The sequence below is a fragment of the Ranitomeya variabilis genome, chromosome 1 (genome assembly GCF_051348905.1).
Source record: "Ranitomeya variabilis isolate aRanVar5 chromosome 1, aRanVar5.hap1, whole genome shotgun sequence".
NCBI classification, from domain to species: domain Eukaryota; kingdom Metazoa; phylum Chordata; class Amphibia; order Anura; family Dendrobatidae; genus Ranitomeya; species Ranitomeya variabilis.
Window position 1 is genome coordinate 681,147,427 of NC_135232.1, and position 144,179 is coordinate 681,291,605.

At 44.0% G+C, this 144,179-nt stretch overlaps 1 protein-coding gene across 2 annotated transcripts; it reads left to right on the top strand.

Moving 5' to 3' along the window:
• Positions 1-51,877: 51,877 nt before the first annotated feature.
• Positions 51,878-115,688, top strand: PPM1A (protein phosphatase, Mg2+/Mn2+ dependent 1A). Of its 2 annotated transcripts, none has more exons than XM_077265419.1 (6): positions 51,878-52,256; positions 87,633-88,488; positions 90,773-90,890; positions 98,170-98,281; positions 112,728-112,785; positions 113,529-115,688. In XM_077265419.1, the coding sequence occupies exons 2-6, from the start codon at positions 87,655-87,657 to the stop codon at positions 113,556-113,558; spliced, it is 1,152 nt and encodes a 383-aa protein (XP_077121534.1). In that variant the 5' UTR covers positions 51,878-52,256; positions 87,633-87,654; the 3' UTR covers positions 113,559-115,688. The 2 variants fall into 2 exon arrangements, with proteins under 2 accessions (XP_077121534.1, XP_077121543.1); XM_077265428.1 differs by lacking the exon at positions 51,878-52,256 and adding an exon at positions 56,145-56,177.
• Positions 115,689-144,179: the final 28,491 nt, after the last annotated feature.

Genomic DNA, 144,179 nt, shown 5'->3' on the forward strand with positions numbered 1-144,179 from the left:
GATTCATGAAGGTTAAACCCCGCATTAGTTCATAGATTTGAAATCTTTAAGTTTGCATTCCTGCTGTGTTGCTAGAGGCACATCACCTGCATCTACAACTAGGAAGACAATTTTTTTGTTCATTCACTATAACTCTCCATTTTACTTGTCTTGCTTGATTATTTGTTTGTTATTCGTCAACCTTGCACATTTTACAAACTATAGTTGCTCCTCATGCTTACACCAGGGTGTAGGGGAGTGATCAGCATCTGACTGGGGTTCCTTATTATCCTGGTTCTTACCATTGTACTTCCTGGACATATTGTCCATAAGGTCTAGTAGGTAAGCTGTGAGTCCTCTCACTGTGTCATCATCCCTGGTGGGTCCCTTTTGTATTAGGGGACCATCATTGTGTCAGAACCTAGAAGTTTTTCCTTCTCCTCCCATCTGGTCTGGTAGGATTTCTGGGGGCTGCATCATAGCTCATCTGGTAATAAAGGACTATTTATTACAATTACTGTATGGGCCTATGAGGGGAGACATTATTACTGGAAGGGGCCTGGATGGGGATATTATACCAGGATGGAGGAGATTATACCAGGAAAAGCCCAGCATGGGAGACATTATTACTGAAAGAGGACTGCATGGGGACATTATACCAAGATGGGGGACATTATACCAGGAAGGGCCCAAGTAAGGGATATTATTACTGGAAGGGGCCAAAGATGGGGACATATACTACTGAAGGGGGCCGGGATGGGGACATTACACCAGGATGGGAGACATTATTACTGCAAGGGGATCAGGAAGAGGCCAAGAAGGATGGGAGACATTATTAATGGTAGGGGCCCAGGATGGTGGACATTATAACAAGAGGGGAAACATTATTACTGGAAAGAGACTGTATGAGGACATTATACCAGGACAGTGGACATTATACCAGGAAGAACCCAGGCAGAGGGACATTATTACTGGAAGGGGATTGGATAGAGACATCATACCAGAATTTGGAACATTATACCAGGAAGGGGCCCAGGATGGAGAACATTATACCAGTTAAGGGCCCAGGTTGCAAGACATTATTACTGGAAGGAGCTCAGGGTGGGGGACATTATTACTGGAAGGGGCTCAGGATGGGAGATATTCTTACTGGAAAGGGCACAAAATGTTGGAAATTATTACTGCACAGAGCCTAGGATGGGGAGCATTATCACTGGAAGGGACTCAGGGTGGGTGGCATTATAACCAGAAGGGGCTCCGGGTGGACATTATACCAGGAAGGGGCCCAGGATGGGTGACAATATTACATTATGGGGGAGGGTGGGCAACACATATATCTTTATAGGATTTACAGTGCTACAAGGACCCATACATCTTACCAACATGCAAGTGGAGGTTCAGGTCCAAATTTTTCAGACTCTAGTTACACCACTGGATACATGTATAATCACTGGGCGTCCTGCCACTGATACCCCCAACTACTGAGAATGGAGAGTCTAAACTCCTCAATATAAATGTAATCAGTGGGATACTGTAACAATGGCTGTGACAGTGACTGTCATGATTCCCCAATGGCATGGGAACATCAGAAACACAAAAATAACAGACTAGCTCTCGGGTGATGGAAACTCAAGCTGACCATGACCTAAATCTACCACACAACTAACAGTAGCCAGGGAGCATTCCTACGGCTGCCTAAATGCCACGCGCCAGCCGGAGAACTAACTACGCCTGGAAGAGGAAGGAACAGACCTGGCTTACCTCTAGAGAAATTCCCCAAAGATGATAGTAGCCCCCACATATATTAACGGTGAGTTCAGAGGAAAAGACATACACAGTATGAAGGTAGATTTAGCAAAGCGAGGTCCACTTACTAGATAGAGGAAGGATACAAAAGAGGACTTCACGGTCAGCTGAAAAACCCTTTCAAAAACCCATCCTGAAATTACTTTAAGACTCCTGTGTCAACTCATGACACAGGAGTGGCAATTTCAGTCCACAAGAGCTTCCAGTAACAGGAAATGACAAAACTGTAAACTGGACAAGAAATACAAAACAATAAGGACAAGAGTCCACTTAGCTGATCAGCAGACTAGTAGCAGGAACATGCAACTGAATGACTCAGGTTACAATGATGACCGGCAAGGAAGTGACTGGAGAGCAAGGCTAAATAGGGAACTCCCAAAACTGATGGAAGCAGGTGAGCTGAGGCAGAAAAGCACACACAAGTCTCCAGTACCACCAGCCACCACCAGGGGAGCCCAAAAAGCGGATCACAACAGTACCTCCCCCTTAAGGAGGGGGCACCGAACCCTCACAAGAACCGCCAGGGCGACATGGATGAGCCCTATGAAAGGCACAAACCAAATCCGAGGCATGAACATCAGAGGCAGTTACCCAAGAATTATCTTCCTGACCATAGCCCTTCCATTTAACCAGATACTGGAGTCTCCGCCTGGAAATACGGGAGTCCAAGATCTTCTCTATAACGTACTCCAATTCACCCTCAACCAGCACAGGAGCAGGAGGCTCAGCAGAAGGAACCACCGGCACCTCGTATCTCCGCAACAACGACCGATGGAACACATTATGGATAGCGAAAGATGCCGGAAGGTCCAAACGAAAGGAAACAGGGTTAATAATCTCCAAAATCCTATAGGGACCGATGAACCGAGGCTTAAATTTAGGAGAAGAAACCCTCATTGGGACAAAACGGGAAGACAACCACACCAAGTCCCCAACACGAAGGCGAGGACCAACCCGACGCTGGCGGTTAGCAAACCGCTGAGTCCTCTCCTGGGACAAATTCAAATTGTCCACCACTTGTTCCCAAATCCGATACAACCGATCCACCACAGCATCTACTCCAGGACAATCCGAAGACTCCACCTGACCAGAAGAAAAACGGGGATGAAACCCCGAATTGCAAAAGAAAGGGGAAACCAAAGTGGCCGAACTAGCCCGATTATTAAGAGCAAACTCCGCCAACGGCAAAAAGGCAACCCAATCATCCTGATCCGCAGACACAAAACACCTCAAATACGTCTCCAAAGTTTGATTAGTTCGCTCCGTCTGGCCATTAGTCTGAGGATGGAAGGCAGACGAAAAAGACAAATCAATGCCCAACCTGGCACAGAATGCCCGCCAAAATCTAGAAACGAACTGGGTACCCCTATCAGAAACGATATTTTCAGGAATACCATGCAAGCGAACCACATTTTGAAAAAACAAAGGAACCAACTCAGACGAGGAAGGCAACTTAGGCAATGGCACCAAATGAACCATCTTAGAAAAACGGTCACACACCACCCAGATAACAGACATCCTCTGAGAGACAGGAAGATCAGAAATAAAGTCCATCGAGATGTGCGTCCAAGGCCTCTTCGGAATAGTCAAGGGCAACAACAACCCGCTAGCCCTAGAACAACAAGGCTTGGCCCGAGCACACACATCACAAGACTGCACAAAAACACGCACATCTCGAGACAGAGATGGCCACCAGAAGGATCTAGCCACCAAATCCCTGGTACCAAAAATTCCAGGATGACCCGCCAGCGTAGAAGAATGAACCTCCGAGATGACTCTACTGGTCCAATCATCAGGAACAAACAGTCTACCAGGTGGACAGCGATCAGGTCTATCCGCCTGAAACTCTTGCAAAGCACGTCGCAGATCTGGGGAAATAGCGGATAATATCACCCCATCCTTAAGGATACCTGTAGGTTCCGAATCACCAGGGGAATCAGGCTCAAAACTCCTAGAAAGGGCATCCGCCTTCACATTCTTAGAACCTGGTAGATATGAGACCACAAAATTAAACCGAGAGAAAAACAACGACCAGCGCGCCTGTCTAGGATTCAGGCGCCTGGCAGACTCAAGATAAATCAGATTCTTGTGATCAGTCAAAACCACCACCTGATGTCTAGCACCCTCAAGCCAATGACGCCACTCCTCAAATGCCCACTTCATGGCCAAAAGCTCCCGATTACCGACATCATAATTTCTTTCGGCGGCAGAAAATTTTCGAGAAAAGAACGCACAAGGTCTCATCACTGAGCAATCGGAACTTTTCTGCGACAAAACCGCCCCCGCTCCGATCTCGGAAGCATCGACCTCAACCTGAAAGGGGAGAGAGACATCGGGCTGGCGCAACACAGGGGCAGACGAAAAGCGGCGCTTAAGTTCCCGAAAGGCCTCCACAGCGGCAGAGGACCAATTGGCAACATCAGCACCCTTCTTAGTCAAATCCGTAAGAGGCTTAGCAACACCAGAAAAACCAGTTATAAATCGACGATAAAAATTAGCAAAGCCCAAGAACTTCTGAAGACCCTTTAGAGAAGTAGGCTGCGTCCAGTCACAAATAGCCCGAACCTTGACAGGGTCCATCTCAACAGAAGAAGGGGAAAAAATGTACCCCAAAAAGGAAATTTTCTGAACCCCAAAAACACACTTAGAACCCTTTACACACAGAGAATTCTCCCGCAAGACCTGAAAAACCCTCCTAACCTGCTGAACATGAGACTCCCAGTCCTCAGAAAAAATCAAAATATCGTCCAAATACACAATCATAAATTTATCCAGATATTCACGGAAAATATCATGCATAAAGGACTGAAAAACTGAAGGTGCATTAGAAAGGCCGAAAGGCATTACTAAATACTCAAAGTGGCCCTCAGGCGTATTAAATGCGGTTTTCCACTCATCCCCTTGCTTAATTCGCACCAAATTATACGCCCCACGGAGATCAATCTTGGAGAACCACTTAGCCCCCCTTATGCGAGCAAACAAATCAGTAAGCAGTGGCAACGGATACTGATATTTGACAGTAATTTTATTCAGGAGTCGATAATCAATACAAGGCCTCAGCGAGCCATCCTTTTTAGAGACAAAGAAAAACCCAGCTCCTAAAGGTGATGAAGAAGGACGAATATGTCCCTTTTCCAGGGACTCCTTAACATACTCTCGCATGGCAGCATGCTCAGGTACAGATAGGTTAAACAAACGACCCTTTGGAAATTTACTGCCTGGAATCAGATCTATGGCGCAATCACACTCTCTGTGGGGAGGGAGAGAACCAATTTTAGGCTCTTCAAAAATATCCCCAAAATCCGACAAAAATGCCGGAATCTCAGAGGGAATAGATGACGAGATAGGAACCAAAGGTATGTCCCCATGAGCCCCCTGATATCCCCAGCTTAACACAGACATAGTTTTCCAGTCCAGTACTGGGTTATGAGATTGTAACCATGGTAATCCAAGCACTAAAACATCATGTAAATTATGCAGCACGAGGAAGCGAATCATCTCCTGATGGTCTGGAGTCATACGCATAGTCACTTGCGTCCAGAACTGTGGTCTATTACAAGCCAGAGGTGTAGAATCAATACCCTTCAGAGGTATAGGAACTTCCAGAGGCTCCAAATCAAACCCACAACGCCTGGCGAAGGACCAATCCATGAGACTCAGAGCGGCGCCAGAGTCCACATAGGCATCCACGGTAATAACTGATAATGAACAAATCAGAGTTATAGACAGAAGAAATTTAGACTGTAAAGTGCCAATAGAAACAGACTTGTCAACCCTCCTAGTATGTTTAGAGCATGCTGATATAACATGCGCGGAATCACCACAGTAGAAGCACAAGCCATTTTTGCGCCTATAATTCTGCTGCTCGCTTCTTGACAGAATTCTGTCACATTGCATTTTCTCTGGCGTCCCTTCAGAAGATACCGCCAAATGGTGCACGGGTTTGCGCTCCCGCAAACGCCGATCAATCTGAATTGCCATTGTCATGGACTCATTCAGACCTGTGGGCGTAGGAAACCCCACCATGACATCCTTAATGGCATCAGAAAGGCCCTCTCTGAAATTTGCCGCTAGGGCACACTCATTCCACTGAGTAAGCACAGACCATTTACGAAATTTTTGGCAGTATATCTCAGCTTCATCTTGCCCTTGAGACAGGGCTATTAAAGCTTTTTCAGCTTGAATCTCCAAATTAGGTTCCTCATACAGCAACCCTAAAGCCAGAAAAAACGCATCCACATTGAGCAACGCAGGATCCCCTGGTGTCAATGAAAATGCCCAATTTTGAGGGTCACCTCGCAGCAAAGAAATCACAATCTTAACCTGCTGAACAGGATCTCCAGAGGAGTGAGGTCTGAGTGAAAGGAATAATTTACAATTACATTTGAAATTCAGAAACCGAGATCTATCTCCGGAAAATACCTCTGGTGTAGGAATCTTAGGTTCAGAAATAGGAGTACGTATAACATAATCTTGTAAATTCTGAACCTTCGTAGCAAGATTATTTAAACCTGCAGCCAAACTCTGAGGGTCCATCCTTAAACCGGAGAGATCAGAGCCATTCAAGGATTAGAAGGAGAGAAAAGCAAGGCTGTAAATAGAGCAGAAATACAACTGAGCCAACTAAGTGGCAAACATGAAAGGGAAAAAAAAAAAAAAAAAATCTACAGACTTCTTTTACTCTCCTTTCTACTGCCAATTACTTTAACAGTGGCCGGTCATACTGTCATGATTCCCCAATGGCATGGGAACATCAGAAACACAAAAATAACAGACTAGCTCTCGGGTGATGGAAACTCAAGCTGACCGTGACCTAAATCTACCACACAACTAACAGTAGCCAGGGAGCATTCCTACGGCTGCCTAAATGCCACGCGCCAGCCGGAGAACTAACTACGCCTGGAAGAGGAAGGAACAGACCTGGCTTACCTCTAGAGAAATTCCCCAAAGATGATAGTAGCCCCCACATATATTAACGGTGAGTTCAGAGGAAAAGACATACACAGTATGAAGGTAGATTTAGCAAAGCGAGGTCCACTTACTAGATAGAGGAAGGATACAAAAGAGGACTTCACGGTCAGCTGAAAAACCCTTTCAAAAACCCATCCTGAAATTACTTTAAGACTCCTGTGTCAACTCATGACACAGGAGTGGCAATTTCAGTCCACAAGAGCTTCCAGTAACAGGAAATGACAAAACTGTAAACTGGACAAGAAATACAAAACAATAAGGACAAGAGTCCACTTAGCTGATCAGCAGACAAGTAGCAGGAACATGCAACTGAATGACTCAGGTTACAATGATGACCGGCAAGGAAGTGACTGGAGAGCAAGGCTAAATAGGGAACTCCCAAAACTGATGGAAGCAGGTGAGCTGAGGCAGAAAAGCACACACAAGTCTCCAGTACCACCAGCCACCACCAGGGGAGCCCAAAAAGCGGATCACAACAAGTGACACTGTCAGCACAGCTATCTCTATCAATACAAGCAAATATATAATTTTTGGGGGTCCGATTGCACATTATTACCCATCATATGGTTGCTAAAATTAATTTAATCTATGAATATTTACCTTTAGAAACTATTTTTTTTTAAGTTTACATATCATACAGTGAAGGAAATACCATATATACTCGAGTATAAGCCGACCCGAGTATAAGCTGGCCCTCCTAATTTTGCCACAAAAAACTGGGAAAACTTATTGACTCGAGTATAAGCCTAGGGTGGGAAATGCAGCAGCTACCGGTTAATGTCAAAAATAAAAATAGATACCAATAAAAGTAAAATTAATTGAGACATCAGTAGGTTAAGTGTTTTTGAATATCCATATTGAATCAGGAGCCCCATATAATGCTCCATACAGTTCATGATGGGCCCCATAAGATGCTCAATATTAAAATATACCCCATGTAATGCTGCACAAAGGTTAATAATGGCCCCATAAGATGCTCCATAGAAACATTTGCCCCATACAATGCTGCATAAAGGTTGATGGCCCCATAAGATGCTCCACACATTATGGCCCCATAAGATGCTCCACACATTATGGCCCCATGAGATGCTCCACACATTATGGCCCCATGAGATGCTCCATACATTATGGCCCCATGAGATGCTCCATACATTATGGCCCCATAAGATGCTCCACACATTATGGCCCCATGAGATGCTCCACACATTATGGCCCCATACATTGTGGCCCCATGAGATGCTTCACACACTAGGGGCCCCATGAGATGCTCCACACATTATGCCCCATAAGATGCTCCTCATATATGCCCCATAAGATGCTCCTCATATATGCCCCATAAGATGCTCCTCATATATGCCCCATAAGATGCTCCATACATTTGCCCCATTTGCTGTTGCTGCGATTAAAATAAAAAAAAATCACATACTCACCTCTCTTCGCTCAGGCCCCCGATACTTGCGATAGTCACCTTCCACGTTCCATCGCTGCGCGCTGCTCTGTCTTCCATCCTCGGCACTGACTGTTCAGGCAGAGGGCGGTGCGCACACTAATCGCGTCATCGCGCCCTCTGACCTGTACAGTCACAGCCAGAGGACGGAAGACAGAGCAGCGCGCAGCGATGGAATGAGGAAGGTGACTATCGCGCAATGCTTCCCCTCCCCTGATATACTCACCTGCTTCTGGCGCGGTCCCCTGGCAGCGTCTCACTGTCAGATGGTCTCCGGGAGCCGGCGGCATCTTCCTGTGTTCAGCGGTCACGTACCGCTCATTAGAGTAATGAATATGCGTGCATATTCATTACTTTAATGAGCGGTACCACGTGACTGCTGAACACAGGAAGCGCTGCCCGGAGACCATGGGACATGCAGGGACAGCGCCAGGAGCAGGTAAGTATATCACAGCCGCCGCTCCCCCTCACCCGCCGACCCCACACCGACACTGACTCGAGTATAAGCCGAGAGGGTCACTTTCAGCTCAAAAAAGTGGGCTGAAAATCTCGGCTTATACTCGAGTATATACGGTAAGTATCCAAGTACCCTTGCTGATTTTGCAAGTTTGCCCACTGACAGACATGAACAGTCTATAATTTTAAGGGTAGGTTAATTTTAACATTGAGAGATAGAATATCAAAAATAAAATCCAGAAAATCACATTGTATAAATTATATAAATGTATTTGCAGTTTGCAGTGAGAAATAAGTATTTGATCCCCTACCAACCACTAAGAGTTCTGGCTCCTACAGACCAGTTAGATGCTCCTAATCAACTCGTTACCTGCATTACAGACAGCTGTCTTACATAGTCACCTTTATAAAAGACTCCTGTCCACAGACTCAATTAATCAGTCAGACGCTAACCTCTACAACATGGGCAAGACCAAAGAGCTTTATAAGGATGTCAGGGACAAGATCATAGACCTGCACAAAACTGGAATTGGCTACAAAACCATAAGTAAGACGCTCGGTGAGAAGGAGACAACTGTTGATGCAATAGTAAGAAAATGGAGAAATACAAAATGACTATCAATCAACATCGATCTGGGGCACCATGCGAACTCTCACCTCTTGGGGTATCCTTGATCATGAGGAAGGTGAGAGATCAGCCTAAAACTACACAGGGGGAGCTTGTTAATGATCTCAAGGTAGCTGGGACCAGTCATCAAGAAAATTATTTTTAACACATTACGCCGTAAAGGTTTAAAATCCTGCAGTGCCCACAAGGTCCCCCTGCTCAAGAAGGCACATGTGCAGGCCCGTCTGAAGTTTGCCAATGAACACCTGGATGTAGAGGCATAGCTAGGGTTTTGGTTCAGGGATGGCGAAGCTTCTGAGTGGCCCCTAACCAGGTAACCTTGATTACAACTGGATGACGCGCCCTAGAGGAGAAATAATCTCTATACAAAGAGCAACATTGATATTACCGCCATATTGTCAGTGGTAAATACCAGCCCTGCAGAACATATAACGATTACAGCACAGTTACAGATAATGACTTACCGCTGACTTTCTTTCTGATGGAGTTGTTTACTTTTCCCGTCTTTTCCATCTGGCCCAGACCGACATGACAACTTTTTCCAGCCAGGACTCGTCTGCAGAGAATACAACAAATAAACATTTCACGCCTCATATTTTCAGCACGTCACCATCTATTCCCAACCTGCACAAACTCCTCATCCTGCTGATACCCCAATACTGAGCTGCAGCTACCGTATGTGCCCCTATTACTGCACCTGCTGAGTGGTACTATGTGCCCTCTAAATTCTAAGGGTATGTGCACACGTAGAATGATCCTCTGCAGATTTTTTTGCAGCGGATTTGATAAATCCGCAGGGCAAAAACTGTGCGTTTTTCCTGCGGATTTACCGCGTTTTTTGTGTGGATTCCACTGCGGTTTTACACCTGCGGTTTTCTATTATGGAGCAGGTGTAAAACTGCTGCGGATTCCGCACAAAGAATTGACATGCTGCGGAATGTAAACCGCTGCGTTTCCGTGCGTTTTTTTCCGCAGCATGTGCACTGCGGATTGCATTTCCCATAGGTTTACATTGTACTGTAAACGCATGGGAAACTGCTACGGATCCGCAGTGTGTGAACATAGTCTTAAGCAACCCTCTATAATATAGTAATGCCGGGTGCAAGTGCCCTAGAACACAGTGCCCACGTTTTGCTCTCTAGAAAGTAATAATGCCCTGTGTGCCCCTTTGATAGTCACAGTAACCTAAGTTCCCTTATAACAAAAAGTGCCCATTTAACATTGAATAATGTCCCGAGTCTCCCCCCTGTACAGCTCCTCGATACACAATATGATGCTCTCTTATACATAACGTGATGCCTCCTCACTGTAATGTACCCCCACACAGTATACTGACCACTTAGGCCTCTTTCACACTTCCGTTTTTCTTTTTCCATCACAATTAGTGTTGAGCATTCCGATACTGCAATATCGGGTATCGGCCGATATTCGCGGTATCGGAGTTCCGATACTTTTAGTATATCGAATACCGGAATCGGAAGTTCCCATAATGCAATGACCCAGTTTGATTTGATTCAGCCAATGAGGAATCCTAAGAAGTGTGGGCACATCCTGTTATGCATGTTAGGCATGTAACTAATGGCATGGCTGTGATTGGCTGCTGAAATGATGTCATGATGCACTATAAAAGCCGCCGCCTCCATTTTGGGTTCACTCTGCTGTGAATTCAGTTAGGGACAGGACGCTGCTGTTCTGACTGAGGGACAGTTTGAGATAGCGATCTGCTTCATTGTGCTTTACCCAGGCTACTTTAGCAACCGCTGTGTGAGAAGGTTTTTTTTGCCTTGCAGCGCTGTTCACGGCTGTCTGCAAGGTCTCTGTGTGTGAGTGCAGTTCACGCTGTAGTCTGTTCTGCAGCCACTGCTGGTTGTAGTCCGCTCAGCGTGTGTCACTGCCTCATACTGTTACATTGTCCTTTTTTTTATTTAGTGCTGCTGCACATTTTTCCAGATTTCTCCTATTAGCGTGGTTCTATCCATATCCAGCTAGATTGCGTGCAAACACTATATAGGAGTAGATAGAGGAGCTTTTCTGCAGCCTTGTGCCCTGCAGCCCCAGACAGATTAGTATTAGCCGATTTTTTGGAGCCTCATCTATTGCATTGTAGGTTGCGTTCCTGCATTGTAATAGCTACAAAAAGTTTGTGATACTATCGGTTTGACATCTTTGGGCACATCCAGTGTCTTTTTGTTAAAAAAAAAACTAAATAAAGTTCACCAAACACTCCACTTTACAGTTGTGTAGGCCACATTAGCTCATATTAAAGTCTAGTCCACACTTTATAAAATTAGTGTTTCTTATACCTGTTAGCAGCTGTTCAGGAATAAGCACACTAAGCCCTTAGTACTTTTCTGCCTATCTTTATCAGTCTACCAAGATGAAGAAGGCAGGGAGTAAGGCACGTGGTCGTGGGCATGGAGTTTCTGCAAGGAGAGGACATGAGGATTCTGTGCCTGCTGCGGGCACCAGTGACTTAGCATCCCCCAGTTTTACCAGGGAACAGTCCTTTATGCTCAGCTTTGTAGAAGCTCGCCGTACCCCACTGGGACGAACAAATTGAAGCCGTTGTCGGATAGATGGCAGCTAACGCATCGGCTTCAATTAATGCCACATCCTCTCAGGTCCAGAGCACTGAAGAGCACCCATCTTTCTCTTCACCACCTGCCAAATTGCCCAGGCAGTCAGAGAGCCCTGGACAGGAGTCATCTCTACTTCTGTTCTCTGAATCTCTTGGCTTGGAAAGAGGGGGCCAGCCAAGCAGCATTCGAGTAATTGAAGAAGAGGCAGTATGCAGTGATGTGCAACTGCTTTGACTCTGAATCTGAAGAGGCGGGTGGGCCAGTGCCTACGGTCAGCACACCTCAATACGCATCTGATGATGAGACTCAGGTGCCACTTTCTGGTGCATACTGTGCTGCCGAGACTACCCAGGGGAAGCAGTCGTTTGAAGAGGGTAGTGTAGATGATGAGGTCCTTGACCCATCATGGCGTGAGGTACAGGAAGGTGGTGGGAGCAGCTCTGAGGAAGAGATTCCCCGAACGGCCCAAAAAGGAGGGGGCAGACTGGGTTGCCTGTAGCCTCCACTTCGGCACCCATTAGGAGCATGCCTCTTCCAAAACCCAAAACGGGCGCTCCTAAGACTTGCAGTGCCTGGTCCTTTTTTGACACAGATGCAGATGACATTTGCTTTGTCAAATGCAAGCTGTGTAATCAGAAAGTCAAAAGAGGGAAAAGTGTCAGCAACCTCAATACCACAAATATGTGGAAACATGTGCGGACCAAGCACGTGGTGGAGTTACAAAGACACACTGAAGACCTAGGCCAACCTACACCGCCACCTACCACCTCTTCAGCACGTGTTGTAGCCTCTTACTCCAGCTCAGACACAGCTGGTTCGGCTTCCTCACAGGATCACCATGGAAGAACCTCTGGCACTGTTGGACAGAGACACAATGTAATTCCACCCACAGCACCACGTTCCCTGTCATCCTCACACTCCCAGGCCAGTCTACAGCCATCGGTATCACAGGCATGGGAGAAAAGATGCCCATACTCGGCAAACCACCCCCGAGCACAGGCTCTGAATCCTGGCATTCCAAAACTACTGTCCCTTGAAATGCGCTCATTCAGGCTGGTGGAGACTGACACCTTCCGTAACTTCATGGCATTGGCAGTCCCACAATACAACATGCCCAGCCACTTTTATTTCAGCAGGCAAGCTGCCCTGCCCTGCAAAAGCATGTGGAGGGAAAAATTAAACATGCGCTACTAAACGCCGTCAGTAGCAAGGTCCACCTGACCACCGATGCGTGGACCAGTAACCATGGACAGGGACGATACCTTTTGCTCACTGCCCATTGGGTAAATGTTGTGGAGCCGGGTACAGATCTTCTGCCAACTCCAAGGACTGCAGGAATCCAGTCTGTACACATTGACTCCTCCTCATACTCCAGTTCCTCTGAATCAGCGCTGCAGGAGCCGTCACAGTCTACCTCCACATGGACCCGTGAACGCTTACCTGTTACGACCAATATGAGCACAGCCGTGGCCAAATGTAAACAGGCCGTATTGAAATTAATTTCTTTGGTGAATCGAAGCCACACAGCGCAGGAGCTCTGGAAAGCCATCAAGCAGCACAGCGACATGTGGTTTGTGCCAGCGAATCTCCAGCCAGGCATGGTAGTGTGTGAAAATGGCCGAAATCTGGTGGCAGCTCTGGGCCTAGGCAACCTCACTCACATCCCATGTCTGGCACATGTGCTCAACATGGTCGTGCAGAGTTTTTTGAGGGACTATCCGGATCTTAATGCACTGCTGCACAAGGTCCGCCTAGAGTGCGCTCACTTGCGGCGTTCCAGCATGGCAAGATCGCGCATTGCAGCTCTGCAGCGCCGATTCCGCCTTCCGGAACATCGCATCATATGTGACCTACCCACCAGGTGGAATTCAACCTTACATATGTTGGAGTGGTAGCGTGAGCAGCAGGCAGCAGTAATGGAGTACCAGCTGCATCAGGCGCAAACAAGTCGCACTGCGCGCCGTTCACACTTCACCACCACTGAGTGGGCGTCTATGAAGGACATCTGCCACGTTTTGCGTGCCTTCGATGATTCCACGTGGATGGCGAATGCAGATGATGCATGACTATCCCCCTTATCTGCCTGCTTGAAAAAGCACTGCAAGCGCTAAGGGAGGAGGTTGTGGAAGAGGTGGAGGGTGAGGAGTCACAAATGCCATCTGCTTATGGACAGTCTGTGCAACGTGGTTCCTCACAAAGGCCTAGGCAGGGGACACTTTGTGAGGAGGATGAGGAGGAGTCAATGGAGGAGGAAGACATCTGTCCAGAGGAGAGAGTTACACAATGCTCCAGTAGTCAGTATATAGAGCAAGGGTGGGGTGATGCAGAGCAGGCAGAGATGACGCCTCAAGCAGGGGACAGCGTTTCTTGGCCAGTTGGCAGTCTGCAGCACATGGTTGATTTCATGCTGCAGTGCCTGAGAAACGACCGCCGCATCGCCCACATTCTCAACACGGCTGATTATTGGGTGTACACCCTCCTAGATCCTCGCTACCAGGACAACTTACAAAGCCTCATAACACCGTTGAACCGGGAGCATAAAGTGCGGGAGTACCAAGACACACTGGTGCATTCCATCATGTTCTCCATTCCACCCGAGAGCAGTTTTGCTAGTGCTTTACAAAGCAGCTCAGTGCGTCGAGGCAGTGGAGGAAGCTCTGCACAAAGAGGGAGCAGAAGCAGTGCCTCAGCACAAGGCAAGACCAGTATGGCCCAAATGTGGCAAAGGTTTGTGTCCCCACCACAAATGTCTACACCATCACAGACGGCTCCAGTCAGCAGGAGGCAACGTTTCCGTCAGATGGTGACAGACTACATGTCTTGCCCTCTCAGTGTACTCCCAGACGGCTCTTCCCCCTTCAAGTTTTGGGTCTCTAAGCTGGATACATGGCCAGAGCTTAGCCAGTATGCATTGGAGGTGCTGGCTTGCCCTGCTGCTAGTGTATTATCGGAACGCGTCTTTAGTGCCGTAGGTGGTGTACTAACGGACCGTCGCATGCGACTATCCTCCGATAACGTTGACCGGCTTACTTTTCTGAAAATGAACAAAGCCTGGATCTCCCAGGTATTTGCCAGTCCTCTTCCAGATTAAATAATTGGTTGGCAACAGTATCCAGGTCTCCTGTTGTGTTCATGTTTCTACTACCTGAACTGTAATCCCTGGGCTCCAACACTGCCAGTTGCTGCTCAGAAGTGCCATCTGCACAGTCAACACTTGCTCCAGTGTTATTGGGGTTCAGTAACGTCAGCTGATCCCCTGCTGTGTGTCCGGCAATTTCTCCTGCTCCATCCACTCTCACACTACTACAGATATTACACTTGCTCCAATTAGGACTCTGCCTACACTCTGTTTCTCCTGTAATCCCTGGGCTCAAACACAGCCAGTTGTTGCTCAGAAGTGCCGTCTGCACAGTCAACACTTGCTGCCGTGTTATTGGGGTTCAGTAACGTCAGCTGATCCCCTGCTGTGTATCCGGCAATTTCTCCTGCTCCGTCCACACTCACACTACTACAGATATTAAACTTGCTCCAATTAGGCCTCTGCCTACACTCTGTTTCTCCTGTAATCCCTGGGCTCCAACACCGCCAGTTTCTGCTCAGAATTGCCGTCTGCACCGTCAACACCTGCTCCAGTGTTATTGGGGTTCAGTAACGTCAGCTGATCCCCTGCTGTGTGTCCGGCAATTTCTCCTGCTCTGTCCACATTCACACTACTACTGATTTTAAACTTGCTCCAATTAGGCCTCTGACTCCACTCTGTTTCTCCTGTAATCCCTGGGATCCAACACCGCCAGTTTCTGCTCAGAAGTGCCGTCTGCACAGTCAACACCTGCTCCAGTGTTATTGGGGTTCAGTAACGTCAGCTGATCCTCTGCTGTGTATCCGGCAATTTCTCCTGCTCCATCCACTCTCACACTACTACAGATATTAAACTTGCTCCAATTAGGCCTCTGCCTAAACTGTTTCTCCTGTAATCCCTGGGCTCCAACACCGCCAGTTGCTCAGAAGTGCCGTCTGCACAATCAACACTTGCTGCCGTGTTATTGGGGTTCAGTAACGTCAGCTGATCCCCTGCTGTGTATCCGGCAATTTCGCCTGCTCGGTCCACATTCACACTACTACTGATTTTAAACTTGCTCCAATTAGGCCTCTGCCTCCACTCTGTTTCTAGTATTTACCCTGGGTTCCAACACCGCCAGTTGCTGCTCAGAAGTGCCATCTACACAGTCAACACCTGCTCCAGTGTTATTGGGGTTCAGTAACATCAGCTGATCCCCTGCTGTGTGTCCGGCAATTTCTCCTGCTCTGTCCACATTCACACTACTACTGATTTTAAACTTGCTCCAATTAGGCCTCTGGCTCCACTCCGTTTTTAGTATTTACCCTGGGTTCCAGCACCGCCAGCTGTTTCCCAGCAGTGTCTTTGGCACGGGTACTCACTCCTGCCCAGCCTGGTTCCAGCATGCCAGCTGTTTCCGGGTAGTGTCAACGTCACTTTGCCTCCAATACGTTGTCCTGTCGGGTTGCGTTCGGGTTAGCCGACTCTATGGTGCCTGCAGTTTAGGTGCTTCCTATGTGGGCTGCGGGATCTGGCAATCAAGGCTGGTTCCGTAGTGCCAATAAGACAAGCTCCCCCTGTAGGACTGTGGGTTTCGGTAACTGTGGCTGGCTCACGGCGTTGCTACTTTTTTTTTCATGTGGACCTTCTGCTGCCTATCTGAGTTCCAGCACCATTAGCTGGTTCTTTGGAAGTCAATCTTGAATAGGTCCCCCTGGGTTCCAGTACCGTCAGCTGGTTCCAGGCAGAGCCTTTGGCTTAAGTGCCTCCTTCTCGGTATCCGAGTTCCACCAACGTCTGGTGGTCCTTGGTAGTGCTTTTTGGCACGGGTACCTCCTGCTTAGTAACCGGGTTCCAGTACCGTCAGCTGGTCCTCGGTAGTTCCATTGGCTCTTGTACCTTCGGCTACCCATCCGGGTTCCAATACCATCAGCTGGTTCTCGGCAGTGTCTTTGGCTCTTGTACCTTCTGCTACCCATCCTGGTTCCAGTACCGTCAGCTGGTTCCAGGCAGAGCCTTTCGCTTAGGTGCCTCCTTCTCAGTATCCAAGTTCCACCAATGTCTGGTGGTCCTTGGTAGTGCTTTCTGACACAGGTACCTCCTGCTTAGTAACCGGGTTCCAGTACCGTCAGCTGGTCCCCGGTAGTTCCATTGGCTCTTGTACCTTCTGCTACCGATCCGGGTTCCAGCACCGCCAGCTGGTTCTCGACAGTGTCTTTGGCTCTTGTACCTTCTGCTACCCATCCTGGTTCCAGTACTATCAGCTGGTTCCAGGCAGAGCCTTTGGCTTAGGTGCCTCCTTCTAGGTATCTGAGTTCCACCAACGTCTGGTGGTCCTTGGTAGTGCTTTCTGGCACGGGTACCTCCTGCTTAGTAACCGGGTTCCAGTACCATCAGCTGGTCCTCGGTAGTTCCATTGGCTCTTGTACCTTCTGCTACCCATCCGGGTTCCAGTACCGTCAGCTGGTTCTCGGCAGTGTCTTTGGATCTTGTACCTTCTGCTACCCATCCTGGTTCCAGTACCGTCAGCTGGTTCCAGGCAGAGCCTTTGGCTTAGGTGCCTCCTTGTCAGTATCCGAGTTCCACCAACGTCTGGTGGTCCTTGGTAGTGCTTTCTGGCACGGGTACCTCCTGCTTAGTAACCGGGGTCCAGTACCGTCAGCTGGTCCTCGGTAGTTCCATTGACTCTTGTACCTTCGGCCACCCATCCAGGTTCCAGTACCGTCAGCTGGTTCTCGGCAGTATCTTTGGCTCTTGTACTTTCTGCTACCCATCCTGGTTCCAGTACCGTCAGCTGGTTCCAGGCAGAGCCTTTGGCTTAGGTGCCTCCTTCTCGATATCCGAGTTCCACCAACGTCTGGTGGTCCTTGGTAGTGCTTTCTGGCATGGGTACCTCCTGCTTAGTAACCAGGTTCCAGTACCATCAGCTGGTCCTCGGTAGTTCCATTGGCTCTTGTACCTTCGGCTACCCATCCGGGTTCCAGTACCGTCAGCTGGTTCTCGGCAGTTCCTCAGCCTTCTTGTACCTTATGCTACATTTCCAAGTTCAAGCTTTTTTTAAATGGTTTTTGGTAATCACTCTGGATCTCCCTGACGACGACCCTAAAGACGACGACCCTGAAGACCACCCCGAAGAAGATGACGACCCCGGAGACAATAACCCCAGAGATGACGACCCTGGAGACAACGACCCTGAAGACCACCCCAAAGAAGACCAAGAAGATGACCCTGAAGAAGATGACCAAAATGACAAAGAACAAGAAGACAACCACCAAGATACAGAAGATCAAGAGACAGAAGACCAAGAAGCAGAAGAACAAGAAGCTGCAAAACAAAAAGCAGAAGAACATTAAGCATAAGACTAAAAATCAGAGCAAAAGATATTATCTAAATTATAAGCAGAAGAAGACTAAGCAGTGTATGGGGGTGAGTCCGTTCCTCCTCGTGGTGCCCCTGGAAAAAACCTGCTGCTGCAGGCAAAACTGAACGCGGACAAATCCTGTTGTAAATCTTTTGTGACATGCAGAACGGAGGATGTAATCTTCAAACTTTTATAGATAACAATTACAGGAATGCCTGTCACAAATAAGAATATGATGAAGAAGAATATGAAGAAGATTTAGAAGTAGAATATGAAAAAGAATAATAGTTGAATAAGAAGAATATGAAGAATGTAAAAAAAAGAATAATAGGAAGAAGGTGAAGAAGAAGAAGATGAATAAGGTGAAGAAGAAGTTGATGAAAACGATGCTGCTGCTGAGGATGATGAAGGAGAAAGTGTGGGAGATGTAAAAAAGAAGGTGAAGAGCATGGAAGTAGTGAAACATAAATATCTGACAAAATATAAAAAAGCTTAACATAGTCAATATCTTTTCAACTCCGAACGTCTTAAAAAAAAAATTAATTCCTGATATTCCATTTGATTGGGCTAAACCTCTATGCCTTTAATGTCTCCTCCACCTCCTCCAATACATTCTACATTATTCTTAGTTGTTTTCCTTCATGTAGAATTAACCTACAAGGAAAGAAAGGGTTTATTTTCATTCCGATATTTGTGTCCCATTGACTTGCATTGGTTTCCGGTATCGGAATCAGCGATACCCGATATTTTTTGGGTATCGGTCCAATCCAATCCGATCCGTTATTTCCCAATATCAGAAGGTATCGCTCAACACTAATCACAATGCTTCGTTTTGTGAAAAAAAACGGATCCAGCAAATGTTTCTGCTGGATCCGTTTTTTTCTCATTGACTTGTATTAGTGACGGATTGTGACGGATGGCCTTCCGTTTCATCCGTCGTGCACTGGATCCATCGTAAAATCGCTGTCTGTCGGGCAGAGACAACGCACAGAGGAACGTTTTTTGTGCATGTCGGAAAATCGCGCAATGACGGATCCTGCACCGTCTGTCATTGGCCATAATGGAAGCCTATGGACGCAAGAAACGTCGCTGTGTTTCAAAAGCAGGAATCCAGCGACGTGTTCCGTTTTTTTAAACTGAGCAGGCATGGAAGAATTTCCAGTCAGGAAAATTCTCTCTCTCTCTTTTTACTGTTGATGCTGCCTATGCAGCATCAATAGTAAAAAAGATATACTGTTAAAAATATTAAAAATCTTGATATTCTCACCTTCCGGCGTCCATCCCAGCCTTCCCGATGCTCGTGATGCTCGCAATGCTCCCGTTTCCAGTAATGCATCGCGGCAATGACCCCAGATGACGTAGCCGTCTCGTGAGACCGCTATGTCATCGGGTCATTTCGCAAGGCATTACTGGGAATGGAAGCATTGCAAGCGTCACGAGCATGGGGAAGGCTGCGAAGGACGCCGGAAGGTGAGAATATCAAGATTTTTTATTTTTTTTAATTATTTTTAACATTATATCTTTTTACTATTGATGCTGCATAGGCAGCATCAATAGTAAAAAGTTGGTCACATTTGTGTGACCAACCTGTCAATCAGTTTCCAAGCGATGATACAGATTGCTTGGAAAACGCTACGGATCCGTAAAAAAAAAAACAGATCCAGTGCATCCTTTTTTTTTTTTTTTAATCTGCACAGGATCCGTCTTTTCAACATTTTGATGGATTGTGAGTGATTGTAAAAAACGGAAGTGTGAAAGAGGCCTTAGTAGCCCTCAAACTGCTTGATGGCCCCAACACTGTGTGATGGCCTTTTCACTGTAATTCCCACACTGTATGATGGCCCCCTAGATAGCCTCTGGCCCCCTAGATAGCCTCCATGTAGTATAATGTGCTAAATAGTCCTCAATATAGTATAATACATTCCCCATAGGCCTGTATAGTATAATGTACCCCCATAGGCCTGTATAGTATAATGCACTCCCCATAGGCCTGTACAGTATAATGCACTCCCCATAGGCAGCCAGTACAGTATGATGCACCTCCATAGGCATGTATACTATAATACATTCCCCATAGGCCTGTATAGTATAATGCACTCCCCATAGGCCTGTACAATATAATGCACTCACCATAGGCAGCCAGTACAATATAATGCACCCCATAGGCAGCCAGTACAGTATAATGCTCCCCCATTAGGCAGCCAGTACTGTATAATGCACCCCCATTAGGCTGTTTGTATAGTATAATGTACCCTCATTAGGCAGCCAGTAGTGTATAGTGCACCCCCATTAGGCAGTCTGTATAGTATAATGCACCCCCATTAGGCAGCCAGTACAATATAATGCACCCCCATTAGGCAGCCTGTGATAGTATAATGCACCCCCATTAGGCAGCCTGTATACTATAAAGCACCCCATTAGGCAGCCAGTACAATATAATGCACCCCCATTAGGCAGCCAGTATAGTATAATGCACCCCCATTAGGCAGCCAGTACAATATAATGCACCCCCATTAGGCAGCCTGTATAGTATAATGCACCCTTATTAGGCAGCCAGTACAGTATAATGCACCCGATTAAAATAAACAAAAAAACAATACTCACCTTTTTTCCTCCTTGTTCCCGTGGTGCTCCCAGTGCCCGCTCATCTCCTGACAGCGGGCATAATGCTCCCTCTCTCATCAAGCTGACCCTGCGATGACAAGCGGGGGGCCCACCGCTGACACAGGGCCCCCCACCACCTCTTCAGGGGCCGCACAGCAGCCGGGGGGCAGAGCAGGGAGATCGTGTCTCCCTGCTCTGCTGCAGAATGTAACTGTATTGGCGCTCTGTGCACGCCGATAGTTACAGTAATGTAGCTCCGGGTGGGCCCCCTCAGAGCACAGGGCCCCAGGCCACCGCCCCCTCTGCTCCCCCGGTAGCTACGCTACTGCCTGGATCATTCTGTGAGTGATTAGGAGAAGGTGCTGTGGTCAGATGACACAAAAGTTGAGGTCTTGGGCATTAACTCAACTCGCTGTTTTTGGAGGAATAGAAATGCTGCCTATGACCCCAAAACACCATCCCCCCTGTCAAGCATGAAGGTGGAAACATTATGTTTTGGGGGTGTTTCTCTGCTATGGGCACAGGACTACTTCACTGCATCAATGGGAGAATGGATGGAGCCATGTACCATAAAATCCTGAGTGACAACATCCTTCCCTCTGCCAGGACATTAAAAATGGATCGTGACTGGGTCTTCCAGCAAGACAATTACCTAAAACATACAGCCAAGGCAACAAAGGAGTGGCTCAAAAAGAAGCACATGGTCATGGAGTGTCCAGACCTTAGTCCCATAGAAAACTTATGGAGGGAGTTGAAGCTCCAAGTTGCCAAGCGACAGCCTCAAAATCTTAATGATTTAGAGATGATCTGCAAAGAGGAGTGGACCAAAATTCCTTCTGACGTGCGCAAACCCCATCATCAACTGCAAAAAACGTCTGATTGTTGTACTTGCCAACAAGGGTTTTGCTACCAAGTATAAAGTCTTGTTTGCCAGAGGGATCAAATACTTATTTCTCACTGCAAAATGCAACTACATTTATATAATTTATACAATGTGATTTTCTGTATGTTATTTTTGATATTCTATCTCTCAATGTTAATATTAACCTACCCTTAAAATTATAGACTGTTCATAATTATTTCCTTCACTGTATATCCTGAGCTTAAGAATGTATTTTATGTTTCAATAAGTGAAATTTTCTTATTAAACCTTTTATAACATTGATGCATACATACATTCAGAAATGTTTCTGCCTTTTCCAACCTCTCTGCTATTAAGCACTCACAGATTTCATCATGTCTCTGTCTATTTATAAATGAGTGAGTCACCATATCAACATGTTCAAACAGACACATACATGCATGCTGGCATTGTCTGAAGTTTCAACACGTCCATCTACCTCTCTTACCAAGCTAGCTAATCTAGAATAGAGCATGCTTTATTACAGTGCAGGAATAAATACTGTATATTGCAATTACACAAAAAGACATGACATAGTGTAACTCTCAGTTTGTATCTCAGTTAACTCCATAAGAACACAGAGAATTTAAATTTTTGCTATAGCGATTTTTGTTCCAAGAGCACTGTTTTATTTTCTGTCCACATAGCCGTATGAGAGCTTGATTTTTGTAGGATGAGTTGTAATTTTTAGCCACACCATCCATTTTACCATATACAACTGAAAAACAGGAAAAAAAATCCAAGTGAGGTGAACTGGTGAAAAAAAAAACAATTTTGCCATGGTTTTTTTTTTTAGTTTTGTTTTTACAACGATGATTGTGCAATGTCTTGTCATCATGAGTCTCTAGGACAGCACGATTACAAAGATACCAACGTTATTGAGTTTTCTTATTATTTTAGTGGCTGGATTGCCAGCTATCATCTGATTCATGCTGCTTAAGCCGCAGGCAACATGAATCCGATCCAGCCAGGTACACTGTATTTTATCCTGAAATATACTGTTATTTAAGAGAAAATGTAGTTAGAAGATCCAGGGACATAGCCAGAGATGAGACTATTTATTGTGAGGTCATCCCTGGCAGCGTCTTCACAGCACTGCTGCAGATGATTGGCAGGCCTCGCTATGACAGAGACCTGTCAATCAACTCTGGGAGCGCAGTCAGGAGCAGGCAGGGGGCGGAGACTAGTCTCGTCTCCGGCTATAGTCCCTGGCCGGATTCTTAAAGTATACACTCTATGAAACGCCAGAGCCCTTCAGGGCAAAATAAACCTGGCTGTACCCAAGATCTGATTCATGCTACCTGTGGTTTGAGTAGCATGAATCAGATGACAAGTTCACTTTAAGTAGTTAAAGAGCAGCAATTTGAGCTAGCTCCAGTCACTGCTGTTAGAGGCTGGTACTGGCGGTATACCATAGCTGACATCATTATAACAAAATCCACTAGGTACGACCAATGCATGTTAGCATGGTCAGAAAAAGGGGCAATCTTATGTCCTATCTGACCATCAAAGCAACTCCATATAACATTTTATATACAGGAGAAAAGAATAGGAGTTCATAATGATTGAAAATATAAAAAATATTTTATTATAAATACATATCATTAAAAAATCAGACAAACAATCTAAAAAAAGATAATTGCAGACAGCAGGGCTGACGCCTATGTTCAATGCAAACACATGGATTTAAAGGACTCACAGTATAATAATTTGTACTATTGTAAATACCAAACATGGGTCCGTATAACCCAATATCTGACATGAGCACGTACATAATTCAAACACATATAAGTGAATCATAAAATACACCTGATAACAAGTACATACATACGTATAAATAACATCAAACAGATCATACCAAAGTATAAAGCACCACAAAGGGAGTCTGCACAGCATATAGGACTCCCTGAGTCCCCTACGTGCGTTTCGCTTGATTTCAATTGTTGTTACCTTTTTTTATATTGTTTGTGATTTTCTAATGATATGTATTTATAATAAAAGGACTGTTATGTTTTGAAGCATTATAAACTCCTATTCTTTTCTAATGTACCGTATTTTCTGGTGTATAAGACGACTGGGCGTATAAGACGACCCCCAGCTTTTCCATATAAAATATGGAATTTGGGATATGCCCGCCATATAAGATGGGGGTCATCTTATACGCCCAGTCATCTTATACGGCGTGTGGTTCCCAGGGTCTGGAGGAGAGGAAACTCTCTTTCAGGCCCTGGGATCCATATTCATGTAAAAAATAAAGAATAAAAATAAAAAATATGGATATACTCACCCCTCCGACGAACCCTGGCTGTCACCGCTGCAAGCGTCTGCCTCCGTTCCTAAGAATGGAGTGAGTGTAGGACCTGCGATGACGTCGCAGGATCGCTCCCTGCACACGCCGTACCCGGCGTATAAGACGACCCCCGGGGGGTTAAAAAGTTGTCTTATACGCCAGAAAATATGGTATATAAAATAGCTGACACCATGTCCATGACCTTCATAAACACTGCTCTATTGAAACTCCTTCAGAACAGGGAGCTTGTGTCCCAGTAGTGTGCACAGGCGATAATATAGTTATCATGTTTCTTTCTAAACAGATAGACGTTTTTCAGGGAATTACCTCTTTAAAAGTGAAGATACTGTAAAGGGTTCTTTCAAGACATTGTTGGCAAAATATAATGTCCACTGACCCCTTGGCTCTGCTTGACATGTTGACAGAAAATGCATGATTGGCCATGTACCGTAGTTACAGATTCTTGCTAGACTGTAATGCTTCATTTCCCTTATGGTGGCACTATTAAACTTTTGTCATAGGAGAAATCTTAAAAAAAAATATGCAAAGTGACTACCCTTTTAATTAAAGAGAATCTAATCTCCTGACATACCTCCTCTGTAGTAAATAACTTGCACATTAAATTCCAATTCCGGAACATCTTTTCTTAGAACTCTGAGAGGGCAATTCCACTGTTATTCCTCCTGAAAATGTGTGAATACGGTTAGGGCTAAACGGCGACATGTGTTGTGTTGTACGACACTGAAATCACCTTGACACATTGCTACATTGCATGTAAATAATTTATTGTCAACTTGATGGTACTATTCACCTTGTCAATAAAGCATATCGCTACAATTTCTGACACTGCCAGAACTGATTGGACAGTGTCAGACTGTGTATAGCCCGGCTATATTGAAAACAGAAATGGCAATGTCTTGTTATCACTTTATTCATCAATTTTCAGGAAGAGTAACAGAGGATCAGCATAATGCAGAGTGATAAAGAAACAATGGACCAGTAATTACTAAAACAGACATGTAGGGTTCGCCTGTCTTCTTTAAATGCACTTTCAGATTTAGCTATTATCTTTCATGATACTTTGGCTCTAAGAAAAAGGCATCTCATGATCTAGGACCAACACAAATGACTATAACAAGATCCTTGCTATGCTTTACCAAGTGCTGTGATCCTTTAGCCCACAGCTCAGAGTAATCTCATTGTCGCTGCACCTGCACTTTCATTCCGCTCCATACTTTACGCATCTTTTGGAAATATATACAGGTCCTTCTCAAAAAATTAGCATATAGTGTTAAATTTCATTATTTACCATAATGTAATGATTACAATTAAACTTTCATATATTATAGATTCATTATCCACCAACTGAAATTTGTCAGGTCTTTTATTGTTTTAATACTGAAGATTTTGGCATACAACTCCTGAAAACCCAAAAAAACTGTCTCAATAAATTAGCATATCAAGAAAAGGTTCTCTAAACGACCTATTACCCTAATCTTCTGAATCAACTAATTAACTCTAAACACATGCAAAAGATACCTGAGGCTTTTAAAAACTCCCTGCCTGGTTCATTACTCAAAACCCCCATCATGGGTAAGACTAGCGACCTGACAGATGTCAAGAAGGCCATCATTGACACCCTCAAGCAAGAGGGTAAGACCCAGAAAGAAATTTCTCAACAAATAGGCTGTTCCCAGAGTGCTGTATCAAGGCACCTCAATGGTAAGTCTGTTGGAAGGAAACAATGTGGCAGAAAACGCTGTACAACGAGAAGAGGTGACCGGACCCTGAGGAAGATTGTGGACTGAGTCTGGTGTGGAAACATCCAGAGCCACCGTGCACAGGCGTGTGCAGGAAATGGGCTACAGGTGCCGCATTCCCCAGGTAAAGCCACTTTTGAACCATAAACAGCGGCAGAAGCGCCTGACCTGGGCTACAGAGAAGCAGCACTGGACTGTTGCTAAGTGGTCCCAAGTACTTTTTTCTGATGAAAGCAAATTTTGCATGTCATTCGGAAATCAAGGTGCCAGAGTCTGGAGGAAGACTGGGGAGAAGGAAATGCCAAAATGCCTGAAGTCCAGTGTCAAGTACCCACAGTCAGTGATGGTGTGGGGTGCCATGTCAGCTGCTGGTGTTGGTCCACTGTGTTTCATCAAGGGCAGGGTCAATGCAGCTAGCTATCAGGAGATTTTGGAGCACTTCATGCTTCCATCGGCTGAAATGCTTTATGGAGATGAAGATTTCATTTTTCAGCACGACCTGGCACCTGCTCACAGTGCCAAAACCACTGGTAAATGGTTTACTGACCATGGTATTACTGTGCTCAATTGGCCTGCCAACTCTCCTGACCTGAACCCCATAGAGAATCTGTGGGATATTGTGAAGAGAAAGTTGAGAGACGCAAGACCCAACACTCTGGATGAGCTTAAAGGGAACCTGTCACCACGTTTTTGGAAGATGGGATAAAAATAGCGTTAAATAGGGGCAGAGGTGGGCATTACATTAGTGTGTTTGTTATGCGTTTATTACCCACCTAAGTTGCCGAAATACCTTTGCAAAGTCTCCGTTTTCGCCTGTCAATCAGGCTGGTCTGGTCAAAAGGGCGTCTTGTCTTCCCCCAGATTTTGCGTAGTTTTCCGTTGGTGGCGTAGTGGTGTGCGCATGCCCAAGGTCCCGAATCCTCTGCCAGGGGATTTAAAAAAGCGCGCTGTTCGTGATTTCATTGGTGATCGGTGGGCGCGGCCATCTTCCTTTGGCCGCGCGTGCGCAGAAGCGGCGCTCTGCTGGCCGCGGCTTCAGGAAAATGGCTGCGGGATGCCGCGCGTGCGCAGATGGATATCGCGGCGGCCATTTTCCTGAAGCCGCGGCCAGCAGAGCGCCGCTTCTGCGCACGCGCGGCCAAAGGAAGATGGCCGCACCCACCGATCACCAAGGAAATAACGAACAGCGCGCTCTTTTAAATCCCCTGGCAGTGGATTCGGGACCTTGGGCATGCGCACACCACTACGCCACCAACGGAAAACTACGCAAAATCTGGGGGAAGACAACGCCCTTTTGACCAGACCAGCCTGATTGACAGGCGAAAACGGAGACTTTGCAAAGGTATTTCGGCAACTTAGGTGGGTAATAAACGCATAACAAACACACTAATGTAATGCCCACCTCTGCCCCTATTTAACGCTATTTTTATCCCATCTTCCAAAAACGTGGTGACAGGTTCCCTTTAAGGCCGCTATTGAAGCATCCTGGGCCTCCATAACATCTCAGCAGTGTCACAGGCTGATTGCCTCCATGCCACGCCGCATTGAAGCAGTCATTTCTGCCAAAGGATTCCCGACCAAGTATTGAGTGCATAACTGAACATTATTATTTGATGGTTTTTTTGTTTGTTATTAAAAAACACTTTTATTTGATTGGACGGGTGAAATATGCTAATTTATTGAGACAGGTTTTTTGGGTTATCAGGAGTTGTATGCCAAAATCATCAGTATTAAAACAATAAAAGACCTGACAAATTTCAGTTGGTGGATAATGAATCTATAATATATGAAAGTTTAATTGTAATCATTACATTATGGTAAATAATGAAATTTAACACTATATGCTAATTTTTTGAGAAGGACCTGTATACCTCCTGTATAAGAAAACACTTTCTGTGTCTCATACTTATTACATCACAGGATACGTGAGTTTATCCTTTGCAAACATTTATGTATTTCTTCACTGGAGATTAAACATTTTTCTGCTTTATTGGATATAATCTGGCAGCAGATGAATATAATCTTTTAATCCAATTTATATAATCAGAGCTACAGCAGACTGTGATCCTGCTATGTTCAAAGGTACTTTCAGGACTGAGTCACACTTTTCTCCTGGTGTTCCTAAGGGAAGGTATCACCTATATTTACATTTTTTTTTTGCTAACTAAATATTTTGGGGCAGTTAAATTATCTTTTTTTTTTTTTTAATTCTATTTTCTGTAGAAAAATGGGCCTCAGACGTCATCTTGCGTGAGCTGCCAACATTATTTGGAGATACAGTTATATGAAAAAGTTTGGGCACCCCTATTAATCTTAAGCTTAATGTTTTATAAAAATTGTTTTTTTTGCAACAGCTATTTCAGTTTCATAAATGTAATAACTGTTGGACACAGTAATGTTTCTGCCTTGAAATTAGGTTTATTGTACTAACAGAAAATGCGCAATCTGCATTCAAACAAAATTTGACAGGTGCATAAGTATGGGCACCCTTATCATTTTCTTGTTTTAAATACTCCTACCTACTTTTTACTGACTTACTAAAGCACTTTTTTTGGTTTTGTAACCTCATTGAGCTTTGAACTTCATAGCCAGGTGTATGCAATCATGAGAAAAGCTACTTAAAGTGGCCACTTGCAAGTTGTTCTCCTGTTTGAATCTCCTCTGAAGAATGGCATCATGGGCTCCTCAAAACAACTGTCAAATGATCTGAAAACAAAGATTATTCAACATAGTTGTTCAGGGGAAGGATACAAAAAACTGTCTCAGAGATTTAACCTGTCAATTTCCACTGTGAGGAACATAGTAAGGAAATGGAAGAACACAGGTACAGTTCTTGTTAAGGCCAGAAGTGGCAGGCCAAGAAAAAGATCAGTAAGGCAGAGAAGAAGAATGGTGAGATCAGTCAAGGACAATCCTCAGACCACCTCCAGAGAGCTGCAGCATCAACTTGCTGCAGATGGTGTCATTGTGCATCGGTCAACTATACAATGCACTTTGCACAAGGAGAAGCTGTATGGGAGAGTGATGCGAAAGAAGCCGTTTCTGCAAGCACGCCACAAACCGAGTCGGCTGAGGTATGCAAAAGCACATTTGGAGAAGCCTATTTCTTTTTGGAAGAAGGTCCTGTGGACTGATGAAACCAAGATTGAGTTGTTTGGTCATACAAAAAGGCGTTATGCATGGCGGCAAAAAAACACAGTGCGTTGTATATCACAGTTATTAGATATATGAAACTGAAATAGCTGTTGCAAAAAAAACAATTTTTATAAAACATTAAGCTTAAGATTAATAGGGGTGCCCAAACTTTTTCATATAACTGTATGTATGCTTTAAACCAGCCTTATTGACAATATGAAACAGTGTTCTGGAGATGTCCTTTGATTCCTATGGATAAATTCCATGGGAGGCACGGTCTATGAAGAGGTCATTGGGTAGCAGGATCTGGGTTAGGGGCAGGCAAACCAGGCATTTACCTAGGGCACCCACTCCCCCAGGGGCCCACAGCCAGTGGCACGCCGCTAATAGTGGCAGGCCATGTGGCCGCTTTGGGACCTATGAGTCATGGGGGCCTGGTGCCAGAGTCAGCTCCCGGTCCCCCCTCATCGTGCATTCAACTATATATCGGCATCTTAGATGCTGATACATTTGGAAGCAATGATGGAGGAGAGAGCGTCAGGTGAGGTTTATTTTCCCTTAACTCCCTGTCGTGCCCCTTGCAGTGCTCCTGTCCTAACAAGGTCAGGCCCCAAGTGAACCCTGCTATGGACAATCCACCACAAAAGATGAAATATGATATTAAATCTCCTTATGCGTTTCTTCCCCAGTCGTGGGGATTCATCAGGGGAGTTATATTAAACTAGATGGTGGCCCGATTCTAACGCATTGGGTATTCTAGAATATGTATGTATGTATATATGTAGCAGCCACATAGCATATAGCAGAGGCCACGTAACACAGACAGCCACGTAGTATATAGCACAGCCATGTAGTATATAGGAGCCATGTAGTATATAACACAGCCACGTAGTATATAACACAGCCCACGTAGTATATAACACAGCCCACGCAGTATATAACACTGCTCACGTAGTATATAATACTGCCCACGTAGTATATAACACTGCCCATGTAGTATATAACATTGCCCACATAGTATGTAACACAGCCCACATAATATATAGCATCCACGCAGTATATAACACAGCCCACGTAGTATTTAACATTGCCCACATAGTATATAAAATTGCCCACGTAGTATATAACACTGCCCACGCAGTATATAACACAGGCCACACAGTATATAACACTGCCACATAGTATATAGCAGCCTCGCAGTATATAACACAGCCCAAGTACTATATAGCACTGTGGGCACCATATCCCTGTTAAAAAAATAATGAAAATAAAAAATAGTTATATACTCACCCTGTAGCTGTCGCTATGCGCGTGATGCAGCTTCCGTTCCCAGCGTTGCATTGCGAAATTACCCAGATGACTTAGCGGTCTCGCGAGACCGCTACGTCATCATCTCGCGAGACCGCAATGCAAGGCCCGGAGCGTCGCAATAAGCGGGAAAGGTGCCGGAAGGTGAGAATGTAATGATTTTTAATTTTATTATTTTTAACATTAGATCTTTTTACTATTGATGCACGGCATAACGCGGTGTAACGCAGCCATCAACCCTGTGTGAGCGCTGACTGGAGGGGGCACTGACAGAGAGTAGGAAGGGGCGAATTCGCGGCCGGAGTGTGCCCGTCGCTGGTTGGTCGCGGCCGCCAGGGCGCGGGATTTCCGTGACAGACAGACGGAAGTGACCCTTACAGGATTATATATAGATAGGAGCCAGTGGGACAAGAAATATACTTTAAATTATGTGTCCGTCTGCATAATCTAACCCCACAGTGGTTGGGTACATATCAACTAGTATGACTTTCTGTGTCACTGCCTGGGTGAATCACAACTGCCTTGATTGCATTGGAAGGGCTAAGAATATTAATGAAGCATTGTTTTTGTAGTGGGGACACCATGACTGTTATATCGGGACAGTAGATGTCATGAAAACATTGTGACTTTAATGAGAAAACTAGCTTTAATTGCAACCCTGCAAATTGGATACTTGAAACAAGGGGCAGCGTAGCTACAACTTTACACATATTAGTTTTAAGAAACTCTTACTAATGAAGAAATCAGACGAAAAAACAGCATTTGAATATATTTGCAAATAAGGGAGAAAGAGTTTGGTAGATATGAAGCCTCTGTCACTCCAGCTTTGTTGCCCTCCCAGCTGGACCTCAAGCCTCTATGCTGTGTGATTTCAGGCAAAGGAATCTTCAGTCAACCAGGAGGAGGTGGCACTAGGTGGGGAATAGAGCTGGAGTGACATAGGCTTCAGATCTACCTTATTCCCTCAGCCTCATTTGTATATCAGTTAAAAGGATGATTTCACAAACTGGCCATATAAAGGTACGGTCTTTGATGAATTGTCTTTTAAAGAGCTATGTGGGCATACAAATAGCTTGAGGTGTGAAATACTGCTGACAGATTCCTTTTAAAGGCTGCTGTGATGGTAAAGAAGGGTGCTGTGACTGCTACATAGAAACTGTAATGGGAACACTAATGCTAACACAGTGGCAGGATGGCTGTGGTGGCGGCATTGTGGATCATGACAATGCTACATAGAAACTGTAGAACCTGTAATAGGAACACTAATGCTAACACATGGGCAGGATGGCTGTTGTGGCGGCATTGTGGCTATTAGAGGCACATTAGGATGTGGTGTCAGTGACATTGACACTAACACTGCCCTTGTTCCCATTACAATTTCTGTGTAGCATTGTCATGTGCAGGCGTGTCTGTTCCTCAAATGGATGAGGGAGAGGGTGCTGCTGGACCTCTGCCAGGTAAGGAGAAACATTAAAAAAAAAAAATTGTATGGGGCCAGGATGGAAGATCATATGGGGCCTCGGATCAGGATGGGAAGACATGGGGCCTGGGGACAGGATGGGAAGATATATAGGGCATGAGAGTAGAATGGAGACACATGGGGCGAGGATGGGTGAACTTATGGGGATACGATGAGATCTCATATGGGGGCAGGATGGAGACAAATGGGGCCAGGATGGGAGGACATATGGAGCTTGGGGGCATGATGGAGACACATGGGGCCTGGATGGGAAGACACATGGGGGCAAGATGGAGACACATTGGGGCAGGATAAGAGGACATATGGGACCTGGGGGCAGGATGGCGACACAGCGGACCAGGATGGGAGAATATATGGAGCCTGAGAGCAGGATAGAGACACATGGGGCCTGGATTGGAGATCGTATGGGGCCTGGTGCGGGATGGAGACACATGGAGCCAGGATGGGAGAATATATGTGGTCTGGGGGCAGGATGGAGACACATGGCGCCAGGATTGGAGAACAAATGGGGGCAGGATGAAGACACATGGGACCAGGATAGGAGATCCTATGGGGACAGGATGGAGACACGTCTGGACAGGATGGAAGAACATCTGGGGCAGGATGGAGACACATGGGGTCAGGATGAGAGGACATATGGGGGCAGAATGGAGACACATGGGGCAGGATGGGAGGACATAAGGGGTCTGGGGGCAGGATACAGACACACGGGGCCAGGATGGGAGGACATATCAGGCCTGAGATCAGGATGGAGATACATCGGGCCAGGATGGGAGAACATATGTGGTCTGGGGGCAGGATGGAGACACATGGTGCCAGGATGAGAACACTTGGGGCCAGGATAGGAGATCTTATGAGGGCGGGATGGAGGCACATGGAGCCACGATGGGAGAACATCTGGGGGCAGGATGGAGACATATGGGGCCAGGATGAGAGGATATATGGGGCAGGATGGAGAGACAAGGGGTAAGGATGGGAGGACATATTGGTCCAGGAATGAGACATAAGGGGGCCAGGAATGAGACACAAGTTGGCAAGGATGGGGGATGTTATTGCAGGAAGGGGCCAGGATGTGGGGCATTATTACTGTAGGGGCTAATTAATGGATATTATTACTGCTGTGATGTATTTTATTTTTGAGGATACTGTTTTCAGGGGGAGGGTCCTATTACTGTGCAGGGCAGCACTATGTCACTTTTTTCTTCATCTTGCATAGTGCAGAAGTTGAGGAAAAAATGGGGAATGTGCTCTGGAAGTTGTGCTTTAGATAACTGTGTGTTTGTTTTTCTGCACTGACGAGTCCTGGCTGGAAGAAGTGATGGTGGTATGCGCTGGATAAAGAAGAAAATCAAAGTTGAGCATATTCAACTAGAGACATCACTGGTAAGTGTAAGTGTGTTACATGTACACCTACACTATACACTGTATACTATGTACATCGCTCCTGTGTATAAAGTCACTGGGGATCACTGTATTACCTGTACACTATATACAGAGCTCCTGTGTGTAATGCCACTGGTGATCACTGTATTACCTGTACACAGACACTATATACAGAGCTACTGTGTACAATTTCACTGGTGATCCCTGTATTACATGTACACTATAGACTATATACAGAGCTCCTGTGTATAATGTCACTGGTGATAACTGTATTACCTATACACTGACACTATATACAGGGCTCCAGTGTATAATGTCACTGGTGTTCACTTTATTATATGTATACTGACACTATAAACGGAGCTCCTGTGTATAATATCACTGGTGATCACTGTATTCCCTTTACACTTACATTATACACTGGATACTATGTGCACAGCTCCAGTGTATAATGGCACTTATAGTAATATTAGTATTGTTTTTTTTAATTAATGATCAGTATTATAGTATTTGGTTACTATGTGGTGGTAATATATGGTCTGGTCATGGTGGGGCAGTATTTGTCCCTTCTATTTAGTATTATTCGGTCACTATGTGGTGGTAATATGTGATCTGGTCAAGTTGTAGAGTTATTTGTCTCTCTATGTGTTATTATTCGGTCACTATGTGGTACTAATATGTGCCCCTGTTACCGTGGTGTCAACACTCGCTCTTCCTGGGGCTTGCGTGAGGTGTTGTGACATGTGACCAAGCACCCAATCAGGGCTGACTGACACCACCTTCGGAAAAATCGAACATGAAGAAGTCTGGGCTGCAGCTGATCTCTGACTTCCTCATGTTCAATTCGACAGGAGGCGTGGACAGTGACACCGGCGCTGATTGGGCACCGGCGTCACTTGTCATAACAGCACGGGAGCCCCGGGGAGAGCCAGTGCCGACACCATGGGAATGGCGTCAGCACAGGAGGTAAGTTTATAATTTTATAGGGGCCAAACGAGGGGTATGACAAAAAGTTCTCCAAGTAGTGGACAACTCCTTTAAAGTAAAATAAATAAAAATATACTTAAAAAAGTATTGTATGTGATATGGTGTTTGACGGGAACTGCTGATGTGTGATTGGTGAGGACATGGTGCAGAACTGGAGGTTTTCCAAGAGTGGGCGGATGGACTGTGGAAGATTTGAGGGGTGGAGACGAAGCTGGGATGGAGCCTGGGCGGAGTGACAAGGGGGCCCAAAAATGTTGTCAAAATGGGATTCTGAAATTCCTGGTGGCAGCCCTTTTAATTGTCTTTTAATGGTATGATACATATTTGTATGCAAGGACGCAATGTGGAGGGTTTTTTAATCAGGAGGGAAAGCTATACGTACAGTATATGTGACCTTATTATTTTCAGGGTTGAGGAGATCAGTGCAGCAAGATGAGTCGTGGCTGGAAGATGTCGACATGAAGGTCTGACCAGAAGAAAAAAAACAAAAGAAAATTACTCTAATCAGATGAGACATCTGCGGTAAGTCACTACATGTAAATATTTATTCTTTATCTATACCGTATGACTTGCAGTAACACTCTTTTGTAAAACAACCTCCCTTAGGCTACAGTCACACACATCCGTGTGAAATGTCCGTGTGCTGACAGATATTTTTTTTATCAGACGGCACATAGTTCCATAGAGTTGCATAATTCTATCCATTATTCAAATTGCCTCTTCTGAGAAAAAGAGGACTTAACTCTATAGCGCCACCTGTTGGAAGTAGCGATCCTACAAGTCATAATCAACCCTTTAACGAGTCGTGCAATATGACTTAGGATAAAAGCCAAATCAGTATCTCAATTCACATTATTCGCATAATTCTATACATACATTCATGAAAATCACAGATCTTATAATATGATATGTGAGACTCAGTGCATATCCTATTCTGATCCATTTTTGTGGATTAAAATAGGACATACACAATGGGTCTGTGTGCTGAGAAAAAATGGGACAGCACACCAACACATCACACGGATGTGTGAATCAAGCCTTAATATGTATAATACCATCCCTTAGTATATAGTGTACTCTCTTGTTATGTATAGCACCATACCTTAGTATATAGTATACTTTCTGGTTATGTGTAGAGCCGTCCCTTATTACATATTTTCCTCTTATTATACATAGCACCGTCCTTTATATAAAGCATCCTCTCGTTACATACGGCGCCATCCATTATTACGTAGCATCTTTTCTAGTTATACTGTATGTGGTGCTGTACCTTACATAGCTTATTCTTTTGTTGTTTTTATTATTCATAGCACTTTCTCTATACTACTTACGGATTAGATATACTAATACATGTTACAAATTAGGTGTAAAATTACTTCTAATGGAGCAGGATCTGACCAGAAGCTTCCCCATATTCCATCATCAGTCATTTTCTTTTATATTTTACAATAGAGGACGCTATGAAATAAAGAGAGGACACCTTGAGTGATAATAACAACAAGAGAATGTGCTACGTAAGGAACAGTGCTATAAATAACAAGAGATAATATAATGTAATAATGGTATGGCGCTACACATAACAAGTGTGGACACTATGTACTAAGGGATGGCGCCATGTACAACTCTAGAGAATGCTACATAATAAGGGGTAGTGCTGTGTATAACAAGAGAGAATGCTATTTACTAAGAGATGGTGCTATACGTAAGAGAGAAACCTATGTAATTATATATATATATATATATATATATATACATACATACACACACACACACACACACACACACACAGTATATTATTTGTTTACTAGCTGAAGAGCCTGGCGTTGCCCGGGCATAGTAACTAACTGTGGTTAGTTATAACAAATTATAATGATTATCCTCCATCTCATAGTCCCATGCCCATTTACCCATCATACACATCCTCCATCCCATAGTCCCATGCCCATATAACCATCATACACATCCTCCATCCCATAGTCCTGTGCCCATATACCCATCATACACTTCCTCCATCCCATAGTCCCGTGCCCGTATTCCCATCATACATATCCTCCATCCCATAGTCCCGTGCCCATATACCCATCACACATCCTCAATCCCATAGTTCCGTGCCCATATACCCATTATCTTCGCCATGGCAACCATTCTGACATCAGCGTCGCCATGGAAACCCATTATGACATCGTCGCCATGGCAACCATTATGAAATTATCATCGATACACACACACTCGTTTTTATATATATAGATAGATTTTACTCACTTATATAGCTCCATTAATTCCACAGCGCTTTACATACATATTTATCACTGTCCCCATTGGGGCTCACAATCCAAATTCCCTATCAGTATGTTTTTGGAATGTGGGAGGAAACCCATGCAAACAAGGGGAGGACATACAAACTCCTTACAGATGTCCTTGGTGGGATATAAACCCAGGACCCTAGCGTTGCAGTGCTAACCACTGAGCTACCGTCCTATATAGTCTGTAGCTTTGTCACCATAAAAGTAGAGGGGCCCAGACGCATTTCTTGCACAGGGGCCCCAAGCAGTCAGTCAGTCAGTGTCTATACCTGATTTAAATAGTAGTATAAGGGACATTCCAGTTGTAAAAGAGGCACTGTCGCTATGATGAAGTTATTCAGAAGGGAGGACAGAACCTGCTAGGCCAAGTTCACACATTCAATATAGGGTGTAGTGCAGCGGTGTCCACACTGTGCAGTGATGAGGCAGTGACCCAGGAAAAGTTCAAAGTAAACTCTCTTTTAAAGAACAGCATACTCACAAAACAGAAAAGTAAATCGGATCCTCCGGATCGCAGCCAGGAAAACAAAGACAGTCTGTGACCGGTTGCCATGAGCGACTGCACTGCCGTGTACGCTGAGGGTGCCAAGCCGTTTTGGCTCCTCTTGGCCTGTGTTATCTCTCACGGATTGAGCTCTGCAAAGCCTTCTGCTCTGCCTGCTTGCAAGACCATACTGACACACCCAACCCTCTGCTGTAGGGGTTTTTACAAAAGAATCTGTGGCCTTAGGCCACATGGAAAACCTGGGGCCGGGGGAGGAAATGGACCGCCCCACTACCATCCTGTAGTCCATTTAAAAAAATAAAAGCCCATCGAAGGTTTTCTTAAACAAACAAATAGCTTGCCCAACATCAACATTTACTTATATTCTGCCTTGCAATCACAGCTATGCCTGTGACTGCTATGCACTCCCACAGCCTCCATATGATTCTTTGCACATCCTGGGGGACACATAGTGACCCTCGCATATAACACCGGTCATTTCCTCACAGTGGTTAGCATTTTACATCAGTATTTGTACGTCAAAAGCTGAAGCGGAACAGTCACAGTGGAACTGTGCAGAACTTCTGCATTTTTCAACAATTCCTGGTTTTGGCTTAGAAATAGTGATGTAAAACACTGACCAAATACTGAACATGTGAACGTGGCCTTAAAGTGTAGCTGAAATTAATACACCACTACTAAGGAGAGATACTTTTGCTGTGATGAGGCTCTTTGCACAAAATGGGGATTCTGCAGTGTTAATGGAGTTATGGTACTGTTGATGTATACCTCTCAAGAGTCCCTTTTATATAAAGAGGCAGTTTCTACTTTTGAGTCAAGTCCCTCTGCACCTTTTTGCTACTTGAAGGGAGTCTATCAGCACAAAATAAGTGTCCATGCCAAGCACAGCGCCTCGTAGGGAACATAGCCCATTACGTTACGACTGCCACTAAAAATCCAAACTTGACTAGTTTTTGGACACAGGTTGCCTGCAACTTTTCCTTCAAAGACTACATGGCAACATGTCAGTGATTTGGTCGTTTTTTGCAGCCAAATGTGGACGTAAAATGGTTGCGTACATTTTAGACAAACTGTAGAGATGTGGCGCAAGCAAACTGGCAGTGTAGGCCTGTAATGGGGCTCTTGTGGCTATGAAGGAAATTTTGGCTTTAATTGTACCATGGCAAAACTGTGATTTACAAGTCAAAAGGTCTGATGGTGACCACGCTAGAGAAGGTGGCACAGAAATTAAAGGAGGATACAATGGTTTAATTTTGTGAAATTAAAGTCTTTACTCACAAGAGGAACTGAAGCTTTATGGTTACAAGGCTCAATGCACAGAATCGCTCAATGTGAATGGTGATGATTGCTGCACATGTGGTTTAACATTTGCTTAATGTCTATACTTATTTAACACTTTGCAGCCTCTCACACTTAGCTATCTCGATTGTGGAAGCCCCTTCCTCAACCCCCTGCAGCCACACCAATGATAGATTCTCATAGTAGAGTACACAGGGTACTCTTATAAGTACCTTTAAGATTATAACCTAACGTTAAATTCATCCATTGATTGTATAAATTATTCTTTTGAAAGCTGAAACCCTCCGAAATGTGGTTTAGGTTAAGAAAATACATTGGCATCAATGCAGAAATATTGATCAGTTAATGGACACAGAATGGTCAGATTTTGGCAAGACAAAAGTTTTGTCCCCTGGTCATATAATGCACCCAATCCTAGTTTACATCCTCACCTGTGCTCAGTAAATGATTGGTTAATTAGTGTGTGTGTGTATAAAAAGAAATCCAGCACCCCAGACCTTCACTTGAACTGCAACTTGAGCTCTGACAACATGCCAAAAATCCACCCTGCGACCAAAGCCTGGATTATCAAAAGGCTGAAGACCAGATCCACTGCAGAGGTGGCTGGCACCTTTAATGTGTCTCAGCGTCAAGTACAAAGAATTAAAAAAAGATTTGAAGAGACTGGAGATGTGTTTGACAAGCCCAGGTCCGGCAGACCCCGTAATACAACTGCTCAGGAGGAACGTTTGTTGGATAGAAAATCTAAAGCAAGCCCCTCTTCCTCTGCAGCAGAGCTCCAAAAGGCATAGTCTCCTCAAGTCCCTGTGTCAACTAGAACAGTCTGTAGGATTCTGTCTCGAAATGGCCTCCATGGTCGAATCAGTGCCCAGAAGCCAGCACTAAACAAAAGGCAAATAAAAAACTGTGTGGCATTTGCAAAGTCCCACAGCCTGCTAAACAGATGGACACTGGAAAAGTGGCAGAAGGTGGATTTCTCTGATGAATCTTCAGTAGAAATACACCACAGCCGCCACAAGTACTGCAGGAGACCTACTGGAGCCCGTATGGATCCAAAATACACCCAGAAAACAGTTACATTTGGTGGTGGAAAGATCATGGTCTGGGGTTACATTCAGTATGGGGGTGTGCGAAACATTTGCAAGGTGGAAGGCAATATCAATAGCCTAAAATATCAAGAAGCATTAGCTACCTCTTATATTCCAAATCATAAAAGGGGTCAAATTCTGCAGCAGAATGGTGCTCCATCTCATACATCCATCTCTACAACAAAGTTCCTCCAGGCAAAAAAGATCAAGGTGCTCAATGACTGGCCAACCCAGTCACCAGACATGAACATCATTGAGCATGTTTGGGAAAGGATGAAAGAGGAAGCTTGGCAGACAAAACCAAAGAATCTAGATGAACTCTGGGAGGCATGTAAGACTGCATTCTTTGCTATTCCTGATGACTTCATGATTTAATTAATAAATTGTATGAATCATTGTTGAACCGCATGGATGCAGTCCTTCAAGCTCATGGAAGTCACACAAAATATTAAATATGACTCTAATAGCACCACAACTTCATTCACCAATGTTATGCAACATATATTTGTATATTAAGTTAATTATTTGTTTGAATATCACATTACTTTTGTCTTGCCAAAATCTGACCATTCTGTGTCCATTAACTGATCAATATTTCTGCATTGATGCCAATTTATTTTCTTAAACTAAACCACATTTTGGAGGGTTTCAGCTTTCAAACAAATAATTTATACAACCAATGGATGAATTTAACGTCAGGTTATAAGCTTTTATTTACATAACATGGATAAGCGACATAACTTCTGTCAGGGAGTGTATATTGCTGGAATCAGGGACTCTACATTATGCTGCTCTTAGATTCACTTGTCAAAAACTAGGTGACAGATTTCCGTAAAGGCTGCGTTCACACATTTGTGTGAGTGCTAACATCCAAGAGAAAAAAAACATTTTTTTCCTCAGGTACCATCCTAATTGCTACAGGTTTTCTATCTGGTTTTTTTCTCCACTGAAGCAGGCAGACCGTCTGGACATTTTTAACCAATGACTCTTAACAGTGCATCAGTTTAAAATGAATGGACCTTTGAAGTACAAAGTCTGTCTTCTGTGTGTTTTCCATTTTGTAAGCATCCCTATAGACTTTAATGGCCAAGTCTGACCCACAAAATTGATGAGAATAGGGCATGGTCTGTGTCTTATGGACATGGTTCCGTTTTTAAAGCAGATATGTGTATGAATGAATAAAACTGTAACGGTCCATGTGCTTTTCCAAGAAAAAACGAACATGTCACATGTGTAAATAAATCTAAGGCTAATCTGCCTAAGTAAATGTAAAATATCAAAAACGTATTATTTTACAATGGGCATAAATACATATGGCCGATCTAAGTTAATAAGATAACAAAATAAAACCCACTATATTGCGTGTAGTTTGTATTAAAAGTCCAAAGAACACTTGGAACATTCACATTTTTGATTAACCGAAAAGGGAATCTTAAATAGAATCTGTCACCCCAAAATTCGCCTATAAGCTAAGGCCACCGACATCAGGGGCTTATCTACAGCATTCTGTAATACTGTAGATAAGCCCCAATGTAACCTGAAAGATAAGAAAAACAAGTTAGATTATACTCACCCAGGGGCGGTCCCAATGCGGTCAGGTCGGATGGGCGTCGCGGTCCGGCGCCTCCCATCTTCATACGATGACGTCCTCTTGTTTGCTTCCTGCCACGGCTCCTGTGCAGGCGTACTTTGTCTGCCCTGTTGAGGGCTGAGCAAAGTACTGCAGTGCGCAGGCATCGGGAAAGGTCAGAGAGGCCCAGCGCCTGCACACTGCAGTACTTTGCTATGCCCTCAACAGGGCAGATAAAGTATGCCTGCTCAGGAGCCGCGGCAGGAAGCAAAGAAGATGACATCATCGTATGAAAATGGGAGACGCCGGACCCGGACCTGCAACATCCATCGGACCGGACCGCCCCTGGATGAGTATAATCTAACTTGTTTTTTTATCTTTCAGGTTACATCGGGGCTTATCTACAGCATTACAGAATGCTGTAGATAAGCCCCTGATGTCGGTGGACTTAAGGTACCTTCACACTGAACAACTTAACAACGATAACGATAGCGATCCGTGACGTTGCAGCGTCCTGGATAGCGATATCGTTGTGTTTGACACGCAGCAGCGATCAGGATCCTGCTGTGACATCGTTGGTCGGAGCTAGAAGGCCAGCACCTTATTTCGTCGCTGGATCACCCGCTGACATCGCTGAGTCGGCGTGTGTGACGCTGATTCAGCGATGTCTTCACTGGTAACCAGGATAAACATCGGGTTACTAAGTGCAGGGCCGCGCTTAGTAACCCGATGTTTACCCTGGTTACCAGTGTAAATGTAAAAAAAACCAAACACTACATACTTACATTCCGGTGTCTGTCGCGTCCGCTTCCCTGCACTGTGTCAGCGCCGGCCGGCCGTAAAGCAGAGCACAGCATTGACGTCACCGCTCTGCTTTACGGCCGGCGCTTACACAGTGCAGGGAAGCGGACGCCGGGGGACGCGACAGACACCGGAATGTAAGTATGTAGTGTTTTTTTTTTTTTACATTTACACTGGTAACCAGGGTAAACATCGGGTTACTAAGCGCGGCCCTGCGCTTAGTAACCCGATGTTTACCCTGGTTACCCGGGGACTTCGGCATTGTTGGTCGCTGGAGAGCTGTCACACAGTCAGCCACACAACGACGAAACAGCGACGCTGCAGCGATCGGCATCGTTGTCTATATCGCTGCAGCGTCGCTTAATGTGACGGTACCTTTAGCTTACAGGCGAATTTTGGGGTGACAGATTCCCTTTAAAAGGGTTAACTTTGGATAATCGCTAATTGTTAGAAGAGTTGCGTAAAAATAAACAGATAAAATGTCCCCGCCTTAGCTGGCAGTTAGTGTCCAATTTCCCTGCAGCACCACCAGAGGGGAAACAAGCATCAGACAGTACACATTAAAGTCAATGATCAGTCTGAGTAATGCAGGAAAGGACATAGAGCAAGGGGGTGCTCTTTGTAATAGCTCTCCACTCTGTCCAATAAATGAGGATCCTGAATTTTGGGTTAACAGAAAACACCCTCTATTAATCAAGAATTCCCTAACAGTGTATATGAAAATGGGTTTGCTATACTGGAAGTCACATTTAGATGTGGCCTTAGATATCAGACATATGCTTGCTAATTCAGCCAATCATCGTGCAATTTCCAAATTAATTTATGTCTATTAACTACTATTTCATCAAAATTTATTGGAAGATATCTGATTATTCCATCAAAACTACATATTTTACTTGCGGGAGTGGAAAACCATAGTTTATCACCTGCAGTATGCAGTTGAAAGTTGCAAAGATTGACTTCTTCCAGTAGCAGAAACAAAATAATCTTGCAGTTATAAGACCTTTTCAAGTCTAATAAAAATAAAATAAGTGATGTTACAAAGAGAGCTTTCGAGACTACTAAGGTCTTTTCACCAGTAATGGTATAGCAAAGTATCTGAAGAAACACACATACAGTTGTGTTCAAATGTTCTTGCCCCTTACTGACTTCCTATTCTGCATGTTTGTCACACTCAAATGTTTCAGATCACCAAACAAATTTTAATATTAGACAAAGATAACACAAATAATCACAAAATGCATTTAAATTAAGGTCTTTGTTATTAAGGGAAAAATAAATCCAAACCTTCAGGGCCCTGTGTGAAAAGTGATAGCTCCGCCCCCCCTTACCCCCTTAAAACATAAACAACTTGTAGTTTGTCACATCTTTGGGAAGCTGAGTTCAAAATCCCTTGCCACAGGCAGGCCTGATTACTGCCACACCTGTTGTCCATCAATAAATCACTTAAATAGCACTTGCCTGACAAAGTGAAATAGACAAGAAGATCCTCAAAAGCTAGACATCATACCGCAATCCAAAGAAATTCTGGAACAAATGAGAAACAAAGTAACTGAGAGCTATCAGTCTGGAAAAGGTTATAAAGCCATTTCTCAAGCTTTGGGACTACAGTGAACCACAGTAAGAGCCATTATCCACAAATGGAAAAAACATAGATCAGTGGTGAACTTTCCCAGGAGTGGCTGGCCAACCAAAATTACTCCAAGAGCGCAGCGACGACTTATCCAAGAGATCACAAAAGACCCAACAACTTCATCCAAAGAACTGCAGGCCTCAGTTAAGGTCAGTGTTCATGACTCCAACATAAGAAAGAAACTGTGCAAAAAATGCCTTCATGGCAGAGTTCCAAGACAAAAACCACTGCTGAGCAATAAGAACATAAAGGCTTGTCTCAGTTTTGCCAGAAGACATCTTGATGATGCCAAGACCTTTGGGAGAATACTCTGTGAACTCACAAGACAAAAGTTCAAGTTTTTGGAAGGTGTATGTCCCATTACATCTGGCATTGAAGTAATACAGCATTTCAGAAAGGGAACATCATACCAACAGTAAAATATGATGGTGGTAGTGTGATGGTCTGGGTCTGTTTTGCTGCTTCGGGACATGAAAGACCTGCTGTGGTAAATGGAACCATGAATTCTGTTGTCTATTGAAAAATCCTTAAGTAGAGTGTCTGACCATCTGTTTGTGGGTTCAAGCTGAAGCGCACTTGGGTTAAGCAGCAGGACAATGATCCAAAACACATCAGAAAGTCCCGCTCTGAATGACTTAAGAAAAACAAAATTAAGACTTTTGAGTGTTCTAGTCAAAGTTCTGACCTTAAATCGATTGAGATGCTGTGGCATGACCTAACAAAGGCTGTCCATGCTCGAAAACACTCCAATGTGGCTGAAGTACAAAAATTCTGCAAAAGTGAGTGGGCCAAAATTCCTCCAGAGTGTTGTAAAAGACTCACTGGCAGTTATCTTAAATGCTTGATTGCAGTTGTTGCTTCTAATTGTGGCCCAACCAGTTATTAGGTTTAGGGGCAATCACTTTTTCACACAGGGCCCTTGTCAGGACTCTGAACATTTTGATTAACTTTTATGCATTACTGCCCTTTTCCAAGATGGCATCTTTGGTCTCATGTGCACTGTGTCTTCCTGCTATAAAACTCCACCCCATCCTTCAGTCTGTGCTAGAGTATTCTCCCTTGCATCCAGCTCCTGACGACTCCCTGGCTTTGCACCTGCTCCTGCAAACCTGTGTGGAGATCCTGCTACTCAGCTCTGAGTTTCTGCTGCATACATCAGTTTCCAGTAATCCTCCATCTGGCTGCTCTGCTTAATCCTGAGACTTTTACCCAGGCCTCCCTGGTTGTGCTAAGATATTATTTGAACTGCCTTATAAGCATATCTGTCTTAGTTTGGACTACCAAGGACTTATTCGTGTCAAGTATCCTCAAGAATAATTGTGCGTCATAGACTTTCTGCGTGATTGCATTTTCCTCTGAAGTTTCCTATAGACTGTTAAGCTGCGTTTAATATTTACACCAAGTGTTGTGGACTTGAGTTTCTCTCTGCACCTGTTCGAATCACCGTGTGATAATATAGACTTTACCACTTATAAAACTGTGTCCTATAGTTGTCTTGTTCCATGCAACGAGTCTCCTGAGTTATCCCTTATAATCATTACAGCCCTGTATGTTTGAATTTCCTTTTCCCTTATTAATAAAGACCTTCATTTAAAAACTGCACTTTGTGTTTACTTGAGTTATCTTTGTCTAATATTTACATTTGTTTGGTGGTCTGAAACATTTAAGTGTGACAAACATGCAAAAAAATAGGAAATCAGAAAGGTGGCAAACACTTTTTCACACAACTGTACATACACAAAAAGAGGAGAGACGTGGCATACTACTGTGTTTCCCCGATAGTAAGACAGCGTCCTACATTCTTTTACCACTCAAAAGTCCCACTATGTCGTACTTTCGGGGGGGGGGGGGGGGTGTCTTACATTGGAAAAAAAACCTGTGTGGTCGCTGGAGAGCTGTCACACAGACAGCTCTCCAGCGACCAACTATGCGAAGTCCCCTGGTAACCAGGGTAAACATCGGGTTACTAAGCGCAGGGCCGCGCTTAGTAACCCGATGTTTACCCTGGTTACCAGTGTAAATGTTAAAAAAAAAAGTGAGGTGTCATATCTTGTTTTTTCCAGAGGTGATTTTGGAGTTTTTGGGCTGTCGGGACAGAATACAGTGGCTCTTCCTTTGCCTTTTGGTGTTTTTAATCCTTCAGAAAGATACTGTTGACTTCCATCTCCAAGTTCTAAGGCTACGTTCACATTTGCGTTATGCGCCGCAGCGTCGGCGACGCAACGCACAACGCAACCAATAACGCAACAAAACGCACGCTAAAACGCTGCGTTTTGCGACGCATGCGTCCTTTTTTGCCGAAAGTTGGACGCAAAAAAAATGCAACTTGTTGCGTTCTCTGCGCCCAACGCTTGCGGCCATGCGTCGCAAAACGCAGCACAACGCATGTCCATGCGCCCCCATGTTAAATATAGGGGCGCATGACGCATGCGGCGACGCTGCGGCGCCCGACGCTGCGGTGCCGAACGCTAATGTGAACGTAGACTAATCGTCGCTTCGCCGGAGGGCGCCCCAGTGCAGGCTGCAGTAGGCCGGCTCTGGCGGCGGGTCCATGCCGGGTGGAGTAGATGAAGCTGGCCGCTGCTTGCTGCTCCGGAGCGCACAGTCCATGCGGGGGATGGTGCACCGGGCCGGGGGAGGACAGGACGTGCAGGTATCCGCCGCCTCCTGCGCCAACCACAGCGCCGCCCCCGGCCACGAACCCCCCGGAGAAGCTGGAGCATTTGTCGGGGAGCAGCAGCTGGTCGTGCCCGAGGTGGCTTCCCTTTCTCATGGTACGGAGCCGCCGCCTTCTCCGCTCTCCTCCTTGTGAGGCGGATTGTACGGCTGTGTGTGCTCGGGCCCCAGCTCCGACCTTCATGCGTAAACCGCATCCCTTCATTCATTGTCAGCTTCCTGGAGCCATTTTTCAGCCGTGGCGGTGGCAGGGAGGTCGGAGCTGGGGCCCGAGCACACACAGCCGTACAATCCGCCTCCATCTGCCTCCCCCGGTGCTCGATAGCCCTCCGATGAGCTCACCTCAGCACCTGCTCTAACTGCAGCCCCGGCTATTTGTAGGGTGCAGGCCGGGCAGTGCGGATTACTGGGGTCACAAGGAGGAGAGCGGAGAAGGCGGCGGCTCCGTACCATGAGAAAGGGAAGCCACCTCGGGCACGACCAGCTGCTGCTCCCCGACAAATGCTCCAGCTTCTCCGGGGGGGTTCGTGGCCGGGGGCGGCGCTGTGGTTGGCGCAGGAGGCGGCGGATACCTGCACATCTTGTCCTCCCCCGGCCCGGTGCACCATCCCCCGCACGGACTGTGCGCTCCGGAGCAGCAAGCAGCGGCCAGCTTCATCTACTCCACCTGGCATGGACCCGCCGCCAGAGCCGGCCTACTGCAGCCTGCACTGGGGCGCCCTCCGGCGAAGCGACGATTTGAACTTGGAGATGGAAGTCAACAGTATCTTTCTGAAGGATTAAAAACACCAAAAGGCAAAGGAAGAGCCACTGTATTCTGTCCCGACAGCCCAAAAACTCCAAAATCACCTCTGGAAAAAACAAGATATGACACCTCACTTTTTTTTTTTTTAACATTTACACTGGTAACCAGGGTAAACATCGGGTTACTAAGCGCGGCCCTGCGCTTAGTAACCCGATGTTTACCCTGGTTACCAGTGGCTGAATCGTCCGCATCCCGCAGTTAATGCAGCAAAAGGTACCGGTATGGCTTATATTTTTCCAACGTACAGTACTATGTCTTACTTTCGGGGTGCGTCTTACATTAGCCGACCCCGCTAAAACCCCCACTACATCTTACTATCGGGGGTGTCTTACTATCGGGGAAACACGGTATATGGACATTTAAAAAAAAATGAGCTCAGAGAATGAATCCTTAATTAGCTTAGATAAGTGGTGTGAAAATTTTATTGTCCCAATATTCATTTAAGATCAAAGACTTGATGCCCTCACTGTATCTGGAACAGATTCCTCAGATTTTTTTAGTAGATTATAAATCTTTGTGACAGATTAAGTCATGTGTAAAGGGTATCAAAGACTGTCATAAATTTATATTCCCAGATCCTTTGGTGTTTTTGTGATTTGAAGTTGCCTTTTAATGTGACAACTTTCATATTGTTTATGCTGAGTCCTGGAACACAGAAATATTTTTTTGTCTGCAATCATGTGGCGAGACCTCATTTTTGCTCTCAGTTTTTGTCCTATTTTGAAAACATAGAGACCCCCAGTAGGACATACGTATAATGCACAGGATAAGGTACAACACATTGGAAGATGAAAATGTGAATGTCCCGAAATCTAAGGGTATGTTTCCACGTTCAGGAAACGCTGCGTGTTTGACGCTGCGTTGAGCCGCAGCGTCAAACACGCAGCGTCCAGATGTTACAGCATAGTGGAGGGGATTTCATGAAATCCCGTCTCCACTATGCATTAAAAGATGCATGCGGCATACCCGCGGAAACGGACATGCGTCGCGCCTTTTAAGAACGCAGCATGTCCTTGCATTGCTGAAACAACGCAAGGACAACGCAGGTGACCTGCCAGTGACCTCAGGTGCAGATTTGGTCAGGATTTTACCTGCATAAAATCCTGACCGAATCCTGATGCAATCCTGAACGTGGAAACATACCCTTACTGTCCTGCTGTGCATTGGAGATCTGTATCCTGTCTGTCATCTTTATATGAGTATAGGTTTTGCACCTCTTCAAACTGAAAGTTCCTCTTGGTCTATCAAAGTGCATTGAGCTTCTGATCATGATATTTATTAAATTTGGGGGTTTCTGCAGCATAGCAAGGGAAGGTTTTTTAAATATCTTTCATCCTTGTGGAGAATATGGGGAAGTTTCCTAGCAGGTTTTCTAAGGACTTCAAACAGCCAGCTCGTCATGCCATCAGCACAGGAGACTGGTGCTCCTCACGCGGTGCTACACACCTCACTCACCCTGTCCGTGGCTCCAGACGATCAGCGCCTCCGTTCCCTGCTAGGAACCTGCATCCCCTTGGCAGGTCTCCTGGAAAATGCTCTTAGGGTATGTTTCCACGGTCAGTAAACGCTGCTTGTTTGACCCTGCAGCGTCAAACAAGCAGCGTCCAGATGTTCCAGCATAGTGGAGGGGATTTTATGAAATCCCGTCTCCACTATGCGTGGAAACCCGCACGCGGCGGCCCTGCGACTCCGGACATGCTGCGCGTCTTTTCAGAACGCAGCATGTCCGTACACCTTGCGGGGACGCAGCGTCCCCGCAAGGCATATCACAGGGCCCTATGGCGAGGGGTGCGATGATCCCGGATGTGTACTGTACACATCCGGCACCATCGCGTCCCATTAAGGGGGCGGGGCGTAGCGCCGAGCGGCTTCGCCGCTGCGGCGATCCCGCCGCGTAGCCTTAACGTGGAGACATAGCCTTAGGGTATGTGTCCACGTTCAGGATTGCATCAGGATTTGGTCAGGATTTTTCATCAGTATTTGTAAGCCAAAACCAGGAGTGAGTGATAAATGCAGAAGTGGTGCATATGTTTCTGTTATACTTTTCCTCTAATTGTTCCACTCCTGGTTTTGGCTTACAAAAACTGATGAAAAATCCTGACCAAATCCTGATGCAATCCTGAACGTGGACACATACCCTTAGGAGGCAAGCCCTGCTTCCTGCACATACTTAAAGGTTCCCCACCCCTGATCTATATAATGTGTGAGTTTCACTTTTTGTATTGAAGAAGTGAAATATATTAACTTTTTGATGATATTCAAATTTTAGTCGAACCTCACAGAAAACCATTGGAGGGAGTTGAAAGTCCGTGTTGCCCAGCGACACACCCAAAACATCACTGCTCTAGAGGAGATCTGCATGGAGGAATGGGCCAACATACCACAAGCAGTGTGTGCCAACCTTGTGAAGACTTACAGAAAACGCTTGACCTCTGTCATTGCCAGCAAAGGATATATAACAAAATATTGGGATGAACTTTTGTTAATGACTAAATACTTTTCCACCACAATTTGCAAAATAAATCTTACCAAATCAGACAAGGTGAGTTTCTGGATTTGCTTTCTGAAGGTGAAGATGTCAGTGCCTACACCCTTGCCTTATCTCCTGAGTTAACCGCTCCATCTGTTTTCTTCCCCCACCCAGGGAAGAGGAGTGCTACTGTGCAAGGTAGTACACTAACCCAACAAACAAGATAACACAAAAAAGGTTAATAGAAAACTCCAGGCATACAAAATATTCACTCACATGTAACAGATGAATGCATCGGGGCGTGGAGGTAGGGGAATAATCCAAAATAGAGAAGGATAAGGAATTACCACACTTACAAACCAAACAACAGTCATAGATAACTTCTCCAACTCTTCTCATATGAACTCCTCTCCCTCGGTTAGCCATGCAGCAAATGCTAGCTCTGACAAGGATTTGTAACAGAGCCCAGATTAAAAAGGGGAATGGAGCGAATATCCGAGCTCAGCTGAGAACACAGGGATTTCCAACATGGCTAATTAACCCCTGTTCTGCCAGAATAAATAAAACACATTTAAAATGAATGAGAAGTGCTTCTTCTCAGTGCTGGAGTAGGAGCAATCAGACGCTGTGGTCTTCTGGCTCAACTCTGTCGTGGTAACCCCGTGACGAGACTGGCAAATCATGCAATTATTTCCACGCAAGACCTAAGGTCAGCATGGAAAATCATTTATGTGCATGAAAACGTGGCCTTTCATATGCAGCCTGGAGCCTCATTCACACGTCCGTGTCTTTCAGGGACAGACCTCGTACTCATAATTTATGGGGCTGCTCACATTTCGATGTCTTTCAGGGACAGAACATGTACCCAAAATCTATGGGGCTGTTCACACGTCCGTGTTTTTAGGGACAGACCCCATACCCATGATCTATGGGGCTGTTCACACATCTGTGTCGTTCAGGGGCAGACTCTGTACCCATAATCTATAGGGCTGTTCACATTCCCGTGTCTTTCAGGAGGCTGACCCCGTACCCATAATCCATGGGGCTGTTTACACGTCCGTGTCTTTCAGGGGCAGACCCTGTACCCATAATCTATGGGGCTGTTCACATTCCCGTGTCTTTCAGGAGGCAGACCCCATACCCATAATCTATGGGGCTGTTCACATTCCCGTGTCTTTCAGGGGGCAGACCCCGTACCAATAATCTATGGGGCTGTTCACATTTCTGTGTTTTTCAGGGGGCAGACCCCGTACCCATAATCTATGGAGCTGTTCACATTCCCTTATCTTTCAGGTACAAATCTCATACCCATAATCTATGGGGCTGTTCACATTCCCGTGTCTTTCAGGTACAGACCTCGTACCCATAATCTATGGGGCTGTTCACATTCCCGTGTCTTTCAGGTACAGACCTTGTACCCATAATCTATGGGGCTGTTCACATTCCCGTGTCTTTCAGGGGGTATACCCCATACCCATAATACATGGGGCTGTTCATACGTGTCTTTCAGGGGGCAGACCCCGTACCAATAATCTATGGGGCTGTTCACATTTCTGTGTCTTTCAGGGGGCAGACCCCTTACCCATAATCTATGGGGCTGTTCACATTCCCTTATCTTTCAGGTACAAACCTCGTACCCATAATCTATGGGGCTGTTCACATTCCCTTATCTTTCAGGTACAGACCTTGTACCCATAATCTATGGGGCTGTTCACATTCCCTTATCTTTCAGGTACAAACCTCGTACCCATAATCTATGGGGATGTTCACATTCCCGTGTCTTTCAGGGGCAGACTCCATACCCATAATCTATGGGGCTGTTCACATTCCCGTGTCTTTCAGGTACAGACCTTGTACCCATAATCTATGGGGCTGTTCACATTCCCGTGTCTTTCAGGTACAGACCTTGTACCCATAATCTATAGGGCTGTTCACATTCCCGTGTCTTTCAGGGGGTATACCCCGTACCCATAATACATGGGGCTGTTCATACGTGTCTTTCAGGGGGCAGACCCCATACCCATAATCTATGGGGATGTTCACATTCCCGTGTCTTTCAGGGGCAGACCCCGTACCCATAATCTATGGGGATGTTCACATTCCCGTGTCTTTCAGGGGCAGACCCCGTACCCATAATCCATGGGGCTGTTCACCCATCCGTGTATTTTTGCTGACTGTCAGCCAAAATAAAAAAAGACATCGGATTTTTTAAAATCCGATTTTAAAATTAAAATCACTCCGCCTGAACATCAACATGTGCACATTACTTTGTCCGTGTTATTATCTGATGGCTTTTTATTCGCTGAATGACTGCACAGTTTATGATAAGTCCGGCATTGCCTCATGCTAACAGGATTTGGTATTTATTTCAGTGAAAGCTTTCCATTCCAGGATCTGATAATCTTGAGGTGAAACTACAACTCCTTGCAGTTTGTCCCTTCCTGTCAGACATGAGTGTCAGACATGACAGGAGCTCTCTCATCTGAACACATCTCAGCTCCATGACACATTATTATAGCGACGCAATGACGTCATCGGCCTCAGGCCCGCGCTCAGTGCTACATCCGGGCCCCTAGACCAGGAATGGGCGGGAAAAAAAAAGAGGCCGATGACGTAGCCGGGAGCGCTCGCGGCCGCGGATGCTCGCTCGCGTTGCGCGCGCACAGGACTGTGTGACAGAGGGAGAGCGAGAGGGGGGTGTTACGAGCTCAGTCCCAGGCTGACTCTCCCCGGCCGCCCGGCATTCTCCCCCCTCCGTGACATCTCATTCATAAACCCTTCTCCCTCTCCTTCAGTCGCCGCTGCCTGTGCGCTGCTCCTTTCGTGTCCCCCGTGGGGGTTGGGGGGAAGGGGAATGACGAGACCGTCTGTTCGAGGCCGAAAGACGCTGCTGCTCATCACCACCACCGCCTGAGAGGCGGCCGCCTCTGCTCTCCGGCACCGCTGCTGCGGCTTCTTCTTCTCCTCCGGCAGGTGAGTCTTATTTCCGACTGCGCAACAACAAGCGGGGGAGGGAGGGAAGGCGAGAGGGAGGCTGCACGGAGAGGCGCAGGCCGCGGCCTCCGCTCTGAGCGCTGAGCTGGGCCCGAGCCTCTCAGCAGTAGGCGGATAGCGAGCGAGTGCAAATCCCACTGCGCCACCGGCGGGAGCGGCGCTGTGATCCGAGCCGGGACATGTCAGGCGGATTAACCCCTCTCCGCCGCCCTCTGCCTTCATCTCTACGCCCCCTCCTGTCACATTCCCCCTGTATTAGGGAATTGCCTAACATGAGCCGCTCCGTTGTGACACCTGACAGCAGATGCCCACCTGTAGTGACCTGTGAGCAGAGTACAGGCCAGCAGGGGTGGCAGGGTACAGGCTGCCTCCATGCCTGCACCGAGGAGCACAACCATCAGCTGGGCATGGCAATATTGCCTCATAAAATATATATCTTTTGTTCAGTTTTCTAGCAAAGTTGATGTGAATCAATTTGTTGGACTCAGTAATTTGTGGCCATCGGACGGTGGTCGTGACAGCATAATTAGCTGGCGCTGCGTCACCCTGAACCCAATAGAGAGCAACTGTAGCCGGCCTGTAAGAAATTCTCTGGGCTCCCGTCCAGTGGTCACAGGCTACCAAAGGGGCTCATGGACAAGGTACTGTGACCAACTCTAATTTATAAAGTTAACTAATATACCTGAAATGTAAACGAAAAAAAAAGTATATGGCGGCATATCCATAGATGTAGTCAGGGTTTTCGTTTAAATTGTTTTTCAGGTTTGTTGTATTGTTGTTTTTTTTTTGTTTTGTTTTTTTTCTGTAGGAAAAAAAAGATTGACTACTTCTTTTGGCTGGGTGGGTTCCCAAAAAATATGTGCAGTCAACTATTTATTTCCCTACTAAAATGAAAGTTTACCATACTTTTTTTTTTTTGCCCTCTCCATGCAAAAAATTCATTATCTTGCAGTGTTTTTTTTTTTCCAGACAGAAAAAACAATCGGTAAAGAAAAAATAGTGAGTTCTCCCCCCCCCCCCCCCCCCACAGAAGAAAGTCATCATCGTGTGTGTGTGCGCGCGCCCACTGTTACTTTAGCTGGAAGACTTATTGAGGCCAGTCTCATACGTCCAGATTTTTCCGGTACGTGAAGAAACGGTCCCGGAGGTGTCCGTGTGCTGTCCGTGTCCATTTTTTTAAACCTTTTTTTCCATTTTAACCCTATGAATTAAAAAACGCACACGGATGGCATCTGTGTGCCGTACGTGTTTACACGCACCCATTGACTTTAATGGGTCCTTGTGATCCGTGCGCTCCCACGAGCACTGACATGTCTCCGTGTTTTGCACACAGACACACGGTCTGTGAAAACACTGACATCTGCAGAGACACATTCATTTTAATGTGTCTACGTGTGTCAGTGCCTCCGGTACGTGAGGACACTGTCACCACACATACCGGAGCCACTGATGTGTGAAATCGGCCTGACACAAAGTCGTGGGCTACACTGTTCCCACGGTCAGTAAATGCGGGTTGGACGCTGCATACATCTGCAGTGTCCAACCTTCAGGGGCCAGATGTTACAGCATAGTTGATGGGATTTCAAGAAAACCCATGCCCACTATGCGTGCACCGATGCCCACAGCTCACCCGCAGAGACGCACATGCAGCACGTCTTTCCAGACCACAGCATGTCAATTTATGAATGGCAAGATGAATATCACCCGTACAATGTATTGTGTGCTGTGATTCCGCACGGTTCAATGCACAGATGTGGAATCACCTGCGTTTAAAAGCTAGCAGCGCTTCAGACGGAGTGGACATGTGCTGCGTCCAAAGCGCTGCCGATTACTGACCGTGGGGACGTAGCCTACCAATTGTTTCACTATTAAAAGGGTTTTCCTGCAAACATAGTTAATTTTAAAATTTGATTTTAATCACTACGTCTCGGAATAATAATACGTTATTGGGTGTTTAAAAAAAAAAAAAAAAGTTCCTCTGCTGAGAATCTGATACATGTGCCCATGCTGTTGTACTGTGTAATGTCTGTGTTTTAACCAAGCAGGAACATGGTCTGATCATACCACAGCTCTTGGACAGTCGGGGATGCAAAAGAGGATACCGACAGGACATCACGGGATCTCATCTGGTTATTTTTTTTGTGAGATAAAGCATTTCCCTGCATGTTTTTAAAATATATTTTACCTAAAACAAAGAATTTTTTGTGATCCCGTGCTGTATTGATTGAATACTCTTTGCTTCCTCCCCTGCCGAGGAGCTGTGGTTTGATCACACCACGTTTCTGCATGGTCAGACACAGACATTACACAGTACATAAAGTAGAAACTAGGAGCTAGAAAAAAGCACAAATGGGGTCTTCTAAGAATAACAATTGTCAATTAAAATTCTGCTAACCTGATAAGCTTGTGTGACACACAACCATGAATATGCATGAAAACAGTGGCTGCAGATCCACTGGTCTTCCAACCAGAAGGGGTGGGGGGAGGAGCCAAAAGTGGTTTCAGCCCTGCTGGTAGGCAATGAAGATCCAAATGGAAGTATAATAAAGGATATTTCATTTCAGGTTTTCCAGTCAATGCATTTCAAAGTCATTCCAGTCTTCTTCCTCAGGGTACAAACCGTATATACATTTGATAAACTGTTTGTGTCCTGAGGAAGTAGACTGGAATGACTTTGAAATGTGTTGACTGAAGAACCTGAAATAAAAAATCCTTTATTATACTTCCATTTGGAACTTCATTGCCTACCAGCAGCGTAGATAATCTACATTGGGCTCCTTTCTTTTTTTTTTTTTTTTTTCATTTCACAGTACATTACAGGGCGCACATGTATAAGATTATTTCAGCATAGGAACACTTTTTTTTTAAAAAAACACATCCAATTGTGGAAATCATTCCAATATCTATTGATTAAAATGAACTTTGTTCCTGGGACAACCCCTTTTAAGCAGCGGCTGCTGTCCGCCTAGTTACATACAACTCGCTGTATTTGTGTGGATATCAGTTGTGGCTAAATAGTCAGAATTGGTAGCACTGCAAAAAAGTTGCAGTGTATCCCTAGCCTAAAATATAAAGAGGCCCGATTCACTATTTGTGATTTCTTTTTTTTTTTGGCATAACATTTTTCAAAATGGTGCATGTGGTTAATTTTGTGCAAAATCAAAAATTTAGCTTTTGTTTAACCCCTCCCTCCCCTTTTTTCCCCTTAGAACAGATAGTCACATGCAACTCTAACATTTGTGCAAAAATCTGATTTGTATAAAACAAACAAAACACATTGGCTAGAGACTTGAATACATTTTCACAAAATTGTGTGCAACTTTGAAGTCGCAATTGATGAATCAGTCTCACGCATCTGGAAAACAAACTACTCACAATGGTGAAGTATAAAACAAAACAAAAACAGGCGAATGCAAAGCAAACGTCGCAAAAAAGGCAAATTTAAAAGGATTTGGCTCTTATCAAAAAGCAGGCTTAAATACAAAAGGTGGACCCTACCTCTTTTTGTAGACACATTAGAAAAGTGTAGTGCAAAGATCTGCTCTTAATGGTGCATTTAATTGATAAATGTGTATGAAATGGTTGGTGCCAAAATAATTGTGCAGTTAAAATTTTGCATATGTAATGCTGCATTTATTTAGCGTCTGGTTACCAGACTACATGTTACTGACTGTGTCCTGGAGGTTCAAATGATGTAGTATTGGGCTATGTTCATATTAATTTTTTTGGAGCGATGTCATAAAAAAAATTCTTAAGTTACTTTGCAAACAGTTGGAATAACTAGTAATTTATTTCAGTGTTGATCCACTGTTAATCACATGTTCAGTTTGATTTTTTTTTTTTTCTTCTTTTTTTCCACTAGGAATTTTTCAAAAACTGAAGTGGATATGACTCCTAGGGGTATGTTCACACTGAGGTCCTGATTTAACAAAGCTTTTACACCAGAAAACTGGTGTAAAGCTTTAATCATTGGCGTTTTGGCACAGCTCCGACAAAGTTGGTGGGGCGTGGCTTGTCTTGAGACCCATGTCTCTCCGCATATCGTTGATTTATGAATCAGGCGCCTCACACTCCATTCCGCCCCCTGAAGATTGGCATGAAAAATGAGCTTTGCCAACAGTCTGTGTATGGGAGGCCCCAAACAGCTAATTAAGGGAGATGTTCTAAGGGTACCGTCACACATTGAAATTTCCATCGCTACGACGTTACGATTCGTGACGTTCTAGCGATATCGTTACGATATCGCTGTGTCTGACACGCTACTGCGATCAGACACCCTGCTGAGATTCGTACGTCGTAGCAGATCGTTTGGAACTTTCTTTCGTCGCTTGATCACCCGCTGACATCGCTGGATCGTTGTGTGTGACAGCGATCCAGCGATGTCTTCGCTTGTAACCAGGGTAAACATCGGGTAACTAAGCGCAGGGCCGCGCTTAGTAACCCGATGTTTACCCTGGTTACAAGCGTAAACGTAAAAAAACAAACCGTACATACTCACCCGTCGGTGTCCTTCAGGTCCCTTGCCGTCTGCTTCCTGCTCTGAGTGGCGGCCGGAAAGTGAGAGCAGATCACAGCGGTGCTGCGCTCTGCTCTCACTGTACGGCTGCACTCAGAGCAGGAAGCAGACGGCAAGGGACCTGAAGGACACCGACGGGTGAGTATGTACTGTTTGTTTTTTTACATTTACGCTGGTAACCAGGGTAAACATCGGGTTACTAAGTGCGGCCCTGCGCTTAGTTACCCGATGTTTACCCTGGTTACCCGGGGACTTCGGCATCGCTCCAGCGCCGTGATTGCAACGTGTGACCGCAGTCTACGACGCTGGAGCGATGATTATACGACGCTGCGACGTCACGAATCGTGCCGTCGCAGCGATGAAAATTTCAATGTGTGACGGTACCCTCAGAGAACACAGGAGCGCTTTGCTAAACGACTGTTTGATCAACGGCCATCTCAATCAGCCGAGGCCTCTTTTGACCGATAGTTATGACTTTTGCTATTACACGACCAAAGATCACCATATGCTGCTGCTACATTTCAGAATAATGCATGTGAATTGGGTGTCATTGTGAACCACAAGGTACCGCGACAAGCTAATCACAAAAAATCCATCTGGCGCTGACTCTTGGTGATTTGCTTCTCATGACACCCTGCAGGTCACAATGTTGCAATGTGACTCCATTCACTTGTATTATGCTGTGATGTAATATTGGTATACAGCAATCTTTGACCGCATGTCCCATCTCCACTTCCGCATTGGTCAGTCATGTCTACAGGTATGTAATGAATTGGAGCACAAAACTTTTCTCACTTTAACCAGCAGACAGGATCTTAAGAGCCCTGCTTGCCTCCCAGTGCGAAAGTGAATGGTGCCAGGTCACCCCTTTAAAAGTTACCACCTATTAGGGAAACTATGGGTCAGTCACCTGGGACTTTCACCATTAGCCTGAAAACGGGACTTTCAAATGGCCTGTTGGGATGTAGCAGTGGTTACACATGTTTGACGTCGCTATATTCATTCTCTGTGCCATTGCTGGAAATGGCAAAGTCTAGAGCACAACCTTTTCCGGCAGTTCGATAGAGAATGAACTGAATAATTGAGAAACTTGTTCTGTTGATCGCTGGATGTTCCACTAGTTGGACCCTTTTGCAATTTATTTACTTTTTGGGCTTGTGCAGACTACCTTATTTTCAGTTATTTTTACCTTATTCTACAATAATAATATTATTAGATTTTCTTCCCCTCACAGATCCAGTCTGAAGAAAAAAGTCACAGCATGCCAGAGTTTGATCTGAGCTTCAGATCACACAATCATGCAAGTCAATGAGTCTTTGGAAACCATCGGACTAAACTCTGTCTGATTTCCTCTGACTGGAGAAAATGGAGACTTTTTTTCTCTTTTCATCTGAGAGAATCTGAGCACACTATGATCAAACTCTTGAATAAATAAATGTGATTTGCATAATCGGGCCGATTCTCTTGTATGAAATGTGATGTTGACATCTAAAAGGAGTTTTACTCCCAAAACGCAAATAAAACCATTTATGCATTCATATACAGGATTCAACTTCTATTAAAATCACACCAGTGTAATGTAGCTTTGTTATTTTTTTTTACATAAATGTTTTATTGAATATGTAAATAAAGGGGTCCTAGGTGCACACTTGACATGTTAAAGGGCTCATTGGACAATTGCGCCTCCTCGATTAGTCCTCTATAACTTCCTATATGTTGATGGGCAGGTCTTTGGAGTAATTAAATGAATCAAAACCTAGTCCCTGCGCATGCGCATACTACAAAGGCTGAGCTCTGTGTTGGTGTGTGTAAGTGCATTCCTATCTCCCCTCTTTTATCTGAAGAGGCCGCTCACTGCACACAGGATCACATAGTGGTGGGTGGTCAATACTGACGGAAGGGGAGATGAGAGCGCATGCGTACTACAATGTAGGAGCCCAGCAAGTGCTGGTGCACAGTGTAATCATGCGCTCATCCCTCTTCTGTCGGCATTGACCAGTCTGCTTCTGTATGATCCTCCGTGCAGCGAGCGGCCACTACAGATGATGGGGATATGGAAACACACCTGCATAGTCCGTCTCTGTGACCACTCTACGCCTGCAGCGTCAACGTGTGTGCAGGGACTAAGGGTACTGTCACACATTGAAATTTCGATCGCTACGACGGTACGATTCGTGACGTTCTAGCGATATCGTTACGATATCGCTGTGTCTGACACGCTACTGCGATCAGACACCCTGCTGAGAATCGTACGTCGTAGCAGATCGTTTGGAACTTTCTTTCGTCGCTTGATCACCCGCTGTCATCGCTGGATCGTTGTGTGTGACAGCGATCCAGCGATGTGTTCGCTGGTAACCAGGGTAAACATCGGGTAACTAAGCGCAGGGCCGCGCTTAGTAACCCGATGTTTACTGTGGTTACCAGCGTAAACGTAAAAAAAACAAACAGTACATACTCACATGCCGGTGTCTGTCCCTCGGCGAAAGCTTCTCTGCACTGTGTAAGCACCAGAGCCGGAAAGCGAGCACAGCGGTGACGTCACCGCTGTGCTTTCCGGCCGCTGTGCTTACACAGTGCAGAGAAGCACAGCGCCGAGGGACAGACACCGGCATGTGAGTATGTACTGTTTTTTTTTTTTTTACGTTTACGCTGGTAACCAGGGTAAACATCGGGTTACTAAGCGCGGCCCTGCGCTTAGCAACCCGATGTTTACCCTGGTTACCCGGGGACTTCGGCATCGCTCCAGCGCCGTGATTGCAACGTGTGACAGCAGTCTACGACGCTGGAGCGATAATAGTACGACGCTGCGACGTCACGAATCGTGCCGTCGTAGCGATCGAAATTTCAATGTGTGACAGTACCCTAAGATTCAATACAGGCAGTGCTCCAATATGAGTCAGTCAGAAGGAGAGGTCTTTAGTAATGCTGAGTTGGATGGAACTGCTCACCAAGAACCTCTTAATGGCATATCTAATAATTTTTCATATATAAAACTAGATAAGTTAAAATGTACAAGATTTTTATAAGGTTTTTTTTAATAAGGTGTAAGACCCCTATAAGAATATATAAATGGTTGAGTTTGAGTTTTGGGAGTGACAGACTCCCTTTAACCTAGCTGATCTTTCCCCCCCCAATCAATTGCAAAAGTAAAAACAAGCCCATACAAAAAAACAAAAACTGGGACCAATGCTTATTCAAAGGAGCAGTGCAGACCAGCGCTTTTTCTTTTCACTGAACGAGCCTAATATTTTCCTTGGTAAATTGGATTACTCACCCATTCAAGTCTATGGGTGTTTAAAGGAGGAAAAAAAACACCTATTTCATAGGTATAGTATCTGATTTTTCTTACAGATGCTTTGCAATTCTTTAACGTCAAACTGTATGTGTTCTTTTTAATAGCTGGTGCAAAAAAAGGTTTGCACACAAATGACATGCTGGGAGGGGGCAGAATTTTAAGGCTGAAGCACTATATATAATCACTCGTGTGAACCTGGTCTTGGTTTGTGTTCATGCTGCTCAGCATACGAGTACAGTTTTCACAAACATGATGGTTGCAGCCTCTAAATGACAACCTTAAAATAACTGTTCTTTCAGAATATCCCTGTCCCAGTTTGAGTAAAGTGTTTATTTTTTTTTAAACCCCTTAGTGACCAAGCCAGTTTTTACAATTCTGACCAGTATCACTTTGTGGTAATACGTCTGGAACGCTTCAACGGACCCCACTGATTCTTTGTTTTTTCGTGACATATTGTGCTTCATGATGGTGGTAAAATTTCTTTGATACGGCATGTTTATGAAAAAATAATGGAAATTTGGCAAATTTTGCTATTTTCAAACTTAATTTTTGTGCATTTTTAAATCAGTCATGTCATACAAAATAGATCATAAATATAATTTCCTACATGTCTACTTTACAGTAGCATTATTTTGGAAAGTGTGTAGAGCGATTTTCTCATTTTTCCGACAAAATTTACAAAACCATATTTTTTTTCTGAGGTACCACATCGTTTTTGAAGTGATTTTGAGGGGTCTGTATGACAGCAAGTACCCAAAAATGATATTATAAAATCTGCATTCCTCAAAGTGCTCAAACCCACATTTAAGAGGTTTAATTCTCAGGTGCTTCACAAGAACTGAAGCAATGTGGAAGAAAATAATTAACATTTTCCTTTTCACAAAAAATGTACTTTAGACCCAAACTCTTATATTTACAAGCGTAACAAGAGAAAATGGATCACAAAATTTGTTGTGCAATTTCTCCTGAGTACGCAGATACCCGTATGAGGGGGAAATCCACTGTTTGTGCACACGGCAGGGCTTGAAAGGGAAGGAGCACGGTTTGACTTTTTAATCGCAAATTTGTCTTGAATTGAGAGCGGATGCCATGTTGCAGTTTTAGAGCCCCTGATGTGCCTGAACAGTGGAAACCCCCCCACAAGTGTCCCCATTGTGGAAACCCACACCCCTCAAGGATTTTATCCAGGAGTATAGTGAGCATTTTGAATCCACAGGTATGACACAGAATTTTATAACATTAGGTTGTCATATTGAAAAGGTCGTCATTAGTGTTGAGTTCAAGTGCTGACTACTCCAGTTTGCATCGATTGCTCGGGTATGCCCCAAATAGCACGGGTGCTTGAGTCCCTGTCCTGCATGTTTTGTCAGACACCCAAAAAAAACACGCAGGGATCCGCGATACTCCGTACACACCCTAGCAGTAGCACCCGATGCTTTATATATATATATATATATATATATATATATATATATATATATATATATATATATATATATATATATATATATATATATATAATTTTTTTTTTTTTCCCCTAATGAAGGGTGACAAAGAAGGATTTGAATTTACTATTTTTTTTTATTTTGATCACTATGATGGGGTCTAGCACAGTGATCAAAAGGAACCCTATTTCGCTCATCTGATATGCTAGATCATGTCAGAGGAGAGCAAAATTAATTTTAAATCTGACTTCTTTTTTTTTTTTGAACACTGCTATTTGGTGAATAACGGCGATCACATGATGAGACTGTAAAAACCAGCCCTGATCATGTTATTCAGGGTGTCGGCTACCCCTGAGATATTCTGACTCTGGGGTGGGCACAATACCCTTATTTCTCAGCGCCGTTAAAAAGTGGCGCTGAGGAAAAAGTACCCTTAACTGCTTCTGTTAAAGGCGACAACTTTATTTACTTTTTAGGAAGATTCAGCTGTACTAGCTTCTTAATGAAACAGATTTAAGTGTCATTTTATACACTTTCAAAAAAGAAAATTGCATGAATTAATTGTGCCAAATTTATTAAAGGGGAACTGTCATCAAGTTTTTGCCACTCCATCTAAGAGCCGCATGATATAGAGGCAGCAAGTAACACTACAGCTAGCAGCCCAGTAAGTGACACATCGCTGCACTCACATTCAGCCATACATCTCTTAAAGGGAACCTGTCACCCCCAAAATTGAAGATGAGCTAAAGGTACCTTCACACTAAGCGACTTTGCAGCGAGAACGACGACGATCCGTGACGTTGCAGCGTCCTGGATAGCGATCTCGTTGTGTTTGACACGCAGCAGCGATCTGGATCCCGCTGTGATATCGCTGGTCGGAGCTAGAAGTCCAGAACTTTATTTCGTCGCTGATCACCCGCTGTCATCGCTGGATCGGTGTGTGTGACTCCGATCCAGCGATGTGTTCACTTGTAACTAGGGTAAATATCGGGTTACTAAGCGCAGGGCCGCGCTTAGTAACCCAATATTTACCCTGGTTACCATTGTAAAAGTAAAGAAAAAACACTACATACTCACCTTCTGATGTCTGTCACGTCCCCCGCCGGCGGCTTCCGTGCACTGAACGTGTCAGCGCCGGCCGTAAAGCAGAGCACAGCGGTGACGTCACCGCTGTGCTCTGCTTTACGGCCGGCCGGCGCTGACATTCAGTGCAGGGAAGCCGCCGGCGGGGGACGTGACAGACATCAGAAGGTGAGTATGTAGTGTTTTTTGTTTGTGTTTTTTTTTTTGTTTTTTTTTTACTTTTACAATGGTAACCAGGGTAAATATCGGGTTACTAAGCGCGGCCCTGCACTTAGTAACCCGATGGTTACCCGGGTGCTGCAGGGGGACTTTGGCATCGTTGAAGACAGTTTCAACGATGCCGAAGTCGTTCCCCTGATCGTTGGTCGCTGGAGAGAGCTGTCTGTGTGACAGCTCCCCAGCGACCACACAACGACTTACCAACGATCGCATCGCTGGTCGTGATCGTTGGTAAGTCGTTTAGTGTAACGGTACCTTTAGCCCACCAGCATCAGGGGCTTATCTACAGCATTCTGTAATGCTGTAGCTAAGCCTCTGATGTATCCTGAAAGATGAGAAAAAGAGGTTAGATTATACTCACCCAGGGGCGGTCCCGCTGCGGTCCGGTCCAATGGACGTCGCGTCCCGGTCCGGGGCCTCCCATCTTCTTACAATGACGTCCTCTTCTTGTCTTTATGCTGCGGCTCCGGTGCAGGCGTACTTTGTCTGCCCTGTTGAGGACAGAGCAAAGTACTGCAGTGCGCAGGCAACTGGCCATTCGCTCCTGTAATTTCTGAATAAGATTTGTAGATAATCCTATTAGTGTCCTGCTATGGACATCCCTTTGTTAGCCAGAGGGTAGAACTGCTGCAGTGAGAGGCACAAGCTCATGTTATTACATGGTTGCCTATTCATTTGACTTTTTACTGCAAATACTACGTTAATATCCCAGGGGCAAATCCGGGACAATCAGTTGATCTGTACTTAGTGTTGTCAAAAGCATATTGAATTTGGTTACATTCCCCTCTGGGGAATTGCATAAGCAGTAACTCCCTATTATAAAATATTGAAATTCCAGGCAGTGGAACAGTATGAATTCCTATTGTTTGGTAGGCTGGGAAGACTGACAGAATACAGGCTGCTTTTTAGATTAAATAGTGTGCATTAATAATGTGTTCCCTTGCAAACTTAACTTGCTATATCTATACAATAGTTTAGGGTGCTGTTTTTTCACCTATGCTATTGGCAAGGAGGACTGATTTTGAATCGGGAAGTCCTTAGAAACGTCAACGTGTGACAGATTATTTTCCCGATCTGGGAAAAATTTGCATGTATTATATGCATATTTGCTTGTGCATTTTCCACAAATGTCACCGTTTGCTCTAAATCTGAATTACAAAATTTACATGCTGCAAATGTGAAATCCACAACTCATTCCAGTTTTTCAGTTAATTTTGGAAGTGTGGAGATGAGATATAAAATCTGTACTTTGCCACTACTCTAAACGTTTGTGGCATAATAATAATAATAATAATAATAATCTTTATTATTTTTATATAGCGCTAACATATTCCGCAGCGCTTTACAGTTTGCACACATTATCATCACTGTCCCTGATGGGGTTCACAATCTACATTCCCTATCAGTATGTCTTTTTGAATGTGGGAGGAAACCGGAGTGCCCGGAGGAAACCGACGCAAACACGGAGAGAACATACAAACTCTTTGCAGATGTTGTCCTTGGTGGGGTTTGAACCCAGGACTCCAGCGCTGCAAGGCTGCAGTGCTAACCACTGCGCCACCATGCTGCCATGGCATGACCACTTGTGTGGATTCCCTGTCCAGATTTGCATCTGCTTTGTGTGAACATACCATTATGATACAGATGCTGAAACATTGTATTGAAACACATTAAAAAATAGAACGTTGACTGTCGATTTGAGCCAGTGTGTTGGTTACCAAGGTTTTATAGTACATTTAGTCTCACGTTTCCAATTGTATTAAAAGATGTAATGGTTTGTAAACCAACCTGCCTGTTTCCAATAAGTTGCGTGGGGTTCAAAGTAGCAATAGGAAAATTAACGCTTGTAATTTTATTTGGGGTTTAAGTTATAATCTATCATATGAGGCAGACAAACTGCTGATACAGGCCCTGCATAATGTGGTGTTTATGTATATAAAAATAATCCCCCTAATAGAATTAAAATTAACATTTATAAAATACAAATAAGTTTATGAAGTTGAATTCTCCAAAAGTTTTTAATAACAAACTTTCAGTGTGGGACAGAGGGGGGACTTTTATCAGTAGTGTGCATGCTTGACCACCTCTCCATTCATTCCTTATTATTATGCATGCCATTGAAAGGAATCTGTCAGTAGGATCGACCCTCCTAAGGCTATGTGCACACACTGCGGATTTTGCTGCGGATCTGCAGCGTTTCCGCAGCAGTTTCCCATGAGTTTACATTACATTGTTTCCTATGGGAAACAGAAAACGCTGTGCCCATGCTGCGGAAAAAAACGAGCGGAAACGCAGCGGTTTACATTCCGCAGCTTGTCACTTCTTTCTGCGGATTCCGCAGCGGCTTTACACCTGCTCCAATTGAAAACCGCAGGTGTAAAACCGCAGTGAAATCCGCGATAAATCTGCAGCAAAAACGCAGCGTTTTTGCCCTGCAGATTTATCAATTCCGCTGCGGAAAAATCCGCAGAGGACCATTATACGTGTGCACATAGCTTAAGTCATCTGTATGGTCATTGGAAGCTGAATAAATGACACCTTGGTACATGTGATCTAATGCCAAAAAAATCCAAATTTTCTTAATATGTAAATACTTCATGTTCCAAATTATTATGCAAATTGGATTTAAGTGTCATAAAGATTTGATTGTTTTTGTTTTTCAAATAAACTCGTGGATGGTATTGTCTCAGGGCTCAATGGGTCACTGAAATCAATCTTAAACACATGATAATTAGTTTTCCAGGTGATCCTAATTAAAGGAAAACTACTTAAAAATTGTTCCACATTATTAAGCAGGCCACAGGTTTCAAGCAATATGGGAAATAAAAAGGATCTCTCTGCTGTTGAAACATAGTGCAATGCCTTGGACAAGGTATGAAAACATAAGTTTTCGTGAAATATCTAAAGAGTGATCATCATACTGTGAAGAGATTTGTGACTGAAACAGAACACAGACAGAGTTTATGCTGGTAAAGGCATAATGAGGAAGGTTTCTGCCAGACAAATTCATTGAATTAAGAGCGCAGCTGCCAAAATACCATTACAAACCAGCAAACAGATATTTGAAGCTGCTGGTGCCTCTGGAGTCCCTCGAATCTCAAGGTGTAGGATCCTTCAAAGGCTTGCTGTGGTGCATAAACCTACTATTCGGCCACCCCTAAACAGTGTTCACAAGCAGAAACGGTTGCAGTGGGCCCAGACATACTGTACATGAAGACTAATTTTCAGTCTTGTTTACTGATGAGTGTCGAGCAACCCTGGATGGTCCAGATGGATGGAGTAGTGGATGGGTGGTGGATGGCCACCATGTCCCAACAAGGCTGCGAGTCATGTTTTGGGCCAGAATCATGGGGAAACAGCTGGTAGGGCCCTTTAAGTTTGCTGACAACTTTCTTCCATGGTATAAAAAGCAGAAAGGTGCCTTCAGGAGCAAAATCATCTTCATGCATGACAATGCACCATCTCATGCTGCAAAGAATACCTCTGAGTCATTGGCTGCTATGGGCATAAAAGGAGATATCATGGTGTGGCCACCATCTTCCCCTGACCTCAACCCTATAGAGAACCTTTGGAGTATCATCAAGCAAAAGATCTATGAGGGTGGGAGGCAGTTCACATCAAACAGCAGCTCTGGGTGGCTATTCTGACTTCATGCAAAGAAATACAAGCAGAAACTCTCCAAAAACTCACAAGCTCAATGGATGCAAGAATTCTGAAGGTGATATCAAAGAAGGGTTCCTATGTTAACATGTAACTTGGCCTGTTAGGATGTTTTGGAGTTAAATAGCTTTTTTTGTTCAGTGAATGTGACCTCCTAATGCTGCAAATTCCACAAATGAGCATTTTCAGTTCTTTAAAGGGAACCTGTCACCCCCAAAATCGAAGATGAGCTTAAGCCCACCTGCATCAGGGGCTTATCTGCAGCATTCTGTAATGCTGTAGATAAGCCCCTGATGTATCCTGAAAGATGAGAAAGAGGTTAGATTATACTCACCTGGGTGGTCCGGTCCGATGGGCGTTGCGGTCCTGTTCGGGGCCTCCCGTCTTCTTATGATGATGTCCTCTTGTCTTCACGCTGCGGCGCAGGCATACTTTGTCTTCCCTGTTGAGGGCAGAGCAAAGTACTGCAGTGCGCCGGGAAAGGTCAGAGAGGCCCAGCGCCTGCACACTGCAGTACTTTACTCTGCCCTCAACAGGGCAGACAAAGTGCGCGGGAGCCGCAGCGTGAAGACAAGAGGAGGACGTCATCCTATGAAGATAGGCACCGGACCGCAGCGGGACCGCCCCTGGGTGAGTATAATCTAACCTCTCTCTCTGTCCCCCATGATGGCACCACGGAGTGAGGGGATCCGCCCACCAAGGACAGGAAACCTACAGATAAAAAGGCGGTACCTCTTTCCCGCATCAGTTGGTTTTCTGTCCTTGATGGGAGACCTACAGCTTACCGACAGGAAGACATCGTTGGAATCCTGGGCCAATCAGTCCAACTCAGGCAGCGGGGGTCCCCCTGCCTCGGCTGGTGTGGTGACCCAAAGCGCCACCGCTGGGGCTAGTGGGCCTCTAGGGTGTGCAGGGGAGGTGGCATGGAGTTCGCGGCCACCTCCACGGGTAAGATGCTGCAGCAGCGATAAACATCCAGGGGGGGTCCCTCTGTGGTTGTGGGGAGAGTGGCACTCTCCCTCCTGAAGCGTCAGCCTGCAAGCTGCAAAAGCCGGGGCCTCCGGTGTGCAGCGTGAAAAAAAAAAAAAAAAAAAAGCCGCATGCTGCCTCTCCCAGAATCTTCTCCAGAGAACGCCGGGGCTGAAACCCTCCTGGGGGCGTCCTTCAGCCACAGAGAACAGTGAGCGGATGAGGCTCCTGGGTGGAGCTGCTTCCTCCTGCAGCGGAGGCACCCTGCTCCAACGCCGGCTGGCAAGCCACCGCTACTTCTGTTGCCAGGCCAGACTGATCCAGGCAGCAGGGGTTCCCTGCCTCGGCTGGCGTGGTATCCTGAGGCGCCACTGCTGGGGCAGCGGGCATTTAGGGTGTGGGGAGAGGTGGCAAAGAGGATGCATGGTGGAGAAGGCTGTCGCACTAGAGCTGACGTCAGAGCAGGGCGCCGAGGCATAAGGTCGCCTTGCGTTCCACGGTAGAAAGTGCGGAACGAGACAGGCAACAGGCTGGTTTCCTGGATCTCATGGGGCAGGAGAGAAAATCATTGACCGCAATGCAGCATTCCTGATGGGACGCCGCTTCCCTTCATGATAAGCTTTCGGCGTTACCAGCTCCCCCTGTTTTTTTTAGCAGGCATGCAGCCAGCACAGGTAAGTGCATGGTGGAATGTTCTGTTGATGGTCTCATGCCTTTGTGCCAAAGCTGTGCTAGAGCCTCATGTGCGAGGTATGTTTTCACATATACACAGCTAGACCTTGGACCTCTAGGCTATAATAAGGCCATATGTCCAGGCTACATCTCATAATTTGACTTGTTAAATGCATATCTTGTCTGCGCAGAGCCTTATGATTAAACTTCAGAGTGACTTTTTGGAAGCGTTTTTCATTTTTTTTTTTTTTTTTTTGGTTCGATAAACAGGTGTTTCGCTTTTCTTTGCAACTTAACTACTCTATGCTTTGGGAGGACACATGGTGTTAATGGAGCACTTTGTCTCCATGAAGACTGCCCTTCAGCTGCGGCTCATTAGTTAGCTCCTTCGGGTGGGGTCAGTCTGACAAATGAGATGTACTATTCAGAATGAAGGCTTATCCGTATCTCTGAGAAATTGCTCTTTTGCTTGTAAATGTGGGCCTGTTTGGCATCTTCAAGCATGACTGTAGCTCTATGCATTATATTGCGTGCCTCTGTATCATATTGCATCATAGTGCTTCTATGCATTATATTGAGTGCCTCTGCATCATTGTGCCTCTATGCATTATATTGCGTGCCGCTGTACATCATATTGCATCATAATACTTCTATGCGTTATATTGAGTGCAACATGTTGCATCATAGTGCCTCTGCATCATACTGAGTGCCTCTGTGTCATATTGAATCCTAGTGCCTCTATGCATTATATTGCGTGTCTATCATATTGCATGCCTCTGTATCATATTGCATCATAGTGCCTCTGCATTATATTGCGCGTGCAGCTGTACATCAAATTGCATCATAATACTTCTGTGCATTATATTGAGTGCAACATGTTGCATCATAGTGCCTTTATGCATCATATTGAGTACCTCTGCTTCATATTGCATCATTGTGCCTCTATGCATCATATTGAGTGCCTCTGTGCATCATGTTGCTTCATAGTGCCTCTATGCATCATATTGAGTGCTTCTGTGTCATATTGCATCATAGTGCCTCTGCATCATGTTGTATTAGTGTTTCATATTCCATCATGGTGCCTCTGCATCATATGGCGTCATAGTGCCTCTGTGCATCATGTTGCATCATAGTGCTTCACAGTGCCTCTATGCATCATGTTGCATCGTATTGCATCATAGTGCTTCATATTGCCTTTATGCATTGTATTGCATCATGGTGCTTCATTGTGCTTTTTTTGCTTCATATTTCATCAGGGCTTCATAGCGCCTCTATGCATCAAAATGTGTTCTTACGGGCATCTTATTGCATCATATTGCTTCAGTGCCCCTGTGCCTCAGGGGGTATCATTAGTGTCAGTGCCTCTGTGCTTTATAGTACTTCGGGCTTGGTGCCTTTTTTGCCTCTGGATTAGACCTTCTGACTTATGCCTTGTTGCGTGCCTTGCACATCGTATCGTTGGCCTACCACTTCACATTTTTGTCTTGGGCCCCAACTCTGGCTTATAGAGTACTAGTGGTTTTGTACCCAGTTCCAACTTCTGTTGCTTCATTCTTTACAACAGGGCTTAACCAAACAGCTAAGCTTGAATTGGCTTCGTAAATTACCAGTTCTTCCGTTTTGAAACAGTTTTCTAAACCTATAAAAGGACATACTACTGTCCGGGGAGCAGAAAATACCAAGAGGTGGAAGGAAAGAATCCTTCCCAATTCCACATACGACAATCAGGCTAGTTTCCTTGATTAACATCCAGTAGACAGATTCTCATCCCATAAGTCTATTGTATTATGGTTACCAGGGACGGCATGTCTGCCTTTGGTACCTTGTGGCAAATCAGCACCTCTGTTGGGAAGAAACCTGCTTTTCTCTAGCCATAGAGTATGGCTACTCCCTCCATGGCTATATAAATAACACTGACAAGCTTGCCTTTTAGGATATGTATATGTGTGTAATATCAGTAAAATAGGAGTGATGATCCATGTTTCCCTTTCAGCGCTTCTAATGAGAAGGCCAACTCTGGTAATGTCAGGAAATATTACCTGCCGGATTGTGTATTCCTTAGTTTCAATAATATCCAACCATTGCTTGGGGCTTAGACATCTAAGGATTCGGAATAGACGTGATCTCCTGGATGAGTAATGTGTGTACATCCTAATGCTCTGCCATTATCCATGTACTAACTGTTATTGGTTTGATCTTCCCACAGTCCTGGACCGGAGGCTAGTGCGCACGCGTGGGGTGACTGCACGCCTGTGACGCAAGCAGACGCCGCGGTGCATGACTGGGTAATCCAGTCTGAACAGGCACATGTCGCTTCTCCAAGTCCCTCCTCGTGGAAATATGGTGCAGGTGGTCGGGGGACGGTACTCTGAGCCCTAATATGTGGCAATGGTCAAAAGTCTGGTCACCCAGACTTCACTGGTGCAACTCCTCAGAATATTAACCATAATATTGATTGTGAATGTTTCCAGGAGTGGAGAAGACCATATAGGAACCACCAAACTGCATGGGGGGAAACCTGGAGGAACTTCTTTTCAGGTTCCAAGTTAGAAGAGGGAGTTTCCAATAACGGCTGTCTTAGAGTTTCTGCACAAGAGTTGGCTAGCCACAAATACTTCAAAAGTTCAAGTCTTGGCTTTAAGGGCCCTGTACAATTACGACCTGGCTGGGAATCGGGGGATATCCAGGTTCATCAAAGCGTTGGCCAGGTCTAGACCCATCCCCTCTCGGTTTACTCCTCCTTGGGATTTAAACTTGGATCTTACATCCCTATCCAAACCTCCTTTTGAACCCCTGTCAGAGGCTTCTCTGGGAATCTGTCCCTTAAAACATCACTTTATGTAGCTCTCATAAGAGCTTGTAGGGTCAGTGACATTCAGGCATTGTCAAGCCAGCCCTCGCTTCACACAAAGCTTAGAGGATAGGGTTATTCTTAAGATTGACCCAGCCTAACTTCCAAAAGTGGCATCGCGGTTTCTCAGATCTCAGGAGATCTCCCTCTCTGCTTTTTTGTTCCAATCTCAAAGATAGTGAAGAGGAAATCTTACATACACTAGACGTGGGGAAATGCCTAATCCAGTACCTAGCGGCCACACGGGAGCGTAGGAAGCATAGGTCTCTCTTTGTGTGCTTTCAGAGTCCTCGAGAGGGGCGAAAAAGCTTCTAAGGGCACGCCGGTAAGATGGATAAGGGACTCCCATCACCCTGGCATACTCCTCGCATGAAGCGGCCATCCTGAAGAAAAACTAAGAGCCCATTCATCAAGAGAGGTGGCAGCCTCCTGGGCAGAAAAAGACGGGGCCTTAATAGAACAGATATGTAGAGTTGCTACGCTATCTTCCCCCTCTACTACGTTCTTTAATCACTATCGGCTGAATCTAGCCTCTTCTTCAGACCTTACCTTTGGGAGTACAGTTCTGGAAGCGGTGGTCCCTCCCTATTGTACAATCTCTGCAAATCTCTCCATGGTGCCGTCATGGGGGACAGAGAAATATATAGTTACTTAACGATAACGGTATTTCTCTGAGCCCATGACGGCACCCGTACATTCCCTCCCTTCACGTGTGGGTGTGCACACTAGTAAAAGTTATGCTAGTCCTCATGAAAATAGTCACGCGGTATCTCTGTTAAGATTTTGAGTAATGTCGAATATATATATATTTTTTTATTAACCTAAGTTCCCATCATGCTCTGTAAACAACTGATGCGGGAGAGAGGTACCGACTTTTTATCTGTAGGTTTCCTGTCCTTGGTGGGCGGATCCCCTCTCTCCGTGGTGCCGTCATGGGCTCGGAGAAATACCGTTATCGGTAAGTAACTATATTTTTCTCATCTTTCAGGATACATCGGGGGCTTATCTACAGCATTACAGAATGCTGTAGATAAGCCCCTGATGCTGGTGGGCTTAGCTCATCTTCGATTTTGGGGGTGACAGGTTCCCTTTAAAACATCAAATGTTTAGAAATTCTACTGTGCCTAATAATTTGGAGTGCATTTTGAGTTTTTATTCTTTTTGGAGATGATACTGTTATCATTGGGAGTTTTTTTCAATAGAATTCGATGTATACTCTAACGGGTGATGACTTTTATTAGACTGACTGTTATTTGCACCGACCATTTAGGAAAATTCAAGAAAAATATCATTTGCATAAAAATTTGGAACATGGTGTAAGCTATTAAGATCCATGGGTGAGACATGGATCTCCCTGAGAATCTGCCCCCACAACTTATAACTGAGGAGGTGTTACCGGTGTGAGACGTGTAACTAACACACAGGACAGTAGAGCTATACTTTCTCATTACAAACTTGTTTGCAACTCACATCTCTGCAGTGCAATCAGGAGAGCAGAGAGCAGCCATTACATGTCACACTGGTAATACCTCCTTTCGTATAACATAAGCTCTGGAGGCAGTTTCTCTGGGAGAGCTATGTCTGGCTCATTTACATATAAGAAGAAAAATGAAGATGTCTGTGGAATAGAACACCGAATTGTAGATATCAAGGTATCATTTTCAGCTTTCTACGACCTGTATGCATGTATAGATGGCTTAGGAGGGCGGGTCCAATGGTCTTGTGCCCTTTAACATCAGCATGAAAACACAGCTGTGAACAGTAAAGCTGGGTGTACTTGCCGTGGACCATCTGCACATGTCAGTGGCAAATCAAAAATTTTGAAATGAAAATGATCCAGCTCATTGAGCTGTGAATAGGCTTTTATTCACACAAGGTGCATGGCAGAGGACAAAATCCACAATACAGCTAGACAAAATGAGACATCAACGCTTTGCGGCTGACGGCCAACTCTTAGGCATTATGACATCCATGCTTCGAATATTTGCAAGATGTCTTACAGTGAGCTGGATCTAACTTTGCTTCTGGAAGTCAAAAATGCCAGGACTGCATGACTCCTGAAGAGACCAGGACCATCTACATGACTTTTCCCCATGCCTGTTCTCATGAATCTACAAGTAATTGGCTGTGTACACGATTTTATGTTGAAAAAGACCATTTTAAAAGGGGCACCTTTAGAAACCATTATGTGACATTTGTGATAAACTGGTGACAGGCTGCCTTCAAACACAAGTCTTCTCACTCCACAACTGTCTATAGCTTGTTTTTTGTATTGATGTATTTCATATCTAAGGTTAGAGTATAAAACTGTAGATGACGGGCCAAGTTTATTTCAAGCTGCTTAGAATTATGCCTGATATTTTAGCAAAGGTTAGGCTACAAGTTGCATTATTCAGATTAAATTTTTTTGTGCAGGCAAAACTTGCTCGAACCTGTTTTTTTTTTTTTGTAGCAGTTTTTGCAGTGTTTTTTGCTTTATTTGGGTCACTCCAATTAAAGTGATCCAAATCTGAATATTTTTTTACCTGACATCTTAGGATATTTTCTTTGGTGTTTTTTTGAAGTGATGCTCTAGTGCATTAAAAATAAACTTTTATTATTTATTTTTTTTATCTTCAATTTATTTATTTTTTTATAGCTTTCTAAAGTTTTGGGAGAACCTGAATTTTGGACTTGTATGAGTTTACATTTATGTCTCGGGATAGAATTAGGATAGAGATGGGAGAGGCATCGTTTTGTAGAGAATCGTTGTACAGGCTTTCATTTGATATGTCACAAGACTTGATTTTTTTTTTTTTTGTAGTCAAATTCTAAATTTTGATAGACGATTTCAGGAAAAACTGTTATCATTTTTTCAACATTTGTTCAGAGATTCAAGATGAGATCTCCGTAGGTTCATATTTCGAAATGTGAATTTCTAAATAGTCTCATCCTAATCATCATATGTTTAATGCTAAATTAAAAATCAATATTTTAACATCTTTTTAAATATAACAAACGTAACTTTTTTTTTTTTTAATTACGTCAGTAGACCTGTCCTTCGAAGTTTTTAAAATGAAAAGCACAGTAGTTAAATCATCAAGCTATAAAATAAAACAATATTAACCTCTCTTAACCCCTTTCTGACATTGGACGTACTATCCCGACGAGGTGGGGTGGGCCCGTATGACCACCGACGGGATAGTACGTCCAGCGCGATCGGCCGCGCTCACGGGGGGAGCGCGGCCGGGTGTCGGCTGACTATCGCAGCTGACATCCGGCACTATGTGCCAGGAGCGGTCACGGTCCGCCCCCGGCACATTAACCCCTGCACACTGCGATCAAACATGATCGCAGTGTGCCGGCGGTATAGGGAAACATCGCACAGGGAGAGGGGGCTCCCTGCGTGCTTCCCTGAGACCCCCGGAGCAACGCGATGTGATCGCGTTGCTCCGAGGATCTCTTACCTCTTCCTCCCTGCGGCAGGCCCGGATCCAAGATGGCCGCGGCATCCGGGTCCTGCAGGGAGGTGGCTTCACAGCGCCTGCTCAGAGCAGGCGCCGGGAAGCCTCCAGGATCTGTGCACTTCAGATCGCCGCTCTGACAGTGCACAGCAAAGTGTCAGATCGGCGATCTTACACTATAACATCATGCCCCCCCCCTGGGGCAATGTTATAGTGTAACAAAAAAAAAAAAAATTCCCCAAAAAAATACAAAAAAGAAAAAAATATATTATTCCTATAAATACATTTCTTTATCTAAATAAAAAAAAACAATAAAAGTACACATATTTAGTATCGCCGCGTCCGTAGCGACCCGACCTATAAAACTGTCCCACTAGTTAACCCCTTTAGTTAACACCGTAAAAAAAAAAGAGGCAAAAAATAACGCTTTATTATCATACCACCAAATAAAAAGTGGAATATCACGCGATCAAAAAGACGAATATAAATATCCATGGTACCGCTGAAAACACCATCTTGTCTCGCAAAAAACGAGACGCCATACAGCGTCATCAAAGAAAAAATAAAAAAGATAGTCCTCAGAATAAAGCGATGCAAAAATAATTATTTTTTCTATAAAATAGTTTTTATCGTATAAAAGCGCCAAAACATAAAAAAATGATATAAATGAGGTATCGCTGTAATCGTACTGACCCGAAGAATAAAACTGCTTTATCCATTTTACCAAACGCGGAACGGTATAAACGCCTCCCCCCAAAAGAAATTCATGAATAGCTGGTTTTTGGTCATTCTGCCTCACAATAATCGGAATAAAAAGCGATCAAAAAATGTCACGTGCCCGACAATGTTACCAATAAAAACGTCAAGTCATCCCGCAAAAAACAAGACCTCACATGACTCTGTGGACCAAAATATGGAAAAATTATAGCTCTCAAAATGTGGTAATGCAAAAAATATTTTTTGCAATAAAAAGCGCCTTTCAGTGTGTGACGGCTGCCAATCATAAAAATCTGCTAAAAAACCCGCTATAAAAGTAAATCAAACCCCCCTTCATCACCCCCTTAGTTAGCAAAAAATTAAAAAAATGTATTTATTTCCATTTTCCGATTAGGGTTAGGGTTGGGGCCAGGGTTAAGGCTACAGTTAGGGTTGGGGCTAAAGTTAGGGTTAGGGATGGGGCTGGGGCTAAAGTTAGGGTTAGAGTTTGGATTACATTTACGGTTGGGAATAGGGTTGGGATTAGGGTTAGGGGTGTGTCAGGGTTAGGGGTGTCGTTAGGGTTACCGTTGGGATTAGGGTTAGGAGTGTGTTTGGATTAGGGTTTGTTAGAATTGGGGAGTTTCCACTGTTTAGGCACATCAGGGGCTCTCCAAACGCGACATGGCGTCCGATCTCAATTCCAGCCAATTCTGCGTTGAAAAAGTAAAACAGTGCTCCTTCCCTTCCGAGCTCTCCCGTGCGCCTAAACAGGGGTTTACCCCAACATATGGGGTATCAGCGTACTCAGGACACATTGGACAACAACTTTTGGCGTCTAATTTCAACTGTTACCCTTGGAAAAATACAAAACTGGGGGCTAAAAAATAATTTTTGTGGGGGGAAAAAAAAAAAAAAAAATTTTAATTTTCATGGCTCTGCGTTATGAACTGTAGTGAAATACTTGGGGGTTCAAAGCTCTCACAACACATCTAGATGAGATCCTTAGGGGGTCTACTTTCCAAAATGGTGTCACTTGTGGGGGGTTTCAATGTTTAGGTACATCAGGGGCTCTCCAAACGCAACATGGCGTCCCATCTCAATTCCTGTCAAATTTTGCATTGAAAAGTCAAACGGCGCTCCTTCCCTTCCGAGCTCTCCCATGCGCCCAAACAGTGGTTTACCCCCCACATATGGGGTATCAGCGTACTCGGGACAAATTGTACAACAACTTTTGTGGTCCATTTTCTCCTGTTACCCTTGGTAAAATAAAACAAATTGGAGCTGAAGTAAATATTTTGTGAAAAAAGTTAAATGTTCATTTTTATTTAAACATTCCAAAAATTCCTGTGAAACACCTGAAGGGTTAATAAACTTCTTGAATGTGGTTTTGAGCACCTTGAGGGGTGCAGTTTTTAGAATGGTGTCACACTTGGGTATTTTCTATCATATAGACCCCTCAAAATGACTTCAAATGAGATGTGGTCCCTAAAAAAAAAAAAATGGTGTTGTAAAAATGAGAAATTGCTGGTCAACTTTTAACCCTTATAACTCCCTAACAAAAAAAAAATTTGGTTCCAAAATTGTGCTGATGTAAAGTAGACATGTGGGAAATGTTACTTAAGTATTTTGCGTGACATATCTCTGTGATTTTATTGCATAAAAATTCAAAGTTAGAAAATTGCGAAATTTTCGCCAAATTTACGTTTTTTTTCACAAATAAACGCAGGTAATATCAAAGAAATTTTATCACTATCATGAAGTACAATATGTCACGAGAAAACAATGTCAGAATCACCGGGATCCGTTGAAGCGTTCCAGAGTTATAACCTCATAAAGGGACAGTGGTCAGAATTGTAAAAATTGGCCTGGTCAAACCACCCTTGGGGGTAAAGGGGTTAAACAATTAATAGTAAGGGTACTGTCACACATTGGCACTTTGATCGCTACGACGGTGCGATCCATGACGTTCCAGCGATATCCATACGATATCGCTGTGTCTGACGCAGCAGCGATCAGGGATCCTGCTGAGAATCGTACGTCGTAGCAGATCGTTTGGAACTTTCTTTCGTCGCTGGATCTCCCGCTGTCATCGCTGGATCGTTGTGTGTGACAGCGATCCAGCGATGCGTTCGCTTGTAACCAGGGTAAACATCGGGTTACTAAGCGCAGGGCCGCGCTTAGTAACCCGATGTTTACCGTGGTTACCAGCGTAAAAGTAAAAAAAAACCAAACAGTACATACTCACATTCCGGTGTCTGTCCCCCGGCGTTCTGCTTCTCTGCACTGTGAGCGCCGGCCGGCCGGAAAGCGTGCACAGCGGTGACGTCACCGCTGTGCTTTCCGGCTGGCAGACAGTGCAGAGAAGCAGAACGCCGGGGGACAGACACCGGAATGTGAGTATGTACTGTTTGTTTTTTTGTACGTTTACGCTGGTAACCACGGTAAACATCGGGTTACTAAGCGCGGCCCTGCGCTTAGTAACCCGATGTTTACCCTGGTTACCCGGGGACTTCGGCATCGTTGGTCGCTGGAGAGCTGACTGTGACAGCTCCCCAGCGACCACACAACCACTTATCAACGATCACGGCCAGGTCGTATCGCTGGTCGTGATTGTTGGTAAATCGTTTAGTGTGACAGTACCCTAAGTCTTTTACACTGAGCTTTTATCATCAATTTGTCCCTTCTACTGGGTTAAATATAATCTTGTCCGCAATATTATTAACAGTGGCCGTTTCCTTGTGTCTGGGTATGTTATGGGGATTTGCTCCATCTGAGTTGTATCTAATTTAGTTTACTTTTAAAATGTTTGTTTTTCTTGCACAGGAAAGATATATATCTTGGTACCGTGTTAGCCAGTAGATAGAAAATATTTAGAATTGAGAGTCCTCAGTGGTTGATACCTTTAATGGCTAACTGAAATGATGGTAACACATTGCAAGCTTTCGAGACTCGGGTCTCATCAGGCATAGAGTAAAATAAATTCTGGAGAATCACATATTTATACACAACACAGCAGAAGCATACACAAAGGACACTAATTATCCAGAAGGTGCAGAAAAGTCACTTCTGCTTCTTCACTGTCCTCTTTGGAGAGTACATTAGCCAGCCAGCAGTGCCGATTGTATTCACAGGTCACATAACTAGTTATGTCATCCATTGCCAATCTTGTGCCACCTTCAATCACATCATGGACTTCACCGTAGTTGCTCAATGAAAAAATACTTGTTGTTTTTATTTTTCTTTACATGTAATGAAAGTGTGGTATTGCTGAGGTTTTAGGGGTAAGGTTTCTCCTTGTGGAGAGTGACATACCAGCTCTGGCTTGTCAAGGTAAGGAGGCTTATTCGCCGTGCAATGCTCCTCTGGGAATTTTAATATGCAAGTTACCTCTTCAGAGAAAAAGAGGACTTAAACTCTATAGCGCCATCTATTGGAAGTAGCGATCCTACAAGTCACAATCAACCCTTTAACGAGTCTTGCAATATAACTTAGGATAAGAGCCAAATCAGTATCCCAATTTGCAGACACGGTGTTTCGGGCTGTTGGCCCTCGTCAGTGTGAAGCATGAGAACTGATTAGGCCGATTAGGAAAATCAAACCGATGTGTGGTATTGCTGAGTCTTTTTGATGGGTTCTGCTTCCAGAAATCGATGTTTTAACAAACTCTCCTCCTCTTAGTAGTCCTGGTTTGTACAGTACATGAACTGGATATTAGGAATATTTTTTTCTCTCCAGTTGAAAAGTTGGGTGGATGTTAAGATTTGGTCTGAATATGTCCTCTAAAGGCAAGCTTGAGCTGCAAGGCACTTCACTGTGCCTCCTAAATCATCATACACCTTTGCCATGAGCTGTGGTAAAAAAGTTCCATTCAGCTTCCACTCCAAAATCTTTTGACATACATTTATAAAGTTTTTCCTATTTGTAAATTGTGCAGAAGAGCCATCCAAGAAGTAGTAAACCTTGCTGAAACTTGGTGGGATGTCAGGTTTTTATCACTGAAAATTGATATATATACAGTTATATGAAAAAGTTTGGGCACCCCTATTAATCTTAAGCTTAATGTTTTATAAAAATTGATTGTTTTTTGCAACAGCTATTTCAGTTTCATATATCTAATAACTGTTGGACACAGTAATGTTTCTGCCTTGAAATGAGGTTTATTGTACTAACAGAAAATGTGCAATCTGGGCACCCTTATCATTTTCTTGTTTTAAATATTCCTACCTACTTTTTACTGACTTACTAAAGCACTTTTTTTGGTTTTGTAACCTCGTTGAGCTTTGAACTTCATAGCCAGGTGTATGCAATCATGAGAAAAGCTACTTAAAGTGGCCACTTGCAAGTTGTTCTCCTGTTTGAATCTCCTCTGAAGAGTGGCATCATGGGCTCCTCAAAACAACTGTCAAATGATCTGAAAACAAAGATTATTCAACATAGTTGTTCAGGGGAAGGATACAAAAAGCTGTCTCAGAGATTTAACCTGTCAATTTCCACTTTGAGGAACATAGTAAGGAAATGGAAGAACACAGGTACAGTTCTTGTTAAGGCCAGAAGTGGCAGGCCAAGAAAAACATCAGAAAGGCAGAGAAAAAGAATGGTGAGATCAGTCAAGGACAATCCTCAGACCACCTCCAGAGAGCTGCAGCATCAACTTGCTGCAGATGGTGTCACTGTGCATCGGTCAACTGTACAACGCACTTTGCACAAGGAGAAGCTGTATGGGAGAGTGATGCAAAAGAAGCCATTTCTGCAAGCACGCCACAAACAGAGTCGGCTGACGTATGCAAAAGCACATTTGGAGAAGCCAATTTCTTTTTGGAAGACGGTCCTGTGGACTGATAAAACCAAGATTGAGTTGTTTGGTCATACAAAAAGGCGTTATGCATGGCGGCAAAAAAACACAGCATTCCAAGAAAAACACTTGCTACCCACAGTAAAATTTGGTGGAGGTTCCATCATGCTTTGGGGCTGTGTGGCCAATGCCGGCACCGGGAATCCTGTTAAAGTTGAGGGACGCATGGATTCCTCTCAGTATCAGCAGATTCTTGGCAATAATGTTCATGAATCAGTGACAAAGTTGAAGTTACGCAGGGGATGGATCTTTCAGCAAGACAATGATCCAAAACACCGCTCCAAATCTACTCGGGCATTCATGCAGAGGAACAATTACACTGCTCTGGAATGGCCATCCCAGTCCCCAGACCTGAATATCATTGAACATCTGTGGGATCATTTGAAGAGGGCTGTCCATGCTCGGCGACCATCAAACTTAACTGAACTGGAATTGTTTTGTAAAGAGGAATGGTGAAAAATACCTTCACCCAGGATCCAGGAAATCATTAAAAGCTACAGGAAGCGACTAGAGGCTGTTATTTTTGCAAAAGGAGGATCTACTAAATATTAATGTCACTTTTCTGGTGAGGTGCCCATACTTATGCACCTGTCAAATTTTGTTTGAATGCAGATTGCACATTTTCTGTTAGTACAATAAACCTCATTTCAAGGCAGAAACATTACTGTGTCCAACAGTTATTAGATATATGAAACTGAAATAGCTGTTGCAAAAAAACAATTTATATAAAACATTAAGCTTAAGATTAACAGGGGTGCCCAAACTTTTTCATATAACTGTACACGCACACGCACGCACGCACGCATGCACACCTATACCTTCTGCAGGCGCCAGCCATGACCGCTACGCTGTAACTTAATCGTATGTATGTCATGTCCATAGAATTATTATGGTTGAGGTTATCCTGATAGTTTTTTTGTTTTTTTTTATTATTATTTTTAACCCCTTCATGACCCAGCCTATTTTGGCCTTAATGACTTTGCCGTTTTTTGCAATTCTGACCAGTGTCCCTTTATGAGGTAATAACTCAGGAACGCTTCAACGGATCCTAGCGATTCTGAGATTGTTTTTTCGTGACATATTGGGCTTCATGTTAGTGGTAAATTTAGGTCGATAATTTTTGAGTTTATTTGTGAAAAAAACGGAAATGTGGCAAAAAATTAGAAAATTTCGCAATTTTCACATTTTGAATTTTTATTCTGTTAAACCAGAGAGTTATGTGACACAAAATAGTTAATAAATAACGTTTCCCACATGTCTACTTTACATCAGCACAATTTTGGAAACAATTTTTTTTTTTGCTAGGAAGTTATAAGGGTTAAAATTTGACCAGTGATTTCTCATTTTTACAACAAAATTTACAAAACCATTTTTTTTAGGGACCACCTCACATTTGAAGTCATTTTGAGGGTTCTATATGGCTGAAAATACCCAAAAGTGACACATTCTAAAAACTGCACCCCTCAAGGTGCTCAAAACCACATTCAAGAAGTTTATTAACCCTTCAGGTGTTTCACAGCAGCAGAAGCAACATGGAAGTAAAAAATGAACATTTAACTTTTTAGTCACAAAAATGATCTTTTAGCAACAATTTTTTTATTTTCCCAAGGGTAAAAGGAGAAACTGGACCAGGGACGTTGTTGTCCAATTTGTCCTGAGTACGCTGATACCTCATATGTGGGGGTAAACCACTGTTTGGGCGCACGGCAGGGCTCGGAAGGGAAGGAGCGCCATTTGACTTTTTTAATGAAAAATTGGCTCCAATCTTTAGCGGACACCATGTCGCGTTTGGAGAGCCCCCGTGTGCCTAAACATTGGAGCTCCCCCACAAGTGACCACATTTTGGAAACTAGACCCCCCAAGGAACTTATCTAGAAGCATAGTGAGCACTTTAAACCCCCAGGTGCTTCACAAATTGATCCGTAAAAATGAAAAAGTACTTTTTTTTCACAAAAAAATTATTTTAGCCTCAATTTTTTCATTTTCACATGGGCAACAGGATAAAATGGATCCTAAATTTTGTTGGGCAATTTCTCCTGAGTACACCAATACCTCACATGTGGGGGTAAACCACTGTTTGGGCACATGGTAAGGCTCGGAAGGGAAGGAGCGCCATTTGACTTTTTGAATGGAAAATTATCTCCATCGTTAGCGGACACCATGTCGCGTTTGGAAAGCTCCTGTGTGCCTAAACATTGGAGCTCCTCCACAAGTGACCCCATTTTGGAAACTAGACCCCCCAAGGAACTCATCCAGAGGCATAGTGAGCACTTTAAACCCCCAGGTGCTTCACAAATTGATCCGCAAAAATGAAAAAGTACTTTTTTTTCACACAAAATTTCTTTTAGCCTCAATTCTTTCATTTTCACATGGGCAACAGGATAAAATGGATCCTAAAATTTGTTGGGCAATTTCTCCTGAGTATGCCGATACCTCATATGTGGGGGTAAACCACTGTTTGGGTGCACGGCAAGGCTCGGAAGGGGAGGCGTGCCATTTGACTTTTTGAATGGAAAATTAGCTCCAATCGTTAGCGGACACCATGTCGCGTTTGGAGAGCCCCTGTGTGCCTAAACATTGGAGCTCCCCTACAAGTGACCCCATTTTGGAAACTAGACCCCCCAAGAAACTTATCTAGATGCATAGTGAGCACTTATAACCCCCAGGTGCTTCACAGAAGTTTATAACGCAGAGCCGTGAAAATAAAAAAATAATTTTTCTTTCCTCAAAAATGATTTTTTAGCCCACAATTTTTTATTTTCCCAAGGGTAACAGGAGAAATTGGACCCCAAAAGTTGTTGTCCAGTTTCTCCTGAGTACGCTGATACCCCATATGTGGGGGTAAACCACTGTTTTGGCACACGTCGGGGTTCGGAAGGGAAGTAGTGACGTTTTGAAATGCAGACTTTGATGGAATGCTCTGCGGGCGTCAGGTTGCGTTTGCAGAGCCCCTGATATGCCTAAACAGTAGAAACCCCCCACAAGTGACCCCATTTTGGAAACTAGACCCCCCAAGGAACTTATCTAGATGTGTGGTGAGCACGTTCAACCCCCAAGTGCTTCACAGAAGTTTACAACGCAGAGCCGTGAAAATAAAAAATCATTTTTCTTTCCTCAAAAAAGATGTTTTAGCAAGCAATTTTTTATTTTCACAAGGGTAACAGGAGAATTTGGACCCCAATATTTGTTGCCCAGTTTGTTGTGAGTACGCTGATACCCCATATATGGGGGTAAACCACTGTTTGGGCACACGTCAGGGCTCGGAAGGGAAGTAGTGACATTTGAAATGCAGACTTTGATGGAATGGTCTGCGGGCGTCACATTGCATTTGCAGAGCCCCTGATGTACCTAAACAGTAGAAACACCCCACAAGTGACCCCATTTTGGAAACTAGACCCCCGAAGGAACTTATCTAGATGTGTGGTGAGCACTTTCAACCCCCAAGTGCTTCACAGAAGTTTATAACGCAGAGCCGTGAAAATAAAAAATAATTGTTCTTTCCTCAAAAATTATGTTTTAGCAAGTAATTTTTTATTTTTGCAAGGGTAACAGGAGAAATTAGACCCCAGCAGTTGTTGCCCAGTTTGTCCTGAGTACGCTGGTACCCCAAATGTGGGGGTAAACCACTGTTTGGGCGCACGTCGGGGCTTGGAAGGGCGGGAGCACCATTTGACTTTTTGAACGCAAGATTGGCTGGAATCAATGGTGGCGCCATGTTGCGTTTGGAGACCCCTGATGTGCCTAAACAGTGGAAACCCCTCAATTCTAACTTCAACACTAACCCCAACACACCCCTAATCCTAATCCCAACTGTAGCCATAACCCTAATCACAACCTTAACCCCAACACACCCCTAACCACAACCCTAACCGCAACACACCCGTAACCCTAATTCCAACCCTAATCCTAACCCTAATCCCAACCGTAACCCTAATCCCAACCCTAACCACAACTGTAACCCCAACACACCCCTAACCCTATCCGTAACCCTAACCACAAGCCTAATCTTAACCCTATTTCAAACCCTAGTCCTAATTCCAACCCTAACTCTAATTCCAACCCTAACCCTAAGGCTATGTGCCCACGTTGCGGATTCGTGTGAGATTTTTCCTCATGATTTTTGAAAAATCTGCAGGTAAAAGGCACTGCGTTTTACCTGCGGATTTACAGCAGATTTCCAGTGTTTTTTTGTGCAGATTTCACCTGCGGATTCCTATTGAGGAACAGGTGTAAAACGCTGCGGAATCCGCACAAAGAATTGACATGCTGCGGAAAATACAACGCAGCGTTTCTGCACGGAATTTTCCGCACCATGGGCACAGCGGATTTGGTTTTCCTTAGGTGTACATGGTACTGTAAACCTGATGGAAAACTGCTTCGAATTCGCAGCGGCCAATCCGCTGCGGATCCGCTGCCAATCCGCTGCGGATCCGCGGCCAATCCGCTGCGGATCCGCTGCCGATCCGCTGCCGATCCGCTGCGGATCCGCGGCCGATCCGCTCTGTGTGCACATGCCATAACCCTAACCCTACCCGTAACCCTAACCCTACCCCTAACCCTACCCCTAGTTCTAACCCTAGTTCTAACCCTAACCCTAGTGGAAAAAGAAAAAAAAATATTTTCTTTATTTTATTATTGTCCCTACCTATGGGGGTGATAAAGGGGGGGGTTTATTTATTATTTTTTTATTTTGATCGCTGTGATAGAACCTACCACAGCGATCAAAATGTACCTCTAATGAATCTGCCGGCCGGCGGGCGCACTGAGCATGCGCCCGCCATTTTGGAAGATGGCGGCGCCCATGATGGAGGCGGACGGGGACCGGGAGCCTCGGTAAGTATAAGGGGGGGGAGATCGGGGCACGGGGGGGGGGCGTCGGAGCACGGGGGGGGTGACATAGGAGCAGGGGGGGAGCGGGCAGGAGGACGGGGGAGCGGACAGCAGGACGGGGGAGCCGGCAGGCGGACGGAGGGGACCGGACCCTATAACGGAGCACTGGGGGGGCGATCGGTGGGGTGGGGGGGGGGTCACATTAGTGTTTCCAGCCATGGCCGATGATATTGCAGCATCGGCCATGGCTGGATTGTAATATTTCACCAGTTTTTTAGGTGAAATATTACAAATCGCTCTGATTGGCAGTTTCACTTTCAACAGCCAATCAGAGCGATCGTAGCCACGGGGGGGTGAAGCCACCCCCCCTGGGCTGAAGTACCACTCCCCCTCTCCCTGCAGATCGGGTAAAATAGGAGTTAACCCCTTCACCCGATCTGCAGGGACGCGATCATTCCATGACGCCACATAGGCGTCATGGGTCGGATTGGCACGGGTTTTCATGACGCCTATGTGGCGTCATGGGTCGGGAAGGGGTTAAATACCAGGATAACCTCAACCATAATAATTATATGCACATATAAACACATGCGAAGGATTGTTTTTTTATTTTTTATAAATATTTGAAAATGGCTCCCACCACGCCTACACAGTAGCAGCTATCGGTATATAGTGGTGCTACTGCATCGGTGGTGCCATTTTGGAGGCGCAATAGCAGCTATCGAATCACTTCCATAAACCGATAACTGCTACTGCGGAGGCATCGCGGGTGCCATTTTCAATTTTTTGTTATTTTTTCTTTAAATATCAAGATCACCTCAACCATAATAATATGCACATTACACATGTGATTATGCTGCAGCGCAGGTGTCACAGCTAGTGCCTGCCTAAGGCTTTTTTTGTTAATTTTAGTCTGAATATATAATCATTATGTAAACTAGGGGGCAGGTCAGTGAGGGATTAGTGATTATAATATAATAAAACGTGGCACTGAACTTCGGTAATGCAATGAAAAGATTTTAATGTGATCCACAAGTAAGTAGAACAGAAATGTTTCGGTCTATCACTGACCTTCCTCCGTGTACTGACTGCTTAGGAACAAAGTAGTGGAGTAGATGTCGTATGTGGAGGCTTGTGGCGGTTCTGCTATGGGTATAGTTACCTAAACTTAATGATGATTGGTATGTAAATATCCAGAGTGATAAGGTTCTGTGACCTATCTTATAGGGGCTTTTGCACTGAATTTAATTGCAAGATCCGGTCTCCAGCTGTTATCCTGAATATGGAACCAGTGGTGGCAGTGGGATGAACGCCCGGAGAGCCCGCTGACTGAACCTTATCACTCTGGATATTTACATACCAATCATCAAATTAAGTTTAGGTAACTATACCCATAGCAGGATCGCCACCCTGCACATACGACATCTATCTACTCCACTACTTTGTTCCTAAGCAGCCGATACACTGAGGAAGGTCAGTGATTGACCGAAACGTTTCTGTTGTACTACTTGTGGATCACATTAAAATCTTTTCACCGCATTACCTTTCAGCAGTTTACATTATGAATAGCTAATCAGAAACACCCACACACCCTGCCACGGGGATATCGTTATCTCAAAACTGAAAATAAAGATTAAGCAACCACACGGATTTCATCAACCAAGGTATCATTTTAAACCACATAACGGCGCCAACCTGACACTGTGTTTAGGTTAGGCTACTTTCACACTAGCGTCGGGCAGAGGTTCCCGACGCTAGCGTTGTCTCCGCCGCACAACGGGGGCAGCGGATGCATTTTTCCAGCGCATCCGCTGCCCCATTGTGAGGTGCGGGGAGGCGGGGGCGGAGTTCCGGCCGCGCATGCGCGGTCGGAAAAAGCGGACCGTCGTGAGCAAAAAAACGTTACATGTAGCGTTTTTTGGTCCCGATGGTCCGCCACAACACGGCGCAACCATCGCACGACGGTTGCGACGTGTGTCAATCGGTCGCAATACGTCGCTTAATGTAAGTCTATGGGGAAAAAACGCATCCTGCAAGCACTTTTGCAGGATGCGTTTTTTCGGCAAAACGACGCATTGTGGCGGATTGCAGTTAACGCTAGTGTGAAAGTAGCCTTACTGTGCACAATCCTTCTGACTGGTTCCCATTAAGAAACAGTGTTGCTTCTGGTGTTTCCATCCTTGCAGCTGCAAAAATTAAATCCTCCTGATGGAAATTTCCCTCTGATCCTCAGGAGTGTCTGTAAACTAATGGTCATTCAACCTCTGGTTTACAGTCTTTCTGTAAAACAGGACATGAGTCTTACGAAGATTATGTAAGTTTTTCTTTATAAAGTCTGAAGCTTGGTTTTGGTTATAAAAAAAAAAAAGTCACAATTTGTGGTCTTAAAAAAATAATAATAAAAAAAATTAAAACACTGCTAAATTAGGAAGCTAAAAATTGACAACTGGTTATATAACTTCTAGAAAGTAGCAAGCAGCACGGTGACAGCAATTGGGTGACTAATATGCTCGACACCCAGTACATTGTGGTTCCCAGTGTATGAATCTGCATTTTCATGGTCTTCTTGGTGACAAGCCTGCTGTCAGCCTCAAGCTATAATTGAAGTCTAATCTAGAGCGGAGAAACGCCGAATCCTTTTGCATCTATTGACTAATCAAATATATACATTAGTAAAAATTGGCATGAGATGCATACTGTGATAATATGTGATAGAATTGTGCTTGATATGTTGATAACTTTTTTATAACTATATTGCAGTGAACAATATGGATATTGAACTTTTTTTTTTTCCTTTTTCAAATTTTCTTTGCTTTTGCAGAACTACATAAAATTGAAAGACAATGGGGGCGTTTTTAGACAAGCCAAAGATGGAAAAACACAATGCTCAAGGGCACGGAAATGGATTGCGTTATGGGCTAAGCAGCATGCAAGGTTGGCGGGTTGAAATGGAAGATGCACATACAGCCGTTATTGGCTTGCCAAACGGACTTGATGGTTGGTCTTTCTTTGCTGTGTATGATGGTCATGCTGGTTCCCAGGTTGCCAAATACTGTTGTGAGCATTTGCTTGATCACATTACAAGCAACCAAGACTTCAAAGGGACTGATGGACAGCTGTCTGTGGAAAGTGTAAAAAGTGGAATCAGAACAGGTTTTCTTCAGATTGATGAACACATGAGAGTTATTTCTGAGAAGAAACATGGTGCTGATAGAAGTGGATCGACAGCTGTGGGTGTTATGCTCTCGCCACATCACATTTATTTTATCAACTGTGGAGACTCCAGAGGCTTGCTTTGTAGAAGCAAGAAAGTTCATTTCTTTACACAGGATCACAAACCAAGTAATCCCCTTGAAAAGGAGCGTATTCAGAATGCTGGTGGGTCTGTAATGATTCAACGTGTAAATGGGTCTCTTGCGGTATCAAGGGCTCTAGGTGACTTTGACTACAAATGTGTCCACGGAAAAGGCCCTACAGAGCAGCTTGTTTCACCCGAGCCCGAAGTTTATGAAATTGAGCGATCAGAAGAAGATGACCAGTTCATAATTCTTGCCTGTGATGGCATATGGGATGTCATGGGAAATGAAGAGTTATGCGATTTTGTAAGATCACGACTTGAAGTTACTGATGACCTTGAAAAAGTATGCAATGAAATAGTTGACACCTGCTTGTACAAGGTATTGTATGTAAACATGGTTCCCTGTCATGTTTGGTAATTTGATATTTGTATGCTTATGTAATGTTTTATTCAAAATGAGTTGCCTTACCATATGCAAGTGCAAATAAAAGCGTTCAATTTCAACATATAAAAAAATGCCCCTAACCAGAAATAGTATTAAAACCAACATTTTATTTCAGTGCTGTCACTTTTCTTTCCTGCTTGCTTCAGCCAATCGCTGGCCTCAGTTGTTTGTCACCAGGCCACCGAGGCTATGGGCTGCAGCAGTCACATGGGTTAAATAGTAACACATCTGCATTGTATGTGTTTTTTTTTTTTTTTTTTTTCAAAACCCCTTTTTAAGTAGCCATTTTTCCATAATCGCAGCTTGGCTACTTGTTGAGTAGGTGATAAATGTATGATTGCTCAATGACCTGACTCCTCGGTGTACATGGAGCACGAGTCCTGCTACTTGATTCAAAGTTTATAACCCTGACGGAGATAGCAGACCACAGCCTGTATATCTGTAAACAGAAGGTTTTTTTGTTTTCTTTTTAAGATGCTCCAGCACTACCTTTCACTCACTAATATTTTTTTTGTGCTCAATAGTGGACCTAGACACATCACACATATTTAAAAAAAAAAAAAAAAAAAAAGGCACTGCAAGCAGCGTATGGTGATCTGGCTCAATGCTGGGAGATGTGGGCAGAGCAGTGTTTTTCCTCTTCCTTCACAAGAACTGTAGCCGTGCTTTCCTCTACTACTAGTAGTAACTATAGCAGCTTTTTGCAGTGCTACCTCTGCTGTCTGGAGGCTGCATGCAAACAAACTATTATTGGCTGTGGCATCTAGCTTCCTGCTCTTCCATTGATCTTCAGTAACAGATTGATGTTGCAACTTTGAGTATATTTTTTGCAAAGCACAAGTAAAATGTGACAAATTTTTGCTGGGAAGAATGGAGCCTAATGCAGTCAGTTTGCTGCAGGGGAGGGGCAAAGACCACTCTTCTGCATAATGTACATAGGGCTTTTAGGGAACCCAGTATGTATAAGGCCTCATTCACACATCAGTATTTTATCAGGATTCGTATGCAAAAAACAGGCGTTTCTCCAAAGCAGGTGTTTAAACTTTTAAATTACAGTTTTTCTGTGTTCCTTGTCTTGGCACACAAACACTGATGTGTGAATGAAGCCCATTACAGCAGTTAAGCTCCATTTTGTAAGCTACATCGTTGCCTTATGTCCTATGCATTTGTCTTTATACAAAACAGGGATACTGTACCACACTCACAGGCTGCTGTTGTGGCTAGAAGAAGAATGTCCGAAAGAATACCTGTTAAATCCCTGCCTCCTGAATTCAAATCTAAACCATCTTTAGAAATAACTTAAAGTGGCTGACCGCTGTCTCTCCAAAGTCTTCCCATCATCAGAAACACTAAGCTGAGCGTTCCTGTGTTTGCTATGAGCGCCAGACTGCTCTGGCAGCAGATTATCAAAATTCAACAGGCCTGATCTTTCCCTACCCCCTACATCATTTAAGGACCAGTTATTAAATTTTCTTTTTTGTATGGAGCCCTAACACTAGAAGACACTACAGACACGGAGCCATCAGAGATTTTGACCGGTGGACGGTTTAAGTTGTGAACTGTATCCAACAGCGAGTCTTGTATTGCAGAAGACAAACCATCCAAAATTAAAGGGGTCATCCGCTACTAGGACAGCCTCTTCTTAAACTAAATGTTCGGCCCTGACAAAATAAACCTATACTCCCCTCCGTACCGGCTCCGTTCCAGTGGTGTCAGGAACTCGCGGTACCGTGGCTGTGATGTGGTGAAATGACACGTGATGGCCAGTGCCCCATCAGTGCTGGCGTGGTCTCTGCCTTCGGACAAACTGAACATGAAGGGAAGTCCAGGCTACAGCTGATTCCCGGCTTCCGCGTTATGTTCATTTGAACAGGAAGTGGAGAGTGATGCTAGCGCCGATTGGGCATCACATGTCATTCCACCGCATCACAGCCCTGGGACTGTGTACAAAAAAAATGCAAATATGAAAATTGTCTATGGAAGGTAGACAAAACTTCTTTTGAAATTAGAATAGGTTTCTGAACTTGGTCTTCTATGAGATGCTGAAACAGCATGCCTGTGATTAGCAAAAATGGTGTCATGTCTTAGCGGAGTAGGACCGTACTCATACAGTCAAACCAAAATTAAAGTTACTAAATTACTACAGATGCATTTAAGGATAAATTGTTTTGTTTCTCTCATTGAAAGCTGTCTGACTAATGTTTTTCTCCCCTTCTAGGGAAGCAGAGACAACATGAGTGTCATACTGATCTGTTTTCCAAGTGCTCCAAAAGTATCTCCCGAGGCAGTGAAAAGAGAAGCAGAATTGGACAAGTACCTGGAAAGCAGAGTAGAAGGTGGATCATTTAACCAAAATTAGTAACCCAATGAATAGTATTTGTTAAATATGCCTTTAAGTGCCATGTAAACGTGGCAGTCAGTTCACTACAATGTATATGACGTGAGCTGTGTCTATTGACATCTTTCTTAAATTTTTTGAAATTTTGACTATTTCCTAGAAAAACAGGCATATTTGTCAGGGAAGGGTCCAAATCCAAAGATGCATAGTAGTTTGTATAAAACAATCACTTTTCTTATGTGACTCACAAATCAGTAGTGTGGGTAAAAACTTTCTCTGTTAAAGTATTTAATTCTGTACAGAAAATTTGTTAATCGACTTGATTTTTAAAATTTGCATTGCTCATTGGGACTTTCAAAACATGTAGCATTATGGCATCCTTCAATGTCTGTAGCTTAGCAAACATTTTATAATTGCAGTGTGAAGTTCCTACTCTAAGCAATTGACATCTAGATGTAGTTTCACAGACTGACAGAAGCATGTCGTAGAAAGTAGTATTTTCTTGCATGGTTTAGTATGAATTTGCACTCCTTTTCAGTGATCAAACCTCATGTTCTGATAGAGCCACTATGTGTGCGTGTGGGTACTCATAATTATTCACCATGCCAAAGATGCTCATTGTCATGTCCCACAACAGAAAAGTTATCACTTTACTCTGTCATTAATTGGATCGCTAACATGGCAATTTAAGTCTATAGCACAATCTACAATCAACAGGACCGGATAGGCGCTGTGGCAGACACCCGTCGCAGCCTCGCAACTTTTTTTTTTTTAAATATATAATATTTTATATTATAATATAAAAAAAAAAGGCAGCCATATTGGGACACCTCAATGTAGAACTGGTCAATCCCCCCTCCTCCTCCTCCCCATGCTGATTATTCAACACTGTGCTCAGTTCCAGGTGTTTTCCTGGACTTAGTTTAAAAAAAAAAAATGTGCCTGGTTGCTGCTTACCAACCTGTTGTAACTAGTGCTGATCTCTGCTGGCAGAGTGGTCAGACTAGTGATCCTGCTGACCTTTCAGCGGCTTCAGAACTGCGGGGAGCCTGCTGTCAGTCAGCTTGAAGTCGGCAGTCACGCCCTGTCGACAGCAGTCTGGAAGAAGAGCTACTTTGTTGACTTGGAGCAACTGAATCGCTGGGTAAGCCCTGGGTAAAATGTGCAGGTAGGTAGCAACTACCTGCCTTAGTTTCTAGGCTCATAGTGTAAAAATAATGTGTATAAACCCTTTTATATATTTAGTGAGGCATACACATTAAATGGCTGTCCTGGAAGCTATCTCTCCTGACACCAACATACACTTTGGTTGGCAGAGCCCTCCTGTATTCTCTGGAGAGTTTCTGCCAAAATTTTTTACCCGACGAGCAAAAGGACTGGGCAATGGAATTTCAGCTGCCCGACCCTTATCCTGGCATAATCAGTTGCTGCAGTGACTCTGTGCCCATACACTTTGGATAGTTGGCCGGTCTGTTTCAAACAGCTTAAATATTCTCTAAAGACCCCTATAAACTTTTTAGAAAGTCTGAACCAGCGGATCGTTTAATCATCTAATGTATACTGAGGGTCTTTGAAGGATATATTTGTTTTTTTGCTGATATTTTGGCAATATTGTAAGTGCAGAGGGCATGTAGGTGAGGTGCACTAATTTAGTTTCCTAGTGTTTTTTTTTTTTTTTATGCTGCAATAGGAATTTTTACCCCCAAATTGCAAAAACTAAAATTATCAAAAAATCTTGTCGCCTGAAATGACATTAGTTTATTTTACCTTTGCAAAAGTAAAACATAATCATAAATATATATTTTGTTTTGCTGTCATCCTCGCATGTCAGAAAATAGTTAGTTTATTAATCATTCTGTGAAAGTTGTAAAAATTAAATCCAAGTCAGTGACTTATTTATTTATTTTTTCTCTTCCCATTCATTGCCTATATATATTGCGGGGAAAAAAGTTATGTCCACTGGAATAATATATACCTTGAATTGTGAATTTTATTTGACCCAGGCAATAGTCTGCACACAGTCCTACGTTTTGACCAATTTTCTAGGACTTCTGAGATGGACAACGTATGAAGCAGCGGTGCTATGCTGCGCTGCTGTTAAAGTGTCCTTGATGAAAGACCTTTAGTCAAAGCGACTGAGTATAACTGCACACTATATTGCCGGATCAAATTAAATTCACAACTCAAGTTACATTGCCTTTTTCTTTTGGTTCTGGGCTTTCTCACTGAAGTTATGACCGGACTGTTTTTTTCCCCCCCCTCTTGTTTGATCCTAACAGATCAGCATTGTTGGCTTCTTGCCTGATATTACAAATAGAATGTAGCCACAAATGGCAGCCACTGCAGCGTGTGATGTCATGCTGGTGACATCAGTAGAAGATAAATGCCTGCAACAGGCTAAAGAAGGTGGTAGACTTGTTCTCACATCTCTTGTGAGAAGATATGTTATGCAGGGGAGTATAGGCAAAGTACAGAGAGTATAGTCCCTTTATTTTATATAATTTAAAGTAAAATCAAAGAACATTGGTTCTAGCTAATAAGTTCAACAGAAGCCTTGCATATAGGAGCAAGTGGCCTTATTCTCCAGCATTTCCCTATTGCTCCAGTTTAAAGGGGTTGTCTGTGACTTTAATATTGATGGCCTCTGCTTAGGATAGGTCATCAGTGTCTGAACAGTGGGGTTGAGACACCTGGCAGCCCCTGCCAAAGATCCACTCCCAGTGTCTGGCAGCCAGAGCTGCACAGCTCCATTGATGGATTAGTGACTGGGTACTGCACATCCACCCACTATTGATTTGAATAAGGGACCGATGTACAGTACCGACGGCGGGCACTATGCAGTTGACGGATCGTGCTGTGCAGCTCCACAACTGAGCAGCTCGAGCCATTACACTGGTACTGTCTGATCTCCTAAGAATAGGCCACCAATTGTAATGTCCTGGACAAACCCTTTACGCTTATATGGCATTGAAACATTCAGAACTTAAAGGGTTATTCTCACAATGTCACGTATAGCTCAGTGGCTTAAAATAGTTCACATGCAACCAATTTGCAGAAAGTGTTTGCTTCTCTATATCAACCAAACCTGCATGTCAGAGGCTTTTGCAAATGGATTAGTCTTGTAGCTCTTAAATGACAGGTCGCACATGCTCACTAGAGGTTTGCTATTCTATAGTGTGTATCATTTTCTTACTTTGCATGGAGATGGCACATGTGTGATTGCACCATCCTCTGGATGGAACTTGGCACTGTGCATCCGCTTCTGGTAAAGGAGGAACAGCTACTCTCCTGACTGTGTGTTTCTTGGCTGTGTGATTGACACAGCTGAGTATGTACTGAATTACCAACCACTAAACATCCTGTTTTTTCTCATTAAAACCATGAATTATTTTTGTCCATACTTGCATAATGGACACCTCCTACAGCCAAATATAACTGGGCCCGTTATCTATACTGTCTTCAAGAGAAACTGTCCTTGTTAACCACAGCAACCAGTTGATGCTCTCAGCTTTATATATTCAATTTTTAAATGCACATCTGGTAAAATAAAAGCTAGACTGATAAGGTTTAGAACGAGGATAGGATACTTTAGTGGAATTGATCGATAACGCAGATGAAGAATCAGAATCCTTTACACCTAGTGGTAGTGACAGACAAGAATTGCATGTATTGCTGTGTTAGAAACTATGCAAAGTGAAATGTCTTGTCTCTGCTCCAGAGGCCACTAGCCGATCACAGAACAGCTAGAGTGGTAAGTGGTTTTCGCTTATGCATGGGCAGTGCAGGAAGCCTGGAGAAGCAGGGTGGATATGGGGAAACGTAGCTGGTGCTGGTCATGTGGGCAGCACACGGAGCTGAGAGTTATGGAGGAGCTGAGAGTTATGGAGGAGCTGAGAGTTATGGAGGAGCTGAGAGTTATGGAGGAGCTGAGAGTTATGGAGGAGCTGGAGCCAGTAAAGATGTAAGAAATGAACACCAATATTTTAAGGATTTGGTGGGTTACTTTAGTATTACAAGGTGCTTGGGAAAAATAACGGATTCTTGAATAACTCTTTTTAAGCAGTGAGGTGCATAAAGCAGTTGCTTTGTCCTCTGAAGCATGAACCTACTATTGAAAAGTGTACAATGCTAGTAATACCCTAGCTATTGAATATGTGCTTTGTTAGGGTGGCCAAGGGTTCGTCAATCCATGTGACTTCCTGCCTTCTCCAAATCTCATGGATGTGCTGTTCCCTGTACTCCACCGCTGTACCTGTAGCGTATTAGGCAATTCTTGTTGGTAGTGATGTAGTGGCCAGTAATGTCAAGCATTTAAGGATGGCTGCACTGCATTTGTGGCTTTTAATAGGCTACTTTCACACTGGCGTCGTGCACTGCACGTCGCTATGCGTCGTTTTGCAGAAAAAACCCATCCTGCAAAAGTGCTTGCAGGATGCGTTTTTTTCTCCATTGACTTGCATTAGCGACGCAGTACGACGCATTGCCACACGTCGCAACCGTCGTGCGACTGTTGCGTCGGACCATCGCCACCAAAAAACATTGCTTGTAACGTTTTTTGGTGTCGTTCCAGTCTTTTACGAACTCCGCCTCCCCGCACCTCACAATGGGGCAGCGGATGCGTTGAAAAACATCCGCTGCCCCCGTTGTGCGGCGCAATCACTGCTAGCGTCGGTACGTGGCAACGACGCAATTCGTCGTGCGTCGTCCGACGCTAGTGTGAAAGTAGCCTTAGTCATTGGACATAACGCACGTTTTTTTTAAAATGCAGAATGCAGTTAGTTTTTAAAAAGCATATCTGGTTCCGTCTAGTTAAATAAAAAAAAAATTTAGTTTAGGTGATGGGTGGGCATTCTGTTAGTGACTGACAAGATTGTGTAGCTAACTTCTATAGGGGTTCCTCTGGGAATTTAATTTTTAAATTAAATCTGTTAAAATTTTATCGGTATTTAAAGGGGTTCTCCAGGGCTTGAATATTATGCCAGCCTAAACATTACATGGTTTTAATGTTTTTTTTTTAGCATGTTTTTAACAAACTAAAGTACAATACCACTGTTTTGTTTTGTTTGTCGTCTTCTTCTTTATACTTTAGTCCCCATTATAGGTATCACTAATGTATGTTTTCTGTGTGCTAAAAATACTTGCCGGTTGCCATCTTGTAGTGGTCCCAGCACCGCTCTTGTCTTCTTCTGCACCACATGACCCGAGCTTGGACTGTCTGGATTAATACAGTGTGCTGAGCAGACAGGTCGTCACTTCTCAGAATAAGTCTGAGACTGAGGCCACATTCACACGTTCTGTATTGCTCACCCAGTCCTGGTTTTGGCTTACAAATACTGAAGTGATGACGTGTTTCTATTCTACTTTTCCTCTGATTGTTCTAATCCTGGTTTTGGCTTACTAAAGCTGATGTAACATACTGACCAAATACTGAATGTGTGAACGTGGCCCAAGAGTGAGGCTTTCATAGGTTTTCAAAGACTCAAAGCAGTTTCTACCAGCAAATTAAAGCTGTAGTCACAAGCTAATGATGAGAGACTGTAGTGACACAGGAAACATTAGATGACTGACACCAGTAAGTATTTTGCTATACACAGTAACTATACGTTGATATCTGCCTGGTGAATCTTGGACTGGGGACACTAACATAAATCTTGCAGCATTTTTGTCTTTTTTTTTTTCTCCCCTCAAAAAAAACTAAACCTGCTCTAGGTAGGTGTGTTTATGCCCCTCTTCCTTTTTAGACATCTTCCCATAGACAAAGGGAACATGCACTCGGCATCATTATACAGACAGATGAAAATCTTATGCATACTACAATCAATTACATTTCCCAAAGTCTCATCCACACCCCCCTGGATTTGAGATCCTCAGCGTATTCATTTTACTATAGATCACAGGGTGAAATACTCGGCAACACTTCTGCAACAAAATCTGCCTGGTGAACTGACTCAGTTTTCATCCAGCTGTGTTGTTCTTATGACCTAATCAAAGCGAGATTCTCTTTCCTCTGGTTATTCAATCAGGTTGATAACTTGTATTTCCTTTATTTTTTTTTTAAAGCGCATGAAGCACTTTTTTTAACCAAATGTGGGCTAGATTGTCCAGATGGAGTTGAGTAGGAGGCTACAACATATGGTAGCATACGGTAGTCGGCAGGACAATTATCAAGTTTGTCCCCTTACAATCCTGTATTGTTCAAGGGTCCTGTTCTATTGGTCCTGATGTAAGATTGAGAATATCTTGTAAAACGTGACTACGCTATTCACAATTCTGACCTCGTGTGGTGCGCGTTACTGGTAAGATCTTGGCACATTCACAAAGCGTAGCCACAGGTCCAAATTGACACAATAATAGCCGGTGTATCCTTTTGGTCACTGTTTGCTTGGCATGTAATAGATTTTATTTTATCGTACAGGAAAGCGTAGCACACAACCTTTCTTTTCTTCTTTGTTTTTTTTATTTATTTTTTTGCTAACATCTTAGAAGGTATAGAATGTGATGCGAATGTAACCTATGCCATAAAAAAAAATCACCTCCCCTCCCCCATGCATAAAAGACTAATTTAGCCTAAAAGTAAAAAATAATGGTGTTTAATACTATGCTCCTAAATCTACAGCAAGAAATAAAAATTAATTGCAGATAAGGTTGAAAAGCTCTTAATTTTAGGTGTGGGGGTGTAAAATGATCTTGTGTTGGTTACTCTAATTTGCTCCTTTTATTGGCTTCTTTTTTGTTTTGTCACCTGTATCATGCAGTATGTATAGCTTACTAATCTAATTAATGTACATGTTTAGTGGAGACTGTTACCTGTAATCCTCTGCCCGGATGTTATTGTCTACAAATCATACTCTTTTTATTTTTGTATATTTAATTTCAGCAATAGAAACCTTTGTAGAATCAATTTAGATGTTACCTTTACACAATAAAATAATTTGGCAAAACAAATCTGATATCTTTGCATTTTATTCAGAACCAAACCATTATTGTGTAAAAATGTTTCATTTTTGCATTTTTTTCCATCTTTTTTTTTTTTGTTTGAGCATGTGTGTGGATGTACTAAAAGACAATTTTACATGTATGTGTAAAACTGCATAAAGCTTCAGACAAGGAATATTTGTGTAGCTTGAATCATTCATTTCCTAATATTTTATTTGACAAAAGGCATTTTAATCTGTCACAAGATACCGCATTCCCGTGCATGATTGTAATGGTTAGTTGTACTTTTACGATGGTTACGTTTGAACAGCACTTACAAAACAAGTACTTCTAATTCCTAGAGATCATAAAGAAGCAGGGTGAAGAAGGTGTACCAGACTTAGTCCATGTGATGCGTACATTAGCCACTGAGACCATCCCTAACCTCCCACCTGGAGGAGAATTGGCAAGCAAGTGAGTTATCCTCAGCATTTTTGTGTCTGTACAATATATGTAGGAAATAACTATGCCACAATTTTGTAAATAAGTTTAGATGAGTCGTCCTTTTTACAACCAGAAATCATTTTAAAGAGGTTAAGAGGTTCCCTAGACTTAAGTCTTAGATTGATATGGTAGTCTACCCCTACCCATCATGTTGATGGAGTTGATCATATATTTTGTGATGCCTGTTTGCAAGGTTACCATCTAATGCCACATTTATTTTATTTTGCTACAGTAAAAATGTTGCTGTTCAGAGATTTCCTCTTCTAGAGACAGGTGTTGAGCTGATTTGCCAGCCAGTCCTTCTGTAGAGAATCTGTTGTATTGCATGGAGACAAAACTTGTTTTTTTTTTTTCCCCGTATATTACTCAAAGCTGAACACATAGAAGTTAAAAATCATTAGGTTTTATCATATGAACAGTAATGGGTAGGAATTTTCGCAAAGCACGGTAATAAACTTATTAGCATAAATTGTGGCATAGATTTGTGTAGCATGCTCAGTTTTGTGTGCTGAGAAATATATTGCCCACTTTTTAGCTTTTGTTTCGTTTGTTTTTGTGTGTATGTATGTGTATATATATATATATTTATTTTTTTTTTTCTTGTTATGGCTTTTCCCTCAAACCAATTATTTCCTTCACATATGCTGCAAATATCCATGTAGTATGCATTTTTCTCCCCTCTATTATCACCTTAATGTTTTACCAGGGACTACATTTTGCTGCTAGTGTTTTTGACTGCTTCAATTGTTTTCTAAGAGTATGTGTAAAAGATCTCTCAAGATGTTGAAGGTGGAAAAAACCTTTAATCCTAGGCTTTTGACTTGTTTCCACCGTTTTATTGTATACCATAAATTTTATAGATGAAAGGGACTTCCTTTACAGGTTTTAAAGCAAAAGACGCACAATGTCCATGACGAGCCTTTAAGCTACACACAACTTTTTAAAAATCTTGTAAAATTTTTGTCTGAATGTCTCCTAATAAAAGACATGGCTGCACATCTTAAAGTACATAATGCAGTAATTCTTTTCTGCATTTAAATTTTTCTTTACTCTAAAGGGAATTCCCCCCACCATTACCCCCAGGATGTATATGACCTATTAATATGGGCATACAGGTAATAGAAATGTTAGAGGCATACAGGTAGGACTAATTAATGGTCTAGGTGTTGAGGAATTGGGGATTGAGGTGTGCGATGCCTTGAAGAAATCCCTGCCTCCTGTCTTCATTATAACATTACTCCCCTCCCATGCACGTCAGTTTTGACATTGGAAACCTGTGCCTGTGTCTTGCACTCTCTTGCCACCAAACTTACCTTTTTCCTCCTTTCTATGGGCACTGCATTAAGAGATCTTCTGCGCAAGCGCCGTCGACTTCCGCTACAGTGACCATAGGCGTGTGCGCCGATAAGGTGCTCTACCCACTTCCTCCTTGCATAGTCATCGCTATGTACACAGTTTCTTGCGGTGACTGTGCAGGGAGGAAGTGAGGAGAGCTTGTTATCGTCGTGCATACCAGAGGTCACAATGACTCGCTTGCACAGAAGATCCCTGAATGCAGTGCCCATAGAAGGGAGATTTATGAGGGAGTGCAGGGCGCAGGTGTGCGATTCCGGCTCCATAAATGACGTTCATGGGAGGGGGCTAATAATAAAATAAAGACAGGAGGCAGGGATTTCTTCCAGGCACCGCACGCCCCGGAGCCTGGAAGAGATAATTTCCGAACAACAAGACCGTTAATAGAAGGGCTACAGGTAGGGCTAGTCTAACATTTCTGTTACCTGTATGCCCTTATTAATAGCTCCTATACATCCCAGGGGGTGACAGATTCCCTTTAGGGCAGTGTTTCCCAAACTCCAGTCCTCATGGACCCCACAGGTCATGTTTTCAAGATTTCCATAGTGTTGCACAGGTGAGAGAATTCCTGAGGGCTTGATGAAACTTCCACCACCTGTGCAATACTAAGGAAATCCTGAGAACATGACCTGTGGGGTCCGTGAGGACTGGAGTTTGGGAAACACTGCTTTAGGATATGTGCACACGTTGCGGATTCCATTGTGGATTTTTCTGCAGAAATTTTGCCTGCAGAATTTTACACCTGCGGATTCGTATTATGGAATACGTGTAAAACGCTGTGGAATCCGCACAAAGAATTGACATGCGGAAAATAAACCGCTGCATTTCCGTGAAGAATTTTCCGCAGCATGTGCACTGCGGATTTGGTTTTCCTTAGGTTTACATGGTACTGTACAACGCATGAAAAACTGCTGCGGATCCCCAGGGTCAAATCCGCTGCGGATCCGCAGCCAAATCCACAACATGTGCCCATAGCCTTAACCCTGATTTCTTACAGATGTGGTCAGCATCTGCTGCAGCAAAATCCACTCTTAGCACTCAGTTTTTGCTGCACATTTAGGCTGTAAGAGCGCATAAAATACGTCCGTAAAACACTCCTAACAAACGGCCCAATTATTCCCAATGGGTCAGGTCCTATCAGCCGTATATAACGCATCCGTAATATACGCCTTTCTACGGCCGTACAAAATCGCAGCATGCTGCGTTTGTCAGCGTATTGCGCAAAAAATACGCCAATGAAAGTCTATGGGGGCGAGAAAAATACGGATTCCACACGGACCAGCAGTGTGACTTGTGGGAAATACGCAGCGGTGTTAGTGAAAAGCCGGTAATTCAATTGCCGGCTTTTCATTTCTCCTTCCCCCAACCCGACAAGATATGAGACATGGTTTACATACAGTGAACCATCTCATATCCCCTTTTTTTTTTTGCATATTCCACACTACTAATGTTAGTAGTGTGTATGTGCAAAATTTGGGCGCTGTAGCTTGTAAAATAAAGGGTTAAATCGCGGAAAAAAATGGCGTGGGCTCCCGCGCAATTTTCTCCGCCAGAGTGGTAAAGCCAGTGACTGAGGGCAGATATTAATAGCCAGGAGAGGGTCCATGGTTATTGGCCCCCCCTGGCTACAAACATCTGCCCCCAGCCACCCCAGAAAAGGCACATCTGGAAGATGCGCCTATTCTGGCACTTGGCCACTCTTCCCACTCCCGTGTAGCGGTGGGATATGGGGTAATGAAGGGTTAATGTCACCTTGCTATTGTAAGGTGACATTAAGCCAGATTAATAATGGAGAGGCGTCAATTATGTCACCTATCCATTATTAATCCAATTGTATGAAAGGGTTAAAAAACACACACACACACACGTTATTAGAAAGTATTTTAATGAAATAAACAAACAGGTTGTTTTAGTATTTTATTGCGCTCTCAATCCATCCGGAAGACCCTCGCTTGGCAAAATAATAAACCAACAATATACATACCTTCTGATGAACTGTCAGGTCCCACGAAGTAAATCCATCTGAAGGGGTTAAATCATTTTATAGCCAGGAGCTGCGCTAAAGCACTGCTCGTGGCTGTAAAAACCCCGGGTGCTGAAAGGAAAGCTGGGTGATCTGTACTTATATTGAGTTGCGGTGAGGCGCCCTCTGGTGGATGTTCTCATGAACTGCAGCCTTGGAAAAGTTCCCACGCTCGAGTTCATATGAGTTCATCCACCAGAGGGCGCCTATATTTATTTCGGTAATGAGCGGTAACTGTGACTGCTCAATACAGGAAGAAGATGCAGCGCTGGAAGAAGCAGGGACTGCACAGTGCCAGCAGTAGGAGAGTATACAGCGCTGCGCGATATTTACCGCTCCTCGTTCCGGTGCGGCTCAGTCATCAGCGTCCTCTGGCTGTGACGCTCAGGTCAGAGGGCGTGGTGACGTAGTCAGTGCGCGCCCTCTGCTGAACGTCAGTGCTGAAGACTGAGCCGCACGAGGATCAGGTAAATATTGAAAGTGCCGGGGGTCCTGAGCGAAGAGAGGTGAGTATGTGATTTTTATTTTTTTTTTATCGCAGCAAAAGCATATGGGGCAGTGACTGTACGGAGCATCTGTATGGGGCCATAACGCTTGTGCAGCATTATAAGGGGCAGTGACTGTACGGAGCATCTTATGGGGCCATAACGCTTGTACAGCATTATAATGGGACAAGTGACTGTACGGAGCATCTTATGGGGCCATAACGCTTGTGCAGCACTATATGGGGCAAGTGTCTGTACGGAGCATCTTATGGGGCCATAACGCTTGTGCAGCATTATAAGGGGCAGTGTCTGTATGGAGCATCTTATGGGGCCATAACGATTGTGCAGCACTATATGGGGCAAGTGACTGTATGGAGCATCTTATGGGGCCATAACGCTTGTGCAGCATTATAATGGGGCAAGTGACTGTACGGAGCATCTTATGGGGCCATAACGCTTGTGCAGCATTATAATGGGGCAAGTGACTGTACGGAGCATCTTATGGGGCCATAACGTTAGTGCAGCACTATATAGGGCAAATATCTCTATGGAGCATCTTATGGGGCCCTTATTACCCTTTATGCAGGATTATATGGGGCATATTTTAATATGGAGCATCTAATGGGGCCCATCAAACTTTATGGAGCATTATATGGGCTCCTGATTCAATATGGATTCAAAAACACTTAACCTACTGATGTCTCAATTAATTTTACTTTTATTGGTATCTATTTTTACTTTTGAAATTTACCGGTAGCTGCTGCATTTTCCACCCTAGGCTTATACTCGAGTCATTAAGTTTTCCCAGTTTTTTGTGGCAAAATTAGGGGGGTCGGCTTATACTCGGGTCGGATTATACTCGAGTATATACGGTAATTTTTTCTTCACTGCCCAATGGTATAAAATTGTGAGACACACCCTTGGTATCAATATTATCATTACACCCCTAGATTAATTCACTGAGAGATGTAGTTTGTAAAATGGGGTTACTTATGGGGAGTTCTACTGTTCTGGCACCTCAGGGGCTCTCCCAGTGGGTCATGGCACCCTCAAACCACAATAGTAAAATCTGCGCTATAATATGGCACTCCTTCCATTTTGAGCTGTGCACTGTGCCTCAAAAGTAGTTTTCACCCACACATGTGGTATTGGCACACTCAGGAGAAATTCTGGGGTCCATTTTCTCCTGTTACCCTTGAGAAAAAAAAAAAATAGGGGTAAAAGAAATTTTGCAGGAATTTTTTTTTTTTTTAAGTTCCTTGAGGGGTCTAGTTTCCAAAATGGTATCACTTGTGGAGGGTTTCCACTGTTTAGGCAAATTTCAGGGGCCCTCCAAAAGTGACATAACATTTGCTCTCGATACCAGACAATTTTGTGTTCAAAAAGTCAAACCTTGCTCTTTCCCTTTTGGGTCCTGCTGTGCACCCAAACAGTGATCTCCCTCCACACATGGGGTAATGGCGTACTTAGGAGAAATTGCTCAACAATTTTTTTGGGGTCCATTTTCTCCTGCTACATTTGTTAACCCCTTCAAGACGCGGCCCTCTTTCGTTTTTGCGTTTTCGTTTTTCGCTCCCCTCCTTCCCAGAGCCATAACTTTTTTATTTTTCTGTCAATATGGTCATGTGAGGGCTTATTTTTTGCAGGACGAGTTGTACTTTTGAACAACACCATTGGTTTTACCATGTCTTGTACTGGAAAATGGGAAAAAAATTCCAAGTGTGGTGAAATTGCAAAAGTGCAATCCCACACTTGTTTTTTGATTGGCTTTTTTGCTAGGTTCACTAAATGCTAAAACTGGCCTCCCATTATGATTATCCAGGTCATTACGAGTTCATAGACACCTAACATGTCTAGGTTATTTTTTATCTAAATAATGAAAAAAAATTCCAAACTTTGTGAAAAAAAAAAAAAAAAAAGCGCCATTTTCCGATTCCCATAGCGTCTCCATTTTTCGTGATCTGGGGTCGGGTGAGGGCTTATTTTTTGCGTGCCGAGCTGACGTTTTTAATGATACCACTTTGGTGAAGATACGTTCTTTTGATCGCCCGTTATTGCATTTTAATGCAATGTTGCGGCGACCAAAAAAACTTAATTCTGGCGTTTCGAATTTTTTTCTAGCTACGCAGTTTAACGATCAGGTGAATGCTTTTTTTTATTGATCTGGCGATTCTGAACGCGGCGATACCAAATACGTGTAGGTTTGATTTTTTTTATGTTTGTTTTATTTTGGATGGGGCGGAAAGGGGGGTGATTTAAACTTATATATTTTATTTTTTCATATTTTTAAAAACCTTTTTTTTTTTAAACTTTTGCCATGCTTCAATAGCCTTCATGGGAGGTTAGAGGCTGGTATAGCCTGATCGGCTCTGCTGCATAGCAGCGATCATCAGATCGCTGCTATGTAGCTGAAATGCAGGCTTGCTATGAGTGCCGACCACAGGGGGGCGCTCACAGCAGGCCGGCATCAGTAACCATAGAGGTCTCAAGGACCTCTATGGTTACCATCCTGATGCATCGCCGACCCCGATCATGTAACGGGGGTCGGCGATGCGCTCATTTCCGGCCAGAAGCGCCGGTTAAATGCCGCTGTCAGCGTTTGACAGCGGTATTTAACAGGTTAATAGTGGCGGGTGAATCGCGATTTCACGAGCCGCTATTGCGCGCACATGTCAGCTGTACAAAACAGCTGGCATGTCGCGACTTTGATGTGGGCTCACTGCCGGAGCCCACATCAAAGCAGGGGACCGTACATGCACCGTACTAGTTAAAATACAAGGGGTTAAAATAAACGTTTGGTGCTAAGAGATGATTTTTGTGGAGAAAAATCCGATTTTTAATTTTCACAGTTCAAAGTGCTCACCAAACATTTGAGAAGTCCCTTGAGGGGTCTAGTTCCCAAAATGGGGTCATTTGTGGGGGGTTTCCACTGTTTAACCCCTTTCTGCCATCAGACGTACTATTCCGTCCATGTGACCGGGGCCCTAATTCCCATGGACGGAATAGTACGTCATACGCGATCAGCCGCGCTCATGGGGGGATCGCGGCCGGGTGTCAGCTGATTATCACAGCTGACATCCAGCATTATGTGCCAGGAGCAGTCACGGACCTCTCCCGCCACATTAACCCCCGAAACACTGCAATTTTGTTTGATTCCAGCGGCAGAGGGAAGCATAGCGCAGGGAGGGGGCTCCCTGCGTGCTTCCCTGAGACCCTCAGAACAACGCAATGTGATCGTGTTGCTCCGAGGGTCTCCTACCTCCTCCTCCCTGCAGGCCCGTATCCAAGATGGCTGCGGGGGTCCTTCCGGGTCCTGTGGGTAGGTGGCTTTCCGGCGCCTGCTGAGAGCAGGCTCCGGCAAGCCTGCAGCACTGCCTGTCAGATCACTGATCTGACACAGTGCTGTGCACAGTGTCAGATCAGCGATCTGACAATATATAGTGATGTCCCACCCTGGGACTAAGTAAAAATGTAAAAGAAAAAAAGTGTAAATATTTATTTTAAAATTTGTAAATAAAGAAGAAGAAAAAATGTTTCAATAAATTTCTTTGAGTAAAAAAAATAAAATAAAAGTACACATTTAGTAACAACCCGACCTATAAAACTGTCCCACTAGTTAACCAGTTCAGTGAACACCATAAATAAAATAAATAAAAAACGAGGTAAAAAACAATGCTTTATCATACCGCTGAACAAAAAGTGGAATGACACGCGATCAAAAAGACATATAAATAACCATGGTACCGCTGAAAGTCATCTTTTCTCGTAAAAAACCAGCTGCCATACAGCGTCATCAGGACAAAATTAAGAGTTATAACCCTCAGAATAAAGCTGTGCAAAAACAACAATTTTTTATATAAAACAGTTTATTGTATAAAAGCGCCAAAACTTAAAAAAAGATATAAATGAGATATCGCTGTAATCGTACTAACCCAAAGAATAAAACTGTTTATCAATTTTACCACACGCGGAACGGTATAAACGCCCCACCCCCAAAAGAAATTAATGAATTGCTGGTTTTTGTACATTCTGCCTCCCAAGAATCGGAATAAAAAGCGATCAAAAAAATGTCATGTGCCCGAAAATGGTACCAATAAAAACATCAACTCGTCCTGCAAAAAACAAGACCTCACATGACTCTGTGGACCAAAATCTGGAAAAATTAGAACTCTTAAAATGTGGCCATGCAAAAACAATTTTTTGCAAAAAAAAGCGTCTTTTAGCGTGTGCCAAACAAAAACCCGCTAAAACCCCCCCACTATAAATAGTAAATCAAGCCCCCCTTCATCACACCCTTAGTTAAAGAAAAATAATAAAATTAAAAAAATGTATTTATTTCCATTTTCCCGTTAGGGTTAGGGCTAGAGATGGGGTTGGGGTTTGGATTACGTTTACGGTAGGGATTACGGTTGGGATTAGGGTTAGGGGTGTGGTTAGGGTGGGGATTAAGGTTAGGGGTGTGTTCAGGTTAGGGGCGTGTTCGGGTTAGGGGTGTAGCTAGGGTTATGGTTAGCGTTGGGATTAGGGTGGAGGGCGTGTTCGGGTTAGGGTTGGAGTGAGAATTGGGGGATTTCCACTGTTTAGGCACATCAGGGGCTCTCCAAACGCGACATGGCATCCGATCACAATTCCAGCCAATTCTGCGTTGAAAAAGTAAAACAATGCTCCTTCCCTTCCAAGCCCTGCCATGCGCCCAAAGAGTGGTTTACCCCCACATATGGGGTATTAGCGTACTCAGGACAAATTGGACAACAACTTTTGCGGTCCAATTTCTCGTTGTACCCTTGGGAAAATACAAAACTGGGGGCAAAAATTCATTTTTGTGGAAATTAAAAGATTATTTATTTTCACGGCTCTGCGTTATAAACTGTAGTGAAACACTTGGGGGTTCAAAGTTCTCCTAATACATCTAGATAAGTTCCTTGGGGGGTCTAGTTTCCAATATGGGGTCACTTGTGGGGGGGTTGTACTGTTTGGGTACATCAGAGGCTCTGCAAATGCAACGTGATGCCCACAGACCAATCCATTTAAGTCTGCATTCCAAACGGTGCTCCTTCCCTTCCGAGCTCTGCCATGCGCCCAAACAGTGATTCCCCTCCACATATGGGGTATCGACTTACTCAGGATAAATTGGACAACAACTTTTGGGGTCCAATTTATCCTGTTACCCTTGGGAAAATACAAAACTGGAGGTAAAAATCATTTTTTTGGAAAAAAAACCAATATTTTTTTATTTTCACGGCTCTATATTATAAACTGTAGTGAAACACTTGGGGGGTCAACGTTCTTACAACACATCTAGATAAGTTCCTTGGGGGGGGTCAAGTTTCCAAGATGGGGTTTTTATTTTCACGGCTCTGTATTATAAACTGTAGTGAAACACTTGGGGGTTCAACGTTCTTACAACACATCTAGATAAGTTCCTTGGGGGGGTCAAGTTTCCAAGATGGGGGTTTTTATTTTCACGGCTCTGTATTATAAACTGTAGTGAAACACTTGGGGGTTCAACGTTCTTACAACACATCTAGATAAGTTCCTGGGGGGGGGTGTCAAGTTTCCAAGATGGGGTCACTTATGGGGTGTTTACACTGTTTAGGCACATCAGGGGCTCTCCAAACACGACATGGCGTCCTTGCTCAATTCCAGCCATTTGCATTGAAAAGTCAAATGGCCCCCCTTCCCTTCCAAGCTCTGCCATGCCCCAAAACAGTGGTTTACCCCCATATATTGGGTATCGGCATACTCAAAACAAATTGCACAATAACATTTGGGGTCCAATTTCTTCTGTTACCCTTGGGGAAAAAAAAAAAAAAAAAAAAGGATATTTTATTTTTACGGCTCTACATTATAAACTTCTGTGAAGCACTTTGGGGTCAAAGTGCTCACCACACATCTGGATAAATTCCTTAGGGGGTCTACTTTCCGAAATGGTGTCGCTTGTGGGGGGGTTTCAATGTTTAGGCACATCAGGGGCTCTCCAAACACGACATGGCGTCCCATCTCAATTCCAGCCAATTTTGCATTGAAAAGTCAAATGGCGCTCCTTCCCTTCTGAGCTCTGCCATGCCCCTAAACAGTGGTTTACCCCCCATATATTGGGTATCAGCATACTCAAAACAAATTGCACAACAACTTTTGGGGTCCATTTTCTCCTGTTACCCTTGGTAAAATAAAACAAATTGGATCTGAAGTAAATTGTTTGTGAAAAAAAGTTAAATGATCAGTTTTTTTTTTTTTAACATTCCAAAAATTCCTGTGAAGCACCTGAAGGGTTAATAAATTTCTTGAATGTGGTTTTGTGCACCTTCAGGGGTGCAGTTTTTAGAATTGTCACTTTTGGGCATTTTCTATCATATAGACCCCTCAAAGTGACTTCAAATTTTGTGGTCCCTAAAAAAAAAAAATGGTGTAAAAATGAGAAATTGCTGGTCAACTCTTAACCCTTATAACTTTCTAGCAAAAAAAAAAATAATTTCAAAAATTGTGCAGATGTAAAGTAGACATGTGGAAAATGTTATAAACTATTTTGTGTGACATGATGCTCTGATTTAGGGGCATAAAAATTACAAGTTTGAAAATTGTGGAAAAAAATTTAATTTTGCAAAAAGTTTGAAAATTTGACAAACACAAGAAATTTTGAAGAAATTTTACCACTATCATAAAGTACAATGTCAGAAAAAAACAGTTTCAGAATCGGTGGGATCCTTTTAAAGGGAACCTATCACCCCGTTTTTTTCGGTATGAGATAAAAATACTGTTAAATATGGCCTGAGCTGTGCATTACAATAGTGTAGTTTGTGGACCCCGATTCCCCACCTATGCTGCCGAAATACGTTACCAAAGTAGTCATTTTCGCCTGTCAATCAGGCTGGTCAGGTCGGATGGGCGTGGCTTCTTCCCCCAGATATTGCGTAGTTTTCCGTTGGTGGCGTAGTGGTGTGCGCATGTCCAAGGTCCCCAATCCTGCACGGGGGGGTGAAAATAGCAGCGATGTCCGTTATTCCATTGGTGGTCGGTGGGCGCGGCCATCTTCCTTTGGCCGCGCGTGCGCAGAAGCGGCGCTCTGCTGGCCGCGGCTTCAGGAAAATGGCCGCCGCGATCTCCATCTGCGCACGCGCGGCCATTTTCCTGAAGCCGCGGCCAGCAGAGCGCCGCTTCTGCGCACGCGCGGCCAAAGGAAGATGGCCGCGCCCACCGACCACCAATGGAATAACGGACATCGCTGCTATTTTCACCCCCCCGTGCAGGATTGGGGACCTTGGACATGCGCACACCACTACGCCACCAACGGAAAACTACGCAATATCTGGGGGAAGAAGCCACGCCCATCCGACCTGACCAGCCTGATTGACAGGCGAAAATGACTACTTTGGTAACGTATTTCGGCAGCATAGGTGGGGAATCGGGGTCCACAAACTACACTATTGTAATGCACAGCTCAGGCCATATTTAACAGTATTTTTATCGCATACCGAAAAAAACGGGGTGATAGGTTCCCTTTAAGTGTTCCAGAGTTATAACTACATAAAGTGACAGTGGTAAGATTTCAAAATTAAGACCTGGTCATCTACAAAGTGGCTTGGTCCTTAACGGGTTAAAACTGATGACACGTACGACATAATTAACAATTCCCATCAAAAATATTTAATAGGGCAGTAGTATAAAAAGAAAAAAAAAATTCTAAACTCCTATAATTACTTAGGGTAGGCTGGATGGGACTGTAAGGGTATGTGTCCACGTTCAGGATTGCATCAGGATTTGGTCAGGATTTTCCATCAGTATTTGTAAGCCAAAACCAGGAGTGGAACAATTAGAGGAAAAGTATAACAGAAACATATGCACCACTTCTGCATTTATCACCCACTCCTGGTTTTGGCTTACAAATACTGATGAAAAATCCTGACCAAATCCTTATGCAATCCTGAACGTGGACACATACCCTAAGGGTATGTTCCCAAGGTCAGGAATGGCTCAGTATCTGCTCAGGATTTGACGCAGATGAAATCTGCATCTAAGGTCACTGGGAGGTCACCTGCATTTTTGTGTTTTTTTTCCGCATGCCTTTTTGATGTGTTTTTTCCATTGCATGTGTGGGTTTTTTCGTCACTTGAAATAAAGCGAACTGAAAGTTTGCTTCTGGGAAGGGAAAAATAAAAGTGATTTCCTGTTTGCAGAAATATTGGGTTTGTTTCCACGGTCAGTAAATGCTGCGTCCAATCCTTAGCGGCCAGATGTTACAGCATAGTGGATGGGATTTCAAGAAATCCCATGCCGACTATGCGTGCACCGACGCCCGCGGATCACCGGCGGAGACGGACATGCCGAGCGTCTTTCCAGACCGCAGCATGTCTATGTAGTGGAGACGCTCAGTCTCCGCTGCATAAATTACTCATTCACTAAAATTAGATGCTCTAAAACCGCATTATCTTCCTAATCACTTGCGTATTAAGTGCAGGAACGCAGCTTACTATGCATGTGAACTAATTTACATAATAGTGAATCTTTTGACACATCCGGACATACACAACACAGGAAGTGGAGGAAAGCACGGGAGCCCCCTCTTTAATAAATAATAATTTAAAAAAAATGGAGTGGGGGCCCTCTCTATTTGTTAACCAGCCAGAGTAAAGCAGACTACTTGGACTGGTATTTCAGGCTGGTAAGGATCCAATATCCCTGAAACTTACCAGCCTGATAATACCGAGCCGCATCAGTCTTCTTAGTCTTAGATGGGTAGTGTGGCGAGCACTCTTGCTGAAATCCAAGGTGCTGGTGAAGTGGGATGGCAATCCCCGTATAGAGTAATGTTCAATCACCGCACACTCTCTTTATAGATTCTTGTGAAGACTTATTCATATATAGTCGCTGTTGCAGCCTGCAATCCAAGGCGCAGGTGTGCCGGACCTACCCAGGACCCAGGTGTCCTTTTGCAAGCAGGATATCCTTTACACTGTTCAGTGAACTTTGAACTTTGCCAACAGCTACTATTTGAATAAGATCCTATGAGGATCGAAATGTTATGTTCTTGTCGCCTCACCATTTTCTCTATCCCTGCACCAACTCCTGCATCCACATCTGTGTAATAAAGTCTTCAAAAGCATCTAGCAAGAGTGTGCTGTGATAGAGTAATGTTCAATCTTGGATGGTTAGCAAAAATAGTGGAATCCCCTCCAAAAAAAAAAAACAGCTTGGGATCCCCTTATATTTGTTAACCAGCCAAGGAAAAAGCAGACAGCAGCAGCCTGGTATTCTTTGGTGTGCGGTGGTCACCTGCACTGCAGTTCACGATCAGCTGACCATGAGAACTTGGCAAGTGACTAGAGATAACCCCGGCTGTCACGTGCACGGCAGTTCTCGCGGTCAGCTCAGCACATCGCGAAAACGGCAGTGGATGCGAAGTTCCGGCTGTGTCACAAGGTAAGACATTATTTAAATTACTTCACATGCGTAGTAATTAATGTCCTTAATACGCATGTGACTATAAAGAAAATGCGGCTTTACCGCATGTAGTGATACTCTATGGGTAATTTACGCTGCGGAGACTGAGCGTCTCTGCAACATAAATTGACATACTGTGGTTTGGAAAGACGCGCCGCAAATCCGTTTACTCAGGGATGCCAGGGGAGTCTCCGAAAACATAGTGGAGATGGGATTTCATGAAATCCCATCCACTATGCTGTAACATCTGGCCGCTGCGGGTTGGACACTGCGGATGTATGCAATATCAGCCTTGATCATAGTTGTGGACCATATTTAAATACATAGTAATCCTATATTCAACCTGGTGGTGGGATGCAGCTAAACCTCAACACATGTTTTGCTTCGTCTTCTTCCCCCTACAGCAAGTAAGTGGTGGTAGAACATGTAAATAATGGGGTACTTGGTTAATGCAATTTTGATCAACAAATCATAAAAGCCATCCCACCACGACAAGGTGTACCCATAGAGATGGCCCTAACCCAGTGTTTCTCAACTCCAGGTCATGTTTTCAGGATTTCCTTAGTATTGCACAGGCGATGGAATTAATGCTTGAGCAGGTGATGAAATTTTCACCTGTGCAATACTAAGGAAATCCTGAAAACATGACCTGTTGTGGGGTCTTGAGGACTGGAGTTGAGAAACACTGCCCTAACCTGTCTTTAGTGTTTACACCTTACCATGTGTCAAACTAATGTGAATAAGGGCAGAGCAGGACAGGGTCTCAACTGAGACACCCATTCATGGGAAGCTATAGAGATTAAATACTTTGCTCAGAAAGCATTGTGGATTAAAGCAGAGAAGTTCACACTGAACATTTTGTATGTATGCGCTACAGGAGCATGAACAAGGCAGTTAAAACACCACTTTCAGCATGGTGTTTATGCAAGCAAAATAACAAAATGAAGTATCTTCCAAACATTCAGAAGTTTGCAATGCTGGGAGGATAATTATGAACACAAGTTTAGTTACCCCTTAAATTATTGCATTCTCGATGAAGTAACCTCCCTTATATAAGGAGTCTTCAATGTTTTCAGTATTTTTGTGGTTATTAATTATTTTTCACAATTTGGTTTAGGCGGAGTGTGATTGAAGCTGTGTACAACAAGCTGAACCCCTATAGAAATGATGACACTGTAAGTATATTAATTTTTTTTTTTTCCCATCAAGTTGTGAAAAATTGTCCTATGCAAAAACAACTTTCCAGGGGATTGATGTGCGATGAATTTGTGTAATGTGCACCAACTGTACATAACTAAACAGGAGATGGCATCTTGGATCTCAGTGCTACTATACATAAAGTGAGCTTGCAAAGTAGAATTGGTCTTTTTTTCATGACTCCAGTCTGGGTCTCCCATCGAAGTCCTCTGCTTCAGATGTGCTCCTGACTAAAAATCCATTGTCTTCAGTTAGGCAAGGGAGTCCAAAATGTCAACATTGAACTGTTTGACCTTAGACTAAACTACATGAGGTGTCGCATCCTAAACCATACCCCTCTTAAAAGCCATGCTCACTTGTCAGACAAGGTACTGTATAAAACTTAAAAAATATGGTGCAAGTCATAAGTCTGTGTGTGTTTGTTCTTTTTGGTGCAATTTTAAACCAGACTTTTTGCACATTAAAGCTTGATCAAAATGTCCAACTTTCTACAGCTACTCTACAAGGTAACAGTCTACAAACATATACAGTAATTGCTATCTGTCCTGTAGCGCTGCAGAGTTTGTGTTAACAGGTGCTGTAGACAAAAGTTTAGATCAAGAAAATTGCTTGTGAGGGTGAACATAGGCATTAAATGTTTTAGATAAAACCGCTTTTAAACTTCTAAAATAAGTTTCTAACCGTATTTTTTTTTTTTTCCCCCCCCCTCTTTCATCTCAAGGATTCTGCATCAGCTGATGACATGTGGTAAATGTATCCGTTTAGCAATGGAGTTTACATCCATCCTCAATGAACATACAGCCCAACCTCTGATCCTTCTTAACGTCCATCCTCAACCTTTATTCCCCCTCCCCCCCAATTTTAAGAAGGGAATATGATGTGGGTGAGCTTGGTGAAAAATAAAACTCCCATCAGTACAAATAAACCCGAATATTGTACTGTTCCTAATACCCTTTCTTTCTCTACACATTTTTTTTTTTCTTTTTCGTTTTGTAAAAAAAAAAATTAGAATTTTCTGTTAATGTACTTTCAGACAATACATGTTGTAAATCAGACTCCAGCAAATTTTGTTGTATGATTTTTTTTTTTTTTGTAAAGTGCAATTGTCCTTGTACAAAATTTGTCATATTTAATTATGGACTGCAAATTTCTCTAAAAGTTACAGGAGGTCTAGCTTATGTGATGCAACCAGTTATCTAACCCTATATGTTCATGTGGTGGTTTTAGATTGGGTAAAAAAGAGCGAGGGAAAAGAAAAAAAAAAAAAAAAAAAGCAGCAACATAACCAGCTGGGTGTCCCCTATGAGATTGTTTATTGACTTGTAACTTTAGTGTACAGTATTTTTCAGGATGAAGATCAGCCTTCTATTCTGACAGCTTCTGATTTTTATTTTTTTTTCCTCCCCATAACCCCCCCCCCCCCCCCCCCCCCCCCCGACTCGGGCCTTTTTGATTATAAGGATTGTTCCTCCTTTTTGATATTAAAAATGTGACTGAAATGGCAGTCTTTTATGAACAAATATGTACCCAAGATTTAAACATTCAGATCCATTAACAAGTAATCAGTTGTGTGTGTCGATTTGTTTTTTTTAATTATAAATAACTACACTGGCTGGGTCTGTTGCTGCTACAAGAGTTTTGAATTCCATTTTATCAATAAAGCTTGATTTGACAAACACAATCATTAACGAGTAATGTCTCGTGTGCTATTCATATCGAGGAGGAAAAAATAAATTGACTTCATAATATAGCAAAAAATAAAAGAATGTACATTTTGCAGCTTTTCTATATATTAAGGGTGTTTCAAGCAACAATGTTTTTGTCCTGAGCTCTACCTGTGGTCAAAAATAATTAAGTACTGACCTTAATTTTCACCTAACCAGCTCACTTGATAAGGAAAGCTAGAGCATTTGTGACGAGATGCAGCATGTTGATGTCTAATTACTGGTTTTGTACCACCCAATAAGGCAAGCAAACTTAGCCCACATAAATCTAGAAATGGAGCTGCAGATTTGTGCACCTTATGTTCGTACAAGGTTTCTGATATTTGGATTTATTTTTGTTTTTGCCCTTAACTTTTTACGTTAGAGCGCAGAGAAAACAAAACTTTTTCCAGATTGCGTGGGTCACTCAGAACCCATGTGGCCATGGTAGGAATGGATTACATTATTATTAATGGTATAGTGACACTTGACATCTTTTTCGACAGTGTTGTCACTGATAGACCTAATATTGTGCTTTGGAATCACAAATCACAGAGCTGGCTTCAAGTCGATGACCACTTGTTTTGCACTAGGTTGTCATCTGATCCTCCTCATGGGTATTGGACTGCCTTTTTTAAGAAATATTGCAAAGTATGGGCATTGCAGACATAACCATGTAAAGGCTTATTTATGATGCTGGGAAGCGGTCTAGCTTCACAACCACTAGTGTATTTCTGCAGTTGCAACATGTATGGTAAATTGGTTGCCTAGATAAAACAGTCAAGGAATTTCTTTCCCTGTAGTTGTGGCTTTACATTGCTCCTCCTATATTTTTAATCTGAATTTTTAGTTTTTGTAACAATGTTTCTGTATTGACATCCTTACCCCATCATAGAGGTGCTGAAACTTGTCTGATTTTCCATTTTGTTTCTTTTTGCAAGCATGAATGAAGAACACACACATGTATTGTATTAAAAATGTGTTTTTTGCGGGGTTCACCAGACAGGTCTTTTATTTAATTTTTGAATAAAGACTGCAAATTGTTCCATTGTTGTACAGTGAAAAATGCTGTTGTAACCATAATTTTACTTAGTGATTTATGTGCATGTGATCACAAGGATAACAGCTCTCTGAATGTTTGATTTCACTAGTAAATTATTTTTTCCTAGATTCATGAACCAGTGCCATTTTTATTTTGTGCTTTAAAAGTATCCAATTACATTTCCTCATCAAAGGGCACAACATCCAATAAGTCAATGGCAATTGGCATGATCAATATATACTTGCAGGGGTTGTCCACTATTGGACAAACTGTGCCTAATCACTACAGGGTCCCAGAAAGTCTATACTTTTCTATTGCAATGTTGGCACTGCTATTCCTGGTGGGTCACATGGCATTCACATGTGCTTCCATCCTGTCTCATTAATGTTCTGTCAGAGCAGATGTCCGCTTTGACAAAATAGTAAAGCTTGCAGCCTATCGACAGTAGCTGATTGGCTGTGGCGATAATGTTACACAAGAAAATAACGTGACCCGCCAAGATGAGCAGCGCCAGCATCTCTGGAAGGTGCTGCTGTGGGAGGAGAGTAGATTATTTTCTCTGAGGCCCTGGAATGATTAATCCGGGGTTGTCCATTAGTGGACAACCTCCTTTAAAGGAAATCGGTCAGCAAATCTTTTTTTTCTATGTAATATGAGAGTACCATGATGTATGGGCAGAGATCCTGATTCCAGCGATGTCACTAACTAGACTGCTTGGTGCAATTTTGATAGAATCCCAGCTTTCTCTGCTGTAGATGTAGGAGAGCTCAGAATGCTGAGCTGTGTATAACCACATCCACAACCCTGGTTGGCAGCTTCCTTTGTACATAGTCATTAAGCTGCTAGTCGGTGGTGGGGGCAGGGTTACACTCAGCTGGACTGGCTTGCATGGGACACCTAGTCCTGTAGTGATTAATAATCTCATGCTGATTAAACACTGTATTGAAACTTGTGCAAGCAGCTGAACAAGTGACATCCCTATCCCTGCGATCAAGCCATCTACCCCTACATCATGTTGTGTTCAGATTAAATGGCTATAACCTGCTGACAGATTCCCTTTAAGGTTGAAATATAGCATATAAAATGTAGTTTTGACTAGTATAAAGTGTACAGAATTTAATCTGCAATTATCACCGGTTGCATCGATGTCACTTTATGGGGATAAAACCCTATGGTATTTTTCACTGATTCACTGTAGGCTCCTCATGGTGTATTCAAACGTATGTTTTTGCAAACACTGAAGGGATGCCAGAACACTTCTTATAGTTTCTAGCATTGGGTACACTGGTCCACAAATTATATTAAAGACACAAAAGACAATTGCCTATTTCTGTTGATTTTTATGGACTTTAGACCTGTGCACCTCTTCATAACGTTCGTCCAGCACAGGCATGTGCAATCGGTTGGACAGTCATAATAATTTAGGGCTTGACTCACACTTGTATGACTTGCCAAAGGTGGTGCATTTCATATGGTCTTGAGTCTGCACAAGGATTAATCCCATTAATTAAAACTATAACCCCTTTGTGTTTATCTGCTGGTTTTCCTGCACAGAATCTGCAGGAATAGGTAACATGGTACTTTTTATTAAAATTTAGCGCTTTTTTTTTTCCCTTTGACCCCCTCTTTTCCTACCCCACTAGAAACTATAGCATTTATCTTTTAGGCTAAACGCATGTCTGTAAATTGGTCTAAAATTTAAAAATGTCCAAAATGAAACTATACCAGAGTTGCCATTTACTTTTTACTGTGGTTTTCCCAAATGCAAATTTACTTAAAAAAATAAATAAAATTAAAATCTATGGCACCACAAAAAATTGCTGCTGCATGTTACTGGGCTGTTCAGCAACGTAAATGCTCCATACATCTTCCTGTCATCACGCCTTTATTTTTGACACTCTGGCACTATTTATTTTTTTTAGACAGGCATTACAGGTCCTAGATTGTTGGACCTGTAGTAAGACGTTTTCTATGCTACTTTTAATTGATTTTAGTTGTGTTTTTCAAGGTATTCCTTCTGTAAAATGGTGGTGTCACTCATATGATGTCTACATACATTTATAGTCCTGCTGATTCCCTACTAAACGATTCACCAAATGCTTATATTTGCAAGCAGGTTTGTTTCAGAATTGTTTTTTTTTTTAATTTAAATTCACATTTTTGCGATGCTTGTTGCTTGAGAATATATACCGTGTAAGCTGAGATTTTCAACCCATTTTTTGACTTACTCGAATCATTGTCCCAGGGGTCGGTGGGGGAGGGTGAGCGGCAGGAGTGGCGGCTGTCACATCATGCTCGTCTGCTCCCGGCGCGATCTCTGCGCTTCTCTGATGGTCTTCGACGCCTGCAGCTCTTCCTGTGTTCAGCGGTCACGTGGTACCACTCATTAGTCATGAATATGGATGTGACTCCACTCCCATAGGTGTGGAGCGCATATTCATTACTTTAATGAGCAGTACCATGTGACCGCTGAACACAAAGAGCTGCAGGGGCCAGAGACCTTCTGAGAAGCAGATACAGGGTCAGGATGGGGTGAGTATGACGGGGGAGGGTGAGACATGCAATATACACGTGTCCCCGTTCCTCCGCCTGGCTTTGTCTTCCGCGTCCTCTGGCTTTGATGTTCAGGTCAGAGCATGTGATGATGTGGTTAGTGTGCACCCTCTGCCTGAACAGTCTCTGCAGACACCTGGAAGACACAGCAGCGCGCGGCGGTGGAACGGGGACAGGTGAATATCGCAAGTGCCGGGGGCCTGAGCCAGCGGTGACTCCGGCACCTGATCCCATAGCGCGGCGGTGTTCCCGCCTGCTCAGGCCCCCGACACTCGGCACCCAGCGATGAGAGGTTGAGTATGTATTTATTTACTTTTTTAGCAGCAGCAGCAGCATACGGGTCATATTATGCTATGGAGCCATCAACCTTTATGGAGCAGCATATGGGGCATGATATGCTATGGATCATCTTATGGGGCCATCAACCTTTGGGCAGCATTATATGGGGCATAATATTCAAGACTTCTTGAAAAAGGTTCACTGCATTGAACCGAAACGTCGCCATCATGGGCTAAATAAAACCGCTCCTTACTCACAGACAGTGGTGTGCGGTTTCCTTTTTGGATCACTGTATGCAAGGTTTGGTATATTTAAAAGCGATAAATTTATTAGTTACAAAAAACACTCATACAAAAAAGACCAATAAAATAGACATGATACAAAAACACATGAACACGTTATCTGTAAATACCCGTGTACAGAACACAAGAGTGTAAAGAAAGACACCAGGATTAATAGAGGAGCGTACCACATAAACCATTAGCTGTACATGTTCTTAATGTGGACCATAACTAAGGTGCTACCAAGCCAAAATCTCCATGTGTAACTATGAATAAAATACTATGTCTATCACCCTCTGTGTGTCCTATGCCATATGGACACGAGTGGTGAAAGAGCTATAGACCATGCGTTATGTGCACCCTAAGGTCCTAGACACAAAAACCTTGTGGACCCTGGAAACGCTAGTGGTCCTGAAAAAACGGTTATCATATTGAACACATGGGAGGCTGGTCTCACCTGGTATGCGGACGCTCCAGCACGCACCCCGACGCACGTTTCGCTACCTGTAAGTACTTGCTTTATCAAGGGGAATAGTGTGGATTGAGAATGGTTTTCAGGACCTTATATCGTCCTGACAACGGTCATGTGACCATCATGTGATGGTAACCACCCCCCGGCCGTATTGGACGGCGCACGCCCACATCACTGCAGTCATCTCCCCGCCCCCGCCCGGACCTGCCCAGCCACACATAGGAGCAGGCACCGATAGGTCCCGATCCCATGCGCAGATGGGCGCCGCCGGACGAGAGCGGGTGACCGACCCCAGTAACACTGTTAGTGCGCACCACGGCCAGGGTGTATATAAGGTGACCATATGCTAGATAAAAACTAAAAAATACATGTGTGACACATAAATAAACGATAGAGGTTCTCCCATATAGCAGGGGGTCCAAACTTTTGCAAAAATTCTCCCAATATATTGGTATTGTCCGATCTTGTGTTCCAAATAACCATATAGATCTTTTGCTGCTTGTAGCATATGCGGAACTTAATCATATTGCTATATTCACTGCTCACTATGGAAAAACCTGCATCATGTGAAACAACAACAAATAAAAAAAGTGTGATTAAAACCAGACACAAAAACACATACAAATAAAATACAGGATGGTAAAGGGGAAAAAACAATAATATATTGGATGGGGAGATAATTCTACAAAAATGCAGCGAAATTCAGGGATTCATTTAGCCCAGCCGGTTTCATAGTTCCCAATGTTACAATCCATCGCAATTCACGTTGCGCTAACAGCTTTTTAACATCCCCCCCTCTAATGCCAGTGTGTATGACATCTATACCTCTTACAAAAAAATTTTTTGGATTGCAATTATGTACCATACGGAAGTGCCTCGGTATTGTTTTGAGGGATGACACATCTTCTACTGTTGCCGCAGCCTCAATGTCACGCACGTGCTCTCTAATGCGTACTCTTAACTCCCTAGATGTTAACCCGATATATATAAGAGGGCAACCACAAGTAGCGTAGTAAATTACATTCTGTGTACTACACGAGATATACTACCCTATTTTGTACTCTTTATGATCCACTGACGCAAAAGATGACGTTTGGCATGTATTACTGCATGCCAGACAGTGACCACATTTGAAAAATCCTTTTCTGGGTTGTGTGTTGCCAAAATACTTTTTAGTTGGGGCCACATAGTGGCTCCTGACCAATAGGTCTCCAAGATTTTTTGCGCGTCGGGAAGTCATAAGAGGTCTGTCTGACAGAAAGGGTCTCAGGGAGGATTCCGCCCCAAGCACAGGCCAGTATCTAGTCAATATGTCTCTCATGCTGTCCCACTCATGGTTATATGTCGAAATAAATCGTATGTTGTCATCCTTTTTCTTATGCTTTTTTTGATACAACAGAGAGGTGCGGGACACTGACTTGGCCTTATTATACCCGTGCTTAATGCACCTCCGACTATAACCTCGATGTTGAAACCGTTCTCTCAAGTCTGAAGCCTGCATTTCGAATCTCTGGTCTGTCGAGCAGATCCGCCGCATCCTCAGGAACTGTCCAACCGGGACGGCCCTTACTGTAGACTGGTTGTGCGCAGTCGTGGCGTGAATCAGTGAGTTGACAGACGTTTCTTTGCGAAAGACATCAGTCTGGATGGTGGATGTGTGGTCCACCTCCAGGCTAATGTCCAGAAAGTCAATTTTGGTCCTGTTATATTTGTATGTCAACTTGATGTTATAATCATTTCTATTCAGATCCGCCATGAACTCCTCCAGCTGCTGCACTGTCCCCCGCCAAAACATCAAGATGTCATCAATATAGCGTAACCAGCACAGCACATGGTCCGCGGCCCCCGACCCGGCGTCACCGAAAACCAACCTCTCCCAGAAACCCAAAAAGAGGTTAGCGTACGCCGGGGCACAGGCCGCGCCCATGGCTGCGCCGCGCTTTTGTTGATAAAACTGATCTTTAAAGGTGAAGAAGTTGTGCGTGAGGACAAAGTGCAGCAGCTCAAGAATGAGCTCACACGGGGCCGTCCAAGTTGGAGGTCCCGAGGAAGAAGCGGACCGCCCGAATACCATCATCATGGTTAATGCAGGTATACAAGGTTTCTACATCAGCTGTTACTAGAATAATATCACGACCCACAAAGGCACCGTCAACCCTCGTGAGGACATCCGTCGTGTCCTTAACATAAGAGGGTAAGGTCTCTACAATTGTTTTTAAATAATAATCAACAAATTTACAAATGGGGTCTTATGTTAAGGACACGACGGATGTCCTCACGAGGGTTGACGGTGCCTTTGTGGGTCGTGATATTCTAGTAACAGCTGATGTAGAAACCTTGTATACCTGCATTAACCATGATGATGGTATTCGGGCGGTCCGCTTCTTCCTCGGGACCTCCAACTTGGACGGCCCCCTGTGTGAGCTCATTCTTGAGCTGCTGCACTTTGTCCTCACGCACAACTTCTTCACCTTTAAAGATCAGTTTTATCAACAAAAGCGCGGCGCAGCCATGGGCGCGGCCTGTGCCCCGGCGTACGCTAACCTCTTTTTGGGTTTCTGGGAGAGGTTGGTTTTCGGTGACGCCGGGTCGGGGGCCGCGGACCATGTGCTGTGCTGGTTACGCTATATTGATGACATCTTGATGTTTTGGCGGGGGACAGTGCAGCAGCTGGAGGAGTTCATGGCGGATCTGAATAGAAATGATTATAACATCAAGTTGACATACAAATATAACAGGACCAAAATTGACTTTCTGGACATTAGCCTGGAGGTGGACCACACATCCACCATCCAGACTGATGTCTTTCGCAAAGAAACGTCTGTCAACTCACTGATTCACGCCACGACTGCGCACAACCAGTCTACAGTAAGGGCCGTCCCGGTTGGACAGTTCCTGAGGATGCGGCGGATCTGCTCGACAGACCAGAGATTCGAAATGCAGGCTTCAGACTTGAGAGAACGGTTTCAACATCGAGGTTATAGTCGGAGGTGCATTAAGCACGGGTATAATAAGGCCAAGTCAGTGTCCCGCACCTCTCTGTTGTATCAAAAAAAGCATAAGAAAAAGGATGACAACATACGATTTATTTCGACATATAACCATGAGTGGGACAGCATGAGAGACATATTGACTAGATACTGGCCTGTGCTTGGGGCGGAATCCTCCCTGAGACCCTTTCTGTCAGACAGACCTCTTATGACTTCCCGACGCGCAAAAAATCTTGGAGACCTATTGGTCAGGAGCCACTATGTGGCCCCAACTAAAAAGTATTTTGGCAACACACAACCCAGAAAAGGATTTTTCAAATGTGGTCACTGTCTGGCATGCAGTAATACATGCCAAACGTCATCTTTTGCGTCAGTGGATCATAAAGAGTACAAAATAGGGTAGTATATCTCGTGTAGTACACAGAATGTAATTTACTACGCTACTTGTGGTTGCCCTCTTATATATATCGGGTTAACATCTAGGGAGTTAAGAGTACGCATTAGAGAGCACGTGCGTGACATTGAGGCTGCGGCAACAGTAGAAGATGTGTCATCCCTCAAAACAATACCGAGGCACTTCCGTATGGTACATAATTGCAATCCAAAAAATTTTTTTGTAAGAGGTATAGATGTCATACACACTGGCATTAGAGGGGGGGATGTTAAAAAGCTGTTAGCGCAACGTGAATTGCGATGGATTGTAACATTGGGAACTATGAAACCGGCTGGGCTAAATGAATCCCTGAATTTCGCTGCATTTTTGTAGAATTATCTCCCCATCCAATATATTATTGTTTTTTCCCCTTTACCATCCTGTATTTTATTTGTATGTGTTTTTGTGTCTGGTTTTAATCACACTTTTTTTATTTGTTGTTGTTTCACATGATGCAGGTTTTTCCATAGTGAGCAGTGAATATAGCAATATGATTAAGTTCCGCATATGCTACAAGCAGCAAAAGATCTATATGGTTATTTGGAACACAAGATCGGACAATACCAATATATTGGGAGAATTTTTGCAAAAGTTTGGACCCCCTGCTATATGGGAGAACCTCTATCGTTTATTTATGTGTCACACATGTATTTTTTAGTTTTTATCTAGCATATGGTCACCTTATATACACCCTGGCCGTGGTGCGCACTAACAGTGTTACTGGGGTCGGTCACCCGCTCTCGTCCGGCGGCGCCCATCTGCGCATGGGATCGGGACCTATCGGTGCCTGCTCCTATGTGTGGCTGGGCAGGTCCGGGCGGGGGCGGGGAGATGACTGCAGTGATGTGGGCGTGCGCCGTCCAACACGGCCGGGGGGTGGTTACCATCACATGATGGTCACATGACCGTTGTCAGGACGATATAAGGTCCTGAAAACCATTCTCAATCCACACTATTCCCCTTGATAAAGCAAGTACTTACAGGTAGCGAAACGTGCGTCGGGGTGCGTGCTGGAGCGTCCGCATACCAGGTGAGACCAGCCTCCCATGTGTTCAATATGATAACCGTTTTTTCAGGACCACTAGCGTTTCCAGGGTCCACAAGGTTTTTGTGTCTAGGACCTTAGGGTGCACATAACGCATGGTCTATAGCTCTTTCACCACTCGTGTCCATATGGCATAGGACACACAGAGGGTGATAGACATAGTATTTTATTCATAGTTACACATGGAGATTTTGGCTTGGTAGCACCTTAGTTATGGTCCACATTAAGAACATGTACAGCTAATGGTTTATGTGGTACGCTCCTCTATTAATCCTGGTGTCTTTCTTTACACTCTTGTGTTCTGTACACGGGTATTTACAGATAACGTGTTCATGTGTTTTTGTATCATGTCTATTTTATTGGTCTTTTTTGTATGAGTGTTTTTTGTAACTAATAAATTTATCGCTTTTATATATTTGAGAAAGCTTCCTTTGTTCTCTTCTATTAACTATGATCTATAAGGAGGATGTTTATGGTTTTTTGTGACATATGGGGGTCACAATGATGTTTCTGGAAAATTGGTTAAGGTTTGGTATATGCCTATGGAAGCTTTATTGCACCTGGACTCTCTTTGTACTGAATGTGCTGCTCTGTTTTTCTATTGCTTACTTTTATTGGTATCTATTTTTATTTTTGAAATTTACCAGTAGCTGCTGCATATCCCACCCTAGGCTTATATATCGAGTCAATAAGTTTCCCATTTTTTGTGGCAAAAATTAGGGGACTTGGCTTATACTCGATTATATACGGTGTGGGTGTGTGGAACATTTAAACGGAAAATAACTCCAAGTAAATCAAACTTATGTGAAATCAAACTGTCCACTTAGGAAGCAACACTGTTTGACAATCAATTTCACATGCTGGTGTGTAAATGGAATAGACAACAAATGGAAATTATTGGCAATTATCAAGACAATAAAGGAGTGGTTCTGCAGGTGGGGGGACCACAGACCACATCTCTTTACCAATGCATTCTGGCTGATGATTTGGTCACTTTTGAATGTTGGTTGTGCTTTCACACTCGTAGCATGAGACGGACTCTACAACCCACACAAGTGGCTCAGGTACTGCAGCTCATCCAGGATGGCACATCAATGCGAGCTGTGTCTCAGTGTAGTGTCCAGAGGCTGAGGGCGCTACCAGGAGACGAGGGGGCCGTAGAAGGGCAACAACCCAGCAGCAAGACCGCTACCTTAGCCTTTGTGCAAGGAGGAGCACTACTAGAGCCCTGCAAAATGACCTCCAGCAGGCCACAAATGTGCAGGTGTCTGCACAAACAGTTAGAAACCAGCTCCATGAGGATGCAACACCGTGCAGGACGCTTGGCATTTGCCACAGAACACCAGTATTGGCAAATTCGCCACTGGCGCCCTTTGCTTTTCACAGATGAAAGCAGGTTCACACTGAGCACATGTGACAGACGTGACAGTCTGGAGACGCCATGGAGAGCGATCTGCCTGCAGCATCCTTCAACATGACTGGTTTGGCAGTGGGTAAGTAATGGTGTGGGTAGCATTTCTTTGGAGGGCGACAGCCCTCCATGTGCTCGCAAGAGGTAGCCTGACTGCCATTAGGTACCGAGAAGAGATCCTCAGACCCCTTGTGAGACCATATACTGGTGCGGTTGGCCCTGGGTTCCTCCTAATGCAGGACAATGCCAGACCTCATGTGGCTGGAGTGTTAGCAATTCCTGCAAGATGAAGGCATTGAAGCTATGGACTGGCCAGCCTGTTCCCCAGACCTGAATCCGATTGAACACATCTTGGACATAATGTCTCGCACCATCCATCAACGTCACGTTGCACCACCCATCAACGTCACGTTGCACCACAGACTGTCCAGCAGTTGGCGGATGCTTTAGTCCAGGAGATCCCTCAGGAGACTATCCGCTGCCTCATCAGGAGCATGCCCAGGCGCTGTAGGGAGGTCATACAGGCACGTGGAGGCCACACACTACTGAGCATCATTTCCTTGTCTTGAGGCGTTTCCAGTGAAGTTGGATCAGCCTGTAGCTTCATTTTCCACTTTGATTTTGAGCATCATTCCAACTCCAGACCTCCATGGGATATTAGTTGTGATTTACGTTGATAATCTTTAGGTTTTATTGTTCTCAACACAATCCACTATGTAATGAATAAAGATTTACAACTGGAAAAGATCCCACTCCAACGAGCACTTCATCGCATTCAAACAGTCCCTCACTACTTTCAAGACCACACTCGCCACAGCAAAACAAACCTACTTCTCATCTCTCATATCCTCCCTGTCACAACCCTAAACAGTTATTCAACACCTTCAATTCTCTCCTCCGTCCCCCAGCACCTCCTCACTCCCCACTCATCTCAGCTTAAGACTTTGCCACATTTTTCAAGCAGAAGATTGAGAACATCAGAGACAGTTTTAGTGAACAACCCCCAGAGCCCTTCCAACTACCCAGCCCTCCAAAACCAACTTTTCCACCATTACAGAAGATCGACTCTACTCTCAAGATCGCATCTCACCACCTGTGTACTTGACCCGATCCCATCCCACTTCATCCCAAACCTCGCCACAGTCTTCATCCCAAACCTAACCCATCTCTTCAACCTATCCGTAACAACTGGTGTTTTCTCCTGAAGCTTTAACCCCTTAATCCCATATGACGTACTATCCCATCGAGGTGGGGTGGGCCTTAATTCCCACCGACGGGATAGTACGTCATATGCGATTGGCCGCGCTCACGGGGGGATCGCGGCCGGGTGTCAGCTGACTAGCGCAGCTGACATCCAGCACTATGCCAGGAGCGGTCACGGACCGCCCCCGGCACATTAACCCCCGGCACGCTGCGACCAAACATGATCGCAGTGTTCCGGTGGTACAGGGAAGCATCGCGCAGGGAGGGGGCTCCCTGCGTGCTTCCCTGAGATGATCAGTACAAGGCGATGTGCTCACCTTGTACCGAGCGTCTCCTCCCTACAGTCCCCGGATCCAAAATGGCCGTGGGGCTGCATCCGGGTCCTGCAGGGAGGTGGCTTACCAAGCGCCTGCTCAGTGCAGGCGCTAGTAAGCCAGGAGTGCTGTAAGTCAGATCGCCGATCTGACAGAGTGCTGTGCAAACTGTCAGATCAGCGATCTGTGATGTCTCCCCCCCCCCCTGTAAAAAAAAAAAAAAAAAAATTCCACGTGTAAAAAAAAAAAAAATAATAATAAAAAATTCCTAAATAAAGAAAAAAAAAAAATTCCCTGAAATACATTTCTTTAAATAAAAAAAACAATAAAAGTACACATATTTAGTATCGCTGAGTCTGTAACGACCCAACCTATAACTGTCCCACTAGTTAACCCCTTCAGTGAACACCGTAAAAAAAATAAAAAAGCGAGGCAGAAAGCAACGCTTTATTATCATACCGCCGAACAAAAAGTGGAATAACACGCGATCAAAAAGACATATAAATAACCATGGTACCGCTGAAAACGTCATCTTGTCCCGCAAAAAACGAGCCGCCATACAGCATCATCAGCAAAAAAAAAAAAAAAATAGTTTTCATAATAAAGTGATGCCAAAGTAATTATTTTTTCTATAAAATAGTTTTTATCGTATAAAAGCGCCAAAACATAAAAAATGATATGAATGAGGTATCGATGTAATCGTACTGAGCCGAAGAATAAAACTGCTTTATCAATTTTACCAAACGTGGAACGGTATAAACGCCCCCCCCCCCCAAAAGAAATTCATGAATAGCTGTTTTTTGGTCATTCTGCCTCACAAAAATCGGAATAAAAAGCGATCAAAAAATGTCACGTGCACGAAAATGTTACCAATAAAAACGTCAACTCGTCCCGCAAAAAACAAGACCTCACATGACTCTGGACCAAAATATGGAAAAATTATAGGTCTCAAAATGTGGAGACGCAAAAACTTTTTTGCTATAAAAAGCATCTTTTAGTGTGTGACAGCTGCCAATCATAAAAATCCGCTATAAAAGTAAATCAAACCCCCCTTCATCACCCCCTTAGTTATGGAAAAATAATAAAATTAAAAAAATGTATTTATTTCCATTTTCCCGTAAGGGCTAGGGTTATGGCTAGGGCTAGGGTTGGGGCTAAAGTTAGGGCTAGGGTTGGGGCTAAAGTTAGGGTTGGGGCTAGTTAGGGTCAGGATTTGGATTACATTTACGGTTGGGATTAGGGTTGGGATTAGAGTTAGGGGTGTGTCAGGGTTAAGGGTGTCATTAGGGTTACCGTTGGGATTAGGGTTAGGAGTGTGTTTGGATTAGGGTTTGTTAGAATTGGGGAGTTTCAACTGTTTAGGCACATCAGGGGCTCTCCAAACGCGACATGGCGTCCAATCTCAATTCCAGCCAATTCTGCGTTGAAAAAGTAAAACAGTGCTCCTTCCCTTCCGAGGTCTCCCATGCGCCCAAACGGGTTTACCCCAACATATGGGGTATCCGCGTACTTGGGACAAATTGGACAACAACTTTTGGGGTCCAAGTTCTCTTGTTACCATTGGGAAAATAAAAATTTGGGGGGCTAAAAATCATTTTTGTGGGAAATTTTTTATTTTTATTTTCATGGCTCTGCGTTATAAACTGTAGTGAAACACTTGGGGGTTCAAAGTTCTCACAACACTTCTAGATAAGTTCCTTGGGAGGTCTAGTTTCCAATATGGGGTCACTTGTAGGGGATTTCTACTGTTTAGGTGTATCAGGGGCTCTGCAAATGCAGCGCGACACCTGCGACCAATCCATCTAAGTCTGCATTCCAAATGGCGCTCCTTCCCTTCCGAGCTCTGCCATGCGCCCAAACTGTGGTTCCCCCCCACATATGGGGTATGAGCATACTCAGGACAAATTGGACAACTTTTGGGGTCCAATTTCTCCTGTTACCCTTGTGAAAATACAAAACTGGGGGCTAAAAAATCAATTTTGTGAAAAAAAAAAAAAAAAGAATTTTTATTTTCACGGCTCTGCGTTATAAACTGTAGTGAAACACTTGGGGGTTCACAGCTCTCAAAACACATCTAGATAAGTTCCTTAGGGGGTCTACTTTCCAAAATGGTGTCACTTGGGGGTTTTAATGTTTAGGCACATCAGGGGCTCTCCAAACGCGACATGGTGTCCCATCTCAATTCCAGTCAATTTTGCATTGAAAAGTCAAATGGCGCTCCTTCCCTTCCGAGCTCTGCCATGCGCCCAAACAGTCGTTTACCCCCACATATCGGGTATCCGCGTACTCAGGACAAATTGCACAACAACTTTTGGGGTCCAATTTCTTCTCTTACCCTTGGGAAAAAAAAATTGGGGGCGAAAAATCATTTTTGTGAAAAAATGATTTTTTATTTTTACGGCTCTGCATTATAAACCTCTGTGAAGCACTTGTTGGGTCAAAGTGCTCACCACACATCTAGATAAGTTCCTTAAGGGGTCTACTTTCCAAAATGGTGTTACTTGTGGGTTTCATTGTTTAGGCACATCAGGGGCTCTCCAAACACAACATGGCGTCCCATCTCAATTCCAGTCAATCTTGCACTGAAAAGTCAAATGGCGCTCCTTCTCTTCCGAGCTCTGCCATGCACCCAAACAGTGGTTTACACCCACATATGGGGTATCAGCGTACTCAGGACAAATTGTACAACAACTTTTGGGGTCCATTTTCTCCTGTTACCCTTGGTAAAATAAAACAAATTGGAGCTGAAATAAATTTTGTGTGAAAAAAAGTTAAATGTTCATTTTTATTTAAACATTCCAAAAATGCCTGTGAAACACCTGAAGGGTTAATAAACTTTTTGAATGTGGTTTTGAGCACCTTGAGGGGTGCAGTTTTTAGAATGGTGTCACACTTGGGTATTTTCTATCATATAGACCCCTCAAAATGACTTCAAATGAGATGTGGTCCCTAAAAAAAAAAATGGTGGTGTAAAAATGAGAAATTGCTGGTCAACTTTTAACCCTTATAACTCCCTAACAAAAAAAAATTTTGGTTCCAAAATTGTGCTGATGTAAAGTAGACATGTGGGAAATGTTACCTATTAAGTATTTTGTGTGACATATCTCTGTGATTTAAGGGCATAAAAATTAAAAGTTGGAAAATTGCGAAATTTTCACCAAATTTCCGTTTTTTTCACAAATTTCACAAGTTATATAGAAGAAATTTTACCACTATCATGAAGTACAATATGTCACGAGAAAAAAATGTCAGAATCGCCAAGATCCGTTGAAGCGTTCCAGACTTATAACCTCATAAAGGGACAGTGGTCAGAATTGTAAAAATCGGCCCGGTCATTAACGTGCAAACCACCCTCGGGGCTTAAGGGGTTAAACATGCCTCAATCACACCTATCCTCAAAAAGCCCCTCTTGACCCATCCTCTGTATCTAGCTATCGCCCTATATCACTTCTCTATGCCTCAAAACTACTGGAACAACACGTCCATCTTGAACTGTCCTCCCATCTATCTTCCTGCTCCCGCTTCGACCGCATACAATTAGGCTTCTGGTCACACCACTCCACTGAAACTGCCTTAACTAAGGTCATCAATGACCTGTTAACTGCCAAGAGCAACTGACACTATTCTATCCTTCTCCTGGACCTGTCCTCTGCCTTTGACACAGTGGACCGTTTCCTGTTGCTGCAGACCTTCTCATCCCTAGGAATCGTCATACCTAACTGACCGGACATTCAACATCTCCCACTCACACACCACCTCCTCACCTCGCCCCCTATCTGTCTGAGTCCTGCAAGGTTCAGTTCTAGGGCCCCTGCTCTTCTCCATCTACACCTTTGGCCTGGGACAGCTCATAGAATCTCACGGTTTTCAGTATCATCTCTATGCTGACGACACACACATTTACATCTCCGGACCAGATATCACCACCCTACTAACCAGAATCCCTCAATGTCTGTCCGCTATTTCATCCTTCGCTAGATTTCTAAAACTTGACATGGACAAAACAGAATTCATCGTCTTTCCCCCATCTCACGTGAACCCCCCCCCCCCCCAACGAACCTATCCATTACAGTAAACGGCTGCCCACTCTCACCAGTCCCACAAACTCGCTGTCTTGGGGTAATCCTTGACACTGATCTCTCCTTCAAACCACATATCCAAGCCCTTTCCACTTCCTGCCGCCTTCAACTCAAAAATATTTCACGGATCTGTACATTCCTTAGCCAAGAAGCTGCAAAAACCCTAGTCCATGCCCTCATCATCTCCCGCCTCGACTACTGTAACCACCTGCTCTGTAACCTTTAACACTCTCGCACCCCTCCAATCTATTCTAAACTCTGCTGCCCGACTAATCCACCTGTTTCCCCGCTATTCCCCGGCCTCTCCCCTTTGTCAATTCCTTCACTGGCTCCCCATTACCCAGAGACTCCAGTACAAAAGCCTAACCATGACATACAAAGCCATCCACAACCTGTCTAATCCATACAACTGTGACCTCGTCTCCCGGTACTTTCCTGCACGCAACCTCCGATCCTCACAAGATCTCCTCTACTCCCCTCTTATCATCCTTCCCACAATCGCATACAAGATTTCTCTCGCGCATCACCCCTACTCTGGAACTCTCTACCACAACATATCAGACTCTCACCTACTATCGAAACCTTCAAAAAGAACCTGAAGACCTACCTCTTCCGGCAAGCCTACAACCTGCAGTAACCACCGATCCACCAAACCACTGCACGACCAGCTCTATCCTCACCTACTGTATCCTCACCCATCCCTTGTAGATTGTGAGCCCTCGCGGGCAGGATCCTCTCCTCCGGTACCAGTTGTGACTTGTATTGATCAAGATTATTGTACCTGTTTTTATTATGTATACCCCTCCTCACATGTAAAGCGCCATGGAATAAATGGTGCTATAATAATACTAAATAATAATAATATATATAAATATATAATTAGTAGCCTTTGCACACAATGTAATAACTAAGCAAAAAAAAAAATAAAGTACATCTTCACTACTTGTGTCCTGCTGCGAGCACGGTAAAGCATAGCAATGTTTGAAAAATCAGATAATTTAAAGGATGGTGTAAATGTCTTCACAATACTATGAAAAAAAGTTGTCTTGGTTTTGGAGCAATCATAATTTTGCCTTTGGAAACTTATCTGCAACAAAATCATGTTGACTCTCGCAGCAAGAATAAGGCTATGTGCACACGTTCAGGATTTCTTGCAGAAAATTCCTGAGAAAAACCTGAAATTTTCTGCAAGAAATCTGCATGCGTTTTTGGTGCGTTTTTTTCCGGACATTTCCCAATGCATTTTATAGTGGGAAATCCGCAAAGAACCCGCAAAATTAATGAACATGCTGCGTTTTTTACCGCAATGCGTTTTTTTCGTGGGAAAAAACGCATCGTGCACTAAAATTGCGGAATTCATTCTAAATGATGGGATGCATATTGTATGCTGTTTTTTTGCGGTTTAATAGCGTTTTTATCGTGAAAAAAACGCGAAAAATCAGCAACGTGTGCATACAGCCTTACTGTTGTTCTTCCAAAGTATGAGCCGTATGTGGTAAGGAGTCAATTTGTTACATTCAGCAATTCCACTTTAAAAACCAACACATTTTAGAATAGATCCTTATTCTGGGGAGAAATGTAGAATATCCAGCATTTCATAGAGACGTGTGGCCATATTAATACATTATACAAGGTCATGTCTGATTTCGGAGCCCTTCTTTTTCCATGAAGTCATCGTGATCAATATATATATATATATATATATATATATATATATATATATATATATATATATATATATTTTTTTTTAAATAGTGTTTTGTTTTTTTATTTTTTTATTTTTCAAGTTTTTAAACATAATCAAAAGTTAAAGGGAAGGGGAAGAAAACTAGAACACAAACAATTGTCACCTTACTGATAAGACCTTACTGATAAGACAGTGAAAATATTTCTCTTTGGATGTCATTCCAATCAATACATTTGTATTGTACTTAAAGTACATGTCCAAGCCTAATCTGTGTCTCATTAACTTGACACTAGTCCTGACTCATCAATCCATGAAGCCCATAGCTGTTTGAATTTATGATTAGTACCGCTTTTCTTATACACCCTTTTTCCATGTTTAGAAACAGCTAATTTTATTATTGTATTCCTTTTTTGTTTGGTTGGATACTAAGAGCCCATGTTGTGCTACTAGCCAGAAAACTAAGTACAGCTTATGCGCTATAGCTACTATACCCTGCTCATTTGTCGGAATGTCTTCCACATATCCCAGTATATAAACTAGAAGGGTGATTTCCAAAACTACCTTAAAGAAAACCTGTCAGCAGGATTGTGCTGAGTAACCTACAGTGTCTGGTCAGCGCCATTATACTGATTACAATGATACCTTGGTTGATGAAATCTGTCTTGTGGTTGTTTATTTTCAGTTTTGTTAATTATATGTTCGTGCTCCGGGGCGGCCTGTGGTGCTCTGATTAGATATTTATAAAGCAGACTGCTGAAAGGTCACTGATCTCTCACTGACCTGCCCCCTAATTTGCATAATGAATATCTGTACATACTGAGAAAAAAAAAAAACATCCCTGCGCTGTAGCATAATCGCATGTTTAATGTCCCAGTAATAAATGTGGTTGAGGTTATTCAGATACAAAAATAAATCAACTTTAAAGCTGGCCGGTAAGATGAGCGCTGGGGTACGGGGAGATGGCGGAGGAGGCAGCGGGAGAGACCTGGGCATTGTGTGCGGGGGGCGACCGGGATGGAGTCGGGGGGCGCTGAGGTGAGAGTGGGGGGTGACTGGGATCAGATCAGGGGGTGTCAGGATGGAGTCTGCATCAGGAAGGTGCTGGCATCAGATGGGGGCAACTGGGATGAAAGGGGGGCAACCAGAATAAAGTGGCATCAGATCAGTGGGCGACTGGGGTGAAAGTGGATGGAGCCGGCTTCAGGAAAATGGCCGCCGCGATCTCCATCTGCGCACGCGCGGCCTCCAGCGGCCATTTTCCTGAAGCCCCGTGAAGCAGAGCACTGCATCTGCGCACGCGCGGCCTCGGGAAGATGGCCGCTGCCACCGATATTCAACCCGGCTCTGCTGCTCACATTGCATTCCGGGCCGCTGCGTCACCTCACCGGTGGAAGGGACCCTGCGCACGCCATACTGCACCTCTGCCACCGCCACACCACTGCTGCAACCCCACCATGGACACCAGGCCGTGGCGTCACCCACCTAAGCAGGAAGGGACCCTGCTCAGGTGCACGCCACACCGCATCACCCCACCTCTGCCGACACCATGCCTCCTGTGACCCTGCTCTGCCACCGCCAGCCCTCAGGTAAGACACTGTAAATTCGGACAATAAGACGGACCCCCATCTTATAAAAAATCTTTTTTTCTGCAATTTTCACCCCAAATTTGGGGTGCGCCTTATGGTCCGGCGCGTCGTATAGTCCGAAAAATACGGTAATTATATTAGTCCGGCCCTCTAAAACCATTCCAATTTCTCATGCGGCCCCATGGCAAAATTAATTGCCCACCCCTGAACTAAGGTATCATTTTAATCAGTATAATGGTGCCAACCTGATACTGTGTAGCACAATCATGCTGACAAGTTCCCTTTAAAGACTGTTCTAATCAACCCAATTACTTTCTTCCAATATTTCTCCAGTTCAGGGTGTGACCACCACATCATATGAAGCAGTGTTTCAGCATCATAACCACACCTAGTGCAGCACACATCTACTCTAACCTTGATCTTAAATAAAAACAGGTGTCCTATACACGTGTATCAGGGAGAGTTGGGAGAGTAATTGTGCTTCATTGGGAGATAACTTGGGAGTAGTGGTGAGCGGGCATGCTCGAGTGTTATCAGAGTACCTTGGGCGTGCTTAAATATGTTCAAGTCCCTGTGGCTGCATGTCTCTCGTCTGTTACACAGCAGCAACACATTCAGGGATTGCCGAACAGCTGTGAGACATGCAGCTGCAGGGACAACAAAATTGGTCAAGCACACCGAAGGTACTCTAAGGCTGCGTGTCCACGTTCAGGATGGCTGGCGGCGCTAAGCCCCGCCCCCTTCTGAGACGCGATGATGCCGGATGTGTTAACTGTACACATCCGGGATCATCGCCCCCTCCCATAGGGCCCTGTGTTATGCCTTGCGGGGACGCTGCGTCCCCGCAAGGTGTACGGACATGCTGCGATCTGAAAAGAAGCGCAGCATGTCCGGAGTCGCAGGCCCGCCGCGTGCGGGTTTCCACGCATAGTGGACACGGGATTTCAAAAAATCCCCTCCACTATGCTGGAACATCTGGACGCTGCGTGTTTGACGCTGCAGCGTCAAACACGCAGCGTTTACTGACCGTGGACACATACCCTAAGGGTATGTGTCCACGTTCAGGATTGCTTCAGGATTTTATGCAGGTAAAATCCTGACCAAATCTGCACCTGAGGTCACTAGCAGGTCACCTGCGTTGTCCTTGAGTTTTTTCTGCTATGTAAGGACATGCTGCGTTCTTAAAAGACACGCCGCATGTGAGTTTTCTCGGGTGTGCCGCATGCGTCTTTTACTGCATAGTGGAGACAAGATTTCATGAAATCCCCTCCACTATGCTGTAACATCTGGACGCTGCGTTTTTTATGCATGCTGCTCAATGTTGCGTCAAAAACGCAGCGTTTCCTGAACGTGGACACATACCCTAACACTCGAGCATGCTCAGATAGCACCCCTTCCAAAACACGCTCATCGCTATTGGTGAACCTTTTCCAATATCCATCGTCATTCTATTTTACCGATCTCTGATTCCCACCTCTCCTTACCATGTACTTGATTTCTACTTAGCGTTAATGCTAACCAAGATCTGTATAATAGCTATACTTTGGTTCATATATATTCTAACCAGTTTTTCGTGAAATCAGACTTACAACGCATGACGTAACTGAAGGTATTTTTAAAACACCTTTGAGCTAATATCAAACCCCCCCCCGTAAATGGGCAAAGACCTTAAACACATTGTCTGAAACTGAGCTACCCATCTCACCACCTTCACTTTCCTCCTCTCAAAGCCAGCTAATATTTTCAGATTGACCAACCAAGGGGTTTCCCCATATTGATGTAAACTGCTCTGTATTTACTGCAATTCTCTTATCTTCTGTATTAATAAAAGTGTGGGTACTTTTTTGAAAGAAGATTTAAAGATATTATTGTATGATGACCAGCTATCTACCACCTGCTGCAAAAGAAGATTGAGTATTTTTATTGCTTCCCACCCATCCTTTTTAGGGTTGAGCCTGAGCAGCTAAGAATAATACCCAAGGAATGGGTACTGCCAACCCTCCCTTTGACTTTTCTCTCTAAAGTTTCTTAAACCCCTCTATCCCAGAATGTTACCTTAGAAGAGTTGCCAAGGGTTCAATAACCAACTGGAAGAACAAAGGGGCAACCTCATCTTTTAGACCTCTTCCCAGAGGAAAAGACTGACAAGGATCCATGCACCCTTCCTTATCTTAGCCCTAGGGTTGCAGAATAAAATTTGTACCCAATCTATGAAGTTTGACACAATTTCAAATTCCTGTACAATTAACCACTAAAAGCTCCATTCTACGTTGTACAAAGCTTTTGCAGTGTCTAAGGAACAGATAACTCTATCCCCTGAATTGTCAATCGGGAACTACAGGGTCTAATATAAATGGCGTATATTAGTTGCCGTCGATCTGCCTGACATGAACCCGGATTCATCCTGATGAACAACTGAAGAGACCGCTCTGAACAGTCTTGATAGCTATAACCTTAGCTATGATCTTTACATCAATGGTAAGAAGAGAAATGGACCTATAATGAGCCTGGGTGAATGGGATCCTTGTCTTGCTTAAGTATCACCACTATAATGGCTTCCTGCATAGACTTAGGCAACAAATGCGATTTATGGCTCCCTGGAACATATTCAAAAGATTAGGTAACCATATAATTCCATATTTTTTATACAAATCAATAAGTATACCTTCAGTACCGTAGATGTATTATTTGCCATATCTGCTACAGCTTCCTCAACCAGGATATTTCTGAATTGCTGTCTAGATTAGGAATTACTTTTATGAAGGATGTTTGTGAATTAGCTACAGAAGCTGGTGCTTGTTGTATGGTATATCACCAGTGCCAACTGATTATACAGGAGGTAAAACGGAAGAAAAAAAAGCCTTAAAGGATGGACCCAAAGAACAGGAAGGAAAAAATGATGATCTCAAGGTTCTCTCTCATCAGATATAGTATAAATAATATAATCACATCTCAATATAAACATATTCTCCCAGATATTAACTTTTTTCCGACACTGGGCGTAATAGTACGCCTATGTCGGAGTCTCCCTGTTTGGTGCGAGCTCCGGCGCTGTGCCCGCATCTTTGCGTCTTAGGCAAAATGAAGACCGCACTCACGGGATATATTTTAGATAGTTTATTTGAGCCTACGCGTTTCAAGAGCGTTCTTGCTCTCTTCCTCAGGGCATGTCTCAGTCATGCCCTGAGGAAGAGAGCAAGAACGCTCTTGAAACGCGTAGGCTCAAATAAACTATCTAAAATTTATCCCGTGAGCGCGGTCTTCATTTTGCCTAAGACTACTACCCCCAACATCCTTTTGGATTTCTGTGGAGACCTGCTGCTACGGTTACACCTGCATGGGAGTTGTGACCTATTTTCACAACTGCAATAGGTGAGCACATTCCCTACAAAGTCTGTATTTATTCATATACAGTGTGACACATTGGGGGCGCCTTGTGTTTTTTTTTTTTCCTTTCGCATCTTTGCGGGCACATGACAGCTGATCTATGCAGCTGACATGCCCGCAACAGCCACGGGTGGAATCGCAATCCACCCGTGGCTGTTAACCAGTTAGCTGCCACTGTCAATCTCATCGCTTATCAGAAGCGCATTGCTAACCCCGCCCATCGCTCATTGCCTGTGAGTAACAGAAAGAGTACTGCAGCTTCTAGTCACCCATGGAGACTATTGAAGTATGCAAAAAGTAAACAAAAAATATATTTAACCCCTTAACGACCGCCGATACGCCTTTTAACGGCTGCAGTTAAGGGTACTTATCAGGCTAAGGGTTCAGCTCAGGGGGGGGTGAAAAATCTGAGTGGGCCCCTAACAGGTAACCCTGATTACAACTCAGGTGGTGCACTCTAGTCGTGGGTATTGGGGAATATCAGCAGATGACAGAGCTATAACTGACAAAAATCTCTATACAATGGCCAAGACTGATATTACCACCACATGGTGACCATATACTGGTAGATACCAGTGCTGCAGAATATACAAGAGTTTACAATAGAGTTACACATAATAACTTACAGGTTAAGTTTTTTCTGATAGTCGTTCACTTTTGACATCTTACTCAGACCGACATGACAACTTCTCCAGCCAGTACTTGTATGCACAGATTACAACAGACACATCTGACTAACATTTCCAGCACCATCTCCATCTATTCCCAACATGTACAAATGCCTCAACGTGCTGTCACCCCAATACTGAGCCGCTGCTGCCGTATGTGTCCCTATTACTGCCCCTGATACCCCAATACTGAGCCTCTGCCGTATGTGTCCTTATTACTGCACCTGATACTCCAATACTGAGCCACTGCTGCCGTATGTGTCCCTATTACTGCCCCTGATACCCCAATACTGAGCCGCTGCTGCCGTATGTGTCCTTATTACTGCACCTGATACCCCAATACTGAGCCTCTGCTGCCGTATGTGTCCCTATTACTACACCTGATACCCCAATACTGAGCCGCTGCTGCCGTATGTGTCCCTATTACTGCCCCTGATACCCCAATACTGAGCCGCTGCTGCCGTATGTGACCCTATTACTGCCCCTGATACCCCAATACTGAGCCGCTGCTGCCGTATGTGTCCCTATTACTACACCTGATACCCCAATACTGAGCCGCTGCTGCCGTATGTGACCCTATTACTGCACCTGATACCCCAATACTGAGCCGCTGCTGCTGTATGTGTCCCTATTACTACACCTGATACCCCAATACTGAGCCGCTGCTGCCGTATGTGTCCCTATTACTGCCCCTGATACCCCAATACTGAGCTGCTGCTGCCGTATGTGTCCCTATTACTGCACCTGATACCCCAATACTGAGCCACTGCTGCCGTATGTGTCCCTATTACTGCCCCTGATACCACAATACTGAGCCACTGCTGCCGTATGTGTCCCTATTACTGCCCCTGATACCCCAATACTGAGCCACTGCTGCCGTATGTGACCCTATTACTGCACCTGATACCACAATACTGAGCCACTGCTGCCGTATGTGTCCCTATTACTGCCCCTGATACCCCAATACTGAGCCACTGCTGCCGTATGTGACCCTATTACTGCACCTGATACCACAATACTGAGCCACTGCTGCCGTATGTGTCCCTATTACTGCCCCTGATACCCCAATACTGAGCCACTGCTGCCGTATGTGACCCTATTACTGCACCTGATACCCCAATACTGAGCCGCTGCTGCCGTATGTGTCCCTATTACTGCACCTGATACTCCAATACTGAGCCGCTGCTGCCGTATGTGTCCCTATTACTACACCTGCTGTGTGATACAAGCGCTGAGATCCTCTTTCTGCCTCATACTAATGCCACCACTGTGCCCTATACATAGTAGAATGTCTCTTTTGTGCCCTCACAGTAGCTCCCACACTGTATATAGACCCCAGTTTATGACAGCCCCCACAGTAACTCCCTCACTTTATATAGGCCCCGATACTTTCATGACGACCCCCACAGTAGCCTTTAAACTGTACTGTATAATGGCCCCCGCCATAGCTATCATTCAGTATACTGGCCCCCGCATTAGCCCCCATACTGTATAGTGACCCCCACATTTGCTCATCCGCTGTATAACGGTCCCTGAATTAGTTCTAACACTGTATAATTGCCCCTGCAATAGCTATCACGTTGTATACTGGCCCCTGTATTAGCTCTCACACTGTGTAATGGACCCCGCAGTAGCTCCGCCTTTGATTCTGGTCTGTCTGTGTGCTACAACTTGCACAGGCCTGATATATATGACAAAGAGATAAATAGAAGAAAATAGAAACAGCCAGTAGGTGCATTCAGAGTCCAGGATATGGGTACAGCTCCCTGAATGTATCCAGGTAACCTTGTCTGGACAAGAACCCAAAGAGGGAAACGGAAATGAGGGAATTTGAAGAGGGGGAGGTAGAATGTTACTCATGTAAAGAAGAAAGTGCACCCCTGGTACATCTCTTTTTTCCTTTTTCTGCCTTTGGGTGTCTTGTTGTCCAGACTGAATATAAGTTCGGGGGTCTACACCTATTTGTGAATATTTATACGCACCTACTGGCTGTTCGTATTTTCTTCTATTTGGCTCTTTAATATATATATATATATATATATATATATATATATACACTCACTGGCCACTTTATTAGGTACACCTGTCCAACTTCTTGTTAACACTTAATTTCTAATCAGCCAATCACATGGCGGCAACTCAGTGCATTTAGGCATGTAGACATGGTCAAGACAATCTCCTGCAGTTCAAACCGAGCATCAGTATGGGGAAGAAAGGTGATTTGAGTGCCTTTGAACGTGGCATGGTTGTTGGTGCCAGAAGGGCTGGTCTGAGTATTTCAGAAACTGCTGATCTACTGGGATTTTCACGCACAACCATCTCTAGGGTTTACAGAGAATGGTCCGAAAAAGAAAAAAAATCCAGTGAGCGGCAGTTCTGTGGGCGGAAATGCCTTGTTGATGCCAGAGGTCAGAGGAGAATGGGCAGACTGGTTCGAGCTGATAGAAAGGCAACAGTGACTCAAATCGCCACCCGTTACAACCAAGGTAGGCCTAAGAGCATCTCTGAACGCACAGTGCATCGAACTTTGAGGCAGATGGGCTACAGCAGCAGAAGACCACACCGGGTACCACTCCTTTCAGCTAAGAACAGGAAACTGAGGCTACAATTTGTACAAGCTCATCGAAATTGGACAGTAGAAGATTGGAAAAACGTTGCTTGGTCTGATGAGTCTCGATTTCTGCTGCGACATTCGGATGGTAGGGTCAGAATTTGGCGTAAACAACATGAAAGCATGGATCCATCCTGCCTTGTATGGAGCATCTTTGGGATGTGCAGCCGACAAATCTGCGGCAACTGTGTGATGCCATCATGTCAATATGGACCAAAATCTCTGAGGAATGCTTCCAGCACCTTGTTGAATCTATGCCACGAAGAATTGAGGCAGTTCTGAAGGCAAAAGGGGGTCCAACCCGTTACTAGCATGGTGTAACTAATAAAGTGGCCGGTGAGTGTATACACATATATATATATATTCATCCTCAACTTTATTGGATTTATTTTAATAAAAATAATTGGGTTTTCATGCTCGCCACCCTGGATTTACAATACGAGATTATAGGAGCCTGTCCCCAACTACAGGACTACGTCACATGATGTGTATATTCTGTACATGTACATATACTATATATATAATATATACATACAGCAAAGAGATGTGAAAGCAGCACTAGCAAACTGTGTATTATACGGCTGCCAAACCTTCCAGGCATTTACTTATCCTCAATATAGTAGCAAAAAAATGAAGGCAGCACACAATTTAGACAAAATGAAAAAATTGTGTTTTGGTTCTCCTGGAAAAAGAACCAAAATGTCGCTGAGCCCCAATAGGCTATTAAAACTGTGCTGCAGCAGGGGTTAGGTCTGTCAGTGAGTGCAGGGAATGATATTGACTACTCATGTCAGTCCCTCTATCTGGGGCACAAAGATTTATGGCGGCTGCATTGAAGTCTTTAACACATATGGTGATGCTCCAGCGATTTAAGACCCCAAACACAAGATAAGAAATCATCCAGGACTTGTCAGGAGGTGATCAGCTTCCTGGCACCTCCTCACTGCACAGACACCTCCGAGCCCCCGGATGCGGGCAGCAGCCTGAGCTCCTACTTACAGCACCACAGTCTGTCCTTTCTCCTGCTCCTCTCAGCAGGAAGAAGCTGGTGCCCTGCAGACACAGCGTGCAATGTGGGCGTGTCTGCAGTTTGACCCCTGCAGCAGAGGTACAGTTCCGGGCCGGCATTCAGCGTCCCCGGTCTATAGAACAGAAACACAGACAGCTGTACTGCAGGGAGATCATGTCTCTCTGCACTACAGTGGAGTTTACCTATATCGGCGTGCTGTGCACGCCGATATAGTTAGCATTGGCAGTAGCTCCAGGTGGGCCCCTGCGAGCAGTGGGCCCGGGGCGACCGCACCCTCTGCCCCCCTGCTAGCTACGCTACTGGTACTTATTCTTCAGCACCGCTTTTTAATGGTGCTGAAAACTAAGTGTATAGCGTCCCCCCAGTGTTGGAAAATCTCCTGAGAACATGATTCGGGTCTGTTTTTACCATCTCTGTCACGTGATCACCGTTATTCACTGAATAACGACGATCACAAAAAGTCTGATTTTCCATTAATGTCTCCTCTGATAAGATCTAGCATATCAGAGGAGAGACAACTGGGGTCCCCCGAGCCCCCTTGGTACTTCAGCCATCCCCGGACTCTTCTGCTCCGTCCCTCGGCCCTCCGTGTCATCTTCCTGGAAGAAAATGGTGGGTGCATGTGCAGTGCGCCCGCCAAAATTTTTCCTATTTGGTTCATTTTGATCACTGTGATAGACCCTATTACAGTGCTCAAAATAAATAGTAAATCAAACTCCCCTTTTGTCACCCCCTTAGTTAGATAAATATAATTCTTTGCAGTTAGGGTTGTGTTGGAGTTAAGGTTGTGTTTGGGTTAGGGGTGTGTTGGGGTTACGGTTTTGGGGTTAGGTTTAGGGGTATGTTGGGGTTAGGGTTGGAGTTAGAATTGGGGGGTTTCCACTGTTTAGGCACATCAGGGGTCTGCAAAGGCGACATGGCGCCCACCATCGAATCCAGCCAATTTTGTGTTCAAAAAGTCAAACTGTGCTCCCTCCTTTCTGAGCCCTGCCATACGCCCAAACAGTAGCTTTTACCCCACATGTGGGATATCGGTGAAACAGCACAACAAATAATGTGGTCCATTTTCTCCTGATACCCTTGTGAGAATAAAAAAGTTTGGGTCTAAAGTAATTTTTTTGTGAGAAAAGTTAAATGTTAATTTTTTCCTTCCACATTGCTTTAGTTCTCGTGAAGCACCTGAAGTGTTAAACTTCTTGAATGTGGCTTTGCGCACCTCAAGGGTTGCAGTTTTTAGAATGTCACTTTTGGGTATTTTCTGTTCCAAAGTCACTTCAAATGTGAGGTGGTCCATTAAAAAAAAAAGCGTTTTTGTAAATTTTGTTTGCAAAATGAGAAATTCCGGTCAACATTTAGGGTATGTGCACACGCTGCGGATTTTGCTGCGGATCCGCAGCGTTTCCGCAGCTTCGGATCCGCAATGGTTTCCCATGCATTTACAGTACCTTGTAAACCTATGGGAAATGCAATCCGCAGTGCACATGCTGCAGAAAAAAACGCACCGAAACGCAGCATGTCAATTCTTTGTGCGGAATCCGCAGCGGTTTTACACCTGCTCCAATAGAAAACTGCAGGTGAAAACCCGCAGCGGAATCCACAATAAAAACTGCGATAAATCCGCAGGAAAAACCGCAGCGGGTGGGAAATGTGGGAAATGTTATTTATTAACTATTTTGTGTGACATGACTCTGTGATTTAAGGGCACAAAAATTAAAAGTTTGAAAATTGCAAAATTTTCTACATTTTTGACTAATTCTGTTTTTTTTTTCAAAAACGCAAGTCATATCAAAGAAACCTACCTACCTGGCCCCACCTAGTCAGTGTTCACCTCACTTTACTCTCATGATCTCTTTGATGTTCAAAATGTCCTGTTTTATTCCCTTAACTTTTTTTTCCCAGTGGCAAAGACCAAACTGCTTTCCGAGCAGACCAGAAATTATAATCTCACCTAGCACAAGCCATTTAAGGGGTTGGTATCCTGGTAAAAAAAAGGTTATAAAGAACTTTGCTTTTCATTAAACTGTCCAATAATTTTTAGGAAAATGGAAGAGTACCATATTTTATGTTGGCTGGACTGTGGCCAAGAAACCACTTATAATAACCAAAGAACTTCAGGGTGACCTGGAGACAGAGTGATGGCTTCAAACAATATGCGCCACACACTAAGGCCTGTTTCACATGTCAGTGGCTCCGGTACGTGTGGTGACAGTTTTCTCATGTACCGGAGACACTGACTCACGTAGACACATTCAAATAAATGTGTCTCTGCACATGTCAGCGTGTTTTCACGGACCATGTGTCCGTTTGAAAAACACAGAGACATGTCAGTGTTCGTGGGAGCGCACGGATCACACGGACCCATTAAAGTCAATGGGTCCGTGTAAAACATGTACCGCACACGGATGCTGTCCGTGTGCCGTCCATGTGCCCTGCAGGAGACAGCGCTACAGTAAGTGCTGTCCCCCCAGCTTGAAGACGCCATTCATTTCTTCTCCAGCAGCGTTCGCTGGAGAGAAGGAATGAAAAATCATTGTTTTTTTTATTTTTTTTGCTGTTGAAATAAAGTTCCCTGTAACCAACCCCCTCCTGCCCCCTCCC

Coding starts and splice junctions, on each gene's coding strand:
- PPM1A (XM_077265419.1), top strand. CDS start 87,655: ATGGGGGCGTTTTTAGACAAGCCAAAGATGGAAAAACACAATGCTCAA. Junction 98,282..112,727: donor GGAGGAGAATTGGCAAGCAA/GTGAGTTATCCT, acceptor AATTTGGTTTAG/GCGGAGTGTGATTGAAGCTG. Junction 112,786..113,528: donor CCTATAGAAATGATGACACT/GTAAGTATATTA, acceptor TTTCATCTCAAG/GATTCTGCATCAGCTGATGA.